Source organism: Eupeodes corollae, chromosome 2 (genome assembly GCF_945859685.1).
Source record: "Eupeodes corollae chromosome 2, idEupCoro1.1, whole genome shotgun sequence".
Classification (NCBI taxonomy): Eukaryota; Metazoa; Arthropoda; class Insecta; order Diptera; family Syrphidae; genus Eupeodes; species Eupeodes corollae.
The window spans coordinates 47,645-191,823 of NC_079148.1; the positions used below are offsets into that span (position 1 = coordinate 47,645).

A 144,179-nucleotide genomic window follows, 5' to 3' on the forward strand; every position below is an offset into this window, starting at 1 on the left:
TTAACTCTCCTAGAAATCTGAAATCAAAAACTAAAAAAGATTATTAATCTACAATAATGTCGCAATGTCTGGAACTACGGAAAAGTTACAAACATTTCTTTTTACAAAATGGCGGCTGTCTAAAGAAAAATATAAAAAATTTACCATTTTTTTGAACATTCTTCGATTTGTTAAAAATATTAAAAATGAAAATTTGGGGATGGCCGTAGTTCCGGACGTAGACAAGTCCCTAAAGAAGAATCTCTTAAAATTTCAAGTAAATCGGTTCGGCAGAACCTGAGAAATCGTGGGTATCAGATTCAAAAAGACAGTTCTGAGAAAAACGCGTTTAAAGTACCCCATTATGTCTTTTGTTCTATTAGTTGCAGCCCAACCGATTTGGATGGCTGCTCAGCAAAATACTTATTTCTCCGAAAATAATTTGAATTTGGGAAAATCCTCTCGTAGACATATTCTAAAATAGTTATACTATGAAAATATGAAAAGAAAAAAAAATCGATTTTTTTAATTTCTAGACCAGAATACCCCCTTAATTGACTAATGGTCTTGTTTTATTTTCTCAATAAAATGTATAGAACACTTTGGTTTATTTGTTGATTCTCGAAGAAATTAAAGAAAATTAGCACAGCTTTCTTTAACATCAAAAAAGATTGTTTATTTTAAATGCGAAAGCGAATTATTGAGAACAAGAAGTCTATTGAATAGGAAGGTGAGTGGGGGAGATTTGAAGTAAAAATCAGAAGTTTCAGAGAGAAAATATTCACATCATCAGATTGCGGGTAGCAATGAATAAACGTACTTGACGTCAAATAAATTTCTACATGGGTAAACAAGACGTGATTGGAAAATAAAAATAAAAAGGAAACATCATTTCATATGCAAGAGTAAATTTTTCTATTCTTTGCACTTTTTTATATCGTTCGTTTTTAAGGCTTCTTTACTTTCTTCGTATACCACTACGGACTACCACCCAAAAAGTATATCTACATTTATTTTAAAATGCTTCTTTGAATTTTATTATTTGAACGCGGCAGAAAAATATATTATTGTATATATGTATGTATGTAGTTACATAATTTTCGTTACGTAGCGTAGGTATGCTTTTTTATTTGTAGGTAAAGTGTAAACATCTTTTTTTAAACTCAGCTTTGATTTGTTTATTTTTGTTTTGTTTGAATGTTTTGTCGCATATTTTGTATTTGAATTAGGCGTGTCTATTATTTGTTAAATGTGTATTAATAATTTATTGTAAGTTGTATTTGAAAAGCTTGGATAGATATAGCCATTTAATATTTTTAATGTACATCATTTTTATTATGTATCTTTAATACACAGTAGTGGTCTAAGCCACTGCATCTAAAGTGAGACTTAATTTAACGGTTTTCGAGGAGCAATTGCGCCTTTTATAATACCTCATACATGTTGGCAGGTGTCAAATGCTAGCGCTACCAACGTGAAACCACGTTTTGAATAGTACTGTAAAGCCTTAAACAATGTTTATCGGTTCTAAATTTGTATTTGCTTACATTCTGGCTGATGGTTATTCTTGTTTTTTTTTTGACACTTGTACTTCAACTGTATAAAACATAATAACTCTGAGGGGTGCCTTAAAGATATGTACATTTTATATTTAAGTATGTTATTTATGAAAGTAAACTTCATCTTTTCATTAAGTGAGCCCCTATACAATGAAGCTGCTATGTTTCTACTAAAAATATTACTCAAAAAATAACAAAAGAAAGCCAAATATTCCTTTCAAATTAGCTGAATGCGTAAGAAACCGAAAGAGGTCAAATGTTTGATATATTTTTGTTTCAAATTCATTGATTTATGATCCTGAAGCGTATGAATCCACGATTTTTCGAATGAATCTTATGCCAAAGCACTCCTTCCACCGCAATATCTCATATTTCAAAAAGATAAAAGAAAACAAGGAGAATCGATAAAAACAACTCTTTACGTACTTTCCCAAAATTGTTGTTGACTGCGCCGTGATTATTATCATAACAGACTACTCAATAGACCAAGGACATAACACATAAAAGATACACACATATATAGTAGTATAAATATGTGTATCATACAAATTTTCGTGTAAGGAACTCTTTTCGTGGAGTTTTCTTACATATTATGTAGCTTCCGCCAACTCTCCCATTTTCTCTGTGGTAATTTTGCAGCGACACTCCATAAATTCATGAACCTTATCAGCTATAAAATTACAACAAGCGAATTTTTGTACGAAATCTTTGCTGGAACGACCATGGTGAAATTTGAAAACAGGCATTTTTATGTGATTGCCTACTTCTACTTATTTAAGGCATCTCAGGCGATATTTACAGTACATTTGTAGTGTAATGGTTGTATCAGTTTTGTTTTTGTATTACATTTTTTGAACTGGATGCTTACGTAATATGTCATAAGAAATCGTTGTTTTTGCATTAGCCAGCGGCTTGGAACCCCTTTATTTAAATTTAATTCATTTTTTGTAGCCATAATCCAGATAAATACTAAAAACTTAGACTTATAATTGACAAGTGGTTCCAAAAATGTCCTTTTCTTCCTTTAATTTAATTTCAATGATCAATATAGTGTTTATTTGTTACGTTTCGTTTGGCAATAATTGTGTTTAGAAATGTTTGTCTACTTTTTATATATATTCAGAGTTTAGGTACATAAAAGTACGGCATATCTCTTTTTACACAGCAAATCGATAACCGTATATGTCCGATTCAAATGGTTTTAAAAATCTTCCTTTACATAAAAGCATTCGATTTCTCTTTTTAAAAAGAAGGCATTAGTCGGAACCTAATACTACTTAGCCCTATTTTTTATTCACTGCAGTCTTGTGCAAATTAATTGTTACAAGCTTATTTTTAAGAACTTTGTCTTAATATATTTTAAATAATGTAAACCAATATAATTTAATATGTCGTATGCTCCTTAGTATTTCTGAGTTATTTTACTTTCACTGGCATTTATAAATGGCTGTGAAACCACAACTTACTAATTGCTTAAATAAATCTGTTTTTTTTTGTAAGGACATCAAAAACCTTCTTTAAACAATACATATCTAGTTTAGTTCCAGATCCATATAAAATGTAACATAAAGGGGACTACAATTTACATAGAAACCAGTTAAAAGAAGGATTTTTAATGTAAAGAAACAAAATATTCCACATCACTTTCTGATCACTTTGGAATCAATTATTTATTTATATAATTGAAATATTTATAACAAATATTAAAAAAAAAGTCGTTGAACATTTGAACCTCCTTTTAAACATATTGTCAATACAAATTTCGAATACAGGAATTGTAGTAATACTAAGGGATATTTGGACCTTCAATTGTTTTTTAAGCGGTTGTAAAATTTGTAAATTAACGGATTAAAATAATGGTAAATCTTTCCTTTTGTCTTATCTTTAGCATATTTTGAAAATACTGTCATTATTGAAGCGAGGATTAAAGAGGATTTAACAGAAATCCTGTGTGCATTGAATTTATATTTCTGGCTTTAAGTTTCGTTTGATAAACCAAATAGTTATTTTAAATTATTCCAATCATCATTTCCTAGTGTCAGGGAATACCTTATTCTTATTGTTGAAATGCATATATGAAATGTAAGGAATTATTTTAATGCAAACAAAAAAATTTTAAAAATAAAGCTTTTGAAAACTAAAAATACCTTTGTTAGTTTTCTTTGTATTTAAAACTTTTATTAAAGAACATTTTTTCTTTGACAGTAATGATTTTATACAAAATGTTATTTTTTGATGAAAAATAGAACAACACTTTTGTGTTCGTTAATAGATTAATGAGATTTTTATTGCAACGTTTTTCTGTTAGTGATATACAAATTCATGTCGCATTTGGGAAATGCTTGAATGTCTGTCGAAATCATCACTGTTTGTGCATAATGAGTTTGAGTTGGCGATGTAGCATATGCTCTATGACAGACGCAGACCAGATCCAAGATGGTCCTTAATGGACATAGTTAAGGATAAGTGGTAATTTACTTAAGTGTCACTCGAGATTATAATTTATATATGATATCCACATATGCACAGTATTACGAAATAGGTATTCAACATAATATGAGCTGAGTATGTATCATGAGGAAAGAATAATAGGTATGTCAAATGCAAAAGTCTTTCTAGGCTTCTGATGTTAATACATTTGTTTGGGAATGCCTCTTTGGATTCAAGTACATACAAATATGTTATAAGTGTTAGCCAATACCTTAAAGGATTTTTGGCAAAGCATTTTTCTTTTATCGTCCTAAAATCAAGCTGGTATCGGCTGGCGGTGCCGTTCCTAAAATATACCTTATTTTTGACAACCTAAAAGACTGAACATAAAGATTTTTTATTTGATTTAATTGAGTGAATGTGGAGGTTGAGATCAAAGTTGTTATTTAATCTTGATATTATTAATGTTGTTCATGTGGGCGAACATTATCTACAAAATATTGATCAGTTTAGAGTGGAAACAGTTGTTTTTTTTTTGTCCACTTTTAGAGAAGTGAGAATAGTATAAATACTCAAATTAAAGATGAATAGAAGATAACACGTTTTTATGTTATTTTTCTTACATAAATTTACTAACCCACTATTCACACTCACTAAAACTCAACCGCTCTAACTTATTTTAATAAAAAGTATTGTGTTACATTTTCCTTAAAATATTTCCTTTATTCCAGCCACCATATTTGTATTCTTATTTTTATTATAATAAAAAGTTAAGTCTTAAACGAATTGTTAATTTATATATACAATTCCTTTGGTTTGAGCATTTCCTTAAAAACAATTTTTTTAAAGTTGTTCAGCGTAGGAGTCGGGAAAAGGGGGCACAAAATTAAGCTGGCTTTTAGAATTTACGATCCTGAGGAAAGGGGGGAATGTTGACTATAACCTTTATAATTAGGTTTGTTTAATATCTGGGTAGCATTATTTGTTTTGTAGAAATTAAAAACAATTGTTTTTGTTAGTTAAAAATGCATTATCTTTTATTTACCAATGTTGTTTTTATTTACTAAGTAACTTTTACAATACGTTATTATGGAAATGGCATGCGATAAATTTATTTGTTTATAATATACGTTTATCTTATATCAGTTTTACTTTTACTTCTACTTAAATAATCACAACTAACAATTAAAATTTGCACCCTTCTACTTTTGTTTACGCAAATTAATTACACATACATATTATACTTCGAGTTCCTTTTGTAGTTCTTATTTTCTACAAGTTATTTCTAATGTTTAGCATAAAAAATGTTTTCATTCGATTATATTTGGCACAAAATAATTGTAATACAATTAAATAATTTTAAAATACATGATTTTGTTATAAATGCCACAAATTTGTATAGGTAGGTACAAATAACTAAGATCACTTTGTAAAAAGATAACATTACCTGTATGCTTGTATGTTCTTAAAGTAAAAACTACAATATTCTTTTTTTGTTTTAACTTTTTAGTTAATTTATATTAAACTGTTAATTATAAATTGGCATGGTTGAAGAGTACTTGAAAGACCAATTGAATCAAATATCTGTTTTGAAAACACAATATGATGCTATGCGTACATTTTTTAAATTGCTATCAAAGATTATAATGAAAAACTTCGGAGATTCAAATTACTCTTCTAGTTTAAAAATAAAAAAAAAATACAAAAGTGGTTCTAAATCGGTTAGCTAATAATAAAACTATTCAATCTCAAATCATACTTCAAAATAACAAAGGTACAATCTTAATTGTTTTATATTTAAGTTATACGTAATTTATTATTTATTAAAGAAACCTAACACAAAATTTGTGTTCCATAATCATATTGGATAAACAAACAACTGCCAACATTCTTCTTAATAAGCTTAAGCTAAATACATAGTTAATAATAAAAGAGCTTTAAGTACAATTAATTTATTGTCAAATTTAAAAATGAAAAGGTGGAAAATAAAAAAGCTGCATGCAAACAACTTATATCCTAGACAACAGACATTGCCCGATTGAAACATGTCGCTATAAAGCATAATACACACTTGGGACTAATATTATTTACGTTTCCTTATGACCAAATTTTACTCATAAAATAGTAAAATACAATCTTTACGTTTTTTTAATACATATTATACTGCCAACTTTTCCCGAAAGCAACTGAATTTGCGTACCTAGTGCTTATTGCAGTTTTATTTTACTTGCTTTTATCATTTTGATTTTAATATTAAATCTGAACATAAAAAAATATTTGTGTTTGTTTGTAACAAATGTTTGTATATTTACTTTAACTTATCTATGTATGTTTTATAGTTTTATTTATCTCAATAAAATTATAAAATAAATTGTCACAGATAAAAGGACGTGTTTCGCGAAGTTATTTTCTGTACGTAATTGAGCAGTTTAATTATTCCAAGACATATTATTAAATATGAGTACGAGATCGGGTTGCGGCTAATCCGAGCAGAATTACCAGTGTATGCCGAGTTATCGGGGTCGCCATTTTGTTTTGTGCCTTCCAATCCCAAGTAACTTGGAGATCTGGTTGTGTGAGACGACATACTAAGCAAAATTCGTTGTTGGACATTCTTGTGAAAAACATGCAATATGGAGACTTCACACAGAAGTAAAATGCTCGTTTGATACTTTGGAACAACTTGAAATAAACCCTGGAGAATCTGGCTATGCGGATAAATTTCTAGAGAAGAGTACGTTGCTGAACCTTCATAAGATTCTTGGCTTATTCGTTGAAAGGGTGTTTTATAAACCTGTAAATAAAAAAGAAATATGTACATTGAGAGTTCAATTAACGACCAACTTACGTTCTTTTATATGTATTTAAGTAGTTGTTCAGTTATTAATTTCCATTACATTAATAGTTTTTTAAATAAGTTATTTAATAACGCTTTGTATTGCAACATAAAAAAGACCAGTACACCACATTTCCTAAAAGTACTTTTTTATAGCTATCATATTTGGTTTTTCCTAACAGCTTCACAGTTTGAAGTCAATATATTCCTTTGTTCTCATAATACTTGAATCATAAACTATTTCCTGTCAGTTTTTTGTAAGTTTTCGTGTTTTGTGAAAAAATGTGTCAATTGAACTTTTCTAAAAAATGAACTAAAAACTAGCACCCCATTTGCATATGATAAAATTAGTTTGATTTCAAAATCTGTTTTTGCTAACGAGATTCTTAGTCGATAAAAACATTTCATTTCTTGTATAAAAAAATACTGATTTTATTTTTCTAAGACCATTTTATGTAGTTTAAAACAAAATTTGGCAACGAATGAAGTTAATATATTCATTTTTTCTCAGATATCGACATTTTTACCAAGTATATGTAATAATTTTTGTAGATTTTAATTTTTATGAAAAAAACTGCCTGTTGGATATTTCTAAAAATTAGTTTGAATCCAATATCTTTAATTTTTGCCAAAATATTCGAGTCGAAAATTAATTTTTAACAATGTAAAGTAATATTTTTTTCAAGTTTTTATTTTTTGTAAAAAAAACTTATGAAAAATTTGACCAGATGTTAAAAACGTTATTGTTCGTGGCATTACATTACTAAAATCATTTTTTGTTCGTAAATATTCCAGGTGGCAAAAATTATACTAGTCACAATGTATAAAATTAAATTAAAATCGCTAGTGTTATTGGTCCATGAGAAACTAAAATTCGAACGTACGTAAACATGCACACACAATGTACATCTCGACTTTGAAACGTCGAGAAATGTCAACATTTTCAATTTGATAAATCGGATCGATTATAATAATTTTCTATAGGAAGTTAATAAAAATCACGTTTCTCATTTGTGAGTCTAATCAAATGACTTGCTGTTATTTTGCGTTAGATGTCAAATATAGCTATCACTGGTTTTCATAATTAAACATTTTGTTTCCAAATTTAAAAGTGGTAAAGAAATTTAAGTTTTGTCATGTTTGGTATCCAAAATAAAGCTTAATGTATAGATGTTTTTTTATTTAAAATACAACTTTATTTAACGGTTCATTATTAATTTTTAACGAAGAAATCGTTTTCAATAATGAAAAACAATGATCGCTATAATTGGCCCTTTAGATGCATTCCTCAAATCGTTCTTAAGAATATCAGCTCCACAAAACTTTCTTAGGAAATTATTTAATATTTGAGTATGCGTAAAATAAGTACAATTTGTTTAGTGTTTATTTTATCAAACAAAGTTACAATGCTTTAGTGATTACTCAATAATAAAATAATAATAATATACCTACAAAATCAATAATGAATAAAAAACAATAAATAAATAAATATATATTTAACATTTCCACCATTAAGGTTTCTCAAAATAACGAGTAAATTGTTTTTAAATGAAAATCTACCAAGACAAAAGTCGATCATATTGCAAACAGAATTGGATTCTTTTAAGCACCTGGTCAATGGTTCATTAGCAGCATTATTTGTTCTGTGGAATGGAATGTTAAATAAATTTTGGTTTCTAAGCATCCTCGCAGGAACATTGAAGTTAATTAAGCTCAAAATTTCCGAACAATCAATATGATTAGTTTAAACATCACGAATAAACATAACTCCAGAGAACTTTCTACGAATATTAAGAGGCAAGATTCCAAATAATTTACACCTTGTTTCATAGGAAGGCATATCAATGTTCCAATGCAGCCTTTTTACTAATACCCTTGTAAAGCGTTTTTGAATTTTCTCAATTCTAAAAGAGTGAACTTCGTACAAAGGGCTCCTAATAGTATTGCAATACTCAAGAGTAGATCTAACAAACGCAAAAAAAAAAACATTTCAATGTGTGAGGATCACAGAATTCCTTTGAATTGCGCAAGATAAATCCTAACATAAGATTCTATATGTTTAAAGAAATCAAGTTTTTGATCAAAAATTATCCCTAGATCTTTTTTAAAGGTTACTATAGATAAAAATATATTATTTATACTATAGGAAAAATTAATTGATGTACGTTTTCGGCAAAACGTTATACTTTGACATTTAGCAATATTAAGGTGTAAGGAGTTAATCCAACACCAATTTGATAAATTTTGAAGATCTTCTTGCAGCAATATGCAATCTTGTTCAGATTTTATGCACCGAAAGATTTTCAAATCGTCTGCGTACATTAGACATCTAGTATTTAAGAAAACATTGGGTATGTTATTGATAAATAACAAGAAAAAAAGCGGACCGAGATGGCTTCCTTGTGGAACACCCGAGGTAACATTGATAGGCGATGAAAGAAAATTATTAATACGAACAAACTGAATGCGACTCTTTAAATATGTCCGTATCCAGTTCAGCAAATTAGAATGAAAACCAATTTTATTCAACTTCATAAGTAATATATCATGGTTCATCCTATCAAAAGCTTTGGAAAAATCTATGTAAACAACATCGAATTGGAAACCTTTTTCGAGCCCGTTTAAAATGGTGTTTGAAAAAATTGTTAGGTTGGTGCTGGTAGATCTACCAGCGAAAAACCCATGTTGACAGGGAGAGATAACATATTTTACCATTGTAGTTAATTTTTCATAAACCAATTTTTAAAAATTTTTTGGAACGGTAGAGATCTTGCAAATAGGGCGGTAGTTTGAAACATCCTGCCTATTCCCTGATTTATAAATTGGTGTAATGATAGAACGCTTCCACGTACTTAAAAATTCACCACTTTCAAGAGATCGATTAAAAATTATTTGTAAAGGAACAGCAAATACTATTGAACATTTCTATAAAATAATAGGTGCAATTCCATCTATATCAAGTCTTGTGTCTACTTTGACCGTAGATAAAGCTTTTTCGATTTCCTCAATTGAAAATAAATTAAATTGATTATCGAGATTTATATTTGGATTTGGATTACTATCTAAATAAACGGATTGAAAATGTTTACCAAAAAAGTTACAAACTACTTTAAGATCCGAAGATGATATGCCATCGTGACGCATTAGATTAGGAATGCCATTTGATTGTTTTTTCGTATTTATAAATTTCCAAAAACTTTTACTATTAGATTTTAAATCACTTTCAACAGATAAAAGATATTGATTGTAAAGAAATTTATTTAAAGTATCAAAATTCTTTTGCAATAATCGATATTGTTCGTAAAGATCACGGTCATTGTTTGATTTGCGAAAATGCTTATAAACCTTATTTTTTTTATTATTAAGATTTATTAATCTTTTATTAAACCAAACTGGTTTTGAAAAGCTTTTCATTTTAATTTTAGGTGTGTACAATGCAATTGCATCATGCACAATTTTTAAAAAAGAATCGTAGCACTTCTCAAAATTTGCACCAACAAATAATGCATGCCAATCATTTTCATTGAGAAGACTATTGATTGAATCATAATTCGATTTAGCAAAATTATATTTAAATTTAGAACCGAGAGTTTCAGCTAACGAGATTCTTAGTCGATAAAAACATTTCATTTCTTGTATAAAAAAATACTGATTTTATTTTTCTAAGACCATTTTATGTAGTTTAAAACAAAATTTGGCAACGAATGAAGTTAATATATTCATTTTTTCTCAGATATCGACATTTTTACCAAGTATATGTAATAATTTTTGTAGATTTTAATTTTTATGAAAAAAACTGCCTGTTGGATATTTCTAAAAATTAGTTTGAATCCAATATCTTTAATTTTTGCCAAAATATTCGAGTCGAAAATTAATTTTTAACAATGTAAAGTAATATTTTTTTCAAGTTTTTATTTTTTGTAAAAAAAACTTATGAAAAATTTGACCAGATGTTAAAAACGTTATTGTTCGTGGCATTACATTACTAAAATCATTTTTTGTTCGTAAATATTCCAGGTGGCAAAAATTATACTAGTCACAATGTATAAAATTAAATTAAAATCGCTAGTGTTATTGGTCCATGAGAAACTAAAATTCGAACGTACGTAAACATGCACACACAATGTACATCTCGACTTTGAAACGTCGAGAAATGTCAACATTTTCAATTTGATAAATCGGATCGATTATAATAATTTTCTATAGGAAGTTAATAAAAATCACGTTTCTCATTTGTGAGTCTAATCAAATGACTTGCTGTTATTTTGCGTTAGATGTCAAATATAGCTATCACTGGTTTTCATAATTAAACATTTTGTTTCCAAATTTAAAAGTGGTAAAGAAATTTAAGTTTTGTCATGTTTGGTATCCAAAATAAAGCTTAATGTATAGATGTTTTTTTATTTAAAATACAACTTTATTTAACGGTTCATTATTAATTTTTAACGAAGAAATCGTTTTCAATAATGAAAAACAATGATCGCTATAATTGGCCCTTTAGATGCATTCCTCAAATCGTTCTTAAGAATATCAGCTCCACAAAACTTTCTTAGGAAATTATTTAATATTTGAGTATGCGTAAAATAAGTACAATTTGTTTAGTGTTTATTTTATCAAACAAAGTTACAATGCTTTAGTGATTACTCAATAATAAAATAATAATAATATACCTACAAAATCAATAATGAATAAAAAACAATAAATAAATAAATATATATTTAACATTTCCACCATTAAGGTTTCTCAAAATAACGAGTAAATTGTTTTTAAATGAAAATCTACCAAGACAAAAGTCGATCATATTGCAAACAGAATTGGATTCTTTTAAGCACCTGGTCAATGGTTCATTAGCAGCATTATTTGTTCTGTGGAATGGAATGTTAAATAAATTTTGGTTTCTAAGCATCCTCGCAGGAACATTGAAGTTAATTAAGCTCAAAATTTCCGAACAATCAATATGATTAGTTTAAACATCACGAATAAACATAACTCCAGAGAACTTTCTACGAATATTAAGAGGCAAGATTCCAAATAATTTACACCTTGTTTCATAGGAAGGCATATCAATGTTCCAATGCAGCCTTTTTACTAATACCCTTGTAAAGCGTTTTTGAATTTTCTCAATTCTAAAAGAGTGAACTTCGTACAAAGGGCTCCTAATAGTATTGCAATACTCAAGAGTAGATCTAACAAACGCAAAAAAAAAAACATTTCAATGTGTGAGGATCACAGAATTCCTTTGAATTGCGCAAGATAAATCCTAACATAAGATTCTATATGTTTAAAGAAATCAAGTTTTTGATCAAAAATTATCCCTAGATCTTTTTTAAAGGTTACTATAGATAAAAATATATTATTTATACTATAGGAAAAATTAATTGATGTACGTTTTCGGCAAAACGTTATACTTTGACATTTAGCAATATTAAGGTGTAAGGAGTTAATCCAACACCAATTTGATAAATTTTGAAGATCTTCTTGCAGCAATATGCAATCTTGTTCAGATTTTATGCACCGAAAGATTTTCAAATCGTCTGCGTACATTAGACATCTAGTATTTAAGAAAACATTGGGTATGTTATTGATAAATAACAAGAAAAAAAGCGGACCGAGATGGCTTCCTTGTGGAACACCCGAGGTAACATTGATAGGCGATGAAAGAAAATTATTAATACGAACAAACTGAATGCGACTCTTTAAATATGTCCGTATCCAGTTCAGCAAATTAGAATGAAAACCAATTTTATTCAACTTCATAAGTAATATATCATGGTTCATCCTATCAAAAGCTTTGGAAAAATCTATGTAAACAACATCGAATTGGAAACCTTTTTCGAGCCCGTTTAAAATGGTGTTTGAAAAAATTGTTAGGTTGGTGCTGGTAGATCTACCAGCGAAAAACCCATGTTGACAGGGAGAGATAACATATTTTACCATTGTAGTTAATTTTTCATAAACCAATTTTTAAAAATTTTTTGGAACGGTAGAGATCTTGCAAATAGGGCGGTAGTTTGAAACATCCTGCCTATTCCCTGATTTATAAATTGGTGTAATGATAGAACGCTTCCACGTACTTAAAAATTCACCACTTTCAAGAGATCGATTAAAAATTATTTGTAAAGGAACAGCAAATACTATTGAACATTTCTATAAAATAATAGGTGCAATTCCATCTATATCAAGTCTTGTGTCTACTTTGACCGTAGATAAAGCTTTTTCGATTTCCTCAATTGAAAATAAATTAAATTGATTATCGAGATTTATATTTGGATTTGGATTACTATCTAAATAAACGGATTGAAAATGTTTACCAAAAAAGTTACAAACTACTTTAAGATCCGAAGATGATATGCCATCGTGACGCATTAGATTAGGAATGCCATTTGATTGTTTTTTCGTATTTATAAATTTCCAAAAACTTTTACTATTAGATTTTAAATCACTTTCAACAGATAAAAGATATTGATTGTAAAGAAATTTATTTAAAGTATCAAAATTCTTTTGCAATAATCGATATTGTTCGTAAAGATCACGGTCATTGTTTGATTTGCGAAAATGCTTATAAACCTTATTTTTTTTATTATTAAGATTTATTAATCTTTTATTAAACCAAACTGGTTTTGAAAAGCTTTTCATTTTAATTTTAGGTGTGTACAATGCAATTGCATCATGCACAATTTTTAAAAAAGAATCGTAGCACTTCTCAAAATTTGCACCAACAAATAATGCATGCCAATCATTTTCATTGAGAAGACTATTGATTGAATCATAATTCGATTTAGCAAAATTATATTTAAATTTAGAACCGAGAGTTTCAGCTGAAAAATACTCATAAAATTCTACATGCAAACTGAATGCGACATGTTGAATTGTGTTAGGAAAAAGAGATTTTTCTGTCTGCTTTCGATGTTTCAACCGCGTTTCACGCCATGAAATCAACGTCAAGTCAAATGGTCTCTCTATATACTTATTCATATGCATAAGAAAGTAAAAACAATTATGCACAACACTGCAAGTACAAACTTCACAAACCATAGCATTTCTTCCTTAAGTTGTCATTGTTTTGAGAGTGAATTTAAAACAATGTTGTGGGTTAGATGCTGTCCAAACATTCTTTTTTCTTTTTGGACTGAATTTGATTTAAATATGAACTAGTTCTTTTTCAAAATAGATGTTTTTTCTACCCTGCACTTATAAGTCGAGAAGAGATAGAAATACTGTGTTGTGAATGTGGAGTTTTTGAAACAGCACATGCATTAAGATCAAAGGCTTTATTTTCTTATATTTCCCTCTAATATTGTGAACATTTTTTAAATTTAAAATATAAAATAAATCTTCTATAAAAAATGTTGTTGAAATATAAAATATTGAGTTTGTTGAACTAATTATTTTTAAATAAATAAACACATTCAAACAGGATGGTTTTCTGCAAATCAAAGTTATGCGTGCTATGTCCCACCCATGATAGAAATGTGAAGTTTTAAAGTATGAATTGATATATAAATGATCATAGATCAATAAGAAAAAGTAAAGAAAGTCGCTTTAAAAATGAAAACAAGCATTGTCTTCTGTCAACTTACCTTGCGCCCATTGATATACCACGTTATATTTGCGGTTGGGTGAGAGGGTCCGACAGTACATATTGCCTTGAAATTGTCATTTGCAGTAATCACACTTTTATCTACATGCATTACAGGGTCTTCTTTTGGTAGTTCAACAACATGCATATTTGCAGATCTGATGTCCGTATGAAAAAGAGGTGCATCTTCAGAAACTTCGCATTGATATTGACCAGAGAGTTCTCGAGTAACACTCCTCAAAGTTACTGAAGCTGAGTCGGAATTCGAAAGCTGAAAATACAACAAACAAAAAATTTAAAAAGACATTCCCACGACAAACGTTCATTTAAATCGAATCTTTAAAAAAATAAACTTGTATGCTCGAGAATTTGAAGACCTTATCATTAAAAATTACTTTACATTTTAATGAATGTATACCACCCATACCATCATTTCCATATTTTGTATGTACTTTGTTGTTATTATAAAGGTAATTTTTATAAATGAAGTATTTAAAACTTCCTGGGAAACTGAAGTCAGTTATTTTTGTTTTCTTTATTTTTGAAAGTGTTTTTCTCTTTTCAAAATATTAATAATGAATGTCCTTGCTGAATATAAATCTCAACACATTTTGACATTCGAAGTCGAACCATCAAAACTTCTCTTGCTGACATGTCAGTGTATTCTTTTTCGTGTGTTTTTTAGATGGTATCTGATCTCTGAAGGAAATTAAACATGCATAGCATAGTTAAACCATGCTAAAATTATCAAACAGAGAACCTTTGAAGCATAAGAATGGGTCTAAGAAAGTGTTTGTTACTACATTTGGTGTCCTCCCTTACACATCAAGCCTTATAAAATTTTAAACATATAATTGTCAGATGACATAACAAATTCGATTCTAGATCAAGTTTTAATAAAATAAATAAAATAGAACTTCTATAAATAATCAAATCAAAACAAATATTAAAACGCGATCGAAACGAAAAAAGTTACACAAAACTACTGTAAAGTACCTTCCAAAATTTTTACTAACTAACAAAATACATGACAAAGTACCTACGTTTCATTGAATTTTAGGAGTATGGTAGAGGAAAAGCGAAAAAAATAATTGCAGCTAAAAACTTCATATGGGTATGTAGAAGTAGATGCCACATCACATCATTCACATTCCAAGTGGATAGTGGAGAATTCACAGGAAATAAGAGTCAACATCCTGAGTTTATAAAACATGCAAAAATGTGTGTATGTCATGTTGGAAAAGTAAATTATCCCGTGCATTTGTGGTCACGTTGCTCGAGAGTAATCCACAAGGACAAATATGAAGTTTGCAGGAGAACCACTTTCCCGTTACCACTTTTTACTCGACACACTTAGTTTTACCCTCAAAAGCATTGTTTTGTCATTCCGGATCTTTGTAAGGACATAAATGCAAACATGCCACGGATTGAGTAAATGAGTGGTTTCCTGATATGTAGAATTTTACTAGCAAGGATAGAGTAGGTATATCAACTCTTGGTAATTATTCTGAAATATTCAAGGGCTTTTGGTTAATTCTAGCTGCATTCGTTTTATGTGTTATGTGGGGAGATGGTCCACCTATAGCCGAAACTACTACGTATAACTGTAATCTAAAAATGTATGCGTTTACATATACATACATCGTTTCATATGTACATACATACATATATAGAAACCGACATACATACATTATATTCAGCATTTTATTTTAATGTAAGGGAAATAATAAAAAATATTTTTTAACCGGGACGAGCCGGGACGGGACAACGAAATAAAGAAAAATATTTTTATCAGCACATCACTGAGATTGAGGGAGGGAATTGCAACTACTAACCTCACATGAATGTGTTGTCCTTTTTGTAGGTAGTGTTATTAAAAAAAATATAAAAATAAAAAGAAATTTGAATGAACGTTCGAAGCTATGGGTAGGGGGGCGGTAAGGATGGAGAGGGTTAGGTGAATATAGGTGGGTAGGTGTAGGTACTTCGTATTCCATCTCGATGCTGCGATGCTGCTCGTTCGTTTGCATGCGCACACAATTTTTGCTCGTTGTGTATAGGTACTATTTTGTAATTAAAGTTATGGACTGGATACCGGATATACAGGCAAGGCATCTCCATGTAATTCCCACTTTTGCTACGGAAATTAAAATGAAAACCTTCCAAGCACAGACACGCTATCTCCTATCTCCACCGATGAGATTCTAATAATGGAAGTGCAACTTGGTTGTCTGAACACTAGACTGTGTTCAAAATCCACCATCCGTGTTGTCAACATTTTTTCGGAAAAAGTTTATTTTAAAATTATGTGGCTTTTCACATACGACGACGACAATGACGATGACGACGATGATGACGATGACGACGTCACTTTCGTCCTTCTTTAAAATGATGTTTCCTCTTAACTTTCTCAGCACAGCATAAGTCCTGTTTTGGTATTGCGGGCGTTATTATAACTACAATTTGCGGCACGAGGTAAACCGACAAGGATTTCAAGTTGTCGTTGTTCCGGCTATGGCTGATGTTCTCCCCTTCTTTGATGGATTATACATATACCTACATACATACGATTATATGAGTGAGGATTCACTTTCCTTTCTAGAAATCCAGCAATCCCTTCTAATGCCAACAATATTTCTAAATTGCTTGGGTTATAGAGCATCAAAAAGGGTTCATTGTTGCACCATTTTTTGGTTTGTTCTCAGTCTTCATTTTATGGTAACTTAATCGTATTCTATCTAAAGACGAATAACAAGGTTATGTTAAACTCGTATATAAAATATATGTATGTATCTATATACCTATGTATGTATACGGAAACATTAACGTTTATGTATAGTATTATGTTTGTAGCATCGTCAAAAGTGGACGGAGAACGGAAAGAGTGAAATTAAATTGGCAAAAATGGAATGTTTTCATTAAAATATTTGAATGTGGTGGCGGCTACAGAATTTTTATGAAGCAAAGTGATTTTCAACTGTTCAGTGCTCGTCAGAATCCACAAAAATGTTTTCGTTATAAAAAGTTATGCCTTTACAGCAATTTAAAATTTGTTTTTATACATATTACTTTTTCTGTTTTGAGAGCATTTTCCTTTTTGTTTTATAACCCCAACCAAAAATAGATACGTTTTTATTTTCAATTTATATTTTTTTTCTCGTTCCATGTTTTCTTAATTAAATGAAAATGCAAGTCATTATTGTTATTTATGATTTTTGTATGGTTAGGTACATATAAACAATATACATACGTGCATCTTAAGATATAAATATTTTCTAATTTTATAAAGGAAACAAATCCATGAAGGCTTTACTGAACAACAATTCAATGCAAATAACTTTCAATCTTAATCTTATGGGCTAAGGGCTATATAATTATTAGTATTTTATTAAGCTCCATTATGGTGTTTTGTTTTTAAAATATGGAGGCGCAAAATAGAAGGAAAACTTTTAATACAACTGTATACTGGGTGTATAGGCTAAAAATTTAAAAAATGTCCCCACACCTTCGTTGCGTATTTTTCAAATTGCAGATGTCGATGAAACCCCTACATATTTATGTAGTTAGATGTACGCATCTTTATTTTTTGTTTCATTATGATAAAACATCTATATCAAACTCTTAACAGATATAAGTGTACCGCTTAAGATACTTAGTCTGTTTGTAAATCTTGAAGGGAAAAAACGTTGCTAGCCTTACCCATCAGTTCTAGAAAACTTGGTGAAGGGTATATTCGTGCTCATTTTATCATTAAAAAAAATATACCTCTTTTATCAACTTCACAGATAGGGATAGCAACTATTTCTATTGAGTGTCAAGGTTAATTCTGATATCTAGATTAAAATCGAAAAATTCATTTTAAACCTTCGTCGAAACAACAATCCCAATGGAGAGTTGACAAAACTTGAGGCATCAGCACATCAAAAAAACACACACGGGTACTGGGGTATGTTAAGTATATAAAAATGTAGGTGAGCTATTTCATTATTTTGAAGAAATCCATCCAATCCAGCATCTCATTAGACACTCTAGAGAATTATCTCTCCACTCTCCTATATGCTTAAATGTGAATTCATACTTTCAAAATATTGCAAGGACTTGAGAATAATTTTACTATAAACATTATATTGCATGACGATAAGGCCCCTTGATGTTGCTTCAAATTAAACTAAATGGATTAAAGCATAAAATAAGCCAGTCATATACTTATAGTAGTTATGTGATGAATTCCATTCGATCTAGCAATCATCTTTAAAAACAGACTTTTGGATAATACATATTTTTCTGCAAAATTAATGAAGATATCGACATAGCTATACCTACATATTGAAATAATATACAAAAAAAATCAGTAACCGAAAATGTAATTAAGAGAAATTCAATTAACAATATATGAGGTGCTACTTTGAATCAAACAATTTGTGTATTGTTATTTCGGCTTGTTAGTCAAAACTTGTACATCAAAATATAAAACCGCTGGACCACACTGGGGTACGGAAAAAATAATTAAGTTTCACTCTGTGTGCAACGATAAAAATAATAAAATGCAAAAGAACAGCACAAAAATTCAATTTCATGGTCCGTAAAAACGAATATTAGTAGGACTTCATTTCCAGATAAATTATATTTTGGAAACGAACATTCACGCTTTAACTAAAACGAATGCCCGCCTACCTCTTATGTCACGTTTGGTTATGGCACATTCATAATATAATACCTCCGAACAGTGAACATGGTACTAACGAACGTGTTCATTCATATATGTACATATGTACACACAAATGGCATGTGTACTGTACAGTGTACTCTATAGCTTACCTCTATATTTATGTATGTACATACTACATATTATATGTTGTTTTTTTTTCGTAAAAATTTTGTTACTGTACCTACGTAGGAAAGAAATATAAGACCTTATATATGTAGGTATGTAGACATGCCAATGAACGTACATACGAACATTGGTATATTCATATACATAGTATATATTATAAATATAAATTCTCATCTCATTGTATATGCAACATATTTTTTGTATGAAAAATGTTGGTTTAAATCACCAAACTAAAACTGATGCAAAGTTATTATATCAAGGGATTTGCACTGGGTAATTGGTTTTTAAGGGATGGATAGGTTGTCAACGACAAGGTTCGAAATATATATGAACAAATGGTTCTAATTTTATAGAAAAGACGGATGCGTACCAAAGGCAGGATATCTTTAAGGTATCGAGAAGATCTGCCCATAAGATTTTTTCCGCTAGCTTATTATTTTAAAACAAGGGTTCCGCGCAGTCTCAACTTGTTAAAATAATCATTATATTTTATTTTTATATGGTTATAACTAGCTTCTAAGATAATATTAGTATGTTTTCAAATTAGGGCAAAATACAAATTTGACTATATGTCTATTATGGGCTCTTATGGTTGAACTTAAATTTTGACATTGCCCAGGTGTAATGTGGTATTTACCTTGATGAAGTGTAAGATAATTGTCACTCCAGTTTTTTCAAATTTTTCGTATCTTCGAGACCTAATAAGAATACCATATAAATCTTCGAATTTAACCCTTCTAATACTTCTCGGTATTCAAAAATGTAGAGAAGACATGGCTTTTGTGACTTAACTTTGCAGTATTCAAGTTTTGAAAAATTAAGATATCGTATCAAATTAATATTATAGTATATTTATCTATCTCAATCCATGCCATTGAATACAATTCAAATGAGGACAGTAGGTTATATATCAAACTTTATTGTTATGCATGTTCACCATTAAAAGTTATTAAAAAGGAACTTACATCAACATTTATTCCCGAAACTGGGAACACTAAAGTGGGCGGCAACTCTTTTGGAACATATCTGTAAAACTCTTCAGTTTCAAAATACCATCGCACTGAATACAAGGCAGCCTAAAAAGTTATAAAAAAAATTAAACATCAGTATTGATATTCAAAAAATATTTCATATAAATTTTATTTTCTACAACAATAAGTAAAAGAAAAAAATAAATATTAGCAGATTTACCTGTTCTAAGTCATATTGACACGATAAAGTTGCAGCATTTCCCATTATGACAGCTTCCGGCACAAAAATTTTCAAGTCCTTTAAACAAAGTGCTATTAAGAAGAGAATAAAAAGTGTTCATAATAAGAGTAGGTATATTAGGGATAGTTTTATAGACTGAGAAAAAGTCAGCACTTGAATGGTTTCCATCTGCATATAAAAGTAATAAATATTTAATAAGATTTTAATGTTGGGAAATGTAAGATTTTTTTAATAGATCAATAAGATAGCTATAGGCAGTATGGTTTTGTTATATAAGGATAATTTCTGTGTAATAGATATATGTTATGAGATGCTTCCTAAAGAGGATGATCCATTGGTAAATATATACTTTAATTAATTTTATAATTTAAAATGGTTCATAAGAATCATTCTTTTTAATAAAGTGTAACGAGGGGCTTTTACTAAAAATCCTTTTAAATACCTAAATGCTTATTTTATTTTATCTTAAAATGTGATATTTATGCACTTAAAACAAACTAAGCGGTTAAAAAAGAACAAAATAAACTATTTTAGTGATGCAAAAATTCATAATTTGTTTTACTTTTTTTCTAACAAGTTATGAGATATTTTTGATTTTTTTTAGATTTCTTGTTTCTTCTGAAGTGTACTAAAACTATCGTATTTAATTAACATAAGATAGTTTCCTATTCCGAATTCTTCTTTTTAGATGGCTTGGTTAGGGAATAGCTTTATAGACATAACGCAAAATAATTGTATACAAATTTAAATATCTAGATTTAAAATTTTAATCGATAAAGCAATATATTAAAGCCCATGTAGAAAGATACTTGACTTAGGTAGAATTCTAGTAGTTTTGAACAAGTTTATCGTTTTTAACGTACTTTTAACTTTATTCCTAAAACTTAAATTACAAACTAAGTTTTAATTTAGTATCACAAGAAGACACTTCTACATTTACAGTTCATGAATGTCACAAAAGTGCTGTTTACATACAAATTGCCTTCGTGTGGTTAGTTCTAGGAAAAAAATACAGTTGATGAGTTCAGTAAAGCTTATAGGAGTTGCAGTGAAGTCTTTAAAGTAAAGCTAATAACTTTAAATACATATGTACATAATCAAATAAATAACTAATCTTAAAATTAACCAAACTATACAACGACAAACAATACATTTACTGATTATGTTATTAATAATAAAAGTATACCATAATTGAAAATAAAATTTCTATTGAATAGAATAAATACTTCATTAAGCGCCTACATATGCACATACGAGTATGTATGTGTTAACGAGTATCTACAGTATTTTGTCCTTTTTTTAATATTCTATTATTTTTTCATAAAAAATAATTAATTCAGCACAATGCCCTTTTATTTCAAAGCCATTGGACGTTGGACTGATGTGGGTACTCTTCGAATTGACAGTCGAATTGAATTATTATATTGTGTAAAATTTAATTACAGTAAAAATTTTAATTTATGACAGAGTAAGTTTTGTCCTTTGGTTGCAACACGAAAATTGTTCGTTGCAAAATGCAGCGTGCATGCAAAATTTTACGACCTATACAGATACAAACAGCCGCCGTATGCAAGCTTTTATGTGGTACATTGGTTTCAATTTAAAATTGCAAATCCTGAACAAAAGGAAAGCTGCTGTTGCCGTTCTGTTCCTGAACAAATTCGGTAAATCATTAATTAACTTACCATCGCGCTTGCGATGTACACGCACGAATATGATATCATTATCCCACCTGGCACAGATGTGTTTTTTTTAAATTCATTCTTCAATGGCAGTTTTATTGCAAATCGATAGTACACATTGTGCAAGTCACAATCAAAATCTCAATTAAGTTACATTGTAAGGAAAATGGTAAGCACTGGTGTGCAAATTACTTCTGTTATAGCGACGAATAAAGACAATGCACAAAGTGGTATCAAAAATTAAAATAAATTAATTCATTTTCTCTGTGTTGGTCAATGTATGAATATACTCGTACATATGTATATGTACACACAAGTATATATACATATATATATTGATTAACATCATGTTAAATCCATTTTGGACCAGGAATCGATTCGTCCTTCAAGGATATAAGAGAGTGTTTCGCAAAACTTACTATACATAATGTACACTTCACCCACTTAAAACAGCATTTCGAATCCCTTTACTGCAGAAACATTAATTTTAATAGTCTTTTACAATATACTGGAGATAAGAACTACAATATAGAGGCAAAATCTATGACAAACAAACCATAAAAAGTATTATCATCATCTAAGATAATTGAACTACATTTTTATTAGAATGTATACGTATTCCAACAGGAGCTTGATTATTCTTTGTTTTAGAAGGAAAAAAATCAATGTTACGTAATTTAAATTAATCTAAAATTGAAAAAAGTCCCAACTAAATCTATATTTAAGCCTTGCTTAGAAAACTTCAGAGCAGTGATCTGTTTATGTATTTATACCTTTGCTTTGTTGCATTTACTTTGCGTTTTAACTTTACTTTCATAGTTTTGTTAAAACAACCACACTTGAAACTAAATATTACCCATTGTGAATCTTCTTTCCAATTATTATAAAGTTAAATCAAAACAAGAAAATATGAGTAAACTTTTTCATAACAACGCAACATTTTTTTCAAATGACACATTATTTAATCTACCTTTCTAATAAGTTTCTACAGCTTAATGTCATTGAACTAGATTCCTTCAAACTCAGTTAGTTAAATATTGGAAATTGATAACTTTCAAAAACTTCTGTAAGTTTTCCATCATAAAATCAATAAATGTGCCATAACACTTCTCAGATTCCCTTCGAAATTATCATAGCCTTTATTATTCATTTCAATAAGATTCTCTTCAAAGCCAAAAGTAGTTTAGCAAAACATTCTTGTTAATGTAATAGATTTTATAGTCATCTTTTTTGTGTGTTAAGTTTTGTGTACCTAATTAATTTGAGTTTCCAGAGTTCAAATGGAAGATATACTACTTTTTTTAAACTTGGTACATGGTAAAAGGGAAGTAGGAAGATATGCCTTGTCCATATATCGTGTATTAAATTAGGGATGACTACGAGGGCGGCGTCAACTGCTTAGCTTCATTGACAGAATTGTTTGTATTGCGATTTTACACAAACACAGAGAAGTCTGCTTTGAACACCAACAGTTAGTGCCTACGGATAGATACAATTTCTTATGGTATCAAGGATAGTAAGTATATATAGGTTTGGTTGATTTTAAATGTGTTAGATTTAGAGGCACTATCTTTCAAAAGTCTGTCCAATTACTGGCATATGCTGATGACATTGACATAATCGGAAGAACTCAGCGTGATGTCAATGGGGCTTTTGTGAGTATTGAGGCAGAGGCGACAAAAATGGGTTTAACGGTTAATGAGGGCAAAACAAAGTACATGCTGTCGTCTAGAAAGGACATACAACACCGACGTTTTGGTCAAAACGTCCCAATCGACAGACGTACCTTTGAGGTAGTCAAGGACTTCGTCTACCTAGGCTCCGCTGTAAACGCAGAAAACAACACCAGCGCTGAGATCAAACGCAGAATAACTCTTGCTAACCGCTGTTTCTTTGGACTAAGAAAGCAATTGAGTAGTAATGTCCTCTCTCGAGGGACCAAAGTGCTGCTATATAAGACCCTTATCATCCCCGTCCTGCTATACGGTGCAGAAGCATGGACCATGACAAAAGCGGATGAAAGCACCTTGGGTCGCTTCGAGAGAAAAGTTCTTCGTGTGATCTACGGTCCCGTATGCATCGAAGGGGAGTGGAGGAGAAGATGGAACGACGAACTGTACGGGCTGTACAGCGACGTAGACTTAGCAAGAAGAGTAAAAGTCCAACGACTAAGATGGCTGGGTCACGTAGAGCGCATGGAAACCAGTGGAAGGTGACCTCACCCAACTTGGAGCGCGAAACTGGAGACATTTAGCTAGGGACCGAGCTAGATGGAGAAGTTTGTTGAGTGAGGCCCTAGTTCACACAGGACTGTAGCGCCACCTTAAGTAAGTAAGTAAGATTTTTAGGAAGATTTCGTTAGTGAGAAGGCTTGAATTCTAAATTGCTTGTTCATAATATTCTGTACCTGACATCAAATTGTACTTTTCTGCAGGATTTTTAAGCCACGACTACTTAAACTTTGGGAGTTAATTAAATACAAAATTGGCTTATACATTCAAATGATTTTTGTTAAGGTACCAGTTGGAAGATATCAGTGTGGATCGCTACACAGTCTCTACTTTAACATTTTCCAATTTGTGCAATTCATTTTAGCAGTAACTCATAATAAGTGGAGACAAAAGTCAGGGATCCTTGTTTTGTATCACCCGGGATTTGTATGTCGATTACAAATAATTTCGTTAGAGCTTAGCTAAGGTAAAAAAGTTTTAAAAAAAGTTGAAAATAAAAAAAATTATTGAATGAAATACAAAATATCAAACGTGTCATATAGTTAAAATTAATTTTATTCTTGTAAATTTATTGATTTTTTGAAGATTGACTAATGAAATTAATTCGTTGAGTGCCACTTGTATTAACTGAAGTCTTTGGGACTTAATAACCCCTTCCCCCGCTTTTTAGCTAAAATCTCGATCTACTTTTGGACTATATGTCGAAAATTTAAGTGCGTTTTGGAGAAGACATATTGTAATAATGACGACTGAATTCACAAATATTTCAAAAGGAAACTCACCATTTAAGCATATATCTGAGAAAATAATCCATGTTAGGGTCATCAGATTAAACCACTCATAATAACATTTTCTTTTTCTTGCCATCGAATTCTTGAATTTGTCTGCAAAGATACAAATATTTTAACAGTTAGGTAAATACTTTATTTAAGAAATACTCTATTTAAAACCGTGGGAAATAATAATTTTAGGCGGATTTGAATTTATGTTGCAGATTATTACAACGCATTTAAAAGATAAAAGTCATTTAGTTATGCCATAGGAAAATTTAACAAAAATAAAACTAGTACTACAACTTTGAAAATAATTTGTCGCTAATGTTAATTATTCTTGTTTTGATTGAAAACTTGTGTTTGCATATATATTTATTAAAATTCTAAATAAATAAATAATGTCTACACTCAGATGTTATCATCTTTTCATTGCTTTTGCCAAGTTAAAAAAAAAGAGCCAAGAATACACACTGATTTGAAAATATAAAGAAATAAAACATACAAAACATTTAAAACAACACTTTTTAACCCTTTGAGGATTTAAAAGTGTACAAACCATTTCATGTTTTCTTTACCATTTCACCTTTTCTGAACTATGCCACAACTTTTTTTTAATAACTAATTGTGCAGGTTACAATTTTAATTACATAATATCTAACTTATCAACAAAAAAATCTCATTGCAGAAGAAAATATTCTTTTTATATTTTAACCCTTTCTGCAAAAATTATGTGTATCTTCCTTTTCGTTGGCCTTTCATAAACTCTAATAAATTCTCACTAGAGTTAATGTAAGTTATCACCCGCCTCCAATTAGCGAATGAACATTTTCGTGCATATTATTTTGGGCTGGCTGTGTAAACTTTCCTGTGAAAAAGATTAAAAGTATCTAGCTTTAAGAAGGACGTGTTTATGTGCAGATCGTGTATATCTACCTACTTTACTTATAACATAAAACCTTTACCCACTCATCGAGGAAAAAAATATCAAATGGAGGGAGGACCAAGAATATAAACCTTCATATTATCGTCTCTTTGTGTTGTTCCTTTTAATTTAATTAAAGTCATATAATATAAAATATTGCTTTTTCGTGAAAACATTTTCCTCCCCTTTTCTGGTATCTTTTGGCTTTGTGTACTATATTATGTACACTATACACACCAAAGGCCCCAGCCCAGCAAATAACATTTTGTTCTGAGAATCCACATTTCCCGTCATCGTAGATGAACTGAAATTCGTATCAGTCGTTAAAAACAGAGTGTGCCAAGATTTCATTAGCTTAATATACAGTAACAACTAATAATTTATTGTCTAGATAGATACACGTATACCAATGCATCTGCAGCAATATCGAAATTGAATGGTGCATTTCAGATTTCAGATTTCATTCAAAAAGAAACTGAGAAAGGACGAAAATGGATTTGTATACAAAATCTTATTCCACCGCAAAACGCAGGTTAAATAACTGATTTGGTAGTTTCGAATCGAGAGAAAATTTAATAAGAGGACAGGTGAAAAAGCTATTGATTTCTTCGTTAAGATTTTGATGACGTAATATTTGAATTAAAAACAACACAGTAAGCAGCTAGCTGTATCGATTCAATATTCCCACAGACTGTTTTCGAAAGCACATACCAAAATACCAAAATAAGAGTAGGGCAATTAATCTAAAAGAAAACTCCATGCGATATGTATATCCGTACAATAATCTTGAATCCCAAACAAAGGAGAAAAAAGAATCGAACGATTTTGGAGTCGTGCTACTTTTTTTCATAGGTACATACCTACTCGCATGGAGTTGAGAAAATGGGAAACCTTAACCTTAGCCAACCCTTAATCAACTTATCCCCCAAACCACCCTGCTATGAACGATATAGCCTGTAAGGAACATAAAACACTTGGCGCCAGATTAAGATTTAGGATGTCCCTGATTTTGTGGTTATCCACGAAGAGAAACGTACACATAAGTATATACCTAAGTATAAAAATGTCCAGTTCCTTTATGGAATTCCATTTCGATTTCATCTAAGTGCTACTTGTACGAGAATTTTTAAATCCCCGATAACACCGCGGTTCTAAATTTGTGCTGTATGTGAACGAAAAATCTTTTTCAATGTAATTCCAATGAATAAAACATTTTTATTTTCAAGAGACAAGAAAATACAATCGAGTTTTCTGCATTATTTTTAAGTTTTTAAAGCTCATTCGGATGTTTAAATGTGCACGTGAGAGCTGAAATTAAATATTTCTATTTGAAATTAGTATCAAAAGTATTCTAAGTACGCGAACATTTACTTTAAAAAGAAACTATGATTACATATAATTTACTACGGCCGACTTACGACGCAACGATGAGACGCTGCCCTTTACAAACATAATTTGCATTTCGATATTTTGATTTAGTTTTTGTTAAAATCAAAATTATAAGTTTTTTTTTAAACTAAACTGCAATGACTCCGAAATTTACACCTTTATGTTTACTGTCAAATGCGGTTAAAAAAGATGATACTTCAATAAAGCGATTTTCAGGAAATTGTACCTGCATCGCATGGGAAAGATCTTTTATTGCAATCTAATTGTATGAAAATATAATAATGAAGTTATAGAAACATTTAACACAGTTTTAGTTTTATAAAAATAAAAATGAAGAACAGTGCATGCAAAATCTTTGTTGAATTAATGTTTTCATATAAATATCTTTCCAATGTTTGTTCCCTTGAAATCTTGATTCTAATTTATTTCGGCCCAGCGCTTTATTAAAGTTTGAAAATAATCAAGAATAAATAATATTATCGCCTTTGAAGAAAACTTCCTTTATGTATAATACTAAAAGTGGTCTGGTAGAAGTTTTTCATGCAGGTTGTGAGATGCGATAATATGGCCTGGTCGGAGTAATGTTCTCAAACAATTAAAGTATAGTTGAATTAAAAGGCAATACAATTTAAAAGACTAGTTCTGGTTCGACTTGTAGTTTCTGCAAGCTTATTTTAAAAGATATCAAAGGTAACATAGAAGCAAAAAATGTACACTTTCGCGACTAAAAAAGATTATGGGTACTTTATACAATGCACTCTCAGGCGGCACCAATAGAACGTTCCAAAGTTTCACATAATCTGGAGGTCAGGTCAGTCAGTTGATGTCACTTGCTCTGTGATTTTTTATATTTTTATTAAAGCTTTTTTATATTCACATCTTTCTTAATTTGAACATTTTAGCTTAGATTTTTTGGCATTGAATTCTATTCGGTAATGAGTGCGTGATCTAAAATGGACAATAATTATTTATTAGAAATCCTATTAACGTGTTCGACGTGAGTTTATTTATTATAATAGAAGATTGCTCTATGTTTTTGAAGTTCAGAATTGCTTATAAATCAGGGAAAGACAAGACAAGCAGTAGGTAGCAAGATGGATTCCTATTTAATTTATTTTCAACTTATATTGCACTTTTTATGTACACATGTACAGTACATATATGAGAATTGATATTCGAAACAATATGGAAATTTATTCCAGAGATGCTAAACACAAATTTTATGTTTATGAAATATGTATGTACGTAAGTATGCAACATAAAACAAACGAACAATGGCAATTATTTGTTTAAATAAAAAGTAACAGTGAGAAGAAAACTCAAAGCAATTTAAAATCCTTTGAATCATTACTTGAGCTTCCGGTTTCTGTTTCCAAAGTTATTCAAACGTTTCGTTTGACAATACCAATCATTTTTGCCAATTCAAACCACCCCTTGTCTTCTTTATAAATGAGAGGCACAAAGCAACTGAGAATAACCATAACCACGTACACTGCACACAACGCCAACGGTTCGATTGAGCTGATGGCGAATTTTCCATTTTTTCATCTTTGTTTTCAATAACAGGGTACTCAATTTTCAGCAATTCATTTTTTAAAATGATAAAGAAATTCTCGTTATTTAAAAAAGAAAAGAAAACATTTTTGATTGATTTAATTTTCGTAAGTACATCTACATATGTACATATATAGTTTAAACAGTAGTTTAATAACTTATTGAAAAAAACATCAAGTTCGGAACTGAAACTTACTTCTTCTGTAGCAATAAAACAATAGAAATAAACAACATTTTTCATAAAATGATTAACTCTTAATAAGTACATAGTTTTTAGAAATATTAGCACAACTATTCTTTAATCCTGTTCATATTTATACTTTTTAGTTCATTAAAACCTTCAGGTACTACACACTCACATTGTTATGGAAGAATCAATTTCGTTCAAAGTGTTTTCTAACATTTTCTTAACGAAAATAAAATGGTTCTTAATAAAACAATTTAAATTAGATTTTCTGCAAAGAAGAAGTTGTTAATTTTCGGTATTGTAACGTAGAAAAATACGTTTCAAATGGTTCTTTTTTGGGTGTGGCAAATTCGAAAAAATTGTTTCAGCTATAAAACCTATAAATATAAATGTATTACAATTACATTCATATAGACACTTCTGTTATAAGGAGTACGATATCTGCCTTTTTAAAATGTTGCAAAGTGTTTTGGCTCATGCAAGTTATATAAATCTGAAATTACGCTAGATACATTAATTTTTTTGAAAAAGGTGACCTTTTTTTTACTTAATAGTAAAAAGTAATCAGAATCAAAAAGGTAGGAATTTCAAAAATATTATTTTAATTTGTTTTCAATGTTAAAATGTGTTTACAAAACGACCTTTTACCCAATATTCAAAAAAGGTCTTGGAACAGCCAACAAAATTGTAGTCAAATTGAAATTAAGTCAGAAAAATTTCCTAAGATGGCATGTAAAATTAAGAAGACACTTTTCTCCGATTTCGTCAAGGTTATGCTATAGAATTGAAGTGAATTGATTTTATTTAATGATTTACATTTATAGTTGATGAACTTTACCTGTAATGAAATATATTGATTTATTTGAAGACACCAGGCATAATCAAATACAAATAAATCTAGAGGACATTTCGATTACATCTTTGAATTTCTTTTAAGTTACTTCATCTAAATTACGTACCACCCTATTTCTTTAGAATTTGCTTTATTATCCTTTTTGTTTCAATTCTTATTGATTAGAGGCAAAAAATATACTGTGCATAATTGAATCGCCCTCAAGTGACGCACATCCACTCGGGTAACAATATAAGCAGAGTAGTCTGGACAATTATGGAAGAAATAAATATATATATATATATAAGAATTTGCCTACCAATACCTTAGGAAATTTCGCTTGAATGGTAACATTTTTCAATTTGCAGATGTCATTTGAATATTTTATGAAGGAAGTCTTATGAATACACTAATACTTATCATAAAACGAAGAGATTTAAAAAAAGATTTAAAAGCGGGAAAGGAGCAATTCTGCCCAAGAGATTGCTTATGTGTTTAAAGAAGCCAAAGAGCTGTTACATTTATTTTGTAAGTTGGAAAAGAAATTTCTTTATTTTATTAATAAGTATAGCCTTCAACTATGTTGAAATATATAAGCATAAAGACCTATAATCACCCAATTTCCGTTTATTTTTGTCGCATCTTAAGAAGAAAGTTTTATTGGAAGAAATTTGATTGAATTGAACTGATAAATCCACAAAAAAAAAATAACTTCTATCCACTTTGAATACAAATAAATGGATTTAATGACTGGAGTTTTATTTTTTAAAGCTTAAGGAATGTTTGACATATTACCTAAGTGATTTTCTTAAGGCAAAACTATTTTCAACAATATATTTCAAAAAGGTCCTTTTCTATATTATGTTATAATTCTTAATTACTATTTCATATATTTAATCATTAATCATTTCAATTTTTGTCAAAAGAGTTTGTTTGTTTTTGTTTGTTATTGCTCATTTCTGAAAGTTATTGTTAAGGGGGTATTCTGGTCTAGAGACATGAATTTTAGGTAATTTTTGAAGTGCTGTAGAAAAAAGCAAGCAACAATTTTACCATCAATTTTTTATACATTATTTATTTACATTAGAAGCATACAAAAAAATCAAAATTCCGTTGGTTATCAACTGATGGAGTGATGCGTCTCAAAAATTTGGTGCGTGACCATACCCACGATTTTAACTCTCCTAGAAATCTGAAATCAAAAACTAAAAAAGATTATTAATCTACAATAATGTCGCAATGTCTGGAACTACGGAAAAGTTACAAACATTTTTTTTTTACAAAATGGCGACTGCCTAAAAAAAAAAATTACCACTCTTTTGAACATTCTTCGATTTGTTAAAAATAGTAAAAATGAAAATTTGGGGATGGCCGTAGTTCCGGACAAGTCTCTAAAGAAGACTCTCTTAAAATTTCAAGTAAATCGGTTCGGCAAAACCTGAGAAATCGCGGGTATCAGATTCAAAAAGACAGTTCTGAGAGGCTGCGCAGCAAAATACTTATTTCTCCGAAAATAATTTGAATTTGGGAAAATCCCCTCGTAGACATATTATTCTTAAATAGTTAAACTAGGAAAATATGAAAAAAAAACTGGTCTTCTAGACCAGAATACCCCCTTAAGTATTTTTATTTTAACTGAAAAAGGATATCTTTAAAAAAGAATACTTTTTTAAGGTGACGGAACCATATAATGAACATAGTTGTTTTCAGTAAATGGGCTAGCGTACATAAGTAAAAATCAAATTAAGTTATTTCTAATGACGAAACTTTTGATTGTCCGCGGATAATGTTTGTCTTTGTGTTATTTAAAAGTAAAAATAACTATAAACCGTGTAATAGAATTTCAAAATATATGTGGTTACACTTTAAGTACAAACCAATTTTATTGTATGCCCTTTAAACATTCAAAAATTAGGATGAACATACATTTGTAAATAATGATATATTTATATATAAACATATGGTTTATATGCTCAAAAAATGAAAATAATACGAGAATCAAACCTAATCTACATAATAATATCAAGCATACAAGAAGGAGAAAAAAGGATCAATCAATTATTGTGATAATTTCAAATGAGCATAAATTTACTCGTATCAAAGACATCAAGGACATTGTACATATTCATTTATTATGTTAGAATTGAAATAATTTTTCTTGTACATTCTTTATAACATTACCAATTAATCAACGCGGACGTGATACTGACTTGAGAGTTAAGAACACACATAGCATGTACAATGGAGTAGGTATTAGAGGGTAAAGTACGAGTAAGGAAATTAGCCTTCTGAGGATGAAAGTGGAATATGTGTATACATAGACCACAAATTCACAATATTATTATAAAGTTCTAAAGTTTAAAAGGGTGTTGTTAGTGAGAGGGATCATTAAATACTCACAAATTATAGGTTTTACTAAACGGAATTGTTATTACAAGTTAATGGTAAGACATCAGCTATTGACTTCTGATATAACATTATATCGAAAAATCAGTTTAAGTCTTTGGTTTTCAAGGTAACTTAATCAATTTTAACTAATGTGTTTCTCTAGTCAGAAGAACAATATTATTCAATTTTTCAATACGTACATAATATTAAAATTGCATATAAAATTTGAAATTAACCACAAACATTTATTTAACTATGATAAAAGGGTTAAATATCATGCCATCAAAAAAGTTAACGAAAGGAATGATTTTATTATTTTATTTCAAGTCAAGAAAATCCTAAGCAAAAGCGATGAGCAACCTCTAAACATGTGAATCTTAGCTGAAATAGCAGAAATTATCATTTCATCATACTCAAAGGTATAAAATAAAATACTAACTACGAACCAAAAAAAAAACAAGGAGTAAATTAGTGTGTAGAAAAGTTAAGCAAATACAAAAATATACGATAAGAGAATAATATTCAAATTCACTTATCTTCTGAATTCATATTCAATTCCAATTTGTAGTCAATTTTTAACGGTTTCAACTTCCTTGACTAGTAAAAATTGTGATTACTTTTTTATTCTTTTTGAACGGGCAATGAGCCAATACGAAACCAAAGGCTTCGTGTAGTGCCAAATATGCACATAGCATAAAATTAAGTCGTTAACGAACAAGAACTCTCAAGATCAAATGATTTACGCCAGCAGTAAGATATTCGCTTCATCCGTTTTTTTGTTTGTTTTATTTTAAATTAAATACCTACACATACATTTGAGAAAAAATAAAAAAAAAAATTTCTAAAAATTATAAAAATTATTATTATTTACTCAGGAATCATCTTTTAGAAACATATCGAGATGATGCCTTGATGTGAATATAGTGGCTATTGATTGTGTAATCTAAAATGCACGTTTTGTTAACTTAAATTAAAGCACTGCCGAATAGGTATCTTCAAATATGCGAAATACGTATAAAAAAGAAAACACTACTTAAAAAAAAGGTTGCATTGAACCTAAAGTGTTGGACATTCTCTTCTTTCTTTATTGTATCTATTGTCTTTAAGATAACTCGCACAAAATCACAAAGAAATCAAACAAGGACTTCTTGGTTTTATGTTTACTTAGTTGTATTTAATGGAGTTTTCAACATGAGACAAATTTTGAAAAGGTCTATGCACTATTTAAAAGGAATTAGAAAAATTATAATTATTTCAATTGTACATACTAAGGAAATATAATTAGTTTTAAATTAAATAAAAATGCACGTTGTATAGCTACGAAATAAATTTATTATTGCAGTTATTAATAAGTAGTTTCATATTTTTTTTATATAAGAAAGGATTCATATTCATATACTAAATGTATTCCAATATTATTTTTAATGTTTATACAAATGTTAAGATATATATTATACAAGGAGGTAAATGCTTTTCTAAAATATATTCGCCTCAAGTCTTTCCAAACCATAATTCTTTCCCAAAATAAGTATTCTCATAAATTATACTCATAATCAATACATCGAGGTATAGTTAAAGAAGCTTTTCATCTACAGAATTAAGAAATAAAATGTATATGTACTTTATTGATTAATATGGTTATTGCTCCGCTATAAGAAACAAATATTTCGTTTTGGCTTTGACTTGCAATTTTTCTGACCACTCAATTCAGCAATTAAAACACCATCATCAATCCTCTTTTATTCTACAATATTAATAACACATAATATTTTATGTGGTGTGTTTTATATACGTACATACGAGTATAAGGTTGTATCTAGGGGTCAACTAAGCTCCTGATGTGTAGGAGGGGGTGAAAGTTTTTTCTTTAATGTTTACTCATTGTCAAGTTATTATTCTGCTGCTGTCGTTGTCGTATCCTTAATATACTTACTACCTTACCTCTGGCTATTTAGATATTTGAAACACGTATTTGTAAGGTAAACTTTCTAAACAAAATATAATATCACATTTTCTTACCTGAAGTTTCGGCAAAAGCAATTGCGCTCAAGACATCTCACTATTGTATATAAATAACTAAATCTACAGCTACAGCTACAGAGTAATTTTATGTCATTCTTCAAGAATTCAAGTTAAAAATCCTCTGAATTATATGCTGTTAAATCCTTGTGAGTAATACTTTCAACGATATGTAATCAAAATTCATGAGCCCAATGGAAAATTTAAAGAAAAACTTTTTTAATAGTGCTCTACTTTTCATAATGAATTATGACAGGGCGGAGCAAGTTAACAAGCAGAGAAATAAAGCTGCGGAAAAGAACTAAGTCCCGACTGCATTCGTTAAGGAAAATCTCTCTGCACAAAGCTATTTTTCTCTCACACTATTCCTTTATTTATGTTAGAGTTGGGTACCTATGTACGTATATACTTGTACCTTCATAGAATATACATAAATATATATGTACTCGTATACTCGTAGTATATAGACATTTTTTTTCCTAAATGCAAAAGAAATATTTGCAAAGTTTGAGCCAAGAGATGAAAAAAACTATAAAGCTAGAAAAATTTAAAAGTTTCTTAAAAGTTAGGAACGGGGGTTCCTTAAACTTTCCAAATGCCACTTTATCCTTGAGTCTTCCAAGTGTCTACAACGAATATGCATTCTCCTGTTTCTTGTTATTATTTTCTTTAAATTTCCCATAAAATGTTAAGCTTGTGTGCTATACTCGTATCTTCGCTAAAGGATTTATATTATTATTTTTCTTTCTCAAGAATCAGTACCATCGCATGGTACAGCACCGCACCTACACCAAGTACCACCAGTACTAGCAGCACACTTGAACCGTTCAATCTTTAAGTGGTATTGGCTTATTTCGTTGCTACCTTATTAAACTTATACTCGTATGTGATATCCCCAAGATAAGGCACGAGTACAAATTTCGCAGGTGGCTTTAGTTGTGGCATGGTAGTAAGAATAAGTATTGGGTATTCTGTTGAGCTTTGCTATACAACAATGTGTGACATAATAGTCTTTTCTGAAGGTAAATGTTGTTAGTTGTGTTTCAATTTTTCACAGCTAGCGTAAACAACACAATAAATTGTTAAATCAGATGACACTTATTCTCCACACGGAAATTGCGACGACTAAACTTTGAATTTTATTGACCACCAAGTTCCGCCAGCGCCAGGAAAGGAATGCTTGTGCACAATTTTGGCATCAACAACTACCAGGAAGTATAAGTTTTATAAAGTATCCGTTATTCTTGCAAAATATTTCATGCTTTATGCACAATATACTCGTACTACTATACTCCTTACATAAATAGTCCTCGTACTTGTTGATTAAAATATGTTGCTGCTCTATATCTCACTCTCAACTACCCTGTGCTGCGCCTGCAATGATGACGATGACGACGTTGCCATAATTATATTTTGTGCTCACCTTTTTTAGTGTGTTTATTCTAATTAAGAGGCAGCATATCCTTTCAAACGTAAGCCCTTGCCTGCAATGCAAAAACAGTTTGAAGAATATGAATAATGGTTTTCTTGTTTGCCAACAACAACATGGATAAAGTCAAAAGCAAAAGAAAGTACCTACACAATTGGGCTCTTCATAATAATACATACCTAACATATGAGTGTATGCGCCTCACACAAATTCTTTCTAAGGACGAAGGAAAATAAAATTTAATTGTTTGCAGCGAATGCGATGAAAAAAAATGTAACCTTATTTTAGTGAGGTCACTCAAAAAACCCTACGATCTGCGAATCAAAATATCCTGAATGGATCTTTATAAAATCCTTTTGGCTTATGTTCTCATTACGTACCCAGGACTTTTTTTGCTGGACTATTTCTATTTTTATTTCAGCTGCACAAACTTAGGAAGGCAGAAGTATTTCTTTTGTGTTGTGAGTACACATCTAGAAAGAAGATGCATTAAGAATGACAAAAAATAAGTAGTGGTGATGGCGTTAGTTTTTGAGAAGAAAATAAATATTAAATTTGTTCATTATATGAACTCCGAAATTACTATAAGCAAATGAAACAAAATAATTGACTTATCAAACGATTGGTGTTGAATATTTCTGTTTCAAACAAGCATAAAAAAAGAAATCAAAAATTACAATATTCATCAGCACTGCTTTTTTATCATCAGAACCCAACAAATATTTTTACTTTAAACTGATATTGTACAAACAATGAGTTAAGTTTTTAGAAAATTTCATAGTTAAGTTTTGAGCCTTATTCTTAGAACCCCAAGAAATGAAAAGAGCGTTAAACAAAGGCTTGTTGTTATAGAACGATTTTTGTTTGGACCAATAAAAAAAGCACCCTGTAGACATTACAATAAATTCTGAATTTTAAAAATTAGGTTTGATTAAGAATTCAGATTCACTTCACATCTCTGCAAAATAAGGAGAACTTAGAGTTCACTGATATCGAAACTCAGCATTATCCAAAAATTAAACGTCAATATGCCTTTGAAAAGAAAGACAAACAAAAGCTGTTTTATAAGCACCAAAAAAGTAAGCTAAAGTGTATTTGTTTCTAGAATTGTGGCAATGAAAAGAAAAAAATAAAACTTTCGGAGTTGAAAAGATAAACATTTACAAAAGTTTTAATTGATTCCATAAGTATAAACAATATTCATCCAATACAATCCTCACAAAAAGTAAGATGTCCAAGTACATAACCAAACGAGTTGTTGGGTACTTACAACATTCCTTTAAGTTCCTTCTAACACAGTCCTACATATATATTCAGGCAAAGAATTTGTATGCATATAACTACACATAATATACATACGTACAATAATGTTCTATTCATAGTCATAAAATCAAATCCTCGGCAATCCTAAATCTTACTCTTGCCATCATAAGAAAACTTTAATTATGCCATAAAAAGTGAGAGTGGACCGCACGAATTCGTCGCATAAACACGTTACATATCGCATAAAAATCCCCCTACGACCGACGCACGGCGCACCGTAAACACTATTTCAAGTCTGTCAAACTTGAGCACTTAAAGTGGAAAACTTAAATTGAAAAATCAAAAGTGGGGTGTTTTAAAATGAAAACTAAGACAATGTATAAAGTTAGAAATTTAATTTATGCAAAGAAATTATTTTCACTGTTTTTTGTTGGTGAATAAGACAACAATGTATGTATGTTATGTTAATATATTAAATATATAATTTATAAATAGACCTAAGAAACATGTACCCTAATGGCATTTGGCGTCAAGAAATTAACTTACAAAATTTAAATCAAAAGGCAACTTAAATCATTCCTATCGAACTTATACTTAATGTTAAAATTAATATACACTATATTTTTAAGTAAATAATTTTAACTATGTAATAAACAAAGCACTACCAAATATCTTCATAAATGTTATATTGTATTATATTATATTATATTATATTATATTGCATGCTACTTACAATACATTAATAAACAATTATCTATAAAGTAGGTAAATTTTTAAAATATTAACAAGAAAACAATTTGCAAACACATGTTTAAAACTGTTTCAAATTCAACAAAATTAGGAACATAAATTTGGGTTAACTGTACAAACTGCTGCCATAAAGCTCATACGCATAAGTTAAGAGAAATAATATTTTTAAACAAAAATGCCATGTTAAATGAAAACAAAACATCCCCACCGAGCAGCAGGTGAGAGTGAGATTCTTTAGATTGTTGCAGATATCTAATGCAGTTTTGTGGGTGCGTCCATACGTTCGTGGTTAAGCATTGTAGCTTAATTTTCAATTTTGCACCTGAAAAAGCATTAGGTAGGTAGTAGCTATACCTACCTGAAGAGAAACGAAAGTTTTAAGGTTGGTGGTTTGTAGTTATTTTTAGGTTTTTACTTCGAGATGTACATAGCTATATGAGATAGTAACATCAAGTCCTCCTCTAGCAGCTGCCACATGTATTTTTCTGAATCTAATTTACATTTTCTGCTGTTGGATGACGACGACGTTAAAAAAAATGTTGTCTGTATAAAAGCATTTGCTTTGCATGTACTCTACGGCTTGCATGTACATTTGTACAAGGTGCCTGCGTACAATTCTAATTTTTGCAACAAAAAACTTTACCCTAGTCTACTGAAAGTGTATGTTTAAACTTAAAAATAATTAATATAATAGCGCATTGGTTATTATAAGTTCCTTAATCGAAAATAAAGTGTCTCATCGTTATCAATCAATATGATCGGAGAGTTCTCCAAATAATATGTCGAAATAAAAAGCTGGATGATTTCGCAGCAGTAGCGTTACATAATATCGAGCTGTTTCTATTTATGTTTTACTAAAACTCATTTATATTCCTTTTTATACCAATTAATTATTCCAAGTGCTATGTGTTTTTTGGTTGTTTACAATCACATGTTAATGAGACTTCTGGGCATGAACCAGAAAACAATTTTTCTAAGATTTTTGGTGTACCTAAGTCGAACTTGGAAATCATTCTTGGGCTAGAATCGAATGTAGAACATCAAAAACATGTTTAAAGCGGTGAAAAATGAATTGAGGTTGTTTCTCGGTACCGTGAAATAAAGCCAATTTTCAAGAAATGGCTTATTTTAATTTTTTAAAGTGTAATAAAGCCAATTTCGTTTTATTTCACTTTCGACCGTGTGTTTTGTCATTAATAAAACGAAATCCCCCTAATGTACCTCACCGTAAAAGTAAGCTCGTCTTATTTCTCAAATATAGTTTGGTCTTATTTAACTTTGTCATAGTGCAATATGACCAACTGCTGAATATTGGCCTTAGTTCATTTGGTTGGTGTTATTTCACTTGTCCTTATTTTACGGCAACTTGTTCCTCCTGGATACATTTTATACACGTGTTTAAGTGAACTAACAAATTTTTACGCTATTTAAGATTATATTTGGTCTTAGGTTGAAAAATGTGTATGATAGTGTGGGTGTCTAAAAAATTGTGCAAGTCATAAGTTTGGGCCTTTTAAATGTATTTAAGGGGCCGGTTATAGCTATCAGCAAAATTTGAAACAGGAGGAATATGAAATGTTTTACTGATGTGCGTTTATAGCAATCAGTAAATTATCGTCATTAAATGTTATTTTCTTCCGATCATAACATCGAGCTTCGCGCATAAAACAATTTGTTCACTGTTGCTTTCATCAACACTAACAGTAAAACGAAATGGAATTTTGTTTGGATTTTGGCAGTTCAGTAAAATGAAATTTCATCATTAAAAAAATTAAAATGGATTTATAAATTAAATAAAACTTTTAAATACATAAATATAGGATCTATCTTATTGTATCAATCTATTGCTAGAAATAAATCCTTAACATAAAAACTAATCACAAAACATTTTACTGACAGCTTTAACCGGCCCTTAAGTCATAACGATTTTTTTTTAAAATAATTTTGCAAACTATTCAAAGTTAAAAAATTATGGTGTTTAAATTTAAAAAGACCTACACCACCCAAAATATGGCCTGATTTAATGTACAATCAAATATCCAACAAATGTGTATCTTATAATAATTCAAATACATATTTGTTAATCATAAGTTCAATAGCTAACTTATTTATAATTTTGTATAATTTATTTTATATTGCAAATATTTGAATAGTTTTTAATTTTAAAAGAACACTTATATATAAAGGTACTTAAAGTAAGCTCTTTTATTAGAATTCATTTAAAACACAACTGCCTAACCATTTTCTATTAATGAGATGGTCAACTGTCCCTAAGATATTTTATAAGTACTCAAGACTATCAACGTCTGATGTGTTTGTGCAAAACAAAAACAGCGCTCAATTCGGTTTATATTTGTGTGTATCTTTTGAAGCACAAATATGTCCTCTAACATATTTTTATGTTTATAATTCTAGTACCAGATAAATGGTTATATAATATAAGTAATCTACAAAAAGAGAAAAACATAATATCATTATACGCACGATGTATTAAAGTTCAGAGTTGAAACAAACAAATTGATTGCTTGAAAAATCGGAATAATATTGAAGGAAAACAAATAAACATCTTAATATATTAATCCATCCTTTCCTTCAATGGCAATATAAAACTGTATTTTTGTGTGTGTTGTTCAAAATTTGTCAACACCATGGCATCCTGTACAGTGTACGTGTACATTTGCTTTGTCCAATTCTATTATCAATCATAATGCTGAAGCTTGAAGCTGATAGTATAGTAGTGTAAGGATAGCAATAGGGGGGGAGGTCATGGTGGTCTGATGGGCCAAGCCGAGCCGGTGCGTATCCTTTGAGATAGAGAAAGGGATCACTTCATCAATTTAACAACCATGAAGAGAAACTTTTACTACCCCAGTAAAATCCAAACAAAAGACTTTATCCAAAGGCCTCCGTTTGCAATTTTCATTATTTTATTAGGTCATTACATTTCGGCAACTACCAACTCCAATACTGTATTATCTTATGTCTCTTTTTTGTCTTTTTTGCATCTCTGTCTGCCTTTGCCTTCACTTCTGCCCCTACCTCTGCCGCAATAACATCAAACAAAGGAACCCTCTTTTGAGAAAACAATTTGGCAAATAATAAGAATGGCTAGGGTAGATGGGGATGACGATGGGGATGCTTAGTTGTCCATGGCATTTTAGTATTTTTCCCACAATTTCATCATAGATAGGAGAGTATTTTTACTGTTTACCACATAAATGGTCAAGTATGTTTGTCTGTAGATTTTGATTGTAGTTAATTTGGAGGCAAGATTGTAGAGGTCAATGTTATTTTTTATTCTCTCTTTTTTTCCATGGGTACGAGCGTGTACTCAGCATCAGCATCACATCACAGGGTATATTTATCGTCCTTTTTAATACCAATATAAGAGGCTGGTTTATCTTTTAAAATTTCCTATACTTAAGTACAAAGTTTTCTTATCATTCATGTTTCTTTTATAATTCAATATACCTAAAAGTGTATATATTTTTTCTTTTCTTTTTGTTGATAATAATTTGGGTTCTTGTAAGATATTTATAATATTTTCAATAATAGACCCCGAAAACAAAATATTTCTCATTTTGCGTAAACATACGTTTTGTGTATACCTAGTGTATATATTTAGGTAATATAGGTACTTACTTAATACTGGGCGTACTCGTAACTATGTAAATATTGTGAGTCACTCATATGCTCATATATATGTGTACAAAACTAAAAACATGTGGGTTTATTATATGAAAAGATGAATAGCTCTATAAACCATAAGCAAATTAGGTAAATAACATTAATAAATGAATTTAATGGATTCCTAAGTCTGCCACGAATTGCCATAATTACTTGTAGTTTTAAAGATTTCAGTACTTGGCATTTTTTTATACTTCAAATTTTTGTTTTAAATTAAAGAACATCCAACTACCTAAATAGATAAATATTTATAGCTTTCATACTGTTGTTACTTCGCAAATTATAATATAATAACAGGACAAGATACTTTTAAAAGAAAAGATAAAAGAAAATTAAATAGCTTCAAAAACTGAAAGTAAAATAACGAGGCGTATTAGAAATAAAAATATTACTGCTATTCAGTCGTAAATTCTGCTTTGTATACGCCTTTGTTGAATGTGTGTATGTATATTTGGTAGTAGGGACCTCGTTATAATCCAGATCATAAAATAACCGCACGTTGCCGCACCAGATTTACAGAAAAACCTTCATAAGAGGGGTGCTTTTTATATAAAAGCCTAATATCAGTTATAGTATAGTGGTTAAGTAAGTTGTAAGTAATGCGTATTATGTATATTGGAAGTTCAGGGCTGTAAATGAACTGTGGACATATTTGATAACTGGATAAGTTTAATTGCGATAAGAAATTATCATGGAGAGTTTGCACTGTGTGCACTTATTTTACATAGTTCAATGAATTTATGTACTTAATTGCTTTCCTTGATTCTTTGATTTTTCCTTATTATGTTTTATGAGTTTTTATCAATAATTTAGTTTAAATACAAAACTTAAGTTGAGAATAAAAAAAACTATTATTCTATGGAATCTAACATCAGCTTACCAACAAATATTTTTAAACTCTGGCACAATACAAAAATAAAATATTCTCTCCTCCAACATTTTTAAAATATAGCCCTACATTTTCAATTCGTGGATTCTACAACAGATTTTACCATCAATCTTTCCACAGTAAATGAGTTTCGCTGAGTTGTTGAATGGACATCAACGCTTCAGCCCGGAAGGTTTTCGAATCCAATCCCAAGGGACAGCGCAATAGAGGAAGACGACGTAGGTGGGTGAAGACCTCAACCATCTTGGCGTTCGAAACTGGAGACAGCTATAGCTAGGGAGCGAGCAGGCATGTTGGTTGAGGCCCAGGTCCGCCCTGAACTGTAGGGCTACGTAAAGTAAGTAAGTAAGTAAGTAAGTAAGTAAGAGTTGTAGAAAAACTAGAACCAAAAACTGTCACCTTATCACTTTACAGTCTAAAGGTTAGGTTCTAGAGTCAGAGTAGCAAAATGAGACCAAAATCAATGCATGTTGCTTCGGGTTTTGAGCCTTAAAGTGGTCTTTTTAAATGCAAATAAGTTGCACAAACAATTTTTTTGATTGTGATTCATCCAAACACTCTTTTTTAATGTATAAACAGCGATCTGCAACGAGAAAAACGGATTTCTACCCAAGTTGCATTTACTGAATATCTTTATTATGAGAATTGTACCAAAATATTAACTTGAGGCTATTTATGCTATGCAGATACACATTCATTCACAATGAAAGTATCTTTGCCTGCAAGAGAAATGTTCTGATTTTTTAAAAATGCTATTTATCTCTATGAGTAAGCACTATACAGGGTGTCCCTTAATTAGTCAATAATAATTAGAGACATAAAAGTAAAATCATTTGTATGTACCCTGACGCACCTTCAAAATCTGATATTTCATTTCCATGACAAATTTGTATCATTAATACCAAAACCACAACTATTGTCCTTATACTGCGGACTAACTTTAACTTAAATCCCAGTTGCAAGTGTGGTACCCGTGGCATGATGGTTAGTGCGTTGGACTGTCATGCTAGAGGTCTTGGGTTCGATCCCTGCCTATGCCATCTAAAATCTTTTCACGGGTACTGCCTCTTGCGAGGAATTGACAACTTCTCCAAGAGTAACTATTGTCATGAAAAAGTGCTTTCTCAAAATTAGCCGTTCGGAGTCGGCATATAAACTGTAGGTCCCCTCCATTCCTGACAACATTGCTCGCACACAGGAATGGTTGAGAGTTGTAAGTCACTAGGCCTTGGTTCTCAATGGACTGTCGCGCCACCCAATTTATTTATTTATTTAAGGAAGTATTTATGTTGCATATTTTCTTTAGGACATTTAAGAAAAACAATATACAAAAATAAAACAAATAAAATTAAGTTGTCTAAGGCTACTTTTAATAGCTTCTTTAACAATTAGTAAATAAAAGCATTATATCGTTTGTTTCATCCGAAGCAATCATGTGCCTGTCTTTCAGAAACATGAACAAAATGTGTGTTGAAAACATCTGTTAAGTTGTACAAAATCATAGAATTCTTTAGACTTGTTTCTTTTTTATTTGCTGGAACTCTTCAACTCTAGAACTTCTTCAAAATAAACGTTTAGGTGTTCATAAATTTTCTCAAACAAGTGTTGATTTGTTTGATACCTACAAGGCTCGTCATAAGTGGGTTTCGAAATTCACGCAACCTGAATGAAATTCAAATCGACATAAGCACGGCACATTAAGGACCAAGATAATTAACAATCTCCTTATGACAACGAAGAGCTATACATAATTCATTTACCTTTCCGTAGAAGAAAAGCAGTTTAAAGAGCAAACAAACATGTAGGTGAGTCGAATTCATTAGCACAAAACAATAATCTACTGCTGTATATTAAACAACAAGGTTTGCAATTGTTATTTATATCTCACTTAACCTTAATGGCAAAACAAATGAATTATTTTTTCCCATACACAAGTGTGGTATGAAAGATACGAACGTGAACAGGACTAGATATATCACTAGGTATCCTATATTATGATGACGATACTGTTATATATAGAAGTGTGTATCATGTATGTATGTGCATATAAGCAAACATATATGCATGTAAGTATATATATAACAGTGTGTACAAGAAATAAAGAAGAAGCGAAGCGCGGAAAGGAATACCCTTTAATCGCACATTTATATGTATGATACAATGTTTTTTTTACCAGAAAACGAAGAAAGGACTTTTTGTGTATGCTCTTTTATTGTGCAGGCTTTTCTGATTGTGGCAACAACAGCTTTGAAAATATACACGAAATGTTATACGGCGGTAACGCCACGGTATAGTTGTAACAAGCTCTAGGTATCACTTGCAGAGTCTGGACTGAAGTGTTAATGGCTTTTGGCGTTGCGATTAAAATTCTCATACACGAAGTGTACTATTTTTTATCTTGAATGTTGGATGCCACGAAGGCGCAACCCGTTTAACTAAAGTAGAGTAATTTTCTACTTGAGCAAGCAAGAAATGAATACCTAGGTACTAGGTAGTCATAGTAGGTACATTGAATTGATTTTGTATGGGGACGAAGACCTAGGGTGGGTACTTTATCATTATAAAGAGAAATGGAAGACATTTCATGCAAAACGGAGCATGTTAAATACCATCACATCCATATAGCTGTTGTTTCTAAGGATATACAATATATCTACGTGTAATGTAGTGTAACATTTACAGAAACTCAGGTCCTATCATACCCTTAAAAAACAACAACATATACACAAATATATGGAACAGGTGAAAACTGTTGATTATAGAGTTAACCTCGTCGAATAGCCACAGAATCCATTCAACGCTTACATGTTTCTTAGTTAAAACCCATCATCTGAGTATAAGTACGAAACATGGGTAACAACCTAAATATTGCTTTTGGCTAGAACACAATTATTTCAAGCGTTTCTGCCTTTTCTGTTTTTAGAAAAGAAGTTCTTTAGAAAATCCCATAGAATCAGAACCCTACCAGCCTGTGGAATTTCTTTATATATCGCTCATAATTCCTCGGGAACTAAATCAACATACGAACTCACATATGTGTGTATTTAAAATTAATTGCACTGGTTTTTTTATAAATAAAATATTTAACCCAAATTAAATGTTAAATCCATCAACCATCAACCTAATACGAATACCTCAACAGCTAGAAGAAATAAGCTTTAAACTACATTATTCAGGAAAACCGTGAGAAACACAAAAAACCCTTATTAAAATATTGCACAAGAAAGGTTCTGTATAATTTTCATTTTTAATTTTTTTTCGAAAATTTGAAAGGATACACTTAGCTTTACGTTTTATGAATAAGGTATGATTCATTCAAGGTGATTGCAGTAATTTCTATCGTAAAGCAAATCTGAAGTGCAACTAAATTGTTAATTTCGTTGGTGCTTAGCCTTAGGCAAACTCGAAATATAAAATGAATACATTTTTATTTCATGTATGTAACCACCAACCAAATAATACCTTATATGAAAAAATATTCCCACCAAATTCATTTTATTATGTTTACATTTCAAGGCCTGTCTTTTTATGAAATTTGAAATTCCGCGATTTCAAGTGCTTCGTAATTTTGATGATTTGTGAGTGAGCCACTTCAATTGTAAGCGTTTTTTTTCTATATCACGGGAGCCTTAAAATTCTGACTTTTCTTTTGAAGTCAGAAAGTTAGTTTCTTGTAATATGTAGTCGTGCTTTAAGACTTGATTTTGATAGTTCATAGATAGATAACTTGGTTACAAACTTTAAAAAGTAGTTGTTTATATGTACACAAATCTAAAATTGTAAGGTTTTGGGATGATTTTTTTGAATTTCTCCCATCAAATTAATATTCAAAACAAAAACATGCAAATTATGCATTATTCACTGTTAGAAACTGGATCTTACAATTCTTAACGTTTCAAAAACACTGAAAGGCGGAATCCGTGTAGTTATGAACACTCAAAAAACTATTCATATAATTATAACTATGTACATGGATTCAGATCCGGTTATTCTATTTAATAGACGGATGTCCGTACAATATTATTAAAAGCATTGCCTTCTTTTCAAGCATAACAAATTCCAAATTATACTGAATAGATTTTTAAAATTGAAATGACGAAGAAAGAAAACTGGCATTATTATTCAATTCTCTATAAGACTAAGGTTTTAATTTCGGAGCTCTCTCTCTTTGCCTCGTGAATTAAAATTTTTATTGATAAATTAAATTACAAAAAACACAAGCTGATTTATACAAAATTGAGTAAACTTCTATAGTTATTTGTTAACGACTAGATAAATACAAATTCATCTTAATTTTCACATTGAGCCTTTTCATTCAATTTTTACAATTTAATATCAATGTCAATCTTAATGACAGGTACCCTTAAATGACGAATGCTAAGAGCGTCCTGTCTAAACTACATTCCCTCTTGGAAAAGAACAAAAAAGTGCATTACTCAAGGCATACAGATTAGGATTACTCTATATGTGGTAATGCACAATGTACGTCAAATATTTTGGAAATTGAAATGACATAGGAATAGAAGCCCCGCTGTGTTTAACATTGTGGCAAGTCACACAAAACTCCATACACGAGACGAGATAGGAAAATTAAATTTACGTACAAGTTTAAAATTTCAAATTGCAACCCACTGAAAACAATTCCAAGCAAATATTTACTAAGTCTGTTCACATATGTATTTACTTTATGTGCAATTTAGAGAATTTCTGCTTGACGATTTAACTATTTACCATGTATGTATAGATGTATGTACATACATATATATATATATATAGATGTACATATGTACATATATATATAAAGAAATATATTTAGGTATATTGGGATATTTGCTTTTGTAGTGTCAAAAACTTCAAGGAAAAGAAGAATGCCAATGAAATGCATTTCCTCGGAAAATAGCCTGTTCTAAAAGTGTGAATGTTCTTAGTTCGTACTGAAATCCAAAATCAATACTTTTATCACTGCACTTATACAAAAGGTACCTTTATCGCACTCATATACATATATTAAGCTAGACGCAGAGTGATGTTTCATAGTCAGTTGGAATTATTGCTCAAATCCCTGTGACGTTGAATCAAAACTTCTGAGATTACTTAACGAAACGTTGTGAAATATACCTTTGGATGAAGATATTTTGAATCTGTTAAGGAATATGCATCACTTACTTTCAATCCCAGATATACACTCTGGCACTTTTCATTGATTCATTGTTGTAATTAAATTTCTATTTTGTTTTCATAAGAAACTTAGTATAACAAGTAGGTACATTTATTACACTTACTCGTAATATCTTTTATTACCATCATGACTTTTTGCAAGTTTGATTAAATGTAAATATCCTATTTCTTTTATTAATATTCACTAAGAAGATATTTTTATTATGACCACAAAAAAAAACTTTTCCAAAGCTAAGACTTAAAGTTATATAACTGCGTTGATGACATTTAAAAGGCATAATGTACAAACTACGAGTTAGTCAAAGCCTTTTCTTTTAATCCTCGCTTGGTGGGTATGTTCATTTAAAACTATTTGCCAACTTTAACAGCCCTCAAACCTGAAGTCTAAGTTTGTTTGTAGCGTTTGGGCTGTGTCCATGACGGATAATCTGGTTCGTTTTAAAACTTTTTCTTCGCTTTTGGGAGGACATTAGATGACATTGATTTTTAAGTATTATTTTTATACCCAAGGCATACCTAATCTTTCTTGGTATACTCAAACCTACTCATCCAATAACATCTAAATACATAATAAGTAGTATTTATTTTAAAGGACACGACAATTTAGCAGAAAGCGCTCGATATTCAACGTAAGCTACACACATTCCGTCTCCAAGTGTATTTTTAGACCTGTTGTCTTATAAAATGTATAATGCGAACTTTTTTCTTTCTAATCAGTTGGCTTGAGAGTGACACTTTGTATTGATATGCAAATCGGAATCTTAAAAGAAGTAAGATGAATAATGAAAATAAAATCTTTTCTAGGATATATTAGATTTTATTCGATTTCAGCACAAACAAAATGGTATAGTTCTGAACATTTAAAAAAAGCCCATATATTTGTATCTCATTTAGTAGTATTTTGGAATACGCTTAACAATTACGACTAAATGTAACTCAAATGTAAGTCTAAAGAACTCAACTCCAAAAAGCGTTCAGAATGTCAATGCATGATTATTAGTATTTTATTGAACAAGTTGGGGAAGTTATACATAATGGCTAAAATATTATTAATAATTAAAAAAAGTCTCATATTTACAACTTTTCGAAGCCTAATCAATTTGATTTTTTTATATACATGTCAGGTGACGGTTAAGTTTGGTCATTAGTTCTACAGATATTCTGTAAAAAAAAATATTCGAACCAAAAATTATGTTCATATAACAGTTTTTAAAGTCAAAAAAAATCAAATGGGGTGGCGCAACAGTCCGTTGTGAACCAGGGCCTAGTGACTTACAACTCTCAACCATTCCTGTGTGCGAGTACTGTTGTCAGGAATGGAAGGGACCTACAATTTAAGGCCGAATCCGAACGGCTAGTTTGAGAAAGCACTTTTTCATGACAAGAATTACTCTTGGAGAATTTGTCAATTCCTCGCAAGAGGCAGTACCCGCGAAAATTAATTTTTTTTAAAATTAAGGTGGCACAGGCAGGGATTGAACCCTAGACCCCTTGCATGACAGTCCAACGCCCTTTTTTTTATATATAATTCATTTTTATTAATTCATTCTTAAACCTATCTTAAAGCTAGACAAAAATTCATAAAACTAGCCTAATTATCCATAACTTACAACTAACTTAATGGTCCCATACGGACACTCTAAGCTAAACTATAACACTAATTACTAATGCCTTCGGCCTTAAGATCTATTTTACTTCAATTTAAATTTTATTTGTTTTGTTTTTATTAGAAAATTTTGAAAAAAAACTAATATCAATAACCTTTTTTATTTATTTTTACTTACAAACTACTTAAAGTAAGGTCCTTAAATAAAACTTAAAAACTAACTTAAACTACCTATTCTACCTATAAACTACTTAAAACTAGAACAACCACAGCAGCAAATCTAACGTTTTTTGTGTTTATAATTTTCTGTCTTTTTTGTATGTAATTTTTTTTTTCTAGTCCATGTTTTTTTTTTTTTTTTGATTTTTTTTGTTTTTTTTTTGTTTTTTTTTTTTTAAATTTGTTTTTGTATTTTTTTTGTGCCACCATGCCTATTCTACTTAAAACTAAACCCTAAAACTATAAAACAGGTATGTAAGCCGGCCAAGGCTTAAACCCCATCCCGACTACCCATTATCAAGTGCCGATTGAAGTCACCAAAACTGGTTCTCCTGATTCACCCTATCAGTTTGGTCCCGTTCGGACACAGCCCTACTGAACCGAAGGAGCTCTGCTCCGCCTTGTGCCATGACGTCCCGATTGTACAGGAGTCGCCTATCCACGTTTCTTCGTCTGACGTGGTAGATTAACGGAACTGCCAATCTATCCTGTATCAGACCGCATCTATCTAAAAAGAGGAATGCCTCTGGGGGAATGAAGCCGCTCAAGCGTGCACTTTCAAAATACTCGTCGTTCGGATAGAACGCCCCGAAAATTAAATTGTTGGTCGAAGACATAGCTCTTGCAATGTGACCTCGAACGAGTTTTATCACGAAATTGTCAATTCTGTTGATTCGTGCCTCGTTGTATAGGACATCGTTGGAAAAGTAATGCACATAAGAAGATTCGGCTATTCGATATAAGCCGGTACAGCGTCGTAAACACTGCCGCTCGAACACCCGAAACTTCTCCATCTGGGAAGGGGCAACGTTGAACCACACAGGACAACCATCAACGATCATTGGCCGTATGAGGGCCATGTAGCAAATTACCTTCACTCTGGGGTCAAGCCAACTGCTAAAAAACAGCCGTTTCGTCAGAGCGAAGGCACCTCTGGCCCTGTTCAGAGCAGCATTTATATGTCTGTCGAAATATAAATACTGATCTAACCAGATACCGAGGTACTTCACAACACTTTTGCTCGCTAATGGCTGCCCGTGAAGATCAACGATGACCATCTTGCGCCAATTCTTGCACGTATCCCTCGTGGCCCTAGCCAACGGAGTCCGGAACAGAATTGTCTCTGACTTCTGGACATTTATTTTCAGTTTCCAGTTGTCGCAATATCGCTGAATCTTGTCGAAATCACGCTGCAAGAGAATTCTAATAACCTCAACCTTTCGGGCCGTTCTGTACGCAATTAGATCGTCGGCGTACGCAATTGCCTTTGTAAGACTACCTATCAGATCGCTGGTGTAAATGCTGAAGAGAATCGGCGAATTCACCGCTCCCTGTTGAAGACCATTTTTATGCATTATTCAGTGCATTATTGAAGAGCGTGGTGTAAATGTCAATTGCTTCCATCGGTAAATGTCTTAGTACAACGTTGGATATACCATCGACACCTGCTGACTTTTTGTTTTTTATTGAATTGAAGATGAGCTGAAGCTCAACCTTCGTCACTAATAAGGGACTTGGTCCCGTTTGCTCGGCGATTATGGTATTTGCCAAGGAATCGTCATTGAACCGCATGAAACCGCGGTTCTCAGATCGCCAATGTGTGATATCATTACGGAGGTAAAAGTGATTAAGTAGGGCTCTGTTTTCCAGGTCAACAATAAAACGAACAATGGAAAGGACAATTCCAAAGTACAAAGAACGGGACCAAATGGACGCTTACAGAAACGCGACTATTGACGCACTACGTAGGCACAAGAGTGGCTTACTGACAAGACTCAAAAACTTGTACAGACGACTTACAGACCCACACGACTTGGAGGTTAGGACACTGAAGTCGTCAATAAAAAATGTCAATCTGTTGATTAAGGAGAACTACAGGTTATGAATTAACAAGTACTGGGACCGCAAGATCCGGTCAGTTAATTCGAGTGACCCTGGTATGTTCCCCAAAATCAATAAGATATTCAGGAAAAAAAACGACAATGACCTTCCGTGTCTTAAACTCCAAAGAACCGAAGAGAACAGAGACGTACTCAGGACAGTGCAAATAGATCCAGAAGAAGCCATCTTTGACGATGACTTTTATATAATTGAAGATCCGAAGGAAAAAGTGGAGGCGGTGGGAGCTGCTTTCCAGCAAGTGTACTGTAGTAATGTGTTCAAATTAAAGCTGTTAAAGTTCACGATGTTATTGAATACTTCTTTTAACGAATACTTTTTTCAGTTTCAATTTAAAAAAGGTGACAAATATGTCGAATTTCTTTGTGTTGATATTTATAAATAATATCTTGACTAAAATGTCTCCAAATCCTTGACAATTGTTTAAAAAAGAAAAAACTGTTATAGATTATTATTAATTTAAACTGTTTTAAAATTGTATTTAAATATGAATACGAACATAATCCTATTTCAACAAGAAACTCACAAGAAAAGCGTAAATTATTCTTTAGTAGGTATGTACATTGTACAATGTCCGCTCACCACAGAATTTCTGAAAACAAGATATCTTTCTTCTTTCGCATTTGAAATGTCATCTTTTCAATCAAATGCAAAGCAAGTAAACATTATTTTTATCTCCTTTTGATTCGATGTTATTTCTGCAGACATTCTTCAGTTTTGCCCCACGTCATATAAACAAAATATAAAGGCTTGTCCTAGAATACTTATTCAGCATTTCTTTGTGCTTGCTTCCAAGGAGATATGTCTTGTCAACAGGAGAACGAGCTCAGTGATGAATAAAATATTCAAAGTGTTTCGCGTTTTTAAGACATTTCTTAAGGATATTATAGAAACTTTGTTTATTTTCCTATTATACTCCTACATGAGCTAAGATTACCTTAGTCTTTCATTTATTTTATTTTAGGTAAACTATTGCTTATAAATTAAACCCTTAGTTCAAATAAAAGATCCTTAGCCTAGATTTTTTTTAATTTTATTTATGTAAATGAAAATGTAAACCAAGAAATAATTTAAAAAATTTCATTTGGAATTTTGCATAGCAACCATCGATAAGTTCGATTAATTTCATAACTTTATCGGTTCTCATAATCCGAAATATGTATGTACATAGGTCTTTAATGAAATATTTTAAGCTAAATACATACGTATATGCATTAACATATTTTCTTCTTTCCGTCTAATCTATAGAATGAATACGATAACAAGAATAATATTTTTTCTCTCTTTCTCATTTCTTAACTGGCTGACAATTTTTTAAAAGGCAAAAACAATCATCGGCTAAAGTGATTGTTGATAAATGATTGAATTTGATCTACGTAAGGTGATAGTCAAATTTATACCTAAAATGCTGTCACAAAAAAATGTGATAGTAGTTTTGAAACAATTATGTTTATTCCAAATAGAGCTACCAGACGCTTACACAAAAGAGTGGAAAATTGTCTTAGTTCACTTTGTTTCTTTTAATAAACACATTCCTGTGATCGACTAAGCTTACGACATTCGAAAGAAGCAAGAAAAGTAAGAATTTTATTCAAAACAGGCAATTTGATTTATAAGAATCAATTTAAAATTTCACCAAGTCAAAACTAATTTTGACAATTTGAATCCGAAATTGTTCAATCGAATTGGATTGAGTTGAATCATCTGACACAGACGGAATGAAAATGATGGTCAATTTGACTATCAAAAAAATGATACATGATAGTCACTATTACCTTAGCCGTTTCCACCCCAACGGGAATTTTCGTTCAAAGCTCTTTTAGTTTCAATATTTAAGTGATTTTATATTTGCTAAGTAACAAATAGACAAACTATCATATCACATTAGTTTTGACATATGGCTGTTACAAAAAAGCCATTAAAAAACTGTCCAAATAATGTTGTACCAAAGAAACACTGTTTGATTTTTGATGCATGCAACTTTAGCACTTTTAAGTTGTTATTTTTAATCCTTCAAAACATCTGTATATATACTTAGCATCTTTTTAAAACTATTAAAAGATTATGTAAAGAGAACTCGTCTTTTTGAATTAATTTAACTAGGCACTGATTTTTTTTCCAAAGTAATTCAACTTTGCTTTAACTAAAAAACCTTAACTCAAGACTTAAAAATGGGTCGTTCAAATTAGTATCAATCTTAATAATTCAACATTTATTCACTGGTAAAATTTTTAGAAAAATCGAAATGATATTTTTTTTATAAAAAATAAAAACCTCAACAAAACATTACTTAAAGTTGGTAAAAATTCATTTCACATATATTTTCAAAAATTCTCTATTTTCTCCCCAAAAATTATCAGTGACCACTGCTTTTCTTTTGATATATTTGTCTTCATAACAAATTTAGTTTTTGCCTAAATATAATTTGAAAAACTGCTTTAAAATAACAAAGAAAATGTTTGCATAACTATCCCGTGTTTAATTTTTTCAGCTTTTACCATGGAGGAATTTTGGACACATTTCATGCAAGCAGAAACCATTAAGAAATGAAGAAAAATTTGTTTTCCAATAGTTCATTTGAATTTTCCAGAAGCATAAGCATTCCTTTTATCAAGAAAAATTATGTTAAAAATGTTACAAAACCACAGTCTAATTTCACTATTCCAATTGTATGTATATGTATGTACGTAGTTATTTATTTTTTTTCATCTTTGGAAAATGTAGGCATGTCACTATCAATATTCTCTGGTGGTGAAAGCTTCTTACAGGAGTTTTGAACAAAAGTGTCACATGCAGTTTTATTGTATGCATGTAACTAGCTTCTGGTGTTGATAATGTCACATTTATTTTTTCATAATAAACTGTTTATGAAAACTTTATAAATAAATACTTCATAAATCACTAAATAACATAATTTTTCACAATTTTTACATTTTTGCTTGCAAGATGGAATAGGTACCACTTATCTATATTATGGACAACTTTTTAATCGGTGAGCTAAATGAATAAAAGGTTTGGTCATTGTGAGCTGATTTAAATTATTATGTACACTCAAACCCGGATGAGTGCCTCATCTTAAATGTTCTGTCTTTGTAGGCACTTATGCGTTTTAGACAATTATAAAAAACCCGCTTAAATGAACATATGCATTAATTTTTATTTTAACAAATAAATAAATTGGTTATTGTTATATGAAAATTTGTTTCCACCATACTATAAAATTGTTTTATTGTTTTTTTGTGATAAATTATAAGACTTTTTGTGTTTTTTGAGCTTATTTCAAATGCGAACTTAAAAGAAGTTTCATTTAAGGTATAAAATATAACAGGCAATGAAGAAAGGAAGGTCGTTAAGCAGAAGGTACTTATTAAGATAATTTGTATATGAAAAAATACTTATAAATCTTGGTTCTTAATAATATGATAGATATGCATATATCTGGGACTGACTGTAGTAAAAATCATAGTGAATTCTCGATATATAGTCTCATAGAAAAGTATTTGATCATTATCAACTAATAATAGCAAAATTTAAACCTTAGTGTTATTGATCAGACTTTTTGTATCAATGAACAAAAAATTAAACAAATTGGAATTAGTTTTAAATTGAAACTAACTAGAACGCGTCATCTAATAATACGTGCTTATTTGATTAGTGTACTTTTATGATAATACCCAAAATCTATGAAAATGCCTTCAAAGTAAGTTCAACTTTAAATTAATTTCAATTTGTATTGTTGATTAATACAAAAAGTACAATCAATAAGTTTTACACCAAATTTACTTTTATATTAAAACATTGTAAGCTAATTTTTTATTTTACTGGTGTGGTTTTGGCAAACGATGGACATGAATGCCATTTTATGAGCTGGGAGTAGTATCATTCAACTTATCTTTTCATATTAATATGACATGGGCATCTTTCTAGCTCCTAATTTGGTTGAAAATTATAATCAACAGAAGTTAAACTACCTACTCCTACTTTTGTATTTGTGAATTCTTCTCCACAAGCATAAGATTTAAATTATTATTAAAGTCAGACTTCTCGCAATGAGTTAATTAAGTTTACTTATACCTTAAGTCAAAAGCAACAAGCACCAAAAATTAAAAGTAAAAATGAATTAAAAATACGTAAAGTTTTGTGTTTGGTTTTCTGATAAAACTACAATATATCATGCATAAGTATATATGTAGGTACTTTTAAAATTTGAAAGCCAATTTTATTATGACAACAACTAAAATGCATTATATTTAAGAAACACAACCTTTGGGTAAATCGGATTCTCTTTGTTCTGACCACATTTGGTAGAAGTGAACTGGAAGCTAAATGATGGTTAAACCCTCTTGTAGGAAGAGCGACGTCGACTCCTTACCCACCAAACCCCAAGCCCCATTTTGTGTTATAATCGACATGAATATTGAAAACATCTGTGCTTGCAGTTTTCACTTTATCTCATCAAAATGCTTTCATTAAGTCTAATAGTCCTTAAAGAAACTAGGAAGGCACTGGCACTGTTGGAGCAGCGTGAATAAACGAAACTTTACGGTAAGCGGAAATGAAAATAACCGCAAGACTAATTGGACTTCTCATTTCACCTTATTCATTTTCATTTTCTCTAGTTTAAAGATGGTTCAAGTATTTTTCAAGTATCTAGAACTCTTAAGTAAATATATACTGCAAGGCATAAGAATGAGAAAAAATAATCATCAAGTGCCCCACAAACTATATTTCTTTCATAGTCTATACTTAAACTATATTCGAACATACATACTCTTTACTTCACTACACTATACATCATCATCTCCAAGAAAAGGATTATTTTCTGCAAGTTATGTCTTATTAGGTATTTATAAGACTAAAACCGTGTTTTACAAACGTCTTCCTTGCAATTATCTTCCTACACAATGCTCCTTCCTATATAAATAAAAAGTATTCAAATATATTTCTGTACATTTTTCGTATGTAGTTGATCTCAATTCTCAAAAAATCAAGAACAGTAAGTTTATTTTTCTTTTTCTGACGTCATCAGTTTTTTCTTATAAGATGCCTATACGAACATTAGGTGCTTAACATAAGGACTTGAAAGAGGAGGAAGAGAAAAATACAAAACTAAAGGTGAAAGTTTAAAAACATTTACCTGCAATGGAAAAAAGTGCTAATTCATTGATTTATTATCTTTTTAAAGGACCTACCAAAATCGAGATGACATGATCTACGTCTCATTGCGATTTGACAAATTTGATTTGGAATGTAAAAAGACAGACCTGACAACCCATTTTTAAAAAACCAAAACAATATTTTTGAAGCTTGGAACTTTTACGTTTACTGAGCACTGTTAACTCTCACAAAGACTTGTATGACTACAATTAGTGTTTAGTTATACATATTTGAATTGATTATTTTTTTAAATAATAAGAATGCGAGGCTGTGCGACTCTGGATTATTTGTAAACCCAATGTAATTAATTTATTTTGGAATTAGTTTCTAAAAGATATTTCAATTTTTGGCTAAACTTAGCGATATTCAATACATTTTAAACCCCTTCTTACCAAGACAATTTCTAAATGCTTGCGAACCACATAATGGAAACATAAAATGGAAGTTTGTTGGTCCAACAAATTGCCTTTTACCAATAAATATTTATTGTGAAAATATGATTAAATTTTTTGACCCACAAAACGATAAATACGACATAACATCGTTTTTATCCTCGTTTGACCCACATTTACAAATTAAACAAACATTTTAGTTCTTGCTTAAGGCTGCTAAAATTTAACCAGGAAAAGAAAACAAATTGGAACCAAAGTCCCTCCATCCGATCCCTCAGAGTGCCATAACAAGAAGTATCGTAGGTGATAATCTGGGTCTCAATGAAAACAGAAACTATCATGGGTCATAATTAAAGGGAATTTTCGTTAATGCATGATAATCATAAAAACAGTTTCGATTTATATAAATTCATGGACAAATATTGTCTTCAGAGCATGAACGGGCATTGAGTGAGATGCTTAACAAACAAAATTTGAATCTGACATTTGACCTTCTTGAATCAAACGCTTAGTCAAGCTCATTTTAAAGCCAACATTTTGTATTATATCTTTTAAAATCTAAGGCATCAAGAATTCAACTCAGGATTTTGAATATGTTTCCATTTCATGTTTTAAATGCTCAAAGTATCATCTGTGGTACGAAAGAAAAACCTTTTAATAACTTAATGATTAACAAAATTTTACTACTTTTTTTATGTAGAATAGACGATTAATCTCTAATTTTATAAAAACCCAAGGAAAAACTGAGAAAAAGCGAATCAAAAATAAATGTTACGGTTCTTGTCAACTGACGTGTTTTCTTTAGAACAAAATTTAAATTAACAATTATTGTTATTAAAGAAAGGTGGACATTTACATTTAAATTATTATCATTAATTTTTAAAAGCTAGTTTTTTGCAGTTGTCAACTGTATTTAAATTATGCATTTAGTTAAGGTGCAAGACAGCAAATGACGCATACAAAATTTATTGAAAGAAGTGCATATTATAGGTGATACCGTAGTTCACAGGAGGTTATTGTTATCGAGTTTTTACTGATTTATTTACTTTTTGTAAAAGATACAAATTCGTAGATATTCGTACATACAAATCCCAAATGTAAAAAAAACTTAAGACTTGAAAATTATACTCAAGGTATGGGTAAAACACAAAAATATAGAAATAGAAACCAAATCACTGGGGACGAACCAATCGTCTGGTTTGATTTTACCTTGAGTTTTTGAACAAACACCCCATACAAAAGTGTATACAATTATGCAAAACTCCCGCTTCAGAACTCACAGAACATGACCTCATAATTATAAATAGTTATACATAGGTTAAATGTATTTTAAATATTTCCATAAGTTTTGTTTTGTAAGAGCATTAACCTAAATAAATTCTTCTGTTTTGTTAAAAGGATAGATTTTTATTTGTATCAATATACGTAGGAACAAAACATTGGCATATTACAAATTTCCTCCTCAAGGGATATTTCTTTGAAAAGATTTTTGCAAATAAATTTCTAATTACCCTTTTCCATGCCTTCACACCTAAAATGCTTAAATGTAAATATAACCAAAGACGTCCATATTTTTAGCTAATAAAGATTAATTGCCTTTTCGCCCTTCATAGTATTGTTTTCTACCTAAAAGAGTTATCAAGTTAAGATATGGTAATTTATCATTTTTCCCCTGTTCGGTTATTCTTATTGACACTTCTGCTATAAGGTGTCACTTTAAGTTAGAGGAGATAATGAAACTTTTGTGAAAAGGGGAAATTAAGAAATTTCAAAATATCTTCACCAACATTAATGTATTTACATCGCAAAAGTTACAAATTGTCTTTATCATTGAAATCGGGACACAGTTAATGAAAACAAGCCAACACCAAATATGCATTATATATTATGTAATATAGTGTCTATTTCAATATATACAGGAGAACAGAGGTGTATTGTTTTTAAAGCCTTGCGTGAAATTGAATATGAAAACAAAAACAAAAGTTTCAAAATATCTAGTTTTAAAAAGTTTAAACGATGAAAAGAAAACAAGAATTGATTCAGTTTAAAAAGGATTTCTATTCGGCTATCAATTAAATTTTTTTTAAAGTAATCCTATATTATACCAAAATAAATATAAATGTATCCAACTTCTATTTTGTTTAAAAAATGCCCAGTCATTAAAAGTAATAAGTTTTAAAGGTGTCCCTAGTTCCAAGTATATGGATGATAATGATATTGTATTTCGTGAGCTAGTATTGAACCATCTTAGAAATTATTGAAAGGTTTTTAATCCTGAAAATTCAATTTTTTATTAATTTATGAAGATTTTTTTTCCAACTTCTTCATAAATTAATAAAAAATATATTTGTATGTAAGTTTGAAAACATTTTTTGTTTTATTGAAATATTCAATCTATTCCTAATTATTGGCTTTGATTTAATAAACTAACCTTCAGGCAGTTGGATACAATATATAGAATTTGTTTTTAATTCCTTAAAAGCCAAAATGATTTTAGGGAAAATTAGATATTTAATTCGAAAACATTCCGACAAAGCTTAACTTTGTTGGAGAGCTTCGCATTTACACGTCCTTAACAATTCCTAAAAAGTACCCTGAGTTATGGGTAGGGTACAAAATATTTGAGGGTGAAGTACAAACTTATACAAATTACTCGAAAGAAATAGGTTGGGTCTTCCTTTTCTTACTAAGGCCATGAAAATAAATGTACAGAAAAAAAACATTTTATTTCATACAATTTATAGATTGGGAGAACAACGGTCGAAAACATTTCGGTGTAGCTTACTTAGTAAAAACAAAAAATAATACATACAATCATATTATTTTGTGTGGGGATATTTATTTGTTGATTATGTTTGGAAACAAATATTTTTAAATTATTTTGTGTAAACATTTCCAAGAAGTTTCATTTTTCAACAAATATTTTTGTAATACTTTTTCAATGTCTTTGATTTAATAAAATTTAATTAATAATATATATTTGGTTTGTTTAGATTATGTCGATAGACATTTTAAGAGTGTTTTTAAAAACTTTTTTGATAAACTATTTATCTTAAATATAAGACAAAGTGTTGTGTAATTGGTAAACATTTTGAGCCACTAAGAATCTATGTAAGAGCTGGAAAATCTGAACGTATCAGAATACCTTTTTATTTTTAAAAAATTGTAAATAAAACATGGCTTTATTATTTCAAAGAACAAAATATAATATAGACCCAAAAATAGTTTAATGCCACGAAGAACCACGTTTTGAAAATCTTTTAAAATAATTTAACTGAACGTAATCTTACAAAACTGCAAAAAATACTACTAAAAATTGCTAAAAAAATAACATACATTATCTGGAAAACAATAAAAATAATTCAAGGTCTCAGATATGTATTGCAATAGTACGAACAAAACAACAAAATTAGGTACAAGTTTTCGAGTACACTATAAAGAAATTATCATTATAAGTCGCACAGTCTATCTTTTTTTGTAAAACAAGTAAAATAACTAACTTTTGCCCTCCAGAAAAGGTTAAACACTATATTTTAAATGTTTTAACAACTTAAACAAAACAACAAAATTAGGTACAAGTTTTCGAGTACACTATAAAGAAATTATCATTATAAGTCGCACAGTCTATCTTTTTTTGTAAAACAAGTAAAATAACTAACTTTTGCCCTCCAGAAAAGGTTAAACACTATATTCAAAATGTTTTAACAACTTAAAAAGAAAAAAATACAATACAGAAGAAGTTTGGCAATGTTGATTTATGATTTTGGTTCTGGGATAATGATGCCTAGCTTTTCATAACGAAATATATTTATTAGCCAACAGTTTGTTGAAAAGACAACGAATAAAGTTACCAGTTCACTCCAACTTTAGTTAAAACGATTATCATTAACTATAACGTCAATAATTTGCTTCACGTAACTTTATCACTATCGTCCCGTCAATCGTTTTTAGTATAAGTTTGTTGAGTATATTCCAAATACTCTTATACTATGACTGAAATGTCAAAATGAACTCAACGAAATACAATGCTGGTTCAATAACTTGAAAATGTTATTAAACTTGGTTTTTCTCTATGGGAAATTTTGAAAATTTGCAAAAAGTGTATGACATGACAACTATTTTGTGATGTTTATTGTTATTGTTACTTTTTGTGTTTTCATTTGTTCCCGACGATAAAACTATAATATCAAAATGTTTCATCAATGTGTGATATTATATAATATAATATAACTATAATTGTTTTATTTATTTAACAACAATTAAGAGAGATTACTAATGTTTTGTATATAAAAAAATGGTTACATATGGGTTAGAATAGATGAAGGTCCGATTCATCCCTTAATTTTCTTCGTAACCGAATTAATTGTATGTTTTTAATTTTTATTTTAATTTTTTAACAAAACTAAACTACACCGAAACTTTTTTACTTCAATTTGCTTAGTTATCAATGGAAATTAATAGCAGTCGATGCCTACTTAGCTATCGTGCAAACACTATCATTTTGACGACATCACTTTGACGATTATCGTCTTACGTGAAATGAGAATATCGTCGAAACGCTATCGTCTAACGATTAACGTTTTACAGATTGACCCCCCTGTACTATATTTCTGCGCTTTTATCGAATTGGATATTAAAAAAAAACTAATTTCTCCCTTCTGAAGTTCCTTGTTTAAACTAAACCTTTAAGTTTTTATTAACTTTTATTAACTTTAACTTAGGTACGTATTCATATTTTTTTTTCAACTTTTCGCTCATTCGTACTATATATTATGTTCTTGCATTTGCATACTTTTTCAATATTTTAGAATAAAGTGGTCTTTTGCTTTTCAGTAAGGACTTACAAAAGTATATTCAAATTGAAAAAGAAACTAGATTTAATTCAAATACGAGCTTTGGGGAACGGTTGTGTTTGAAAATTAAAAAAAAAAACGTATTAAAAGATGTCAACTTATTCAACTGAAGACGAAGTTCTTAGCAATTATATTTGACATTACAGCTAAAGTATAGTTTTATTTGTTTCGAAAGTCTAAATTTAGTTGTAGAACCGTCAGCATATATTTGTAAAAAGTAAATGAAATAAAAATAAATGATACAAAAACTCTACTAGATGAACGAACAAAATAAACATTGCAAGAATACAGGCTTTACACAATGTCCCATTTCATTGCTTGCTTCCATCAGTGCTGAGGTTAAGCAACCTCCTTTTGAAACCTTCTTCCCCACAATTTTTTGACGCCACAAAGGATATACTGTTGCTTTTCAATGGTTGTTCATTATGCATCAAATAGAAATAAATTTAACTGAAGAGCAAGATAAAAAATCTTTGAAGAAAAATATAAAAAAATGTTGGTCCTTTGGAACTCATTAGGCTACAATGCCAAATGACTCCTGCTGTGTGGCTAAGAACTGCGTACCGTATACATGAATAATTTAAGTACTTAATCCGTCTGTAATAATATGAAAAATAAATTCGTTTGTGGAAAATATAACAGGGAATGCACGAGGCACGAGCGAAAGTCCTAACGAAGAGTATTGTGTGTCCTTTGGTATGAAAATACATAAATCCATATGTATGTGCCATTTTCATTTAATACAAAGATGTTAAGGGGGAAGGACATGGTCTGGTACAATTATTTTAAAATTGCGTGGAAAAATCCTTCTTAAATTTCAAATTTTAATTTTAAATGGAATATTCAATTCACGTTGATTTTTTAACAACGAAGACGCGCGGTAGTCAGGTTTGTTAACTTTTTGCTACATGAATATACAATATACCTATATGTACTTCGAATGTACACATTTGCATTTATACGTATAGGATTGTATAAATATTTAAGATTTTAGGGAAGAAATTGATTCCTTAGAAATATAAGATAAGTGTGTGCAAGTTCAAATTGAAAATCCTTTAAATAAATTGATCAATGATGTTCGAAGTAATATATTAATAATTAATTGACATAGCTTTCAAACTCATCCTTGTTACACCTTAGTGAATGGATTCATCGTACATTGATACGAATGCTTTCAGGTATTAAAGCCATTGTTTTCCAGTATTTTTCTTAAAGAATTTCCATTTATATTTCACTTCATTCAAATTCTAGTTATGTTTTTATAAAAGTATAGAATATTACTATAAACTGGACGGGTTGAGACAAAAACATAATCTAATTTCATCCATTTCGTAATTATGTTTGCATAGTACATAAATAGTAGAGGTGCAAATTAAAAACATTTTTAAGTAAAAGTTTACAGTGAGGGACCAAAGCCATGAATTTAATCATAATTCAAATGCTGAACCTACGTTTAACAAAAGTTATAGCCAAAGTTGTTTTATTTTTTTGTTCAATTTCAGTCTATTTGAAGTCAAGGCCAGTTCGACTTCAAAATGCAAGTTTTCCATGCATATCCACAATAAGTTTCTAACGTCATTGGTAAAACATTTAAGCCGGGCAACGCCCTCCACCTAAAGAACTGCATGATGATGAGCATGTAGAAGACATTCATTTTATCAATGCTAAAGTGCAGGGTTTTAATTGTTTCACGCAGTTTTGATAGATTGGAAAGCAACAAATTTTAAATAACCCTTAACTCAAAATTGTAGAATTATTTACAATGTCATGATCTTTAAAAACCCGCCATCGATATAAAGCTTTTTTCAGTAGTCCCTAAATACAGAATGAATGCAAAATGCATGTTCTAAAACTTTTATCTGTTGCCACGTATGGATCAAATACGCAAATGAGACTTTAAATAAATATTTCTTAAATCACGTTAATATGTCTTGTTTATTCATTCAGTTTATTTGATTTATGTTATTTCTCAGAGGCACCTATTTCAACCCACTAAATGTTGTTTCGGTCGAGCTTTATAGCTTAATCAATGCCCAGGGTGTATTAATTAGTATTCCAAAATCCCATTTGTTTTTAATCCGATTGTCAGGGGACTACACCACAAAATATCTTCAAAATAACTCCTAGATATTTAGAAACAACGTCATTATGTTTACATTATATTAAGACCCACAGAATTCGTATACTTTAAAATAATCTCATATAATTTAGACTTGAGTTTAAAAAGTAATTCGAATTCCTGAAGCTTGTGAAAATCAAACCATAATTCAATTTCAATTCAATGGGAGTTCATGTTTCAAGTTTATATAGGTACACATAATAAATAGGTATATTTGTTTGATTTCTTTTGTTGTTTGCTGTTTATATACACATAGATATTCCTCGAACAAAAATGTCTTGCAGGGCACTTGTAAAATTGTATATAATTATGTAGGTTTTTCGGATCCTTTTATTAAGTTGGATTTTTTTCTCACTTAACTCGAGAGATCTCACAGGTATCAATTCCTTTTTGCAATTTTTCTTTATCTGTTGCTTTCACTTATGTACATTTCGTAGGCTCAATGTGCATTTATTAAAAATAATAAAACTTGTATTGTATTTCACTTTAGATATATCTTTTCTTAAAAAAGCACGAAGGTATTTATATGATTTGTTTTTCAAAACACAAGGATATAGAAGGCATAATAAACAAGCCACATTAATCAACGATATCAAAAGACACTTTTTCTCTTTGTTAAAAATAAAAAAAAAACAAGGGAGGTGTTATTTGATTTTCTTATCTAACCTTTTTTGTAAATTTTAATGCTCGTATATAGGATGTTTTGTTAATATACGAAATTAATAATAACCGGCAACTATATTTATTTATACTTTATTTGTATCGGTGAGATTCGGAAAAGCAATTAAATATAAATTGGTCTACATAAATTTGTAAAAAATGTTATACACTTAATTTTTTCGGAAAAGCGCGGTGCGGAAGAGTACGATATCAATAAACATTCTCACCCGACTGAAAGAAATCTCTCTGTTTCCATCTTTCGAATGCTGTGCCGAGTATACATTTTCACTTATACAGAAGCACATTTCGAAAACCCAAAGCGCATAAACTTACATTGCGCAGGGATAATGAAATGTATTTTCGAATGTAAAAAAATCCTTAGCTTTTTTAGCTTAAAAATGTATACGATACCCGTAGTAGCTTTTAAAACAAAGAAAGATGTGGAAATTTGTACAAGAGAATTTTTTGCAGGGGTGTAGATTGCAAGTAAGGAAATTCGCACGATTTTGTAACTGATATCCGTATCTAGGATCAAAGGCTTCGTACGCACTTTCTGAAATCAACATAAAGTGCTTGTAGAAAAAATAGCTGATATACATTTAAAAGTTGATTACTTTTGTATTAATTCAATCACAGGTAGTTTTTTCTTCAAAAAAGTTAAGAAATGGAATTGCTATTAATTAATATTATTGAACGGTTTATTATTTTCGACCAGCAAAGTAAGATGGTTGATTTGATAGTTATTTTTCTGATCGAAAATATATGTTAAAGAATTATGTAATACATTTATAAGCCAATTATTATTATTATTAGCTGGATTAACAATATTTATATCTGGTTTATATGTTAAAGAATTTGAATTAAAGTATTACTGAATCAAATCTTGTTATTATATCTTCTTTTTACTTTAAAGTCCACATAAGCCCAACTGAAACCCAAATGAAAACTAAGGTTCTGATATTATTTTTTTTAAAGAAATTCCTTAATACCAAGACTGCGGTAGGAAATCAGTATCCCTTATTTTATTATTGTATGTTATTGTTGTGATCTGTAATTTGAACACCCTTGTTCTTTTTTTGATCTTAAAAAAATATTATCTTTAATTTTAACTGAATTTTATTGCTTTTAAAACTTATATAAGATAAGGGTAATAAAATAAAGTTTTATTACAACATTTGCATACATTTAAGTATGTAATTCATAATTATTATACAACATTCAATAATTGTTCTGAGAGAAATTCTAGTTTAACTTCGCTGAAACAAGATTGTCAAAAATATCTGTTGGGTTACGATTCTATATTTTATATAGCAAAGGGCCATAGAAACAGGGCTACTCATTTCAAGATTTCCTACTATCAAATTTAAAGAAAGGAACGAAATTCTTTATAGAATTCTTTTCAGGTTTAATTTAGTAAAAAGCCATATGGGCAACAAAATTCTTACAAACGAAATAATTCCGTTTATTTTCTTCTTCGCGTACTCAATTTAAAACACGTTGGAAATGTAAATAAGCTGAAACAGATTTAATTTTATTCAACTATATTAAGACTCGTACAGCATGCGACTGTGGTTCATTTATAGATATGCATATATTTTGTGTTCTTAAATTGTTATTTAAAACAAGCAACTGGAAATATTGGTTGTTAATGTTTGCATATCTTTAGAAGAATTAACATTTTTCTCCTCCGTGTAATCAAATTATTTTGAAATGATAAAAGCAGGCAAAGTGTATCACATAGTTTCAGTTTTAATCGAGTTTTTAAATGATACAGATATAAAAATTTCTTTGAATAAAAAAAAACAGACTTTTAACATTTTACTTAAAAACAGATTTTTAAGAGTTCAATACTTGTTTAGCTTATTTTTTAACTTTGATTTCATACCTTAAAGTGTAAAACAATATTATTGTTAGAGAAGAGAAAAATAAAATACATTTGATCTAATGTGATAATGCGCAAATCTGACTCCAGTGATATAGACCACGAAGAAACTAATTTAACGAGCTCTTCAGGATGGAAACTTCGTTCTTCAAAATTAGCGCGAAACACGCACAACCGAATTCGGGAAATAGTTGAGACATTGAAATTAGAACCTAATCCTGACAAACCAATGATTCCGTTGTCTATTGGTATGTAACTTTAATTAATTGCTGCTGTTATAATAAACCGGCTGTTTTATTAAATCTTCTTCTAGAGTTCACTAGTTTTGTCCAATAAAAAAATATATTTTATTATCGTATAACAATAAAAATTCTTGTGCGTATATAGTCAGCTAATTGACTGTGGTAATCAAATAACTTAGAGTTGCAAACTGTAATGTACGTTTTATACATTTGCTCTACTGGATATGTTTGGCCTTTTTTTCGGGAAAAAATAATGTGTCTTCTTTTTGATCAATTATCATCTTATACGAAAAATCTCGAATTTATTATAGAATCATAGTTTGACAAACCCTCAAAATCTTGAACTTGAACAATGCCACAGAAGTCCCTTCCATTCTTGTTATAATGCGCATATAAATGGTTAAGAGTTTTTAGTCCATAGGGTCTGACACTTCATAAGTGTTTGTGCCACTAAATATACATATTTGTATACTTTTATTATCAAAATATTAATATTTAAAAGTATATTCAAATGTTAACATTTGATATTAACCAACTTCACTTAAAGCAAATGTTTCTTTACGAAACTATTTTTTAAAGCTCTTTCGAATCAATTTAATTATTATTGTTGTGTTCTAGTAAATTTGATTACATTATTTTTTACTTTTTGCACGAACAAAACAATATTCAAATATATTTAAATGATTAATATTATAATGTAGTTTTTCTTTTGACAACATAAAGCCGGTTTTTGTTTTTGTCGTGTATAAAAATGTATAAATAATTAACGTGTTCTAATGCGCCTTTAATAAATAACTAAAAACCTAACTCCAATTACTAAGATCACCTAGTTTCGTCTCAAGAAAGAAGGTGTGTGTGCGGGTGTGTCACTGTTGATGTTTTGCTGTAGATCTCTTTTGCGTTACTTGTTTCTTTTTTATTTTTTAAGAAAACAAAATATCTTCAACATGCAAGTAATTCTGTAAACAAGACATAAATAATTTATTATGACGTATGTTATTGATAGACTAGTATTATTATTAATGCACCGCTTGAATTAACATTTGTTTGTTGTTTCCCACGATTATTATTTTTATATCTTCGTAATACATATATGTATAACCATCTTGATTATTTTTGTTTATTACTTAGCTTATAGATTTTACAAACATTAGCACCATGTAATGATTATACGTATAAACTATTGGACACATTTTCAACTTTTTTATAAAGGTTAATTAGTTGAAGATAGTGTTTAAAAGAAGTAAATATAGTATTAATGTTTGCCATCAATTTATTTAAAAACCATTAAGGCGTATTAGTGATATTTTTGTTCGCTAAGCGCATTAAACCAATTGTAAATAAAATAAAACATACCTAATGGGGGTTGTCAGTTACATAGTTGTCAGTAGGCTCTGGTTCCTCGAAAGTTGTTCTGACACCAACAATCAATAAATATTGCAGTTTAAACACTGAATTAAAATTCATTTAAAATAACAGTCATATTCTCATTATACAAGGGCTCGAAAGTCACAAGTTCAGTTGAGCTAGATCGTGGTTTAGTTTCATTGTGATTCTTTTACTTTTTAAATATGAATTCAGCCAAACTCACAATCAAATAAGCAATACATTCTTGGGAGCTACGGAACAATAGCTGCACTGATTATCTTCGTATAGTATGCCTGCAAAAATATATATTACTTATATATTTATCCATATCAAAATAGTAAAATGCAGACCTATACGTTATTCTTTTGATTAATTATGTTTATTTACCACACCCTTATCAGTCTTAACATAAACAGCCTCAATTCAAACAAGATTTTAAATGATTTCCGTTTTTGTTTAAGTCAATTACGCTCGAAAAAGACAACTTTTTCGAGATTTATTTTTATAAATAAATAAATAGATACATCAATTTCATCGTTTAAAATATATCTGCTATGTTTTTCAAAGGTGATCCAACAATTTTCGGAAATTTGGTTGCTGCTGATGAAACCATTAATGCCATTAAGCGTGCTATAGAAAGTGGCAAATATAATGGATATGCAGCAAGCACTGGGCATGAGGAAGCCCGCAAAGCAATTGTTAAATATGTTGCTCATCAAGGACCAGTCACCCCAAATGACATCATTATATGCAGTGGATGTTCTTCAGCATTAGAAATGTGCATTTTAACATTAGCGGATGTAGGTCAAAATATACTGGTGCCAAGACCAGGCTTTTGTTTGTACAATACACTCTGTGAAGGTTTAGGCATTGAAGTTCGATACTACAATCTTCTTCCTGAAAAAGAATGGGAGGTAGACCTTGAGCATATGGAAAGTTTGATTGACACACATACTTCCTGTATATTGATAAATAATCCAAGTAATCCATGCGGAAGCGTATTTTCCAAGTCGCATCTACAAAAAATACTAAAAGTGGCTGAAAAATACTTTTTGCCAATTATTGCAGATGAGGTGAGTACACTTTAGATTGAATTACTACACAATTATGACTTAATCATTTTCAGATCTACGAACACTTTGTTTTTACTGGCTCAAAACATATTTCTATCAGCTCTCTGTCAAAGGATGTGCCAATTTTATCATGTGGTGGTCTAACGAAGCGTTTTCTTGTTCCTGGCTGGAGAACCGGTTGGATAGTCATCCACGACCGTGAACATCGATTGAAGGATGTTATCTGTGGGTTAAAACAAATGGCAGCGCGCATTCTGGGGTCAAATACTTTGGTTCAAGGTGCTCTGCCAGAAATTCTCTGTAATACCCCTCAAAGCTACTTCGATGGAGTTCTTGACATTTTGTCAGTAAGTATTTAATATAACCTTATTACCTTTGAATTTAATATACTGATTAAGTTAATTTTTGCAGCAAAATGCAAAGTGTGCCTTTGATGTCCTCAAAGCTATTGTGGGCCTTAACCCAATTCTACCCAAAGGTGCCATGTATATGATGGTAGGAATTGATATCGACGACTTTCCCTCATTTAAAAATGACTTGGAGTTTGTGCAAGATCTTGTACATGAGCAGAGTGTATTTTGTTTACCGGGTAGCTGTTTTGAGCTTCCAAATTATTTTAGAATTGTACTCACCGTACCTTATGAAATGATTCTGGAGGCTTGCTCGAGAATATCTGAATTTTGTGAGAAACATCATAAAAACAGTGGTTTAATAAACTACTCTGTTATCCAGCAGATTAATAGTTAAGAATTATACTTGAATGTTAAGTTAAAGCAAAATAAATACATAAATGGATTTTAATTTCAAAGGTGTTCTATTGCAATGAAGTGGATTGTATTTTTTTACACCGCCTAACGTATATTTAGTATTTGCATTTGGACGTTGATTTAAATCAGAAATCTTTCATCTGCGATTTTTTTAGAAAACCATCTCTCGTTTTGGTATGGGATAGATTTTCCCCAGTAAAAATGCTTGTATCTGATATTTCTTCTTCGAAGGTTATTGTATTGTACCCTTTCTTTTATCATTTTCGTTGGCCAGCTGATCAAGTCAATAGTTTCGGTCTTAATACGAGTATACTTATTTTCTAAATAATTTAAACTACATTGGTACTGAATTTTCATTCAATCTTGAACTAAGGGAGGCTGTTTAGAAAAATATTAAAATAGAACAAATATTGCGTCGTTATTTAAAAGATTAAATACATAATAACGATATTTTTGAAGAAAAAAATCTATGCTAGGTATACGATAAATTTCGCAAAAACTGTTATCAACGTAGAAAACTTGTAAACATTTCAGAATGTTCTTCAAATCAAAAGTCGATTAAAAGGTGGCGAATTTATGTTGGGCGCGACACATGTGCCATGGGTCGGTCAACCCTGACAGTAGATGAAGAAGCTGATAGCCAGTTAATCCCTTTCTTAATCCGCATCGTACGACTTAACATTGCTTCTTAACAACAAAAACATTGCTTCTGACTAACTGAAATCGATTGAGTCAGTCGCTGTCGTCAATTTCTTAATTTAACATCACCTAAAATTACTTAACATATTCTTTTCTATTAAAATATACTTTGAATTAAAGCTCATTATTATAAGTAATATAAATTCTGGGTTTTATTTCCAACATAATTCTGGGCTCAACCAATTGCTTTATTAATTAAATTATTAATTAATACAAACCGAGCAATTAAATTAATCAGAATATTCCTTTTTATATTATAAAAGAGTCAGAGCTGTTGTTGCCGTTTGCTGGAGTTGCTGTTGTTGCGGGTTGTCACATATTAGACGTTGAGAGATCTGAGTGCATTGATTGCTGCAGAATACAACGTTGGATATGGAAGCTGCAGATAAAGTTATGAGCAAGGCGGACAAACTTTCACTTGAAGATCTTCGCGCTCTGCTAGAGAGCTATAAAATATGTTCAAAAGGAATACGACGAGTTTTATTGAATAAGCTGAGGAAGCATTTGTTTGGTGGAATGGAAAACATCGACGAAGATGATAGCTCAGATGTTCTTACTCAGAATAAAGAAGCAGATGGAAACGATGGTGCTGTTGGTGGAGAGCTTGATGGGAAGCAAATGGCTAATAAATCAGAAAAACATGGTTACCGAGAGAACATTCAGAAGACGAATGTTGAGGAATCATTTCCATCCATGCCAAAAACACATGGGACATGGGAGTCATTTTTCCTTTCAAGACATCGAGCAGATTGTACAGGCATTTTCAGGCGATGATAATCTTAAAATTTCCAGGTGGTGCAATGAGTTCGAGGAGATGGCCGGCATTTTAGAGTGGAGCAAGCTACAAATGTTGGTGTATGCCAAAAGGTTGTTAAAGGGCACAGCAAGAGCTTTCGCCAGCTCGTTACATGGCATACGTTCCTGGACGATATTAAAAATTCGCTTAAGGAGAGGAGAAAAAATCTGCTGCTGAGATCCATGCTGCGATGCAGAAAAGAAAAAAACTTCCTACGGAGAGCTACAGGCAGTATCTATATACTATGCAGGAGATGGGTAGCAATATTGAGATGGATCAGGGATCAGTAATCCATTACGTGATCAATGGAATAGCGGGTGATGAATTACATTCTGGGTTTTATTTCCAACATTTATAACCAAGGAGAAAAATCATATAAAGCGTTTTAAGTCAAAAATTACGTAACGAGATAATGGTTCATCTGAGTCGAAGGTATATCGCTATGTTAAGCATGGCCTATCAAATTTTAACACTTGTCGAAAATTGTTGCAAGAAATTGTATGAAAGACTTTCTCTTGTATGTCTTCCAGAAGATGAAATCAAACTGGTAGAAATTAATTTTGACGTCTTTTTCAGTTAGGATAGTAGTTAAAACCATTTTTTAAATGCTCTAAACGTTTCATTTTAGTGCTTTTTGATAACGAATTTAAAGTTGCGGAAATGTTTCCTTGATCAAATGGAACAATATTAAACCTTTGCAACTTTATAGCAGTTGCGCATATGAACACGGCTGGATACATGTATCAAATAAAATTCCTCAAAACATCCCTGTAACATTGAATACTTCAAAACAAAATGTGACATACGGCAAACGACATTAGAAAATATCTGCCGAATAACACAAAAATACAAATAATTTAATTCCTTCTTTTTTTCGTGCATTTCTTACATTGATTCAATTTTATTAATTCGAAAGTATGTATGTCACGTTCCGTAAGCCCTTAAATAATGTTAAAAACATAATCAGAACATACTGTTCATCGAGTGCAAACTCCAAAGATACGCAGCAGCGGAACTACTGCATAGACCTGGTAAAGTAAGTAAAATGTATCCTTATAAAATGTATTACATAAATTTTGAATTTTAGAAAAAATGATTTCGAAAACTACCTTTGCACATTGTTAGTGAATGGAGAGATCAGGCGAAATGCATTTGCAATTCGAGCGCTTAATGTTGAAATTGCTAAAATTGGTTCTTCAGTAAGTCATTTAAAATTCATACTTTTGAGTTGATTTTGTATGAATGTTTATTTTATTTAAAAAGGTGTCCGAACAGCATATAGCGAAGATGAAACTGAAGTTTTGGTTTGATTCAATTGACAAGTGTTTGGACAAGGATGTAAAATCTTACGTAGCAGACCACCCCGTCCTCTACGAGATTAAGTATGTAAGTATCTGCCGACTTACACGGAGTCGTACCTTTATAAATACAAGTTAACAAGCAAAGAAAATGAATAAAAAAGTTATTGCAAAAAGTGTTAATTAAATAAAATATGCTAGAAATTGTACAATTACAGATATCAGAACGACACAAGATAACAAAAGCCTATCTCAAGCGCTTAGTCACGGCTAGAGATCGCCCTCCCAATCAACAGTTTATCACCTGCAAGGATATGGAAGATTACGCAGATCAAACAGTGTCTCCTATATATTTTCTGTTACTTGAAATAAGCGGTGTGAGAAACTTGAATGTTGACCATGCGGCTTCTCATTTAGGAAAAGCTCAAGGAATTACAAATCTTTTGCGTGCAATACCTTATACTCGAAGAAGTGAAGCATTAAACATTCCCCAAGAAGTACTCATTAAACATGGTGTTAGTCAAGAGCGAATTTTAAGAGGAAAAGCTGACGATAAAGGAGTTGAGGATTGTATATTTGAAGTTGCAACAATGGCTCATCAGCACTTAGAAAAGGTTTTTTATTCAAATTACATTTTTAAATGTATTGAAAAGAAATCAAGACAAATTCTAATTTTTTCAGGCACGCAGCCTTCAAGAACACATCCCTAAGTCTGTCAGACCACTGTTTCTGCCATCCATAGCTGTAGATCGTTACTTAGAGAGGCTAAGGAAGGCTCACTTCCAGTAAACAAAATTAATATTGAATTTGTATGAGTGTTTTAACTTTTTGTTTTTAGATTAACTGATCAACGTGTGTTACAGCGGGACTCTATGCTTCCAGCTGCTCTTTATTGGAATCATTTTAGACTGAAATATTAATAAAATATATTCAAGTTTCTCAAATCAATACAAAAGTAAAGAGAATGGATTATTATAATTACTAGTTCAGATTTGTGGTATGGAAAACATCTACAAAGTCAATTCATTCGTTTCTTAAGAAATCAACATGGATGCAATTAACAAGAACTTCCTTACTTTTGCTATTTGCAAAAGTTAAAAGTATGTATATTTCCGAAAGTATATTTATTTTAAAAAGAATTTAGTTCCTTGAGAAGTTTGGCTGTTGTTGAAGAAGACCATGAATATAGTATCGAGATTGCTCAGAGTGCATCATCTTTGGTTGAAATGCAATTGCAAACCAATTTTTTCATAGTCTATAGTCTTGAAAAATTGTAGTTTTTTCGTAATACCTTTTTAGTTTTTTTTTAAATTAAATAACCTAAAAATTATTACATTCTAAGGTTGCTTACAAATTCAAGACAAATAGAAATTTTAATTATGTATAATATATATATTCTTCTTGTTGGACTGTTTCTAAATATTTGGATATATATTTTTTTTTTGAATGTCAAGATAGTTGCGATTAGCAAAATGTCAATTATTATCTTAAGTTAGACGGTTTTATTCATAACCTTTACAGTCTTAACTGCTTTCAATTACTGAAACTTATATTAATTGAACTAAATATAAGCCTGTATACAAATATTTATAAACGTTAAGCCACTTCATAATAAGAGAAAAGCTTATAAATTAGACTGAATATATATGATTACTTTTGTTCAACGGTTTTGGTACAGTTATATTCCTGACAAGTAAAACTCAATACTTTAAATCTAGTTTGATTTTTAATTTGAATCTTTAAAATAGCAATTTAGACAAACTAAAGAAGTTGTTTAAATCAAAATTTAAAACTTATCTCAAACCCTTTAACATTAGTCTGAGACCAACAATAAAACGTTTTTATAATTTTTTTTTATTATATATTTGTATTACTTGTAAATTATTTGGACTGCGGCAACGCTGATTAACCACTGAAACGGCTTACAGCTTCTGGCTCCCAAAAAAGTCTACTACAATATTTTTTCGTACAAAATATCCCATTCACGTTCCGTCTCTGTCTATCATTTTTAGAAAAGACTACTTTCTGTTTAAAGAAATTAATTTCTATTTTTCTCACTCTTCCCAGTAAGGTACGCGCGGGTGCAGTGTTATTTCGAATTTCGCTTGACGGATGGATTTGCTCATTTTTTTTATATATTACACTTAATTTTACAAATATCAAAAATCTCAAAGTGATAGTGTGATTCCAGAAGATAAATTTAATTGAAGAACGATATCTTATCAATTCATTCCTGTTATTCGCATTGATTTTGTTAAATATTCTAAAGTCTAAAGTCTGTTCAAAACTTAAGGCGTTGTCCAGTCGAAGCAGCAGTACAGCATTGGTTTTGTTTTTTCTCTGCTATCTGCATTGCATTGTGCCGTCGTCGTCGTCGTTTATGTGATTTATGTTATTCGGAAATTTGGGATTTAAATAAAAAAAAGGTTTGTAGTTAATTTAAGTGAAATATTGAACATTTTCAGGGTCTTACTTTGGTTCTTCACAATTTGTTTCATTGAAATACAAACAGGCCAAAGACGTTTAAAAAGAAAACTCCAAATTTTCTGATGATTAAAATAGTTTTTCTGCATAGACTTCCTCGAACTCGACTATGTTTGGTGTTTAGGTGAACTCCCTAATTTGTGATACTACACGCTCCCAATTGTTCTGTACTCTGCTCTATGACTCATTGTGGGTATTTTGTCGTGGCGATGACAGTATCTTTTATGTGGATTTTGTTATTTAAAGTCATTTGATTACATTCTACTCTGACGAACATCAATTGGATGAACAACAATTAGTAGTGTTCTAAAATAATGGTTTTCAACAGATGAGAACATCTCTTAAGGTTGTGGTGCAAAAATATTGTTTGTATGTATACCTACATAAATGCCTGAGAAAATTTAAACGCAGGTATAGCTCGTAGAGGCCTTATATCAGCGGTAAGATTCTTTGTTAAGATATTAAAGTTAACATTTAAATAACGGACAGAAATAACAATAGTCATTCGCCATTTAGTCACTTTGGTAGTTTCAGAGTTTTTAAATTTAGTATGGCAAAAAGATTGAAAAAGGCGAGTCCCAATTTAAAACTGGGATTTTAGCTAGTGAAATAAGAAATGAGTAGGAAACGCCATAGTCCTTAATTATAACTCATTTGAGTGTTTAAAACGCAATAAAAATGGAAAATAATATGATAAAAAAATTCAGATCCAGGAGATAAGGTCATTGTACCTTCTTCTTTGGAACTGCTTGAAAAAATCCTAAAGATTTCTAATTGGTTCAAAAACTCGTTAATGCCTAGGATTCTAGACCGAAGATAACGTCTATCGAAATGTAACTAACATTTCTGCCCACATTACTTTTTTTGTACCTACCTAGTTCCAAAACTTTGAATTAGATTAGTTTCATAAAACAATATCTATAAAAACTTTCAACGATTTCACTTTCACTAACATTTTGATACCATAATCAGTGAAACAGGTTGAATAGATTTTAAGTTTATATTTAATTTAATTCAGTTAAAGTGTTGGCGATCGTGGATATAGGAATATCTTATTATTTAAACAAAAATTTGTATAGGTTACATATTTCCATTTTAAATGAGTGCTAACTTTTTATGTTTTAATTGATGAACAATATTTATTGCTCTATTTTATGTTTCCAGACGTATTGTAGATGATTAATTACATTTCTTTTAAAATGTTCTATATTTTTCTTATTCAAGTAAAAAGTAATTAAAGAAAGAACATTGCGGAAATTGCCCTTCAAAACTTGGCATTGTTGTCATCCACTTTTTTCTTTTCTTTTTTAATGTTTCTCATGTTTTTCTGCGTATCAAACTAAGAGACACAAATTTGATAAAAATATTAAGATATATCAACGGGTCCCAATGGGTACATTCATTTTTACAAATAAAATATTCATGTTGATTAATTTAAATTTAAACACGCATAAAACTGGAGTTTGTACGTAGGTAGTATGTTTGCTTGTTTTCTCTTACAAATAATTGTTTGTTATTTTTAAAAGTTTACTTTTTTTGTTTCTTGTTATTTACAATGATAAAGGCGAAAGTAGAACGAAAGAATTCTTTAATGATCTATTGTTGAGCATTTTCTCACACACTTCATTCAAAGTGGCATAGTTTTCATACGTAGGTATTTAACGTGTGCACTGAAGTTTGCGGAAAATTTCTTCCCACATTGAGTCGTAAAAATTGTTTGTGATTTCTCAAAAGCAAGAAGGTAGGTAGGTAAGTTGCATTCAAGTGACAAGTTATTCACAGATCATATTTTTTTTAGAAAAGCGTTGCTTTTTTAATGAAGAGCTGTGAAAATCGTTGCTGCTTGAAATTAAACTTACTTCTTATTATGAATTTAATCGAGATTTATTTGTTTAAACAATGTTAAATGATAAAATCTAGTATAGTCGAAAATATTAAAAATAATAACAGCTTTATAGCATGGTAAACGCAAAGTTTTTCTTGTAAGTACAACAAAATTGTAAATCTTGCAATCACAAATCTGCCTTTAATCTTTTTGACTCAGCTTTTTAACTGTACATAAGTGACGCATTTGTATTATGTACTGGTAGTGTGAAGACGTTTCTACAAGGTCTTTAAATCAGAAAGAAATATTATAGGGACGTTAAAAACATTTAATGTTAACTCATATTCATACGAGTCTACCTACAGTGAGTGTCATATTTGTTTTTGCAAATTATCTACCTTAAACGGTGCAAACACATATTCAAAAATTAAATTATTGGTCCCAATTTTTTTATGTGGTTGTTGGATTAATGTAATTTAATAATATTTTTTTGGGGTTAGGTTCTAAAGATTGTGCAAGGGTTGCAGGTTCGTTGGCTTAGCTAAATAGCACCGATTCGTGTTTGTGTTACCATCTAAAGCAAATTATGAAATTCCAAATAATTAAAAAAAATGTAGGCAATTAAAGTATAAGATAAATTTATCATGTGTTGAGTAAACTACTCCATTGCAGAAGTGACATGTTTGGACATCTTATGGCTATGGGTGATATTTGAGTGTCCCATTTCGAGTCGTTTAGAATCATATATGTTGAGGAATTCGTTGATTAGACTGCATCTTAAGCTTCTGGGTTGATATTGGTATAATATTTGGGGTATGTTACCTACTGGTTTAGTCTTTCCTTCCATTAAAAATTGAGTTTTCCAAATCGTTTGTTGGGTTGAAAGTCGTTAAGAATGGGCTGCGTGTTTGGCATTGTCATCAGGAAACTCATTGCCTTTTTAATTATTATTCCTTAACATTTAATTTTAAAATATGCTATTGCAATTTTTAAGATAGTTTTTCAAAAACAATTTCAGAACAAACCAATATTGTAATAATTTAAAATCTTTAGTAACAATTTTTATAAATGCTTATTATACAGTTAATAAATGAAATAGACAGGCATTTAAAATTATAAAAATACGTTTGTTTTCAGTGATAAGAACTCAGTTAACTTGAGACAAAAATATCTTAAAACTATGAGTAAAAAACCGGTAACAGGTCCAGCCCTCCATAAAGTTATTATGGTTGGCAGTGGTGGCGTTGGGAAATCAGCACTGACTCTTCAATTTATGTACGACGAATTTGTGGAAGACTACGAACCAACTAAAGCGGATAGTTATAGAAAAAAGGTAATTTATTTAAAAACCTTACTGAGATTATGAATTGAGGTCTATTTATATTTTAGGTAGTGTTAGATGGTGAAGAAGTACAAATAGATATATTAGATACAGCTGGTCAGGAAGATTACGCTGCAATAAGAGATAACTATTTCCGAAGCGGTGAAGGATTCCTATGTGTATTTTCTATAACAGATGATGAAAGCTTTCAAGCCACGCAAGAATTCAGGTGACTCCTTAATATTATTTAATTGTTATCCACTATCATGTAAAATGCTATAACTATGGTATTAATTGATTTAATTTTAAATTTTTTAATTCAAGAGAACAAATTTTGCGGGTTAAAAATGATGAGAGCATACCATTTCTGTTAGTTGGAAACAAATGTGATTTGAATGAGAGGCGTAAAGTACCACTTAGCGAATGCCAGTCTCGAGCTCATCATTGGCAAGTTACATATGTTGAAACATCCGCAAAAACAAGAGAAAACGTTGACAAGGTAAGACACCTACATTTATTTATTATGTCTAAAGAAATGGTAAGTGTGTTTGGTGTCTCAACAATGACAACATTATCAAAAACACATTGTCATGAGTATCTAAATGATGTTAATTTTTTAGTTCCATTGAAAAAACATCACATCAGCAAATACATTCACTTAATTAGATTCACGTGGTTTGAAAATTAAATGCATCCATTGTACCTAGTTTTATTTTCCATAAATGTTGAGAACACGTCTTAATTTTGTACTTAGAGTAATGATTTTGTTATATATATGGTATTTACCTAAAACTTGAAGACATGTGTTTTAAATAGTCAATACAACTTTAAAAGTATTTAATTTTAAAAGGACAAAATTTAAAGAATGAATTTGAAGGAGTGTTTTCACTTTAAAATACTTCAACAAATATAAAAAAACGCGGCAACGCTATGTTTGAAATTTAAGACTTGAATTAAAATTTAGCCTTCAAATAACAATAACCAAGACTAGCACTTGCTTAAGAACTCAAAACCATTCATAATAATTTGAGTACCAAAAATATCATCGCAAATTCGTATGACTCATTTGAGACAGTATGGTGTTCGAGACTGTAGTATACATAAGTAATTGCGAATGTTAGTTTTGCGTCGATGCAATTTTGTTTAAGCTTCCAAAAGTCTAAGGTTTTGCAAAGTGCGTTGAACGCTGCATAAACATGTGGCTGTTTCTGTTAGATAAGTTTTTGTTAATAAGAACATGCATATGTATACAAGAGATTAAGATCAAATATAAACTACAATAACCGTACTCCCCTTTTCCAGTTGAACATAATAAACATAAATCTTACACAAAGGCATAAAGTTATGAGTGCCATTGGGGGTTTACTTCATGCCCTTTATACCTATGGAGCTTTTTATTGGTTTTGTTGTTTTGAAACTTGCAGCACTAGCACACATTACATTTTAACCCTCAAGCATATTAACTTTCAGTAAACCAAAAACCAATATATTATTAGCTATTCAATTTGATATTATTTTTGTGGCTAAATAGGCACATAGTAAGTACTTATGTATGTATTATATTTATTTGCTTGTTAGGCTTAAAACAAAAAGAAGACAAAATTCAGATTTTTGTTTGTTTCTATTTTGCATTAAGATCTGATATTCATTTGTTTTGTCCTTCATCAAACCACTGGTATGTTTTCTTTTTATTCCACACAGGTGTTTTTTGATTTGATGCGTGAAATAAGATCACGAAAAACTGAAGATTCAAAAGCAACAAGTGGGAGAACTAAAGATAAATGCAAGAGGCGGAAACTTAAGTGTATACTAATTTAGATAGGTGCATACAGCGTTCTTTACTTATCTTATCTTAATCTTTATAATAACCAATATTTATTTTAAGTATTTTTGTGTTTCCTTTTTTTACAAATATTTTATTTAATTAAATGAATTTAGTTTTAAATAATTAAGATATACTTTTAATTTGCAACAATAACACATTAAAAACTTATACCACTCGCTTGTCTACTAATAATTCCTTTCACTAGTTGTCCTTCCTAAAGTTAACTCTTAGAAGTTACCTAATATTAAGTTCAACAAATGTGATGTGTTCTTATTACCAAAAAACTGTTATTATTTCTCTCTCCACTAGGAAAATTAAATGTACTTACCTTATTATAATATGTCTGACTTCTTTTTATAATTCACTTTTTAAATGAGAAATAAATTAAAAATTGCTTTATAGCAAATTGGGATGCAGTAAAAAAATAAATTAGAAGATAATATACTTACATATTATAACTTTTCATATATACTTTTTTGCTATAATTGTACATTTTTTTAGCTGTATATGTTTAACCTACTTGATTAGTTGTCAATGCATTTTATTGGGTGGAAAATGGTTTATAATTGTATCTATTTTTATTCTGCGTCTAGATCTTTATGAAAATGTTTCATAACAAATAATTCATTGCTCTCAAAGTTTAAAACATTGAACTGATTAATTTAACACCACCGACCGATTTAATAAAAAATATTTTTTTTTGAATTATGTACATACATATGATAAATAGAAGCATCAGTAAGGTATAAATGTTTTCAATAGATTCATTCTATTTTAGTAGTTGCAAAATGCATTCTCATTCGAAAGGTTCTAGGTGTGTAGTTTCTATAGTTTATTTAATTATATGCCCTTTCAGATTTACATATATTAAAAAAAAAATACTAATAAATACGTACACATTACACTCATTGGTTTTATTGGTTTGGTTGTTTTCTGTTATACCCTGTACATAAATATTATGGTTTCATTTAATGCATGTGTTTTGATAGTTGTCTCAAAGTTTCTTCCTTTTTCTTTTAATAGGTGTTTTATGATCTTATCAGGGATATATCATCTCGTAAAAAACAACGCCTAACAGATGTACGACAGCCTACAAAAACAAAATCCCGTTGCTGCCAATTGTTGTAATATCTTTTATCTTTTCCGAGAAAGATAAACATTCAGCAAATGAGAACGCTGAATACAAAATATACAAAAAATTTAAACAAAAATGAATAAAAAAAATCATCACTTATGTATAATGTAGAATTAAGAAAGTAACGAAATCATTCAAGACTTTGGTATTTCTTAACTACAGAGTTACAAAGAAATAAATTAAGTTCGAGCCGCATGTAAAAATGTTTGTAATTTTTTATTTATTCAATAAAAAATAATAAATACAAATACATAATATCTAAATAACAGAATAATCTATGAGCAGAATAGTAGAATTAGCATTAAAACATTCGATACACATTACAGTTAGTTGCTCATAATAATTATTTTTAATTTAATCACTTATTGTTCACCTATCCTATACACTTTCTATTGCCTAATATGTATGTGATTTTTCTTATCCCTTTAAAATTAATCAAAAATTATTATCTTTTCGTTCCAATTTATAAATTTTAGTACATGCAGGTGCATTTACATTTCAGATAGTAGGATTTTTTTGTATAATGTACATCTTTAAGTTACTTGTTGGGACTTCAGTAACGACACCTAAAAGTAAAACATGCATTTACAATAATTTGATAATTTAAATTTGCATTTATGTATATACCCTGTCTTTGTTAAATATTTATACTTTTAAAACTGCGATTGATAGTTTATTCAATTCAAACTCAAACTCAATTGATATTTATTTATATGTTAATGAAAATCGATATTTTCATATTACAGTGCTTTATAAAAATAAAAACTTAAGTCTAAAACTTAAACACTTTTTATTCTGTTATACCTACAAAATGGATTATGTATATTTCTTTCAAATTTTGTTAATTATCTTTAAACGTAAAATCTAAATTAAATTTTAAAACATCACGTTACAAATTCTATTCAGTGATGCCGTAAAATATTGATCAATTGGTCCATTTCAAAACCGCTCATATTGAATTCCATAGCAAAAACAGCCTGTCCTATCTTAAGCACTTTCAACTTAGCACTTTTTTACTGCCCTCTGATGAATGGCTTAAAATTATTAAACAAAGCATTAAACTAAAAATCTAAATGAAATAAATATACAAAAAGATATTAATGGTTAATTATGTATGCAATTATAAACAATAAAATAGAATTTATACAACACAACAATACAATATTATTTTTCCATCATAGGCATTTTTTGTACATGCGAGTACATTATTTTCCATAAAGCGTAGACCTTATCATTTACCAACTTAGTTTTCAAAAACATTTTCGAGTGGGCTTGTACAAATGTAAAATGAACAGAACAGCATTTGGAAAAAAGCATGTGGGCGCTATACAAGGTCCGTGATTTTTGGGCATTGTTTTTAAAAGCTGGATTTTACTAAGAGACTATCATGTAAAAATGCTGCCTTGTTAATATTAAAATGACGTTTAAGTGATTTTGCCACAAGCAAATGAAGTGATCTTCCAATTGAAATAAAAAGAATAAAAATAGCTTTTATACATAGACACACCATATAAAGACCGGAAACAAATCTGTCATTCTGGTTTGCCTACAAGCTGAAACGTCTACTTACACGCACCCTTAGGTCTAACATCAATTCACCGCTGCTAACATCAATTCACCACCCTCTAAAGTCAATTCACCACGAAAATAAGGAATAGTGCTGAGAAATTCTTTAGGGGTGGCACCTAGTGGCTACGGCGACATTAGCTATTGCATTTTTTGGGAAGAGTACGATAGCTCAGGCGACAAAGTTTGATGACGGATTTGTATAGAACAGTTAAAAACAAGTATTTTTTACTACGGGAGCGGGTCTGTTTCCCCCCATTTAGGAGGTAGGGACATTTTAAAAAAAATATGTAAGTTAAATGGAAACAAAATAATGGTAATACTTACAACTAAGTTTTATAAATTTTTCAAAGCCAACACTTTTGTCTATTAGCTTATTATTATATTTTGGTTCATATTTTCTAATTAATAATGGAATAGATGTGTTAATTTGCATAGTTTTTGAAAAAAATTGTTTTAAACTCAAAATTTGGCCAAAAAAGGTAAAAAAAAGTTTTGAAGTGTAATTTTTAATACTTAAATTATCTATTATTGTTTTTAGAATTCATTGTTCATATTTGTTTTTGATCAAAAACTGAAAACCAGATGATTTTATGTCTTCTTGTTCTTGAGAAAATTACCAAAAAAATATATTTCAATTGAATTATTGTTTCCTTCCTTGAGTATTTACATACGTAGTCTTATTTTGATAGGAATAATCGAATATTTATTAAAGTATACCCAAGATAAATAATTTTTTTTAAATAGAGCTTATTTAAATGCTAAAGAAACTTTTGTAAGAAGAAGTGGCAAGAAATTGTTAATTTTTTATATATTTAAATACTATATTTAAAAGTGTGTACTACGTATAATACACTTTTCAATTCATTTGTTGTATTATGTAAAGAAAACCTGAAATATATTAGCGAAAATGTAAAACATTATTTTTTTTTAATTTTGAATCTAATATAGAGTTCCAAAAATTATATATGGTGTGTCTATGCTTTTATATTACTAGACAACCACAACTAAAAGAAGTGGTTTCATAAATTTATTATTTTAAACTTCTTTTTGTATCCAATTTGTAGATTTTTTAAATATAAATATACTTACTACAAGACCTTAGAACTAAGTCATTTTGTTGGTGTCGCAGCCTAGTTCATCATACGGCCATATCGTCTAAGCTATGGACTGACGATGTTTGATAAAAGTAACGTAACCATTCCAATTTATAAAACTACGCATTGTTCTGTTAAATATCCACTTGAAAATATGTTTTTGAAATTAAAAAAAGGTATTGCAAATAAGGTTTCAAAATGCCTCTAAAAAACTAAACAAAAATCTTCTTTCTTGATTAGACAATTTCAAATAAGCGTTTCTAGAGCAATTTGAGAAAATTAGTCATCTTTCGGTTTCGGAATTCGAGGAAAAATCAAAATTATCCAGATCGGTTAAGGTTTATGTTATTTATGAGTATTTTACGGTACGAAAACCTTCCAGTTTTTAAATTAACTCTCACCTTTTTTTGGGCATCACTAATGTCACTCAACCAAATTATAATTTCTTTCCTTCTCTTTTTATTAAAAAGGACGAAAAATATATTTTTCAAAATGGAATATTGAATATAAGTTATTTATTTTCAAAAAAACATCTACACAAACATTTTACTGGCAAAACCATTTCAGAGTTGATACAATTTTGAGTTTAAAATTAACAGTTTAGATTTTGTTGAATGCAGCGACATCGACACTTTGGACGTAGTCTTCTAATTTCTCGATTTCCTCAGTAAGCCAATCAATAGAAACCTTATCATCTTCAACAACACAGGAGATGCTCAACTTTGTAATGCCAAAAGCAACCGGTGCAAATTTGGAAGCTCCCCAGAGAAGTCCATCTGATGTAATTTTTCGCACCTCAGCCTCTAGTGCTTTCATGTCAGTCTCGTCATCCCATGGCTTGACATCTAGAACAAGGCTGGACTTGGCAATAAGAGCGGGCTTCTTTGATTTCTTTGCAGCGTAAGCGGCCAAACGTTCTTCACGGATTTTTGCGGCTTCAGCATCGTCATCTTCCGAGTCTGAGGCAAACAAATCAACGCCGTCATCATCTTCGTCTTTGTTTTTGTTGGAAGGGGCGGGTGCTGCTTTTGTTGCTGCTGGTGCTGCGGAGCCGACATTTAGGGAAGACAGTTTCTGTTCGAGTGACTTGACACGGTTCTCAGACTGCAAACACACTTTCTTCAAACCCTCAATCAATTGACGAAGTTCAACATTATCCTTTTCAACTGCTGCCAAGCGATCAACGATGTCGGAAGAGGCTGGTGAAGCGGCTAAAGTTGCAATTCCGTCCATCTATACGAAAAAAAAAGAAATACAAGAAAATTCAGATAGATTTAGACAAATAATGCCTATTTAGAATTGTTAATAATAAATTAACCTTCTCAAGTGAATTTTTGATGTGCTGTCTGGCCTTTGCTATCTCTGATACTAAAGTGCACTGATTTGAAGCCGGTCCCTGCAGAGAGAATTATTGCAAAACAAAATTATTAAGAATTTATATTTGCAAGTACAGCTACAGCAAGTACGGAAAACAAGTTTTCTACTCTACTTAAATATGTATGTAGGTATATACGAACAGAAAAATATCGAGAAAATACGGAAAACAACCCATTTCAACTCAAATCAACTGAACTCAAATAAAAAGAAATCAATTGGGAAAAAAAATTATATCTAAGAGAGGTCTAAAGGCAAACCTTATTTTTGAGGTTTTTTGATTTCTTAGTGGAATCTTGAATATCAGTTTTTGTTTCAATCGACGACGACGTTTGGTTTGGTGGTATGTTTTCCTGCTCTTCCACTTGCTTATCTACAACAACGTCTTTGTTGAACTTTCTCTTCTTCTTTTTCTTGGTCTTTGTCTCCTCTGCAGCTTCCGAATGTATTGGTATTGATTCGTCCTTTGCAGGCGAAAAATCTTTGGATAAACTGTTCGAAGACGAAGCTTCGGAGTCCGCTACTTTGGATTTCTTTGATTTTTTTGGCTGGGGCTGGGCTACTGCCTTTTTCAAGATAAACGCACCTGCCATTGACGCCATGTCTTCAGGACTTTGCGATTTACGCGTATTCTTCTTATTTTTCTTAGCTTTGGTTTTTTCCGGACTTACGGTTACAGGAACAGATTCTTCTACAACTTGTTCAATTTCTGGTTCTTTTTCTTGTTCGGGTTGGTTTCGGTCTTGGACTTGAGCTTGGGTCTCGGTATTGGTATTGCTTACCGTTCCTTTTAGCAGCTTGTAATTTCATTTTAATTTATTTGATTTATATTTAACATTTAACAAAGACACATGATTATATAAAACAATTGGCCAATTCAATCAGCAAAATTCTTACCTTCGCCAAACGCTCATAGTATTCTCTTTCTGCATCATGGTAGCGAGATTTTTCTACCCAGACACGTTCTGCTGCAAGTGGACAGGCCATTTTACGATCTGAAAAGTTTATGCTGTACACTTTAACTTTGCAAAAATGAATTAGAGAAAGGCGAAAAATCTATAATTTTGCGTCTGCGTTTAGACTTCAAAAAGAAGTCAGGTTCTACAATATTTTTTATATAGAAAAACGTGGCATGTGCAGAAGAAGGAAAAGATGGATTGCCAATTATAATGTGTCGTATTTGTATTTGGAGGAATTTCCAATCTTTGTTTATGGGGACATGTAAATAGATAGATGATTATGTTTCAAAACGTGGGATTTACGATTTATGATTTTTTCCAATATAATAGAAATATTTAAATTCCGAATCAGAACCTTAGTTTTCTGGAAATTTTACCGGCCAGAGCAAAGACAGCGAGACAGATATCACAAAATTAAAATCAACACCTAACAGCCTAACCTCTTCAAGCAAAAATCTAATCCAGTTGGAAATAATTTTCGAGTTCGAAAAAGTTCACAATAGTCAACATTTGAGTATAATAATTCGCAATAGTACCGAAAAGTGCTGCCAAAATACTCAAAAGAAACAGTTTTGAAAGTGACAAAACAAATAAGTCGTTTTCTTTTTAAACTCATAGTAGAACTGAGCTGTCAAAAATCAGTTTAGATACTAAAAGTTGCATGTGCGTGCCTTTTCTAAAAGTAGAACACAGTTTGAGCTAAAATTTCTCCGAACTTTAGCAAAGACTTGAGCTACATTTTAACAGAGGAACGTTGTGCAGAAAATGCAATTGATGAATTGTAGGAACTTTTCTCCAAGTTTCAAATTGAGGGATTTTGACTGACGAGCATAGCCGAATTCTTGTACTCGTCACATTCAGACTTAGGGACCGTTTTATATTTTTGTTAAAATTAAATATACTTTTTTTATATTTTATATAACAGTTTTATTAATACTAATTAAAACAAACCCCAAACAATCCTACTTTCAATAATCCTACGACCTTCAATAGCCTGCCAAAAATTAGCTTAAAATAAATACGCCGATCATTTTATCAGTTCGTTTAGTTTTGGTAGTTCAATAATATACGCTAATACAACGTACCATTCTTCTAAAACGCTTTGCTTAACTAAAGCTTAACTAAATTCGGAGAAAAATTTGTATGTAGGCTAAATTTTAGCTCGAGCTACTAATATATGTCAAATAAAAAAGACTTTAAAAGAATTCAAGTTCTGTGCTAAAACTTCACTTATATGAAAGCGTTTTTCCGATTTTCTCAATAATAGACAAAGTTGTTTCGTAGGCTTCATTACCTAAACTTGGGATCTCCATTCAACATTTTTGATGACAAGATAATCCAAAAGAGACCAACAATCCAATATCCAGTCCATTTTTTCGAGCGGATCAAAATTCTGTCATCAAATTTGACGTTTGTGGTTTATGTAGTGGCATTGTATATATATTACTATAGTACTCTCATGAAGAGGAACGATCGAAGCGACATCTGAGAGGCGTGGAGATGATTGAATTTGATCCCTTTTTTTATACCCCTCAATAGTTGAGAATGAGGGAAAATTCAACAACTATTAAAGAATAGAAAATAGAGAAGAACATATGCAAATGTAGTAGAAGATCGAGGGAGATAATAGCAACAACGTTTTGACATTTTATGTGTGTATGCATATTATACTTGAAGAGGAAAGTTTTTACGGTTATGCTTTGGCGAGAAATAGAAAAAGTATTTATAGGAGAAACAATAACAACGCAAAAACGTACTGCAAGAGTATTTTTTGCGGTAGGTAGTGAATATAATATATTTGTTTTTCAATTCAATAGGGTGTTCCTGATAATTGTCTTTATTTTTGATATGACTCTTAAATCCAAAAAAATTATATTTTATCTTTTTTATACCAAAAAAGTAGTTTCATGTAATTCCTTTAGTGTGTCCGTTTCATATGTATATGTATGTATATATTTATAAAGGGAGAATTTTTAAAAAATATTTGAAAGTTAAAAACAAACACATACATACAATTCGGAAATATGCATGACATTTTTATTTGAATGGATAGTACGGTCCATATAATTTAATTTTTCAAGATTATTTCATGCTGATGTTGAACTTGACCGCGCCTCAAGGCGTCCATTCGCTTAGTCCAATTTTCAATATTTCAATTCAATAAATTGCAAGCGTTGTTCGTTAGTAAGACGATTCATGGTGCAATCATAGACCAAACTGAAGACGTTTGATAGTGAAACAAAACACGAAACGTGCGTCAGCTGTTTAAACCAGTCTTGCCAAAAAGATAACAGGTACAAAATCTCCGTTCACTTTAAAAGGGACTCTTTTGTTTGCAAAAGGACTTTTTTTCTTGATAAGCTTTCGGTAATAATTTTGATTTCGTCAGTATTTGCAGTTAAACCTCAAACTATCTACGAATTCTTTAGTAAGATCACATATACTAGAGTCAAATGGGCTATTTGTTCTGATAAGATATCCATTTTTGAGAAGTTTTTGTTGCTAAATTCCTAGACATGCTAATTAAAATGCCCGCCGAAAAAAAACTCTTGAAACAAGGTGCAAACTCGGCATACAATGCACTTACAAGTATGTTTGTATCTTTTACAAGAAAAGACCTTAAAAGATTAAAACCGAAAAAAGCAAAATATTCTGGACTATATGAATCGATGAGTTCCATAGAAGCAATTAATGTTATCATAATGATATCTCCACACAAGAAACACTTCCATTCTGTCAAAATCACGATATCTTATATATTAGGCTTTTATCTTTCCAATTAAGGTATTTATACCTGTAAGGTTCATTTCTGAACCTAGTTTTATACCTCTTATATTGTATTTATTTATTTGAATGTGTTTATATAAAAATTTAAAATTCAATTCAGTACACCCTATTTAACCGTTTAAAAACAAAAATCGACCTAGTTTTGAATGCATTTTAATTTTTGATTGTGTTTAAACTTGATGCGTACAAATAACAAATAATACGCAAGAAAAACAACAACAAAATAATTGAATATATTTAAAATCTTCAATGCATCATATGCCAAATATGGCAACATTTCATTTTAAACAAAAATTTAAAATCTAACGACAATTTTTAAATTCAAAATACCTACAACGTTAAAGTATACATAGCTACAAGCATATGAATACATATGCACATCCATCTCCTCTACATTCACACGTGAAAGCAAAAAAAATGTGAACAAATATTATTCCTCTCTCACTCGAACATATTAATGCTTATGGAACCTAAACAAATTTACTTTTCTCATTCTTTCTTTAGTAATTTTCTCCTCATTCTTGATTTCCTACCAAGCATTTTGATACACGCAGCGCCATAAACGGCGTGGAGATGAAATAAAAATGTTCGTTCCATAGGAGTACTATAAGAAATACATATACAATGGTAGTGGTGAGCGTCCATTTTCCACAGTCTTTTTGAAATTAAAATTTAATTTTCTCGAGAGCCTAAGTTCATCAACTCAAAGTTATTTTTACTGGGCAAAGAACAGCTTCAAAGCTGTCGACCGACATCTTACGAAAATTATTATAGTCTATACATTTGCACCTTCAAATCATGAAGTTCCCTTACTTCGAAAAATGGTTTAACCCAAAACCAATAACTACCGACACTAAAGAAAAATCAACAAAAGAGTAAACAACAGATTAACCGTTTTTAATGTCAAATGTGACATTTGAGGTTGCTCATGGGAAGACATAATATGAGATGAGATTGCGGAAGAGAAGCTGGATTGGATTTTACTCTCGTGGAGCCTCAGGGTAAAAAAGATTGCATCAAATTCGTAGTACGTCCGTTAAGCTCGTGTTTGCTGTTTGTTTTTTCGTGTATGGGCTTGCATGCGAACTGCTCGCTGTTGGCGAAATTTTTTTATTTTTTCATGTTCGTTAGCATTCATGTTCGTCGTGTATGGCGAAGTTCGCGAACAAATTCTCATTTCTCATATGAATGTCGTCAAGTGAGCATGGCGGAAGATGGCAACTCATACTTTTATAGATTTTTTTAAATCTTCGTGTGTTTAATTTCTCATAGGAAGTTATTGTAATGGGTCCAATTCGTGAAATTGAAAATTTTGACATTTCTCGACGTTTCAAGGTCCCTAGACTCGAAAGAAAAGATTTTTAGAAAGACGTCTGTGCGTGCGTGTGTACGTTCGATACGTTATTTTAGTGAACCTTTTCAAATTGTTTCTTGGCAGCACTGTTATTCTTCAATTGAAGCTGTTTTCTGTCCCCGTTAATAGATGGACGTAGTATTCGCCTGGTTTCAAACTAAATTTCAAAAACTTTTGACGTTTGCAAAATTTAAAACTGTGTGTGATCATTGTTTAGCTTTAGTTTATTTTTGCGGAACCCCTAATTGAAGAGCCATTTCTTTGAATTATTAAAAAGCTGAATTTATGAGCAGTGTTACGATGTGGACGAATTTTTCACAATCATCGGCAGAAGATGAAACAATCAGCAATGCATTTTGTACAAATGGAATTTTTAAGATCTGGAGCGATGACCTTGTGAGAACTTTTGTTTTCTTTTTTCCTGGTATTTTACAGAAATGATTACAATTGTAAACCCTGCAGGTATTCAAGAAACCTCAAGTTGGCGCCAGTGTCCAGAATAAAAAAATGTTCATAGCAATTGACAAAACTGTTGTGCTATTGGAAGACGAGAACATAGCCAAGTGCAGCTTTCTGAGTTTTAATTCTCAGATAGATATTGTCACTATTTCGAATTCTGGGAATCTGATTGTGTGTGGTTTGTCGGATGGAGAAATCCATGGAGTGTGTATCAACGGTATCCCATTGTTTAATTTGTAATATAAATTTCTATTAACAGTTGAATAAAATAATACCTATTCAATATTAACGATTTTATAGGAGCCTCAATCAGGACGATGTTCAGAAGAAGTCAACTATTGCTGGAATACGACAGGTTGAGAATAGTTACTATATCTCATGTACCAATGGCAGCATCTACAAGTGAGTTAAAATAAATTCATGTTCCAAACTATATGGCCAAGAGCGGTACTCAAATGAATATAACTTCGTGTAGGAAAGTTTATAACTATTTATTTAAATTAAAAGATGTCATTACTGTTTTATTTCTTTGCTATATGAAAATGTAACAAGGTAATGTTATATACACCTAGATATATCAAGAACTTTTCTTACGGAATATATGTTAGGAGAAATAAAACATTTTAAAAGCCTATTAAAATAAAAAGTAAATGAATGACGTTATAATTCATATCAAATTATCAAACTAAAGGCAACAATTAAGATAGCACGAACAAAATAATTTACATAGAATTCGGGACTATATAATTTGAAAAGTAATTAACCTAGAAAACTTGAATAAGTATAATTTTAAATATGTTTTTGTTCTTTCATTTTTAAAAAAAAAGCAATTTCTTTGAATTTTCAAGTCCAAATTTGAGCTCAATATTCTCCAAATCCCACAAGTGATAAACTTCCCAATTATGTATTTACAGTCACCTTTCTTTGGATACCAGGCGCCATACAATTTCGACCCATCTTCACTGTATACCCAAAATATTTTATCAATCACCTTTTTGATACGAACAAAATTAGATTATGCACTAATTTCTGTGTTTACCCTATTTCCCGAGCATGGAACAAAGTTTTAATGACAAATGAGAAGATCAAGATGAAAAGATAGCTTTTCCAGTTTTTGTATGTATTAAATATATACTCAACTATCTATTACCATGAGGATTAAGTTCTAATCATTAATTAAGTGTTTATATTCAAAATTCCACGGTTTTCAATCATTTGGTGAAATTTGCATGCCTGATGCTTTATTCATTTGGTCAATATGCTAAAATATTTTTAGCCGTCTTATAAAAGAGACGTTTAAAAACCTGAATACATTTTTTTATTGTTATGAACCATTTTATTATTATTAATAAAAGTATTTGACACGTATTTCATACATTTCGTTTGGTTATAATATTTTAATCCTCTTATACTCATATTAAGGCTTATAGGGGAATCAACCAATCCTTAAATTTCAATGCGAAATAGCATTTGACCTGCTTTAAAAAGCTCAAAAAGATTATTAACAACTAAGCCATATATAATGCATGAAAATACTAAACTATATGAACATTTTGAGTGTGCCGTAAACCTGATTAAAGATACCGTGAAAAATCCTGATTTCGTTTTTTCAATAAAAAAAAGATAGAGTCTAAGAGATTATCTTTGTTCATAAGCTTGTCAAATATATGTATGTAATTATTATTTAGAATTTGTTTTCTTTTTGGATTTGTTCTCAGTCCTTTAAAGTTTAGTTAATTTGGTGCTTGTTATTATTATATTACAGACTCACCAATGCTGACGAAAGTCGCATTCAAGCTTGCCTTAATATTTCGTTGAAGGAAAATGAGACTGTTATGTACAATGACAGTATTATGGACAGTGTTAGCATAGAAAGAGTGACTAATACGAAGAGTCTGAATGAAATTACTGCTGTTGAAATCATACCTCTGACAGACAAGGATGAATACCTGTTTATAAGTGGAACGAAGTGTTTCCTTCGATTTCAAACAACCCTCGAAGATACTAAGATCATTATATCAGATAGCTACCAAGGTCTTAAAAACATTTATAACTTGGATAGCTACATGTAAGTATTAATTCTTTTTACAATGATAAAATAAAGCTTTATGATATATTATTGAATAAAACCAAATGCGAATAAACGTATAGCCTGTGTCTTATGTTGATTTATTTTTTCACAGCATCGCGTTGACAAACAGTGGTCATTTGCTTGAAATATGTCCATACACGAAATTAGTATATCAAAACCCTTTTGACTTTGATTGCCTTATTGATGATTTGACTGTTATGGAAAACAATGAAAACACAGTTGAACTATTGATACTCACGAAACCTGATCAAAATGGAGCACGTGCCATGAAAGTAGTAGAGTTTCCATGTTAGTTTCGAATCAATTGATGTTATTTTTGTTCATGAATTCGTCAATAACTTTGAAGCTTTATATTTTTACAGCATTTAAATGCATTTACCAATTTGACATGGCTAAGGATACATGGCTTGTAAATCAACCTAAGTGCTCGGTTAATTTGTATTATCTAAGTGGAGAGAACATAAACGCACAAGGTTTGCCCCAAGAAATTGAAATGAAGTTGGTATCTGAAACACAACCGGCCGAACGTCTTAAAAAACTAATTTACAAGGGCCACTTAGAAGAAGCAGAGGTTAACTATTATGATTTTCTTTAATTTTTTGTAAATTTCAATTATTTGTTTATATTTTCTTAAGGAATTCGGAAAACAATTTGACCTGAGTCTTCAACCTATTTATGAGGCAAAATCTAAAAAAATTCTTCTAGAAATGAACAATATAACAGAGGTAAAATATTGTTTGATATTATTTTCTCAATTTCGACATTTTGTTATAGCTTGCAAGAAGATTCTTAGTTTTTAGGCATAAAAGTGTAATTTAAAGTATAATTCCGTTTATGTGTAAACATTAAAAAGTACTCATTTCAGTACAGTTTTAATTTTGTATCAATCCCTAAACTAAAAGAAAGGAATTAGCTGTTGGATTGTCGAATAATATAACCTAAATATTTTAAGAATTTCATAAAACAAAATATTTTTTAAAGAGCCGCATAACAACAACTTACTAAACTAAACTTACTCGCTAATATAAGAAGCACAAATCTATAATTCTTGATTCCTTTCTATTTCTAACAATCTATTGAATTCTTAAATAATATTTAAAATTTATCTTGCTCTTAGTTATAGATATGGAAAATGGTATATTCCAATAAATATTTAATGTATTGTACATTAAAATAAGATACTGACTCCATCACCATGTACAGTTATTAATTTTGCATACTTTGTGATTTTAATTCTTACTCTGTTCATTTTAGGATAATATTGAACGGTTTGAAGAACGCTTTAAACAACTTTTGAGTTTGCTAAAGCTTGTAGAGAATAAGGAGTTCTTTAAAACGATTCGATCATACGAAATTCCAAGTAGGAGAATACTTTCGTTGTTTTTGGATGAGATCTTGCGTCATATGGACGAAGAGGTATAATCTTCAGTTTATTATGTATCCTAGTATAGTGCTTAATATTTTTATAACTTAATGGTTTCAAGACGGACGACGAGTGCATCAGGGAAATCAAAGAACATCAGTTACGTTTAAAAACGTTAGCTCTAATAGACCCACACGAGTGCAACATGGATTGGCAACGTTTTGTTTACCATCCAAATATAGTACAGCTATGTTCGTCTTTTCTCAAGTCGGAAATTCTGATAGCTTGCCTTATTTGGAAAAGACATTCAGCGACCATTATACCTCAAATCGATCCACCACACATTCGTAAGCTCATGAGTTTAATCCCAGCTAATGTAGAGCCATTTAACTTGGTGCAATGGCTTCGACATTTTGTACCTACCACTGTGCATGCATATCCCAGCCTGATGCCATATATCATCGATTGGAGTATTCAAAAAACACGATCTTTGCAGTTGTCCAAGCACTGGCCTGACATTGGACTTGAATTTTCTACAAAGGTGTCGGAAATTTTTGATGAAATACAATTTCTGCATTCGTAAGTTAAAAAATAAAAGAAGAAATGGATGGTATAGCTTATTTTATAAGTTTTTGTCTTGCAGTGATGTTAGGCGTCAGCATGAAAAAAACATTGAGAAGCTAAGAGATTTGGTTAATGCTTTACAAGATTTGGCAGTTCTTAAAAAGAGCTATAACCTTGTGTTTACTTTGGATAACTACATAAAAGATTCATTGGACGAAACAGCTTTCTGTATTCTGCAAAGAGTTCAAATCACGAATTTGAAAAGTCTTGTCAATGACTTTCTATATCCAATTTATATGGAACGAGGTCGGTCTCCAGTGAAAGCGATAAGGAAGTATATAACATTTCTCGTTGCAAGTAGACAAAATTTAAGTTCCTGGCTTAATCGTGCCGTAACGTCAATTGAACTATTACACAGTGAGGATGCACGTTTAGAGAGCGCTTTGTTGGTTTTGCAGGTATTTAGGTCGCAGTATAAAGTATTTCCCGTTTTTCCTGACTAATCTATGTATTACAGGCTGCTCCTGTACCATGGCCCGTTGCCGTAGGTCCGCTTATTAAATTGGGAGAATCGACTCACCCATTAGCTCAAAAGATAAATATTGAGTATGAGATTCAAATTATAAAAATCATGAAAGTCAAGTACGGTTGGCCTGCAGATGGAACAGACTATAACATGAAATTGGTGTTTAGAATTGTTAAAGCTGATTTGCCTGAAATGGTGGACGACATCATAGATCTTACCAAAGCTACCCCTGAAATACAAGGAAGTGCAAACTTCTATTGCTGCTATGAACTCGCGAGGAAAGGGAAGATTGATACTGCATTGCGTTTTTTCAATAGCTTAGGGATCCAGCAAAAAGCTGAATGCAGCGAAAAAATTATCAACATATTTTCGGTATTACTTTTTATTTGTTTTATACTTTATGACGATAGGAACTGTCTTGTTAAAAAAAGTAGTTGTCATATAAAAATATTGACGGTCTTGAAATTGATTTTAATATGTAATATTAACTATTTTATAATATTTTACAGGAAGTTCTTGAGGATCCCAATATTGATGAAGAATCACACAGCAATTTATTTGAATTTTTTAAACTAATGACCCCACAATCCAATTCAAGTGATCAAAACGTTCTTTTGAAAATTCAAAAGTGTCACATTCTCAGGGTTCGATTTCAATTAAATGTCCTAACAGACGATCTGAGGAAAGAAGATGTTCGAATGCAACTTTTAGAAAAAGGAATATCACACATTGCACACAAAATCAAACAAAATAAAGTCAATGTAACCGATGTTTGGAACGAAATTTGTGAGCTTTCGAATGCACTTGATTTTGATAAAGTTTTTGGTGTTCTGGAACTGTGCAAAGCACTAAATAAAATTCATTTATCATGTGCTCTAGCTTACTACACGTTGGAGCTTGTAACCTGTACAAAGGAAAATGATGAACTATTTATTGATCTTGCTATAATACTTATCGCACAACAAATTGTTCTCTGCCGGAATAGTAAGAGTACAAAATTTTGCAAGGTAAATTATTTTAATTTCTTCTTTCTTTTTTAGAACAAGACAGAGATACTGCAATGGCCACTGATCCACTTTCTTTTCCGCTGGCTTATAAACTTCTTATCAAGGCTTTGCAATATGGAAAAACGTTCAAGTTGGAAATTCTTGAGCTTCTTAAATGGGTGCGAATTGTAAACGCTTCATATGATCTGGACGTGATAGAAGAATATTACGGAGTAGAAAAAGATGTCAATGAGCGGGTAAATACTTTCATTCTATGTTTAAACTGATTATTGTATTCTCATTAAGTTAGGTTCTTATTTGTTTTTAATTTTGTTTTAAAATAATGTTTTTATCATTACATATTTCTTATTTTGAACTATATTCTGTTTATATTCTAAGGTTTATTTTAATTAAAAACTAACATTTTATGTAAAAAGATTTTAAAGCATTTTGAAGAAATCGAAAATCCTAAGCAAATGAATACCAAACCGAAGGGCCAAAGACGTAACTCTGTGTCTGTCTTCGATGAAGTTGTTTGTGTACAAGAGGTTCGTAAAGAAAAAGTAAGTTTTGGCAAAAGAAAAAGAATCTATAATAAACAATGATAACTTTTGGATATAAAATTGTATTGCAGGTCGTCAAAGATCACACACCAGTTGTTAATTGCGTTTCACTAGCCCTGTTGTTAATTGTTTTCGAAATTCAACCTGCAATTTATCCTTTTAACAAACTGAAGTTATTGACATTGGATGAAATTAAAGTTGATGTTGGCCGGTACTTTTCAACACTTATGCAATGAAAACAATTATTTATTATTTTCCCTCAGGATTAAAGGAGAATTTCTTCATTCAATCGAAATTTTGGTAAAATCTAAGCAACATAACCCCTGGTACTCTGTAGCACAGTATCTATTGGAGTATCAAAAGAGTTCTGATAAACAAATAATCCACTCTGATTTTGTATCAACACAATTACGGAGAGTATTTCGGCATTTACTTTCTCACAAAGACCCTAATTTTATAGGTAAAGCATGAAAGTGCTAAAATATACATATATGTACTATATGAGGACCATTTTTAATTAAACTTTACGCGTTTTAGATATGTTTGCAATGTTAATAACAGATTTGCAACCCCGTTTACAACTTGAAAATCTAACGCACGATTTAAAATCTGACGTTCAAAGAGTTAATCTTCTCATATTGTCGGAAATGTATAACACACATATAGAAGATATGGCCAAGGTTAAATCGATCAGAGAGAGGTGAATAGTTCTTATTAAAAGACTTATTTTACAAATCGATTTCACTCTTGAAATTAGATTATGACCGATATCTTTTTTGTATTTTGTTTTAGCCGCATTAAGCAATTCTATTTTACGGAACTGTGTAAGCAAGATTCTAGTATCAAGACTAAGCCCGACATAGATATAGTATCAATGGGACAGCTTATGAAAGAGCTAAGAAATAGTATGCTAGATGTTCGTCTATTGGAACGACTTAGTAAAGATTTTGGATGGGATTATCAACAAGTATTGGTTTCACAAGTAAGTATTTATATTAAGTTTCGAGCACAACCGAATCTATGTATATGCGTTGGTGATACTTTTCATAAGTCAAGTATTTTTGTAGCGTGCTCGCCAACGCATATTGCTTTGATTTGTCAGAATTCTCATATATCATATATTTAAATGTATTTATATAATATTTAATATTTGCTTAAGGTTATAGCGGTCCTTCATTTACAAGAGCCCAACTTTGAAATAAAGGTCGACACATTCGGAAAGGAAGAATTATGTATGAAGAATTCTGTTGAGGAAATAAGAAATCTCTGCCAGCCCTACATAAATGAGATTAAAAATACTGAGCTTTTGGCTTCAAAGCTATTGAACTTCATGTCAGAAGTATACCGAATGTTATACTTTGCTAGATTTGAATTTTAACTCTTTTCTTTCCGCAGATAAATTACTACTTTTATGAACATTACTTGTGTGTGATAGAAATTCTGAATTACATTAATGAGCTGCCAAAGGAAATGCAGCTGTGGAATTGCATTTTGATATTTTTAAAACACAAAATGATTTCAAAACGTAGAAATCGTCCATCGCAAATGGAGACAGACTGGTGGTTGAAATCTCATTCCGAAATCGGTGTTCTACCAAAAATCTCCAAGTATCGGTTGCCTTTCATGCCAATTGTTCAGCAGCCTCTCAAAGATATTCTAGGTTCGATTTATATGCTTTATATTTTTATTATAACAGTACAGCAACATTTCTCGAATAATCTTCAACAGATAATGAAATCAATATCGATAATTGTGAGAGTTGGTTTCCATTGATTAAGATGCACACCGTTTTGCAGGCAAATTCCACACAAGCGGAAATATTAAAAATGCAAGACTATTTCTGTATGTCGGCTGTGAAAAATTCTATTTCCGATTACAAGTTAAACGTGAACTCGGATGTTTGGAATTTGCAACCCACAAACAACGCATTTTTACAATCTGTAAGTGCTGAACTTAAACTTGAAACTTGGAATGATATTACCTTTGTTTTTGAAAAATAGATTCTGAGATTAGTGCAGCATGTGTCTAGTAAATCGAAAGTCCTACTCATACTTTATTTTGTTGTAAGTCATGCTCCAGATGGAGCAGATCAAGTTGAAGCCTCCTATGAATGCTACAAGTTCACCACCGAGAATGAAAATGAACTATTAAGTCAAGAGAAATCTGTAGAAACTGTGCGAAAAGCCAAAAGAAAGTATCCCATTTTCAAAACTCAGCATTTACTTCATGTGTATGGCCTCGTAGAGGAAAAACTACTACAGCTAGTTGAGAATCCAAAAGAGCTTGTCTATTCACTGTATTACCACGAAATGATTCTGAAACCAAATAAACCAGACATCAATAAAGTCTGCAAGGAAATAGCTGAGCTTCACAATTTAGACATAGATATGATGCAATTTAATTTGCTTCAAAAATGGCTGTCCTTTGCAACAATGTCTACAGAAATGACTACTCTCGAGGAGACTTTCTACGAAGATATGAACAATACAATGAGTATAGGGGAAGAAAATGATGACGAAAACGTAATAAGGTTGATAAAATATTCTAATAAATAGATTTGAACAACATTTTAATTGAAACTGCTACTATTTCAGAGCTCATTATATTTTAAAAAGCTGGGAAACAGACAAAGCCATGCAGTTCCTTGTCGGACATATATTTCCTGCCGATGGGTAATTTCGTAAGTCTCCTTAAAAACTGTTTATTTAAATTTTTTTTATTGCAGGTCAGTTAACACAAGCAAGCAACTTCAGATGTTTGAGTGTTTCTCGCAGCTTAACGATGGCAGTTCAAGCTACAACGATGTGTTGTCGCAGCAAAAATACATAACCATCAAATGCGTTCATAACTTGAAACAACTCGGCTATAACTTCAGTTTGGATAAGTTTGCGGATTATGATAAGATAACAATTTTGAAAAAAATCTGGCAGAGCCATGCCAACAGTCAGTTTGCAATGGAAGTGATTGCGAATATTTGTCTGGGATTTAAAATTTATATACCAAAAATTTGGAATGGTGTTTTACGGCAGATGGTTAAATTCAATATGATTCGGGAATTGAATGCACTCGTCGATGTTCTGTCTTGCAATTCCCATATACTGCATACCAGCGGGTTAATTCAGGCTTGGGACTGTGTGCTTAAACTGCCCTTCAAAAAAGCCAACAAAACCAGATCTTTTGAACAGGAGGAGTTACTTATGAAAACGCTTTTCAGGATACAGGTGAGGTTTTTAAAGATGATCTTGCTTATATTTTGGATTTTATTAAAATTCTTTTTATAGGGCTGCCCCGTGGTTAGTGAAATAAATTTAATTGAGATTGCAGAGGACTGCGTACGCATAGATCGACCCCATATGGCTGCGGTTTTAATTGTATTCTGCTGTTCGTTAAGTGATAAAGAAAAAATAAAGAAAGTGAGTAGAAGCCCATTTAATTTTAAAATTATATTAAACATCTATGCGTAAAGATTTATTTTATGTTTGTTGTGTTGGAAGCCCTGAGCTTCGTTTTTAACATTTTTTTGTATTCTTTCCATGTTTTTAATTTTCATTTTTAGCTTATAACATCGCGATTGAGTCCAAACCTGCGTAAAGATATTCTTGAATTGGAGGAATCAGGGATAATGCCAAGTATTATTAATTTCGTTATGAAAGAATTGAATATTTAAGACTGTGCTTTTTTAATAAAGTCCACTTAATAATTTAATTTTTTATTTTCATATTTTTTTGTATACACTGATCTATAAAAAATGTGGCGCAGTCATATTTTTTTATTTGGTTTTATTATTTTGCGCTCGGCAGATAAATGTAGCAGGGTGTGATTTTCGGAGCAACTTCTATTCCTAAAAAACTTGAACTACATAATATCGTGGAAAGATCAGTGAAGTCTATGCACATGAATCCTTATCACACAAACATTCTAAGGAATACATGTATGGCTTTATTTGCAGCTTCCATATGGGGACACTTTTAGCTGATGCACATCAATATACGACCCAACGTGTCCCGGCCAGGAATGGCGTTCAACACACTTGTGAAATGCTGGATAAAAAGATAATGATGTGAACTGCCCTTCCGGAGACATTCAATGAACCTTGATCGAGGAATGGGATAATTTGGACGACATTATTTGTATTAACAGACAAAATTCACTTTTTTTGTAACTCATTGTATATCAAATTAGTAATAGGCTAATTAACAAGATTGAAAGAGATTCTTTGAAATAGAAAAAAAAAACAATTATTTCAGTTCAACAAAAAAATCAATTTATATTTTATTGAACATCATTGTTTTAAAAAGCAGAACCAATATCTTTGAAACATTACGTAAAAAAGTAGATAGAAATCAGGGAGAAAAGCTTTGTGAATACATTATTAAGTTATAGTATAAAATCACTATAATAACCACAGCAATGCGACATCATTTCTTCTTGGCATCCTTCAAACCGGCTCCAGCATTGAACTTAAAGAAAATAATGTCACCATCCACGACAACATAATTCCGGCCTTGTTGTCTATATTTTCCAGCTGCTCTGGCCATCGCTTCGGAGCCTTCTTCTTTAAAGTCCTTAAAATGCATAACTTCCGCCATTATGAAACCCTTCTCAAAATCTGTATGAATGCGACCAGCGGCTTGGGGAGCTTTAGTTCCTTTCTGAAATAATTTGCTAATTATTTTTATAATATACAAAATTAGCTTTATATTTGTATTATCAACCTGAATAGTCCAAGCTTTGACCTCATCTGGACCAGCAGTAAAGAAATATTCCAATTGCAATGCTTTATAACCCGTGACAATGATTTTGTCCAGAACTGATTTGCATTTAGTTTCTTCTTCATATATCTTCCGTTCTGTTTCGTCTTTTTCAGCTAGATTGTTTTCAAATTGTCCCGAAAATGGAATTATGATGGCTCCAGGGTCATTCTTATCGACCCATTCCTTGATTTTTGCTAACCATTTGTTCTTCTTTCTGATGAAATCTTTGTCAGAGAGATTTATCAAGTAAATGGCAGGTTTTGTTGTTAGAAACATGTACTTGTTCAATGTTTCGATCTACATAAACGGAATTAACATAAATAATCAATTTTAGATTAATACAGTGCAAACTTACATCATGTAAATTCCAATCAGCAAACCGCAAATGTTTTTTCTCATCACAAAGGATAGATTTCACCTTCAACATAGAATCATATTCTGGTTTGAGTTTCTTATCTCCACCCCGTGCAACAACTTTCTCTAGTTTATCCAAGTTTTGGATAAGTTTTTCTTCGTCTTTTAAACGCAGTTCTTCAGAAATAATTTCCAAATCACGGACAGGATCCACTTCTCCTTCCACATGGGTCACATCAGGATCCTCAAAAGCTCCTAAATTTATGATTGATTTCTATTAATTGATACAAAGTCAATTGGAAAAAAATGAAGACAAACTTACGGCAAAGATGGAATATAGCATCACAGGCACTTATGTGTGAAAGGAAGGCATTACCCAAACCTTGGCCTTCTGCAGCTCCTTTAACTAATCCTGCAATGTCTACCACATTCAAATAAGCAGGAACTTTGCTGTTGGGGAAACATATGTCTTAATAGAATTTTGTTTACACATCAAATAGATGGTTACCTGAGTGGCTTATGATATTCACAAAGAAAATCAAATCTTTCATCCGGAACGGGTACCCTACGTGATTAAAACATAATAAATATTATAAGATAGATATTTATTCAGCATTGAATTTTTTTCTTATAATGTACAAAACGTTACATTATTTTCAATGAATTATTTGGGTGTCTTTCGTTTCGACTACAATGGTGTATTTTAGGAAGAGCTATTGGCCGCCTTATTTCTTTCTTAAAGAAACTACATCGATGAAGAGGAGGAGGAGGCAGTATCATACCTATCACAAAGACGAATACTCCCCTTAGTAGACTTATTTTAAAATGATCCCAGTTATATGACTAATTCCGACATTTACTTTCTTAAGCTCTATTAGTGGTTCCAAATCATTTAACGTTAAGAGACGACCACATATATCAAAAGACTAACAGCCACTTTACCCTTACTTAACCTAATTGAATTCAAAACCCTTAAATATTGCAAATACCACAAACTATGGAAGAGTATGTTCTTTAAAAACAAACGTTTTTTTATTAATACAGTCGAAAATACTTAATTATTGAAATAATTTTATTTGAATTCAAGTGTTCGATTAAACGATTCGGTCTTTTTTTTGTTGATATTTCTTGACTTCTTCGTTCAATTTCTTGCACTCTTTTGTGAAATTTCGAGTTGTAGTGTTCCAATATGGATTGTACTTCGAACTTAAATCAAGGCACTTAAGTTTTAAAGCTATAAAAGTTGCAGCTGATAGCCTGCCATCTAGTGCAAAGTGTTTCGGCCTTAATTTTGATGCTTCATGGACAACATTCGATATCACATTCTCACTTAATCCTCTGAATATCCCACTCTTTTGATTGAGCAAGGAAATATCAAATTTAAGGGAACGATATTTTTCAGGAAACATGAGAAATTCGTGGGTATTTTGTGTATTGGACATGAGATAAACCTAAAAAGGAAACCAATTAGAAAAAAAAGATTACGCAAAATAAAACTTCTTTACTTTTTTACGATAATAAACAGACAAGTTCAAAGCTCCTCTCACAAACTTTCCCTGCTTATACGAAACTGGACAATAACCTTGAAAAGCCACGTATTCCTTTGTGTATCCAACCACCAAAAATGGAACATACAAAGGCTTCAGTTTCTCTGAATCGTTAAAATACTTCTGTGTGTTGAGCATGAAGTTGATTGTGTGGTCATTGCAAGCCCAATAGAAAATATTGATGTATTGAAACATGCACATAATGCTTTTGGTTTGTGTAACTAAAGGCTCAATCATTTCATTGGTCTGGAATGGCATACTAAAATTGAACTTCTTATAAATATCTAGGTTAGTATAGCCGTAGGGCTGGTTTAGTAAGTTTTGGCATGACTTGGTATAGAACTCAGCTCCCACATTGACATAGAAATACTTAAAAGCTTTCAACTTTCCTAGAGACAGACATGCTTGGCAATAGAAATGGTTAATTTGCCTTTTGAATGTCATGACATCGTAGAACATATTCAGATAGCCAAGGTTTGCACAGCGATTCTTTATTAGTTTAATCTTGTAGCTCGTTATGCAACGGGTCGTTCTTATAATTTCGTTCTTTACTTTTTCCCATATTGTCCAACTATTTGCGTCACCGTCTATGTATTGTATGTTTAACAAGGACGTTGTATTTGATGCTCGAAGGCAGTTTATAGCCTTTAATGATTTACAAAATTGTTTATGTAATCTCTTTAGTGACTCTTTTGGACAGGTCTTTAGATTTCGATTTTGAATGAGCCAGTTTTGTATAACTTTTTCAAAACTGCTAACAACAACTAACACAACACTTATGTCCACTGTTCTTAGAGCTGCTTCATGGAGCAGAGTAGGAGTCAAGGGAAAATTATCCAAAATAAATCCATTTGGAGTGGAGTTTCTCTCCATATTCAGAAGATCAATAACAGCCTGATCGGTTTTTTCATTTAAATCATTCAAAGCTAGTATTTTGAATCCAAACTCGTGTGCTGCTGTACGGCAAATAGTTGAAACACCCGATTTTGAAACCCCAAATACTGCGATTGTAATAGGATTTTGCATCTGAGGTGGATTGCAGGTATTTATAAATTCAAGAGGATTACTCATGAAGTCTTTTAAATTCTTTTTTCCACAAATAAAATAAACGAAATCAAGATAAATGCAGGGGTAGACTTTTCCTTGCTTACTCAATCCTTCAAATTGATTAAGGGTCATAAGTCGAGCCACGTCTACTGGACAAGAGTATTTAAATCGACTGAATCGATAACACCCAGAGCTTAAAAGTACTTCACTCTCATTCATAGTTATTTGTTTGACGTTCTCGAACAACGCTGCTCGATGGCGATGATTATTTATAGATTCGACAATTGAATTAACAGTTTTTTTAAGTTGGTAATTCTTGGGTACTTTCAAAATTGCAATGCCCAGTTTAAGACATTCTTCTTCCATTTTGAGAATTTCGTGTTTGAAAGCTTGCACTAGTTGAAGACATTTTACTTCAATATCGTGCTTTTGGGTTTCGGATAGTGATTCAATGTAAGAAGTTATACTTGGTGCTCGAAAGTTGTGAGAAAAAGTTGCAGCAAGATCCATCCGAGTATTACTAATTGGAAAAAGATGTTAATCATTTGTGTTTTGATTTTTACATTGCTTTGGCTTGTTAGTACTTTATTCTTAAGAAGTAACTATGTTTGCTTAATAATCAACCTTATTACGGTTGTCGTTTAATTAAAACGACTGAAAAACGACAAGGCCCTGGAAGATATAGTAGGCCTTTCATTTTGAGGACTAACTTTCGCTTCTAGACGTGAGTCCCTTCTTTGGTGAACATAGGGCTTAGTACACGTATACGTATAATACAGAATTTTCTGTTCTTAAAAACAAGTAAATTAAACTTCGAATTTTGTGGCAATATTTTAAAGTTACAGCGGAGCTATCATTCTTTTTTTTGCTATTTGTATTACGAATTTTGTGTAATATGAGAATAGGATTGGAATAAGGCTGCGTACTATTTTATCTGAAATCGAGTTTTCATGAAGATAGGAAATCAAAAAATCTTAAGAAGTGGTTAACAGTCTTTTAAAATAGCTTTTTGTTAAGTACGAGTATCAAACATTTTTTAGCTTTAACTATCACAATCTTAATCAAAAGCATTAACAAACAAGCAAAAGCATATAGAATTCTTAGGTATATACCTCATGTTCAACGCTTGCATCATATTTAACCTTGAAAAGTATCGATAAAACGTTTGGTGCATTTCTTCTTCATCATCAAATGAAACAACACATTCGGGATATATATCTCTTTGAATTAAATCATTAAATTGTTCCCATAGAAAAGGCAATCCAACAAGCACAGTACCTCTTTTATAATCGTCTGGCAGGTCTTTTAAAAATTGCGGTTTAATATAATTATAAGAATCTTTAAACTGCTGAATTGAAATTTGTTCCAGGGCTTCATTTAACGGTAAAGCTGTTGGTTGTTGTTTGTAGGAGCTGCTTTGCACATTTAAACTGTAAGCTAAGTATTCTGCAAAGTTAGTCTTGTTTTTATAGCTTATTCCTAGAATGAATATTCTAGGTGGTGGCACTATAAGTTTATTACAACGGGAATACAGAGTAGGATTTAACATAAATTCAGCTAAATGCTCTCTTGAACAAACTGCGTACATCTTATTTTTATATTCAACACTGTATTGTGCATTACCTTTCTTAAGAATTTTTTGATTATTCAAGGAAACTGGACACCAGTCAAGACAATAGCCATAGTTGTTATCGAATGTACCAGTTTCACTTTCTGTGTTTTCCTTATTCGTTAAAATATCGGAATAGGAGGAAATCGAGCCAAAGTTTTCATCGCTTTCATTATCAAAAAAGTCGTGCATGGGAAATGGTGAAGGTTGATAAATTGAAAAGTATTCAGTTAGTGCTTTTAGTACCGATTGAGTCCAAGTTTGCTTTGAAATATCAATATCGACGCATTTCACGTTATTAGCTTGCAGGAAATTTTGTACTTCTTCATATTCTTCTATAAATTTGAGTGCCTTGATATATCTTTGTTTAATTAATGGCTTACTGCCTCTTTCAAAGGGCTCTCTATTGACATTGTGTGTTGTTTGACTCACGTCTAAATAAACATCTTCTATATTTATAGTATCTTCAAACTTTGACCGCAGTCTTTCAGAGATATATTTTCCATTTACACAGTTTAGATTGTGTTTATAATCGTAGGTGTCAAACAATTTTTCAAGGGATGATACCTTTAAGAAAAAAACGCAATCGGGTAATTCATCTTTGATTTGTAAATCTTTCCAGAAATTTAAATTTAAGGGAGCAGAATCGATGACGTATTGTTTGTAGGTTAGCCCTGGCTTTGATTCGAGCCAAATTAAAAAATCTTCTGATGATATGTTGTCAAAGCTCTTTTGAAAAATAAGATAGTCAAGTAGAAAAGCTTTAGTCCAACTATTTGATGTTTCACTAGTTTGCAAACTTTGATAAGCGTGTTTTGTACTAAACACGTCCCACTTCGAACTTATTTCTTTTAAGGCTTCTGACAAAATGTCGTTAAGAACACCTAAAACACAAACAGTCCATTCTTCAGCCTTCTTTTGTTTGCATCTTTCATTTTCCTGAAGCAATTTCTCATTCGATTCCTCAAGTTCTCTTGTTAGATCAGCAAACTTGTAAGATTCCTTCGATTTTTCGATATGATCTTTGTAAATCTCTGAATTTAAATATCTAGCTAAGTATTGTGACAAAGTTGTCTTGCCTGTTCTATGTGGTCCGATAACTGCAAGTCGACATTTAGGTTCAAGATTCATGTACTTCGCAGGATTTTCAATGAATTCCGCTCGATTTTTTTGAGAGAAAAACAGAAATATGTTTCTCAAGTAGCGAACTGGAAATTTAGTGTCACACAAACGCAACCTCCCGTGGTACAAATCAACGGGACAGATTTGATCAAATTTAGAAATCAGCCATTTGTAGTTAGGCAACACCTTTTCAGTGTCACACAGTTCTATTATACTCATTGTTTCGTCTTGACTTTCATTCATAACAAAGCACTCATAATTTACTTTGAAATTTATATATTTAAAACGATTCCGTATGGAACTCAAAATGGCATTGGTTCCAATTCGGCAATCTATTCTAATTACATTTTCTCTAAAGTATAAAAGAATAAATTCTTGGAAAATTTCAATTGCTTCGGTAAATTGTTTTGTATAACGAACAGTGTCTAGATAGATGAACAAATCTGGACGACAACCTAAGCTATTAATAAAATCAAACTGCCTTTGTATACAGTCTTTCGGACTTTCATCTTCCAAATCATGAAATTCATTATTTTTGTTATATTTTTTAGAGGTTGTAGTTAAACTTGAAACTATTGGGAAACCAGTTAGAATGAAGCCTTTGGTAGCATACTTTTCATTATCTAATTCGTGCTCAAGCAGCTTCATCACAACCCAAACAGGTACTCCTCTACCTGTTTTCACGATATTTTCTAGACTTTTACCAAAATTTGACTTTTGTTTAATTTCGTTGATAATCAATTTTTCTGGTGAGATTGTATACGTATTGAAATCTTTAGCGAGTGCTTTGTTGATTTCGTCGAATGACGAATTTGTATCTCCGGCAATCATTATACGAATTGGCTTACGTTTTAGGAACTGGTTTAAATTATCTTCACTATAGCGACAATCAGTAGGGAATAAGGGTTCGTTTTGAACTGTCCTCTGGTTACGTGCTTTGGAAATTGTTTCTATAGCCTCAGCAATTGTAAACTTGTGAATGAATGGATATTGCGTTATAATCGAACACCATGGCCGTATCTCATCAAATAATTTAGGTGGTAATTTTTTGATTAGATCAAGTATAATATCTTCAATCCACAAGGTCTTTGGCACAGCACATGTAAAAGAAATGTCTCCAAGATCCATGTTCTTTTGATTTAATTGTTTTTCTGTTTTCTATTTAATTAGATATTGATTATATTGTATGACAACTTAGAAAAAGGACACGTTTTCAATTGATTTATTTTATGACCTGAGTTTGAAATCTAAGTTGTAACTAGTACTTAAATTAATTGGGTCGCGACATTATTTTATAAGTTTGTTGCCATTCGGTCCTGCAGCAAAAATGCAATTTATCTCATCTCTTAATTGCATAGTTGCTCTTTCTTTCTTTCTTTCTTTCGGGTTTTGTTTTTTTAAGGCCTCACTTTAACAAACTTATTTGTATGAACTAGGCAAAATGTGTTAACCCTTTTAGATTCATTTTCGAAGTTCCTAAGAAAACGTTTGAAATTTTGATTTAAAAGTTACGGTTTGTTATGGAAAGCAAACATTTTGTTTTGCTTGTTGACTTTTTAACGAATTGTTATACTTTGTGAAAATTATTCTTGACGAAAAGTAATAAAGTCGATGATGATAAATTTTTTCAAGGAATTGCATGAAATTCTTAGTCTATTTTTACAACTTCTAGTTACCTTCGATACATAAGAACTTTGCATAAATTGCCCTTAGCCATTAATTGTATTCTGCGAGATTGGCTGCAGATGGAAGTATAAAATACAGATAGGTATTATTCTTTATGGAAAATCATTATTAAAGTCCTTAGCACAATTTTCAGTAATTTCATCCGTGCCTCTAGTAGCCCTAAGGGCTTAAAAAGCAACAAGCAAAGAGAATATCTGTTCAATGTGACCAACTAGGTTGCAGAAGAGGTAATTTTAAACATTATGGAAGCTTACCATTTTATTTTGCTTTTTTAAGAGTTCAACACGCCTCTTAGTTTATATTCAATATATATATATATAAGAATATAATTTACCGATTAAAGGAAGGAAAGGAAGAAGTTATGTGCCATCCCCAAAGAACTTAACTTATGCCCTCAAAACAAAGGAGCCAACAGAGAAAATTATTATGCTTGGATCAAGTAAATAGTTTTGCATGTCTCTACTACAGCTCTACAGAAAGTGAGGATAATTATTATAATAAACATTCTTATAAAAAATAAAAAAGACTTCCATGAGTAAATTGTAGGAAAATAATCAATGCTGAAACTTAAATGGAGGCCAAGCTAAGGAAGACAAAATAATTTAAAAAAATACTTATTTTCATTGGGATCAATGGTGCAGAAAGGGAAGTTCTCAGCAGGAGCAGCGCTCTTAGTCAGAACGTTGAAGAAGGTAGACTTGCCAACATTTGGCACTCCGACGATTCCCACTCGCAAATTGGTACCCACTCGACCAATCAGTGGCTTCTTTTCGGGTTCCTCGACTTTTTTAGGTGGCATTTTAAAAAGACTATTCTGAAAAGAAGAATAATAATTTAAAGTTAAACATATTCATAAATACCTATCTATAGGTATGTATATAAATATTCAATATGCAGAGCATCAAAGTGTTTGGTTATGTACACTTTCTATTCTCACTAGGTAATAAGATGCAATTTTATCTTTATTTTAATCACACAGAAATATTGGAATTATAACTATCAGGACAGATTAAATAGTTGCTGTTTATTATTTATTGTTAATTTGAGAAACATACTGCAATTAACATTCACATTCTCTAAATTAACCTCTCAATTGTGATTTTTGTAAAGGAGATGTATTGCATTTCATTGATAGTACAAAATTTTAGTAGAAACTTAACTTGTTTTAAATGAATTAAAATGGAAAACCTACCTAAATTAAAGTTATTTTATGCACTTTTATTTTTGAGACCGGAACAAAAAAGCCAAACGTGGAAAACGAATTCGTATCACCGTCACCGCACAGGGCACAAGTACCAAAAAGGAACTGTCAATGTCAAAGATGATAAATGTCAGAAAATTGGTTCCATTACTTACAATCCACTTGCATTCCACAAAAAGGTGCTGCCAAGTGACGTCCGGGTTGATACTTTATTATTTTAAAAGATATGATTTTTTTCAAGTATTTTAAAAAAAAATATTTGATGCTGCACTTAGACTTTTAGAAATCAGTTATTTCTAGGAAGTATTTGAACTTTTTAGAAAAATTAATAATTTTTTCATACTTGCTATTTCACACTTCTCCATTGATGAATTATCACACAATAAAACATAGGGCCTTACCAAAAAACAGACGTTTAGGCATCGCCGTGTTAAATTTTAACAGCGAGTTAATTTGTGTGTTTAATAATAAGTGATATCCAAAATTAACACGTTTTTGGCTAATTAGCTTTATATTACCTTATCTACAAAATTTGCTTCCATAAAGACAATATTGAAGTGAAATAAGTAATATGTGAACAAATAAAATGAAAAACAGAAATATTTATTTGGACGATTCAATTATTAGACATAAGCATCTTAGAAAATGTGGCCGAAACAAGGAATCAAAAATTGTATACACAACTTGTATTATCATTTATATGTTAAATATTTTGTTTATTAAATTTTGCCCATAACATTCTTTGAAATGTCCTTTTAAAATACTAAAAACAACCAGAAACGGTATTTTTAAAGGTTGAGTTTAGCCTCAAAATATGTATCTCTTAATAAAAAGTTTTATGATAATTCTGTAAAGTACAAATGTACAATTTTAACAAAATCGTAACAAGAACTAAACTTTCTTTCAAACTGTTTTGTTTTTTTCTGTTGAAAACCGTTTTTGCATAAATTGTTAAGCGTTTCTTTCAGATTTTTCTAAGACAGGTGAGAACTAACAACTTATGAAAATATTTCAAATATCGTATGAAGTAATAAAGGGTGATTTTTGGAGGTTAGGATTTTCATGCATTAGTATTTGACAGATCACGCGGGATTTCAGACATGGTGTCAAAGAGAAAGATGCTCAGTATGCTTTGACATTTCATCATGAATAGACTTACTAACGAGCAACGCTAGCAAATCATTGAATTTTATTACCAAAAAGTTGGCAGAAAATCCGCTTTTTTATCGACAAATTTTGTTCAGCGATGAGGCTCATTTCTGGTTGAATGGCTACGTAAATAAGCAAAATTGCCGCATTTGGAGTGAAGAGCAACCAGAAGCCGTTCAAGAACTGCCCATGCATCCCGAAAAATGCACTGTTTGGTGTGGTTTGTACGCTGGTGGAATCATTGGACCGTATTTTTTCAAAGATGCTGTTGGACGCAACGTAACGGTGAATGGCGATCGCTATCGTTCAATGCTAACAAACATTTTGTTGCCAAAAATGGAAGAACTGAACTTGGTTGACATGTGGTTTCAACAAGATGGCGCTACATGCCACACAGCTCGCGATTCTATGGCCATTTTGAGGGAAAACTTAGGAGAATAATTCACCTCAAGGAATGGACCGGTAAGTTGGCCACCAAGATCATGCGATTTGACGCCTTTAGACTATTTTTTGTGGGGCTACGTCAAGTCTAAAGTCTACACAAATAAGCCAGCAACTATTCCAGCTTTGGAAGACAACATTTCCGAAGAAATTCGGGCTATTCCGGCCGAAATGCTCGAAAAAGTTACCCAAAATTGGACTTTCCGAATGGACCACCTTAAACGCAGCCGCGGTCAACATTTAAATGAAATTATCTTCAAAAAGTAAATGTCATGGACCAATCTAACGTTTCAAATAAAGAATCGATGAGATTTTGCAAATTTTATGCGTTTTTTTTTTTTAAAGTTCTCAAACTCTTAAAAAATCACCGTTTATTAATATATCATATGAATATTGGGCTCCCTGAAATTACGCCATAAGAAATCACGCCAAAAAAATAAAATAGAAAAAACGCCAAAAATTCTCCATAAAATTGTTTGGCTTTTTTTCCTAGGAAAAAGAACCTAAAGAGTTTGGTGTTAATTCCGAATTTTTGGCTATTTTTTCCGAAAATTTCTTGGCGTTTTTTCCTTTTAGAATAATGAAAAAAGGCCAAACAATTTTTGTTTGGAAAAAACGCCGAAAAATTTGCTTTTGGACTTTTTTTCCAAACAAAAAAGGAAAAAACGACCAAAAATAAACTTTTTAGTTTTTTTCCAAATCTTAAAGCAAAAAACGCCACAAAACAAACGTTTGAAAATTAACCGTTCGTTCTTCCAAATCAAAAACAAAAAAGTACATGTTTGTCGAATGTATTTATATGGTATACAGAATTATATAACGGCAAATAACAGTATTTTACATGTTTTTCACGAATTTTGAAGAGCATATTTTGTTAAATTTTTTAACGTGATCAGTAGTGATTGATAGTTTGTTGTTTCCCTACCGTTAGTAGAAGAGCATTTTGATAAAGCGATGGACAAAATGGAAAGTTTTGATTATGAAATTATAAGTGGTAAACAAATAAATAGTAAACTTTTGTACGTAACAGAACAAAAACAAATATACAAAAAAAAATGTGTGTATAAAAAAGATGTTCTTTACATTTGTTATATTAACAATTGTGGTGCTAAAATGAAAGTAAAAAGTGATGGATTGTGTGTAAAAGCAAAGAACTTCGTTGACCAATGTCCGTGTTGTCGGGAAAATGTGGCAGATGTCCTTCAGGTTTACATTTAATACCTATACAAAAATTGACAAATTGAAATAAACAAAGTTATAAGAAAATGTGCTCTACAAAACAAATGCACAAGTACCTATGATATAATCAACGGCGGGGGAGGCAGCGCGTACGCGTCGCGTTCGCCGTTGCGGCGCGACGCGCGCGGCGCTGCACCACGCGGGTTTCACCGCGCCACTCCATGTTACGTCGTACGTTTAGATTCTTTTATAGACTTTTTGGGCTTTAATTCCAAATTAATTTTGGAAATTAAGCCAGAAAAAGCTCTGTTCACTCTTTAAAGGCTTAATTTCCAATACTAATTTGGAAATTAAACCAAAAAGTTCGCCAAAATTGTTTGGGCTTTTTTTCCAAAACAGTTTTTGGCGTAATTTCCTATGGCGTAATTTCAGGGAGCCGAATATTGAACAAAGGGATTACAGATTTGGAAAACCATCACGGATTTTAATGAGAAAAAGCTACTTAATAAATTTAGATAGCCTTAAAAAGCTTTAATACGTGTTTTTTCGAATTTTAAAAAGTAATATCTCGAAAACCTAACGTGATATATTAATTTTGAAGTCGGATTTAAATTAAGGGCTTAACTTCCCATTATCGCAGCACGAATTTCGACTCGCCGTTTTTGTATTTGATAGATATGTGCATGGGTATTTCTTTGATTTTAGTGCTCAAATGAAAAAAGGACTTTGCATATACCCAAATTTGCACCCACCCCAAATCCTATAGTGATTCCAAGCAGGGGGTTGCATACCTAGCTGTTAGTAGACCGTGCTATAAATAAAAAAAACTTGTTTTAGGCTCAAAAAATACAATACAAAAAATGTAGGGTTGAGTCCGAAAAAGAAAATATTTTTTTTTTCTATGACTTGAAGTTGTTTCCTCGCCTTAATATTTAAAACATGTTCTATTGAGACCCCTACCTAACTGTAAAAAAAAATCATAAGGAAATTCGTGCTGCGGTAATAGAAAGTCGCCCCAAATTAAGGCCATCAAAATCCATTGCAAAATGCAATTTTATTTCCAGGAAGAATGGTATGATGAACTATTTAGAGCCCAGTTAAATTTTGAAGTGAGTTTTAATTTAGATTTATTGGTAAGGTCCATTTATCTTATAACGTAGTGATGAACTTTAAAATAAAACAATCTTTAAAAAAAAATCCAACTACAATTTGAATTGAAATTACTATAATTGTTTTATAACTAAATTGATGAGCTGAAATATTTATTTATAAAATTAAAAAATATGTATAGGTAATTTTATATTTAACGAAACATCACAAAAGAAAAACTAAAAATGCTGTATGTAGTTAAGGCTTATTCGCTTTTTGAGACAAGATTTCGGGTTTTGAAATTCTAATTTAGACAATATTTGCGCATAATTTTCGAAAAAAAGCTTTTTTTATATTATGAAATGTTCACCTTTTTAACGATGGTATTAGATTTTTTTCAATAAACAATTTTTAAGCAGTATAAAGTTATGGCTCAAAGCAGCCTTCGCCCATTTTTTGTGCTTTTAGATATTTGCATTTAAAGTTTGAAGTCAATATAGAAACTATCAGATTTTGAGTGTTTAGATTTTTTATAATTTAAACGTATAGAGGAACAAAGGGCTTAGGGAGTTTTAACAGAATATACATAGATTTTTTTATTTTCATAATGATAAAAATGGACAACTACGATATGAGTACGCTACTTTTTTTTACCATTATTATAGTTTTCTGAAAAAGGGTAGATCTAAATAACTTTATTTACGAAATCGTTTCCGGTTTTAAAAATAACCATTACTTTGTTATTGCACTAACTATGCTGGAGACCGATAGATGACACTGTTATTTAGTTGATTGCCAGTTGATTTAATTATATCGGTATCTGGTAGTTATTTACAATGAAAAATTATATTGGCAATAAGAACGAATAGGTTATTTTGTAAACCGTAATAATTGATTTTGTATACTTTAAATATTGTCATTGAATAAACATTAAAAGAAGTGACAGATTTGTGTGTATTACCCGTGGCATGATAGTTAGTGCGTATGCCTTCTGAAGGGCATAAGTTCTTGCACGGGACCGGAGGAGCTCTTAGCTGAGCTCCGCCAAAAAGCCAGTGACGATCTCGATTTTATCGGGGTCAAGCCTTTCACTACGGTGAAGTCCAGACGAGGGGGTTATAGGCTGCCAATGTTCCTCGTAACATTATCGCCCCAAAGCAGTGTTAATAGTGTCAAGGGAATCAAATCTCTCGACAATCAAACTGTACGCTGGGAGACATTAAAAAGGCACGACGACATTCTACAATGTACGAAGTGCCAGAGGTTTGGCCATGCCAATGCCAACTGCAATATGCAGTTGCGTTGTGTCAGGTGCGGAGAAACCCACAAAGAAGGAGAATGTAAGCTGGGGAATGAGCGGGTTGAGGATTTGACCCTGCTCAAGTGTGTCCTTTGTGGAAACCAAGGGCACCCGGCTAGTTATAGGGGTTGCCCTAAGGTCCAAGAAATTAAACAAAAACAGGCCAGTCAAAAAGCCCAAAGAAGTCGAACAGTTCGACAGGCTCCAATACAAAAATTCGTGGATCCCAAATTCTCTTACGCCCAAATGGTGTCAGGGAGTGGAAACACGAGACAGGCTCCACCAACGGTTGCCCCAAAGGCCCCTGTGCTTAAGGCACTAGAGGTGCAGCCTGACATTGTAGCCTTGTTGTTGAGCATTCAAGGTCAAATAACAGGACTGCAAAGTCAGATAAAGGAGCAAGGCAAAAGGGTAGATCATCTCTACTCTTTGTTGCCTGGCCTGGCGCAATTTAGACCATAATGGGCGCGCTGCCGGAGACGCGCCTAAAAGTCCTAGCTGTGAATGTAAATTCACTGATTAGGATTGAACGAAGAGCCAATATGTTATAATTGTTGAAAGACTACAGTCCCGATGTGTTTATGGCTAGCGAAACTAAGCTAAACCATAAACACAAATTGACTCATAAAAATTACAATATCGTAAGAAGAGACCGGCCCGACTCCACTCAAGGGGGCGGTGTCGCTCTCTTTATACGAAAAGGCATTAATTATAAAGTCATATACAACAATGAATTGCGAAAGCTCAAGAAGCTAGAAGTTTGCGTTGTATGCATCTCTCTCTCTCAAGGGAAGCGGATGTATATGATTACGGCTCATGCGGCTGGAGCTCCGCAGGTCACTTACTTTGCTTCAGAACTCGAGATTCTTTTTAGGGAACTGAAACTGAGCTTGGAAGAAAACTATTTCATCTTGGCCGGTGATTTGAACGCAAAACATGAAGATTGGAGAAATCAACATAGTAATCCCAGAGGTAATCATCTTTTAATTTGATGAATCTTTACAGCGTTGAATATGGCGTCGACCTGCTGGCTACTGAAAGGCCATCGTATCCAAGAAGCGGCTCCTTTCTGGATCTTTTGCTGTACGACACCAGACTGACAGTTACAGACAAAGTGGGTAATCACCCGCGAAACTGCCTACAGACAGTCGAGTACGACAGTGATCACTGCGGACTGGCTGCTGTAATGCAGATTCCGAACGAACGCGTGGAGTTGGAGGAATACGTTGCAACGCATTCTTACAATTACAGTAAGATGCGTTGGCCTCGTTTCACCAACGCCTTAGCGAGAGAACTTCGTTCGAGTGACATAGCCCCACCAAACAATAGAAACCTGACAAATACAGAAATTGACCAACACTTACAACAGATGGACGAAACAATAAAACGAACGATGGAACGGACAATCCCAAAGTACAAAGAACGGAACCAAATGGACGCTTACAGAAACGCGACAATTGACGCACTACGTAGGCACAAGAGTGGCTTACTGACAAGACTCAAAAACTTGCACAGACGACTTACAGACCCACGCGACTTGGAGGTTAGGACACTGAAATCGTCAATAAAAAATGTCAATCTGTTGATTAAGGGGAACTACAGGCTATCAATTAACAAGTACTGGGACCGCAAGATCCGGTCAGTTAATTCGAGTGACCCTGGTATGTTCCCCAAAATCAACAAGATATTCAGGAAAAAAAAACGATAATGACCTTCCGTGTCTTAAGCTCCAAAGAACTGAAGAGAACAGAGACGTACTCAGGACAGCGCAAATAGATCCAGAGGAAGCCATCTTTGACGATGTCTTTTACATAATTGAAGATCCGAAGGAAAAAGTGGAGGCGGTGGGAGCTGCTTTCCAGCAAGTGAACAAGGTGAATGTCAGCATTCGCCCCAACCACGACCTGGAAAACAGAGCCCTACTTAATCACTTTTACCTCCGTAATGATATCACTCATTGGCGATCTGAGAACCGCGGTTTCATGCGGTTCAATGACGATTCCTTGGCAAATGCCATAATCGCCGAGCAAACAGGACCAAGTCCCTTGTTAGTGACGAAGGTTGAGCTTCAACTCATCTTCAAGTCAATACAAAATAAAAAGTCGGCAGGTGTCGATGGTATATCCAACGTTGTGCTAAGACATTTACCGACGGAAGCAATTGACATTTACACCACACTCTTCAACAATGCACTGAATAATGCATATTATCCAGTGCATTGGAAGACCGCTGTGGTTCATCCTCTCCCGAAAAAGGGAAAGGACAACTCCAACCCAGCAAATCTTCGGTCGATAAGTCTTCTTCCGAGCATCAGCAAAGTTTTCGAAAAGATCATTAATAGGGTTCTGACTAAGTGGGCTGCGGACAACAAAATAATTCCGGATAAACAGTTCGGGTTCAAGGCGGGTCATGACACAATTCATGCTGCGTCTAAACTCGTTTCTGATATCCAATGGAATAAATCAAAACAACAATGCACAGGTGCTGTTCTGGTTGATTTGGAAAAGGCCTTTGACACCGTATGGTTAGAGGGTCTTTACCTAAAACTGAGCAGGAATAAACAGGCCATTGTTGTATATACTTTATGATATGCTTAACGGTAGAAAGTATGTTCTCAAAAGTGGCAATGTAACTTCTACCACAACATTCTCAATTAAAAATGGTCTTCAACAGGGAGCGGTGAATTCGCCGATTCTCTTCAGCATTTACACCAGCGATCTGATAGGTAGTCTTACAAAGGCAATTGCGTACGCCGATGATCTAATTGCGTACAGAACGGCCCGAAAGGTTGAGGTTATTAGAATTCTCTTGCAGCGTGATTTCGACAAGATTCATCGATATTGCGACGACTGGAAACTGAAAATAAATGTCCAGAAGTCGGAGACAATTCTGTTCCGGACTCCGTTGGCTAGGGCCACGAGGGATACGTGCAAGAATTGGCGCAAGATGGTCATCGTTGATCTTCATGGGCAGCCATTAGCGAGCAAAAGTGTTGTGAAGTACCTCGGTATCTGGTTAGATCAGTGTTTATATTTCGACAGACATATAAATGCTGCTCTGACCAGGGCCAGAGGAGCCTTCGCTCTGACGAAACGGCTGTTTTTTAGCAGTCGGCTTGACCCCACAGTGAAGGTAATTTGCTGCATGGCCCTCATACGGCCAATGATCGTATATGGTTGTCCTGTGTGGTTCAACGTTGCCCCTTCCCAGATGGAGAAGTTTCGGGTGTTCGATCGGCAGTGTTTACGACGCTGTACCGGCTTATATCGAACAGCCGAATCTTCTTATGTGCATTACTATTCAAACGAGGCAAGAGCTATGTCTTCGACCAACAATTTAATTTTCGGGGCGTTCTATCCGAACGACGAGTATTTTGAAAGTGCACGCTTGAGCGGGTTCATTCCACCAGAGGCATTCCTCTTTTTAGACAAATGCGGTCTGATACAGGATAGATTGGCAGTCCCGTTAATCTACCACGTCAGACGAAGAACCTTAGATAGGCGACTCCCGTACAATCGGGACGTCTTGGCACAAGGTGGAGCGGAGCTCCTTCGGTTCAGTAGGGCTGTGTCCGAGCGGGACCGAACTGATAGGGTGAAGCAGGAGAACCAGTTTTGGTGGCTTCAATCGGCACTTGATAGTGGGTAGTCGGGATGGGGTTTTAAGCCTTGGCCTTACATACTTGTTTTATAGTTTTAGGGTTTAGTTTTAAGTAGAATAGGCATGGTGGCACAAAAAAAAAGTACAAAAAAAAAAAACTAAAGAAATTAAAAAAAACAAGGAATATAAAAAACAAAAAAAAAAAAACAAACAAAATTAAAAAAATTACAAAAAAGACAATAAAATATAAAAACAAAAAATGTTAGATTTGCTGCTGTGGTTGTTCTAGTTTTAAGTAGTTTATAGGTAGAATAGGTAGTTTAAGTTAGTTTTAAGTTTTATTTAAGGACCTAACTTTAAGTAGTTTGTAAGTAAAAATAAATAAAAAAGGATATTGATATTAGTTTTTTGTTCAAATTTTCTAATAAATACAAAAATAAATGGAATGAAATTTAAATGAAGTAAAATAGATCTTAGGGCCGAAAGGCATTAGTTTTAGATGTTATAGTTTAACTTAGAGTGTCCGTATGGGACCATTAAGTTAGTTGTAAGTTATGGATAATTAGGCTAGTTTTATGAATTTTTGTCTAGCTTTAAGATAGGTTTAAGATTGAATAAATAAAAATGAATTTGAAAAAAAAAAGTGCGTTGGACTTTCATGTGAGAGGTCTTGTGTTCGATCCCTGACTGTGCCACCGAAAGTTTAAGTTTTTTCACGGGTACTGCCTCTTGCGAGGAATTGACAAATTCTCCAAGAGTAATTATTGTCATGAAAAGTGCTTTCTCAAATTTGCCGTTCGAATTCCTCTTAAAACTGTAGGTCCCTTCCATCCCTAGGAAAAGTACTCGCACGCAGGAATGGTTTAGAGTTGTCAGTCACTAGGCTCTAATTCTCAAACGGACTGTTGCGCCACCCAATTTATTATTTTATTTAGATTTGTATATAAAATCTAGTATTTATATACAAAGGTGACAGCGAGTTTTCAAAAAACGTTTTGTAGGTCTCTTGGGTAATAAGGGAACTAAAAATATTATTTAAGATTTTTATAAGAGGTTAATGTCTTAAAAAAGTAGTTATGAATCCTTTTTTTTAATAATAGGAAATAACATAATTTAAATACAAAAAAAGAGGCGATACGATCCACATTGATTACAAGTTCCCATTAGTACCTGGTAGAAATTTTGCAATTGTATTTTTGTAACACTTCAGTTTTGTAAATTTAAAGAAATTGAAATAGTATGCAGTCAATCATATAAGTTCTATCTGTCTTCTGCAGACTTGTAAAAAACACACGAAATTATACAAAACATTAAAACAATATGATGATGAAACAAGTCAGTCAACGAAACATACATTAATAATAGCATTAATAAGATCTAAAATCTATAACTTTATTTAAGTCAAAAATAGTGATTTCTTAAGGATAATTTATAGTTTTGCAAAAAAAAACAGTCAATTTTGTTTTCTTAAAATTTCATTTTATTCTGGATATGATATAATGTTTTGTTCGTTAAATTTAAGGCGACAGATAATTTTTTTAAATTTGTTTATAAATTTCAGTTGAAGTCGCTAGCTTAATTGTTTCGTGGAATATTTGGGCTCACATTATTTCAAATAATTTTTCACATTTGTTTAAAAATTGATATTGTAAGAAAACCACAAACAAAATATTTGAAGTAGATATCTTCGCTAGTTTTTAAAATATGAGGGACGAAGGAAGTTTTTTGAACGTTCGGACGTACATAGGCTCACACACACAGGCATTTCTCTAAATACAATTGATTTAGATTTAAGGGACCTTAAAACTTTGTGATATATCAACTTTTATCAGTAAAACAATTTTTGTTATTTATTATTTTAATTTTTCTGACATTTCAATTCGATTATATTATTTTTCATTTAAATATTTTTACGCAAAGCTTCGCCATATTTTTATAATGTAGCTCACTATCCCTAATATGTGCAGACCATACACTATACACACATGAATAAGTTTTGTTTAAAATAAGATACCTTTCACTATTCACTATTTAAAGTGTTCAAAAATGCTCGAATAGCAATTAAAAATAATAGAGAAAGGAAGGTAGTAGGCTCCAAATTTAATGTTATTAGTTTTATTGGATGTCTAATAAGATACAAAATACGAAAACATTAAGATAAGGGATACACTAATGACTATGATCTAGAGATACCAAATATAATTTACGACCTGTTTCTATCTAACAAATACACATATAAAAATCGTTCCACCCGTTTAAAATGAGTATGAAGGGAAACAACATCAGGAAACCAGATTTTGTATGTAAATATATAAAATTATTACTAAATAAAACAATCGCTTCTATGTACATATATCAGCTAAAAGAAATATGTAAATTAAAGCAAATGTCTTCTCAGCCCACGAACATTCTATAGTTTCCCAAACGAATTATAGGCGTACTCAAAAATCATGACTTCAAAAGTTAACCTGCAAAATAAAGTATGAACAGAAGAAATTTGAATTAACTCAACTCCTTCGCCATGATTGCAATAAATTCATTATATTCAGCTTTGTCCTTAAAAATTCTATATGTGTATATTGAATATGACTATATGTACATAATGTTTAAACTTTAAATTCTTATTCAACGTTGAATGTTTTTTTTTTTTCAGAAGGAATTTTCTCGTCACCTGAAAAACAATTTGTACTTGGTCCTTACTTTTATAATTCTTATTCATTTGGTACACATACTGCCTTTTGTCTCAATTAAATAACTTCTAAAATTATCTTAAGTGTGATACAAAACGTAACTGACCATTAATAAAAATCTTAAACCATTTTCGAAGAAAGAATTTCGACTTGTTTAAATTCTTTATAATTTTTGGAAGTTTACGGTACATTTCTGGCTACAAAATGCATTCACCTATGTTGTGAAATTAATACACCAATCAAATTTAATAGGCTTTCAAATTATAGTTTGGCTATTTATACGTCGCATAGAGAATTAGTTCAGTTTCAGTGGTTGCTTCATGGCACAATGAGCACCCAATTCATTCTATAATTGCTATAATTTTCGAAAATTTTCTGTACGTGATTTTGCGTCTCTGAGATTTACCTATTGAACTTCGTCGCATCGCGTCATTTTAGCGATTCATCCTTCAGCGAAAAGGGACGATGTAAATACGAAAGTTCAAAAATGCTTTAGGAACATAATTGGAATTTATGCGTGGGAGATGAGTCCATAGGATTTGTGCACATTTTTGTATAATAACTTATGTCTGTGCTGCGTGGATATACTGTTAGTTCTTCGATATTAAGGTTAACCTATATTAAATAAGAGTTAGAAAAGAAATTTAAACACATACAAAACAATCCCATTAAAAGTTATGTTTTTCTTGCACTAGTGATTCGCAAAAATAAAGATCTACTTTTAGACAGGGCATTGGTTCCGAAGTGCTTTGTTAGCTTAAAAAGTAGACTTATGTATGTTAAAATGTATGAAAATTTAATCTTTTTTTTCGTTTCTCATCTTGAATTTTTCAAATGCATTTCATTGAAGGTTTCCAAAAAAGTTCCATGTTATCAGTAAGGTTTTCTTGGTGCAATTCTGGCTTTACAATAAGCTTAATAATACATTAATTTGGTTATTGAAGGACATTCAAAGTAATTTAGTTCATGTTGTAGATAAAGAGAATTGATTTCTTGCAGGCTTATGATGGTTTAACTACTCCATTTAGTCAAGGGCGGGGGAGCGCAGTGGTCATGACCCCCATGAAGTCATGAAGTAAATTTCACTTATGAAGTGAATTTTCGTTGGATGTATCAGGGCTCCTTTACATCAAAAATGTTGTTTTACAATCTTTGGATCTCAAAGGTGTTTTTCTTCTTGGGCTTTAAGGAAGCGAGTTCCACACGATATTTTTTCTGTGAATTTGAACCTTGCCAAGCTATAGCGCAAATCACAATATTTGTCTGCACCTTAATGCAATTAGGAATATTTCTTAAATTTTGTTAATTAAGTTTTGTCAGATATTTCTCTAGAAATACACTACACAGTCTTAACTTTTATACTTACACATTAAACTGGTTGTGAAATGCTTTTATAAGTAAGAAGTTGTCGAACTATTTAGGCCATGACTGCACAACAATTATTCAAAGAAAAATGAAAACTGTAACCGTTAAGCCTTTAATTCTGGTACGTAAAATGATAATTAAAGGGTAAAAAAAGGATATGCATGTACTTTTTAATTCAAAAAAACTTAAATTTTCTTTTGCAGCCTTCGAAAGGCAATACATATATGAAATTTGTATTCATGGTTCAAATAATGAAACATTAGGTCACAAAGTTGTAATGGAAGTTTTAGTTAGTGCTTACTGCAAACTACTTCCTGATAAAGAGCTTATACATGACTATTGCGCCAGTTATCATCAGCACTCATTCCCATAAAAATTAACACATAATGTATACATGGATATTGTGTTTTGGGTGTTGGTGTTCGGTTCATAACTGTGTAATAACTTTATAACTCGAACAATTAAATAATCAGAGCTCTATTCCCAAGTACAGCGTAAGACCTGCACACTTAAGAGCATTGAATTGCATTAATTTAATGTTTGTTTAACTATTGAATACGTAACGTAATTTATTGAAATTTTAAGCTATTATTAAAATCTAAATAACATAATTTTTGTCACTACGTACTTGTGCACATCTCAGATTATTTTTTTAATGTGTTAATAATGTCATTACTTTTTCCTTTTAAAAAAAATTATGTTTTCATATCTTCAGAATTATTTAAAAAATCCTAATTATACAATTGTTTGTTCAATTTAAAACGCATAGAAATAAAACAATAAAATTCTTGAAGACATTTCAACTAAAAAATGCTAACAATTTTAAAAGTAAATTTTCATCAAAATGTTGAGTTATAACCACCGGACATACCGTGCAAAAGCATGCAGTTTGTTTTCCATCAAAATTTGACTCACATATTACTGAAGATATTTCCTGTAGTCAGTACAGATTTCTTTTTAATTTAACAGAGCTAATAGAGTTTACATAAATTCCTAAAAGAAAATAATCCATCAAGACAAATTAAAATAATTTTGTTAAGATTCATTTTTCAATACAAAAGAGCTGACCTGCGAACTTTTGAACTTTTATAGCAGTTGTGAGTAAAAACAGCAACACATTGTATTATTTTCATCTTCTGAAATCAATCAATTCTAAAAAATACAAGTAGTTCTAATTATTATGTAACATTAAAAAATAAATTAGGTGGCGCAACAGTCTGTTGAGAACTAGGGCCTATTGAGTTACAACTCACAACTATTCCCGTGTAAGAGTTCTATTTACAGGGGACCTACAGCTTTAAGCCGAAACCGAACGGCTAATTTGAGAAAGCACTTTTCATGACAAGAACTACTCTTGGAGGATTTAAGAATACCTCGCAAAATGCAGTACCCGTGAAAAAAAAACAGGGATAGAACACATGACCTCTGGCATGACAGTCCAAATAACGTTTTTTTTTTAAATTTATTTTTATTTATTGATTCTTAAAACTTTCTTAAAGCTAGACACAAATTCATACAGATACTCTAAGTTAAACTATAATACTGTCAAAAGCACTAATCATAACGCCACGGGTAATATGTTGGATTTAATTTAAATAAAATGGCGTGTTTTGATGCAATCTATTTAATTTTTTTTCGCTCTTTTTACTTTAATATTAAAAACAATTCAAAATCACATTTGTTCATCATATAAAAAACAAATATATTAAAAATATTATATTGTGTTTGATTAGGAAGACTTTTATATATCAATATATTGTTCATTAAATTGTCCACCTCAAATAATGCAATATCCTATTTATTTGTCTCAAAATGTTCCTTGTTCTTGTTCGAATTTCAACAATTAATTTCATAAGAACTCTTCATATTTGTACAAATAATTTCATTCAAATGCGAACGTTTAAAATTATTAACAAATCCAATTTTATTTTGTCATCAGATAAAACGCCTACAAACGCAATATTGTCACTTTTGAGAGAGCAATTAGAAGATCCTTAAATTAATTTAAATTTACTATAATTGATTTGTAGCTAACTGAAAATTTAGATTTTCTCACCTACAACAGAACTCAATCTCAAATCCTGTCTGAATACTTGAATGTTTTCCAACTTCAAGAACTTCGATAGCATTTTAAAAACGGAAGTGTGTACAATAAGGGACACAGACAGAGTCTATGGGTTTGTAAATTCTATGGCAATGGCATGCGACGCGGTGATTTTTCAATCCCTGATTCATTCAATTACAATTGTTCACCCTTCGAAAAATGTCTAATCCCAATGAGCACAGACACTCCCACCTTGATCCACCTACAAAAAAAAACATGATTTGAAAGGGATGTTAAGAAGCATTTTTCAATAGAAAAGAATAACTGTGTTGTGAACGTTATTAAATGCTAATTCCTATAAGTTCCTGTTAAGGACAATAATTTTATTTTTATTTGAAACATTTTATTATTGTGCCACGCGAGTCCTTTCAATGATGAAAACCAATACCATACAAGCACTCGTTTAGGATCGGGACTAAACATCTGCACTTTAATTGCATAGTGAGTATTCTTCCGTACACTCCCCACATAAAATAAAAGTATAGCTTGAATTTTATCAAAATTTTGTTTTTTGAAAATTTTCCGTTAATCTAAATATAATCTTTCCATCATTTTTCTTATATATGAACATATATATGTGAACTCTAAAATTTGTATATAATTATGAACAATAAAAAAAACACAAATTAACTGTTGGCTACTTGATGGCATTTACACCTGGTTTAAAACTATGTATGCTAATTTTATTCACTATTTCTAATTTTGAAAACAATATATGTTATGTACCTACCTATATTATGTAATTTAATTACTGTTTTATGATGGAAATTACTCGGCTGGATTGAATTTTTTGATTATTAATTTTGGGCTTTAGGTTTAACGATGCTAATTATAATTTGTAATTATAGTTTCAAGTAACATTTTTAAGAGATTTATTACATGACTTTCTTTGAATGATACTTAATTGAACCTTTAATCATGACCATATAATAATTATAATGCTACAGGTGGCCTTTTGTACCAATTTACAACTTATTTTCGGAATCGTGAACTTGTAATTTAAAATGTATTTAAACTAGTCTTCTGCGATTTCAAGCCAAAAAAGTATGGCATATAATCATCATTATTATTCAAATAATTAAATAACGTGTATTATCCTTATAGCTTAAGAATAAGATCATTTTGATACAAGAGCCCGTCATTAAAGTAATTTATTAAAAATACATGCAATTTTCTTTGTTTTGGAACATATGTATCTTTTAAAATATGGTTGAACGTACAAAACATAATTAATTTATTTTGCAATAAGGAACATTTTTTAATAAAAATTATATATATGTACAAACAAATAGAAGATAATGCACTAATATATAATATATATTGGACCGTGGAATAATAAATTCGAAATAGCTTTTAAGTTCATCGAAAATTAGTATGTTGGCAAATCGTCCCGGTATTCTCACTTACATTTATCAGCTAACGAGTGAGAAAACCTTGTTAATACGAGACTTTTGTTTGTATTCGTTTATCTTATACAATATACATATGTAATAGATATAGAAGCTAAACGGGGACAGTTTTATAGTAAATAGTTCGACAACTTCTTGCTTATGATAGAATTTTAATAGTTCCTTTTTTTATTTGATCTAATGAGGTGTTAACATAAAACAACTTAGATGCATTTTGGGGAATATTTTGTTCATTGCACTCCTTTGCTGTTCTATAAGTTTGGATTTAGGACAACTAATTTATCCCTCTAAATTAAATGTTTGATGGAGAATATTGCCTGAATTTCTTGCGTGAAGCTTTCAAGCATATTTTGACTCAAAAGGATTCAACAAAGTTTAAGAAATAAAGAACAAAACAAAATTATGTCCTTGAATCCAAAGAAATATGTGTATGTTTCCGGAAATGTATGAAACCTAGGAATTATATACAATTCCTAGGAAATGCATAGAGTGCCGAGTCTATTTAGGAAATGTATAAAACGATTTACAAAAGATTATTTAAAACACATATTTCCTAGGAGATGTATATATTTCCTAGGAATTGTATACAACTGCTTAACAACGCTAGGAAATGTTCTTCATTAATATTATGTATATCAAAAATCTGGAAAAAATAAATCATAGCAACTAAAAATGAAATAAAAAGATTTGTTATTAATTTGTTATTAATTTTATATTACTTTATTTTCAAATGAAAGAACTTATTTATTTTGTATTTATTTGGACAGGATAAGCTGGAGTGACTATTAGAATTACATAATATTTGATTTTTGAAGCATAAACATTTCGATGAGCTACAATCCTTCTTGCAAAGACATTTTTTGAGTCCAGTTTTTTCCAGTCGCACCTGTGCGTAGTGAAATTTTGGTACCAGGTACTTCCTCTCTTGCAAACACGGAATTCAGATCTAGAATGTTTTATGATTCCTTTCTTTGTTCCAATCTGATAAAGCTCGTTGTATTTAATATTACACATACAATATTTCGGGCGTCAGCATGTCCTCGGTCGAATTTTGGTACGGAAACCCTTACAGAAGTTCCTATGGACCCAGAAGGAAATTTCTTGTCACATGTTTTTAACATTTTTCCTGCTTGTTGTTGCAGATTTTGCTTTGCAAAATGACGTATTTTTTGCACTACTAAATTGTTTGAACACAATAGACAAAGCAGTTTGAATCTTGTCCTTTCGTTGCTTCTTCTTCTACAGAACAAATTGCGTGGAGTGCACATCCGCATTGTCTACAAGTATAAGCTTCGGTCGTTTCTTTTGAACAGACAATGCATTCCTTATCATATGCAATGGCCGAAGGTACTGTGTTGGTCTCACACTGATTTGAATTATTACAGACTGGGATTGGTTCTATCATATTTACATTAAGTTTAGCCAATGATGCCTTTTTCATGATTTTCTCTAAATCTTCTTCAGTTTTCATGTTTTGGGTGAAATCATTTGGTAACTGAAGACCTACCTTAATTTTATACCCAAAAAGGATTACATAAGGAATTGCTTGATGGCAGCGTGAAATGCCCTGTTTTTTATGAGGTGAACAAACCTTATACCCTCGCTCCAATGTGAATTATTATTCTCTTGCGTCCAAGTGGTAAGCATATTTTAAATATCTTGATTTACATTTCCACACTTCCCTGACGGATAATGACAGCTTATACATTTCTGATAAAAAGCGGAGAATTATAAAACCTAGGATTTATATACAATTCCTATGCTGCTTAGGAGATGTATAGAATTCCTAGGCAATGTGTATATAAAAAATTTATTGACGCATTTGATGGATTTAAAATGAACCACAGAATTTGTTTTTCTGACAGAAATTAATTTTCTTAAATAATTATGTCAAAAAATGTTTCAATTCTGTACTGATAAAAAATGTATGGCTCTATTTCATTAATGACAATTTTCTACTAAATATGTATATGTACATATGTAAACAAAACTTCTCATAGAAATGTCGTACTTTTTCTGTCAAAATAGAATAACATTTTAAGGGTTCGAGATTACAATTATATTCTATTTCGCTATTCAGATAGGAGGTGAAGAAATACAAAGTCTAATTTACTACTGGATGCATAAGTATAAACTTTCCAAATAAATGATTTAAATTTTTAAAACCAATATGATACCTGTCCTCTTAGATGCATAACTAAGTTTTTGGTTAAAAGCAAATAAAAACCTCGCTAAGGCCCTATAATTACATTAAGGTCTAAAAGTAAACTTTCACATGCCTAGGATCAAAAATTAAAAACGAAATGTTGTTAATGACTGCGTCTACGTACTTTAACAAATATGCCTTCTGTCTCAACGTATATCTAGCATTCATATTTCTGTAAATTTTCCTTTAATTTATTTAACTCCTGTTTTTATACGCATTCTATTGCAATATTAAGTTACTATGGTAATTATGCAGAAAATATACATATTTATGGATATCGGATTGACACTTAAGAGATACCCTTGACTAGAATATACCTAGCGCAATAAAATATTACATTGAATTTGGTAAAATCGGGAAATATTTTGCATAAATGGTCCAAGTCGGATTCTAAAAAACATAAAGTATTTTAATGTCACTATATATTTTAACTACTTTTTTTTGTATATAATGTTTACAAATAGAGAAAGAGAGGGCGTACTTAAAGGCCTTAAGGGTTGACATGGCTATCCGCTATCCTACTACTGAAGTATATATTATAATTATGCGGAAGGGTTAATAATATACTTCTAGGAGGTTTCACAATAGTTAAAAACAGATGTATCATTATTTCTACATTCGCAGAATGCACATAAAGCATTGTTGTAATGGTTGATGGGATCGTGTAATTCGTGTTTGTTTCTTCAAAAGGAAAATTACTAAAAAACAAAATACATTTGATGTCACGGCATTTTAACTTCAATTTTGCGGTGGCCAGTAGATATGAGAACCTTATATTTTAGTTATAATATTACGTATTTGTTGGCCATCATGTTTTCTATATCATTTTTCAATTATTTGAATTTCAATAATAAAAATGAAAACATTGCCTCTCACCGTTCAATGGCTTCTCTAATTGATTTAATATAATGTTTTTCATATTGCAAATGGAACAAAATAGAAACAAATAATCAAACCCTTTGGGAAATTAATTTTGATGAAATTTTAACTCCCAAGGCATTGAATTTATTGAATGTTGCACGAGATCTAATATGCAACATTTTAATGTATTTTGCCCTTGATCTATAATATTATTTACTTTGGATGGGTGTTTAAATATACATTATAAAACATTAAAATATATAATTGTTATGAAATTAATAAATGGAATCTTTATAAAAGATATCTGATTCTTAGAAAACTAATATAGTCAGCAAAAAATGTACGACTTGTGTGTTTCGGAAAAACTTTTTTGTATGCACATTTTACTATGAAACCTTGGCCCAGGGTTGATAAATGTTAGTAACGAGCACATCATTTCAAAGTTTTTCTTTTTATAATGAATCAAATGAGACATAAAGTTTGCTATCAACTCGAAGTATTGTTCCATTAAACAAATATTTTTGTTTTAACATTAAAATGACTGCCCATAGAAACTTTTATAATTGACAAAAATATATTTAAATAAACGGATATCTTGTTCAATTAATTTATATTTTAAAAAAGCTTCAAAATTATGTGTGAAAGCTATTGAGAATAATCCAAGCCAACGATTCATAATTAAAAGTGTATTTCTTTTCAGAAAACCTATTTTTATTCCTAATTTGATGAATACCTTTTATCTTAAGGTTGTGAGGAGATATGAAATTTTTGAAAAGTGTTGATAACCAATTCAATACTCAAATGTCTTAAAAATAAAGAAATATTTACATACATACAGCAAAATATTGTTGTTAATGTTTTGTAAAATGTTTATAAAAATCTAATTGACAGTTTTTTTTCAAAAAATAAAAACAAACACCTTAATTAAATCATTTTCCAATTATTTTAAGCGAAAACAACAGAAGCTTTAATTTTTGATTAAATACTTTTGAAGTTCCTTAAAATACAATTTGGCTTTAAAAAATATTATTTGCTAAAAGGCACCAATAGGAAGTTGTCAGTGTGGGACGTATCCCAGACTTTTTTTTATTGATTGGAAACAGCCGTTATTTAAAAATTTCAAATTTCAAATATCTCCCCTATATGAGGTAAGGCAAATAGGATCTTCAGTACGCAGCCTGACTGTTTTTTGAATTGGCCCTTCCAAGTTGTAATGTTTCTTAAAATGTTAAATAAAAATAACCTTAAATATAAGGCACATCCATAATTTCTACTATTAGCCGTGTAAACCTTGTATAGGATGTTTTTTGTGATATGTACCATTTCATAATGTAAAAATTAAATATTCTTATCTGTAAGTCTATATAGGTACCTTGGTATGTTTTTGTATACCTATTTAATGCTTCTTTTTCATTCTTCTAACAATTTATTAAAACGCAATTCATAAAAGCTTAAGGAACGCCATAATACTCGGGTGCACGTAAGAGCTACCAATTAACCACAGTTCCACAAAACTTGTTTAAATAATTTCAACAAATTTATATTGCATTTAATTGGAGCAATTACTACATTCTGTGCAGTTAAAAAAATAAGACCAGGCCGTCCAGCCCGCATTCATTAAATCTATAAATGCTAATAAAGAAAATTATTTGATACAGCCATAATTGCAGCAAAACATCAAGCACTAGCTACAGCAGCAGTAGTAGCGATAGCGGTAGCGAAATTGCAAAACTGCAAAGCTATAAAACGAGAAAAAAGAAACAATTTTAAATAATTTCCTTCGAAGAATATAAACTCCTTTCTTTAGAAAAACGACCAGAAAAACATCCAACGACTTCCTTTTAGGCCACCATTTTGAATTGAAATTTTGAATTTTTTGTTTGTATGCAATTATAACTTATTCCGTTGGCGGCGGCGGCGGTGGTGGCGACGACGCGACGACGTCGATGACGATGACGACCAGTTTTCTTCGAAATTCAAAACATTGCATGAAAATAAAAAAATTCGTATTGCATATTTAGGTATTATTTGAACACTTCATCCCCTCTGCATAAACAAGGTTCGTCGTATTCATATATGTATCTAAAGATACTTACATATATAACAAATGCTCTTGGCATAAATTAGCGTTTTACTGACAGGCAATCTAACAATTTACCTTCTGAGCAGCAGCTACCACAAAGACCAGACCAAAGCAGACCAGCCACCACCTTAAAACCCTCAGCAAAACGAAAAAACGAAATGTACAAATGGACACAAAAACACTCCGTGGCTGCTACAAAATGGCAACAGAGCTCGATAGCCAACTTCTCTTCCATTGGAGGACGCCTGGCCGACACCGCCTTTCGATGCTTATTACCTGTTGGCACGCCATGCGTATTATTTTTTCCACAGCATGCAAAGTGTTGACGGAGAGCCATGCAACTAATGGAGACGCAGAGGAGAGTAAAGATATCCAACGCCAACCATCGCCCAAGACAAACCATCCAACCATCCAACCAACTTGCTGATCGGCTTCGAAACGGAATGGCAATGGCAACCTTTTGCTAAAGATAAAAACAAGTGCATACCTATCTTAAGTGGACGATCGGAGGAGCCTGCATGATGTGGATCTGTGTATACACATAAAATGGCAAAACTATTGAACTGGTTCTCTGCATCTAAAGCCCAACCAACGGGCCGAACCGGGCCGGGCGATCCCCACTGGCTTCATTTAAAAACAGGATGGGCACTTAAATATAGTGTACATAATGATCAGTAGCTGCAATCCAATGTACTTAAATAGCACGAAATTGGAATTGCTAAGCGTCCATGGAATCGGAATCGCAAACGCAATCGGAAAGGACAAAGGTTCTCTTCTTCTGTCTAAGTTGTTAGGTAATTTAATAACAGTAGGCGCAAATGGGTTACAAAAAGTACGTACACTCGTATGAATTTCCTGCGTTGTTGCTGTTACAAATAAAGGACCTGCAATTATACCTTTTGCATGCATGGCCAGGTGATGACTTCAACTACTATACAATGTACCACCGCGCCGCCGCCGTGGCGTTGTCGTTGTAAAGCCTAAGGGTTAATAGGTCTTTTGAATTTAGCAAAAGGCGACAGGATTTTGCTCTTCAATGTTATTTTTCCGGCATGAGGTCTCTTTATTCTAACCTACTCTTAATAACGCAGTGATTTTATAATTTGGGTGCAAAATGCTATGGGTGCTGATGGCTTGTCAAAGAAGTCCATTCTTCTATACAAGGACCCATTACCAATTGCAGGATAGGCAGATACCTATGGTGATAATTGTCGAAATAGTTCTAGAAACGTATAGCTCGTGCTATGACTTTTTTTTTTAACTCGTACTGCGCCATTGAGGATAATTGTTTATTGTAAGAATTAACGGTCGTTACCTATAATTTACGTAGCTACATACACGTGTTTCATTTCATTAATCTATTAATCATTCAGAAATAGGAAAATGTTTGTGCTCTAAGCAGTTGTGTAAGTTTGAAGAGTAAATTTACCATGTCAAAGTTTAAATGGACCCTTTTACTCTTTGCACTGAGATTAAATATCTACTATCTACTTTATTTTATGTAGAAGAACTTATTAATTATAATTGTTTTGGGTTTTGTATATTTAATTTTAAGCTAAGTAGGAATATGGAAGTAAGTAAGAAGAATAGTTGTCTAATAGTTAAACGATCTGCTTGATGCTTTACCTCCGATAAAGTCATGGATTAATGATCGCCAATTCAATCTATTGACTTGATTTGTGTAGTGTCCTGTCCTTTATCCAATCGGCAATCTTAGTAACGATGTTAAATATTGTACCAGATTAAAAAAAAAACAATATGGCGGAAATTCTTGAAGCATTCAAGGAAGTTTGGAAAAGCATTCTATTTGATCGATGCCAATACCTACTGGGAATGGGAACCATTCTTTGGATTCAAGAAAGAAGCTGTAATAAAGCAGATGGCTTAATCTATTATTGGGTTTAATTTGTATTTTATATATTTATTTTAAAAATTGGTGGCAAAACATAGAAGTAATTATTATGTTGCTTATTTAAAGTAAATATAAGGATGTGTGCTGATTCTATATCCAAAACAGTACTTAATTTGTTTCTATCTAATTTTGAATTGATCTTAATTTCCTTTTATTTTTTGTATATAAATGGCTAAAACTTAAGTCCCGAGGCAGTATAATAACACAACCAAAAGCTGTTGCTGCAACTATGTTATGATCGAATCTCGATATTGTACAATTCAAACGATGGATACGTAGACAGATAGATATATAATTTTATTTTCAAAAAGATTTTCCAAAAATGAGTATGGTAGGTAGGTAGAAATGGCAATCTCAAGGCAACCTAGCCTGAGATCCAATTAGCGCTGTAGTCCACCGTTTTGATACCAAAAACTCGTTTGACCTTTGATTGAAAGGGATAGTTTTGTAGAGAAGCTTCATAGCGATTATGTTAGAGCCATTTTGTCGCATTGAGAAAAAAGATTAGGTCTCTAATCTTTGTCTCAGATAGCTCATCAAGTTCGTGAAAGAATGCTTTTCCAAAGTATTTCATTCTATAGTGTTTGCCAAAGCAGGACATTTGCAGAGGAAATGGATTAACGTTTCACTTTCTCTTAGGTCACTACAACTACGGCAAAAGGTGTTGTAAGAGATACTCAACTTCTCTGCATGAACTCCTATAGGCCAATATCCGGTACAAACCGAAACAATCCTGGCTGTCTTGCCTTGGCCTGCATAGAAGATCGTTTGTACGGGTTTTATTATAGGTGGGCCATATCTTCCTAGATATAATGCAGTTGGATAAATTGCTCCACCTTCGGTTTGGTTCAGTTTGGTAAATAGAAAAGACTTTACCCTTCATAGCTCCAAGAGGAATGTTAACCATTTCCGCAAGTGAGCTATGAAGGGCCGATCCTTGCTGACACCGAGGTTAATATTCAGGCTCTCAAGCTCATCGCGACCAATTGATGAGGATATGGCCGAGTTAATGGCTTTGACAGCTGTAAAGATAGCCGGTTTTGGTTTCTGATTTGTTTAAGTATCTTACATGCCTCCCTTATTGCCAGCAGTTTAGCCTGAAAACGCTAGCAAAGTCAGGAAGCCTAAATTATTTGGCTACATTTAGGGACTCAGAAAAGATCCCAGAACCAACTCCGCACTCCATCTTTGAGCCGTCAGTAAAGATGGTTGTGTAGAAACCTATCAACACGATGTCATCCTCCCAATCTTCTCTGGATGGGACCTTAACTCTTAACCCTTAAAAACCTTACTAAGGCTCAAAGTAGGAGTGCAGTAGCCGAGATAATATCTGAGGGAATCAATATCGTTGTGTTGCTGTAACTATAAGGTTTTGACAACCAGCTGTTTGATTCCTTCAGCCTAATAGCGCTTCAGGAAACTATGTATTTAATAAAAAGTCTTCGACTAACCTTCGAACAGATCAGATCAATATCATTTGTCATTGTACAATTATTTTTTTTTTCTATATCATTATGTCTAAGACATGTTCTACTTGCGATATTGCAATAAATAAACAATCTAAAAACCCTGAATTTATTTTGTGGTCGCCTTTACCATAAAAATTGCGCAGGTATAAGTGACAGTGACTTTAAGTCAATATCAGATCGAAATTTGTATTGGAAATGCAATTCGTGTGCTAATTTGAATTTTTCATCTTTTTTCAATAATTTCCGTGAACTCTCTATCAGTGTTCTTGAAATAAAAAATGAGCTCCTCTCCCTTAAATCGCTCTTAAATAATCGTTCCCCTCCTCGCAAAACTGCAAAAAATCGGTTATAATAAGTGAAACAACTGATAACTCTGAGCTCGCATGTATACGGAACATTTCCAACGTACATGATTCTCAATTAAGTGACACTCAATCAACATCAAGAGAATTATTAATGCCTTCTCTTACTCTCGTACCAACTTCTTCAACGTCATCGATTTCATCTTTATCATCCTCATCATCGTTACCTTCAGCGCCATCAACATCATCGTCAACAACTTTATCATCAACCTCATCATTGTTACCTAAAATGTCAACGTCATCAACTTCTTCATCAACCTCTTTAAAAATTGTAAATCCATTACAAGTAACAAGTCAAAGAGAGTTCTAATGAAGTGATCTCTAATTCTCAAACCGCTAATAATGGAGCAGTAAAAAATCCGATTTAACATCATCCCTTTGTGCTATCCCAATTGTAAAGTGGCTACACTTGTCTAGATTTGACAAAAACACTAAAGCAAGTGACATTATTCAAATCATAACTGAGAAAACAAATATCTCTCCGGACCAATTTAAGTGTTTTCCCTTAGTTAAAAGAGATGCCGACTTATCATCTCTTAATTATATACATTTCAAACTCAGCGTGCCGTCAGACAAACTCATCTAAGCAATTTTCATCAGATTCAAATAGTTTTGAAAGTCACATAAGTATTGGAGTTCTTCATATTGGTGTTACTGAAGTTTATAAAGCACTATGTAACATGAACTACGATAATAATACTGGTCCTGATGGAATTCCACCAGTTATTCTTAGAAGATGTGCTTCTGCTCTTTCTGTACCTTTTTAATAATTCTCTTTCTAAAGGTGAATTCCTTTCTTGCTGGAAAGAATCTTTTATAACTCCGATTTACAAGTCAGGTTCAAAACAGGAAATATCAAACTATCGCCCGATTTGCAAACTGTCAGCAATTCCAAAACTATTTGAAAAAATAGTGTTTGACAAATTGTCATATCTGTTGAAGGAAATCATTTCACCTCACCAACATGGTTTTGTTGCAGGAAGGTCTACTTCAACTAATCTTGCTTTATTTTCTAACTTTGTCCTTAATAAGCTTGAAGAAGGTTATCAAACAGATGTAATTTACACTGATTTTGCTAAAGCTTTCGATAGAGTTAATCACTCGATTATTCTTTTTAAACTAAAAAACTTAGACTTTCACTCTAGCTTATTACTTTGGGTTACCTCCTACCTAACAAATCGTTCTCAAAAGGTGCGCATAGATAATGTTAACTCTGTTTCAATTTCAGTTTCTTCAGGTGTACCACAAGGAAGCCATCTTGGTCCGCTGTTATTTTTAATTGTCATTAATGATATGCCTATTATTTTTAAAACTTCATTTTGTCTTCTTTTTGCTGACGATTTGAAGATTTATAAATGCGTCAAGTCTTCTATGGATTGTTGTCTTCTCCAAACTGATATAGATCAGTTGGTTAGTTGGTGCACAATAAATGATTTAAGTCTGAATGTTGCTAAATTTCAGTGTCTTACCTTCAGTCGTAATTCCAACCCTATTTAGTTTGAATACAAAAAAAAGTGTCAAGAATTTAGAAAGGGTTTTTGAAAAGAAGGATCTTGGGATCCTATTCGACCCAAAAATGAATTTTAGGAAACATACAGAATACATCGTCGCAAAATCTAACTCAATGCTAGGCTTTATAAAACGTAATTCTACTAGTTTTACTGATCCCTATACTCTAAGGTCACTGTACAATGCATATGTTAGATCCATCTTAGAATATGGGTGTGTTATATGGAATCCATATTACGACATTCATTTTAAAGAATTGAAAATGTGCAAAAAAAGTTCACCAGATTCGTTGTTTGGAAACTCGGCTGGAATACTGATTTGACATCTTATAAAACAAGATGCCAACTTATTGGTCTCCAATCCCTTGAAAACCGTAGGAAAATGTATGCAGTAATGTTTATTAGTGATATTTTGTCTTACCGTATTAACTGTTCTATTCTCCTGTCTTTAATAAATTTGTATGCTCCTAGTCGTCACTTAAGGAATAGATTTTTATTTTTTGTAAAAGATCATGCAACCAATTATGATTTAGATGAACCTATGACTCGTTGTGTCAGAGAAACAAATCGTTTATCTGATGTTATAAATTTTGATTTTAACTCTAGTCGATACGTTCTTAAATCAAGTCTTAATCTTTATTTCTTAATTAATTTTTAACTTATTGGTTACCTTTTACTTATTGTATTTAAATAAAAATAACTTTGCTTTATATTCAGTAGTCTTTAAGATGTATTGTCTAATTGATGAAATAAATAAATAATAATAAATAAAAAGGTCGATTGGTAGAAGATCCAAAATAACGTTTAAGGCGTCCGTTTGGCAAGTACGCATGGCCCCTGTGTTGCCCACGCAAGCTGTTCTGTGAACCTTCTTTAGCTTATCAATATTATAGGCTTTTCTAAGAGCACACAATCGAACCATATGTTAAGATTGGACGTACTACGGTTGTGTACGTCCATAAAATCATCTTCGACTGAAGTCCCCACTTTTTGCCGAAAGTTTTGCTGCAGGCGTAGAAGGCAACACAGGCTTTCTTACCTGTACTTCAGTAGTTTCCAGTTTTTTTAGTTTCCAGTTTAGTTTAGGGTCAAGTATATCTCCCAAATATTTTGCACTGAAAGACAATTATAGGATTTGATCGTTGAGTAGAGGTAGCGTGAAAGGCGGTACTTTAGTTTTGGTGGTAAAGAGCAACAGTTCAGTTTTACTTTGGTTAACTCCTGATTTCACTAATCACAGAGGTGTACTTTCCTGACACCAATAGCACCAAATCATCCGCATAGGCTACCGCCTTCACTCCACATCTCTCTAATTTAACGAGAATTGTATTCATGACCATCAGAAGCCATAGAAGAGGCGAAAGGACACCACTCTGGGGTGTTCCCCTACTCACGTGTTTTGTTGCGATTGTATTGCCTAGAATGGCTCGAATCTTCCTACCACTGAGCATGGAAATAATCCATTCTCGAATGAAGTCTTCTGCACCGAACTTAACGAGCGATTCTTCTATGGATTCGGTAAGGACGTAACAACGTCCTTCTATGTCTAGGAAGGTGGCAAGAGTAAATTCTCTATAATGGATTGTTTGTTCTACAGTACGCACTACCTCATGGAGGGCAGTCTCCGTAGATTTGCCCCTTAAGAAAAGCATGATGAGAGCTTTCAAAAGGTCGACCAACTAGGATTTCTCTAATATGGTAGTCAAGAATGCGCTCCAAATTTTTAAGCACAAAAGATGTTAAGCTTATTGGTCTGAAATCCTTCGCGGATTCGTGACCTCGCATACCCACTTTCGGGATACAAACTACTTTGACCTGTCTCCGCGACATGGGCACATGTTTGAGAAGGAAACATCCTTTGAAAATTTGTTCAATGAGTATTCGTAACCTCGCCTACCCACTTTCGGGATAAAAACTACTTTGACCCGTTTCCACGACATGGGCACATGTTTGAGAAGGAGACATCCTTTGAAAATTTGTTCAATGAGTATAGCTGGTTTAAAATTAGTTTTGACAATAACTTTAAGTTTCCTGCCAGGTTAAAAAGGAAAATTAAAAATATATATGCTTACTAAGTAGATTAAGTTACATACATATGTTATAAAAAATGCATTTATAATAAGATTGCGATATTTAATTGACGCTTTTAAGAAGTAATATAACTTTGAGTAGCAGTAGCCATTAAGAACGTTGAGAAGTTGAGAATGCGAAAGCATGCCGCTGCCAAGAAATTTTCTTCTGTACGTTATCATATTACAAAATGAACATATTCCATCTGTATCTCCTTGTAAGGCTCTTCCATTGATATCAAAGAGCCCGCAGCGAGGTTTAAAAATTATGGAAATCATATCAAGTGAATTGGAGTCATCAAAGTAGCTCGGTATGCCAGAGTACATCAAGTTGCAATATTCATCGTGAAATTGAGACTGTTTCGCACTTACTGTAAATTCAGTCCAGTGTTTTTCTTTCATTTTCAGCAAAAGAGTGTTATGTAAGCTGGGCCATTCAAGTAGAATCAGGTCAAAAGAAAAATCCAACGAACATCCATGAAAAAGATCCAACCATTCCTTAGCCCAGAAGATTTTCTTGTTTATAATGGCTTTTGATAAAATGTTGGGTAATCTATTATTAGGAAGATTTAGATTTCGTCTAAGAAAGAAAAATTTAGCGGGAGGGACGGTAAACCTGTTTCAATGTGCAGAGCATAGTTAGGCGTATTATCGGCCAGTAAATAGCATCTTTTCATGAAGAAACGCTGCAACTTTTCGAATTGGTTGTATTCGCGGTATCCCAAAACTTAAGCACAGAACAACATGATAGCTTTTGAGGCGGCATTGTATATTTTGAAATTTGTTGAATGTTGAACGGTATTGTCTCGCAGCAGTCTCCACCACGTTGAATTGATGGAATTTTTAGATGCTTCCAATCTGTTGACACCTTTATTTCATAATTATTTTAAAACAATTTTTCGGACACAGGTCTTCTTCCACCATTGCGAAATATTACTATTTCCGACTTATCAAGATTTATTTCAAGATTCCATTGAATGCAGTAAGTCTTAAGACCCTCAATTAGCTGTTGCAAATTGGAAGGATTGTCTGACAACAGTTCAATATCGTCTGCATATAAGTGGGCGTTCATTTGAAGATCGTCTAAAACAATACCGATTGGAAATTCCGCATGAAGATCATTCAAAAACAGAACGAAAAGAAGGGAGCTTAGCACATATCCTTGACGAACACCTTTCTTAGTGGGAAAGAAGTCTGACAAACACGAACCATCCCAAACAGCTTCAGTAATATCCTTATAAAGAGACTTTATAGTAGCCAGTATCTTTGACTTCCAGAGTCGATAGCTTATAAATAAGAGCATTCCTGTCTATGCTAAGCAAAAAAAAAAGTAGAAATTCTTCTTTTTCAGAGTTGAAGTTAATTATGCATGAAAAATTATAAATTTGGTCCACAGTAGAATAGTTGGTTCTATATAGAGGCTTGAAATTCATTGATGATGTTGCTGTTGTTTTTTTCTTACCAAGCTTAAAGTCTATTTAAGAGAACTGTGGTTAACAGCTTATAGAGCTTATCGAGAAATGAAAGTCATCTATAGTTTGTCACAACATTTGTATCTTCTTTCTTGAACAGAGGGTATATAATGAATTTTCTGAAGATGATGGTACCATTGCAGTTTCAAGAATTTCAGTTAATAACTTCTGTATTTCTTCAATAGGAGATGGACATGCAATTTTATAAAATTCATACGGTATTCCATAAAAACCGGGAGTGTTCAGATCTTTTTTTTCGTGCAACTCAATGGGGTAATCTAACTCTGGAACATATGTCGCTTAGAAAAAGCGTATGAGATAGTAGCTGAATCATTTGATTGCGAGAGTAAGCTTTCAAAATGCATTTTAAATTTTATTACGTTTACTGAGGTTGTAATTTCGACTCTCCGCGTATTTGCTTAGCAATCTTCCACCACTCTCGGGCTCAATAAGCAGATTCAAAACTCCTAATAAGGCTAACGAAATTAGCTTTAAACGATGTAGAACTTTTAAAAATGATGAGAAAGCACAGGTTTTATATATATTCAGTTTTATTCAGTTTTATTTTATTTTATATTATTTTATATTATTTTATTAAGTTTAATAACGTTTCGAATATGATGTGTCAAAAAGATAAAATTAATGGATTTTCAACGTGAATTTAAAAAAATTAAAAACTTCGCGGAGAGTTTGGAAAATTAATTGTTCGTGGGTACAAATCATTGATAATAAGTTTGTTTCTGTTCTTAAGTTTTATCCTTTCAGTTATCACAATGGATTTACATAGAAGGTATTTCATTTCTATGTGTAATAATACTATACGAAATCATTTATCCGTGCATAAAGGTGAATGCACACGAACTTTAAAGTTTACTGACATAGTCTATCATTGCGGGACAGTTTGAGTTATATGTCCTTGGGATAGCATTCGCATTATTGTTTTGTTTGGAGTTCTCTTTCAGGACATCCTTAACTGGCTCCCGATCAGGGCATCCATAAATTTAATAGCTTAAGAAAACAACATTGGCTTAAGATGAGAGTATTCTCTAGGTAATACCATTTTTATTACTTAAAATCATACTTTTAATCAGCTGTTTTCAGCTTCATATATGATATGCCTTTTAACTTGGCAGGATTTAGCTATGTAATGTATTTTGTATAATATAATCTTTATATTGCCTTAGGTTTCCACAACGAATTCCTGCGGAATTGATACGCATTTATAAGAATTCATTTTAAGACAGACAAAACTTCAATTTACAACCAACTTTATTTGTGAAATACAATGAAAATGCATGCATTTGTTCATACTTATTTGATCACTTTTTTCTTATGTTTGCTTTAAAAATATCTTCAAGTAGGCAGTTAAACTAAAAAAAAAACATTTACCAAACCAACAAAAACTCAACAGCATTTCTTAACTGAAATTAAACGGTTTGTGGTTTTAACGATTGTTTCATTCAATTTGTGGTCAGCAACACGTTTTCGAAGAATTACCATCATAGGAAAAAGTCCACATACGGAGAAACTGACAACTGAATATTTGTCGCTTTACACTTAAGAAAACAAGTATGATTATACTTTGTGGTGAAGCACATTTTCAAGGACATTTTGTAAGAATACAAGGGAGACACAAAAATTGACCTTAGCAATGCAAGTTGAATAAAATTTTCTCAAGTTAATTGAATTTTCTAGAATACCTTTAAATTGGCACATAATTGTTTGTGGTTTTCTCTGAAGTAAGACATAACATATGTTGTTTATGAATCTGTTATAATGCGTTTTTCTTTAAACAATTACAAACAAAACTTACTACGCCGGTTTATAATTTGGATAAGACTTAATAAGCCTGATCTAATTTGTATTTTTGAATAACCTTTACTTCTAAATAATTAAGCCTGATCTAATCGAAAGAGCTACTCATATAAATAATTTTTTACATCCTTCTTCGCTTTTGATTAAAAAAACATTTACAATAATGATACTTATGTATAATTGAGGTAGATAACTAACAGAAAACTGAATTATGGAGGAAATTAATTGCATTACAAATTACAAACGGAACTTCAAGTTGAAGAATTATTTTTGAACAATCTTACTCTCATGAGGTAATACAAATTGAAGAGGTTTAGCTCAAATTTACTTGTTTGTAACAAATTTGTAATTGTTGATGACAGTTGTTCCAAAAGGATCCAACTTACTCCTAGTTCCTGAAGGAAGCCATCTGGGTCCTCCTATTTTTCGAATTCATATACATAAATGATGTGTTTAAAATTCTGAAATTCTGCAAATATCTACAATTCGCTAGTGTCAAATGACGAACATGAATTTTGTAAGTTGGTGAATCTAAACGATACGAATTGAGATACTCTTGTGTCAATTTCCTATAATATGTCTTTGTATCATTTTGAAATTAATATCGTTCATGACGTTTAGAATTTTAAAAAGAAATTCAGTAGACTTTAAAGTTCCTTATACTCTTAAACCCCTTTACTGTAGTGTTTTTAGGCCTTTGTTGAAATGTGCTTGTGTTGTATGGAACCCAACAACTTATTGTGATATAAAAAGGATTAAAAGTGTTCGAAGAACTTTTTGTGCTTTGTTTTAGAAAGTTCTTCGGTAGTTTTAACATAATTCTTCATTCGTATCAGTCAAAATGTTTGCAAACTCTACATTTGCGCAGAGAAATGTATAGTGCAATGTTTGTTCGTGACATTCTTTGTAGTTTTGTAGACTGCAAAATTTACTTGCTCTTATTGCTTTATATGTACCTTCAAAAGCTTTAAGACTTAGGCCTTATCTACGAGTATTTAAGGCTGTACATAGAACGTCACATGGAATACGAGAGCCTTCAAGTTTTTATTTAAGAAATGTAAATAAACCCCAACCGACTTATATTTGTTTTCTTAAGGAATTGAAGGATTATCGATACTCAGTATTTAAATCAGTTATTACTATTTCTGTTAGTAACTTTTTCGACCAACTTATATGGTTCTGTTTGTTGCAATTATTTTTGATATTAAAAGTATTAGAGCTCTTAAAAAAAATGATTGGACTGATTAATATTTCAATAAATATTATAAAATACGTGCACCAAGTAACGCTTGAAAAACAAATAAAAGAAAACGAGAAGATTATAATGAGTATACGCCCCCGGAGACCATTATTTATACCTATTCGTTTTGAAAAGAGAATCAACCTAAATATTATTTGTTTGGTTAAAATATAATTAATCCTCGATACTTTAATAGAAAGTGTGTAGCATTATTTTATTTAAATATAAACTATCTTCTACAAACAAAAATGCATTATTTGGACAGTTTTGTTTTTGGAAACATAATTTAAAATACCAATTAGTAGAGGTAAAATAATACGTTTTTGAAAACCAATATAGGCAAAAACTAGTTGTTGCGCTTTGCCTAACAAGAAATATATATGTCAATGTGTTTTTTTAGATATTTATTTTTAAGATTAAACAAAGTTTCGAGAGTATTCTTCTTTAGTTTTCTGAAGAAAAAAGTAGTTAAACTGTTGAATATTTTAAAATTGATTTTCATTTGCAATCTTATCCTAAAGTGAAATTATGCTCAGGCAATTATTTTTCCTAAAATTTTTACAATACTTAAAAAAGACATTTCAAATAATTACCTTAAATTTTTAATTGCAAAAACAATTACAA

The 144,179-nt window shown here is 31.4% G+C and overlaps 8 protein-coding genes across 12 annotated transcripts; 4 read left to right on the forward strand and 4 right to left on the reverse strand.

Annotated features, from left to right (window-relative positions):
- Positions 1–5,552: 5,552 nt before the first annotated feature.
- LOC129946643 (uncharacterized) lies at positions 5,553–64,721 on the reverse strand. Its single transcript, XM_056056894.1, has 6 exons — positions 64,514–64,721; positions 25,125–25,226; positions 20,409–20,500; positions 20,183–20,293; positions 14,385–14,654; positions 5,553–6,762 (listed from the first exon to the last, which is right to left on the reverse strand). Exons 2-6 carry the CDS (start codon positions 25,207–25,209, stop codon positions 6,343–6,345), a joined length of 978 nt encoding a protein of 325 aa, XP_055912869.1. The 5' UTR covers positions 25,210–25,226; positions 64,514–64,721; the 3' UTR covers positions 5,553–6,342.
- Positions 64,722–66,243: 1,522 nt separating this feature from the next.
- Positions 66,244–69,873, forward strand: LOC129946594 (tyrosine aminotransferase). The gene is made up of 4 exons (XM_056056843.1): positions 66,244–66,637; positions 68,567–69,072; positions 69,126–69,419; positions 69,484–69,873. Exons 1-4 carry the CDS (start codon positions 66,460–66,462, stop codon positions 69,817–69,819), a joined length of 1,314 nt encoding a protein of 437 aa, XP_055912818.1. The 5' UTR covers positions 66,244–66,459; the 3' UTR covers positions 69,820–69,873.
- Positions 69,874–72,117: 2,244 nt separating this feature from the next.
- On the forward strand, positions 72,118–73,616 carry LOC129945149 (NADH dehydrogenase (ubiquinone) complex I, assembly factor 6 homolog). The gene is made up of 6 exons (XM_056054806.1): positions 72,118–72,370; positions 72,422–72,533; positions 72,598–72,720; positions 72,851–73,246; positions 73,314–73,417; positions 73,471–73,616. Exons 1-6 carry the CDS (start codon positions 72,252–72,254, stop codon positions 73,550–73,552), a joined length of 936 nt encoding a protein of 311 aa, XP_055910781.1. The 5' UTR covers positions 72,118–72,251; the 3' UTR covers positions 73,553–73,616.
- A 1,060-nt stretch (positions 73,617–74,676) lies between these two features.
- LOC129945150 (ras-related protein Ral-a) lies at positions 74,677–82,384 on the forward strand. 3 transcript variants are annotated; one of them, XM_056054808.1, is made up of 6 exons: positions 74,677–75,058; positions 78,079–78,274; positions 78,331–78,491; positions 78,587–78,761; positions 79,964–80,084; positions 81,111–82,384. In XM_056054808.1, exons 2-5 carry the CDS (start codon positions 78,122–78,124, stop codon positions 80,078–80,080), a joined length of 606 nt encoding a protein of 201 aa, XP_055910783.1. In that variant the 5' UTR covers positions 74,677–75,058; positions 78,079–78,121; the 3' UTR covers positions 80,081–80,084; positions 81,111–82,384. The 3 variants fall into 3 exon arrangements, with proteins under 3 accessions (XP_055910783.1, XP_055910785.1, XP_055910784.1); XM_056054809.1 differs by lacking the exon at positions 74,677–75,058 and adding an exon at positions 75,423–75,556; XM_056054810.1 differs by lacking the exon at positions 79,964–80,084 and having other exon boundaries at positions 74,678–75,058.
- Positions 82,385–84,364: 1,980 nt separating this feature from the next.
- On the reverse strand, positions 84,365–86,682 carry LOC129946822 (probable elongation factor 1-delta). Its single transcript, XM_056057166.1, has 5 exons — positions 86,522–86,682; positions 86,157–86,254; positions 85,520–86,056; positions 85,204–85,281; positions 84,365–85,118 (listed from the first exon to the last, which is right to left on the reverse strand). The coding sequence occupies exons 2-5, from the start codon at positions 86,244–86,246 to the stop codon at positions 84,486–84,488; spliced, it is 1,338 nt and encodes a 445-aa protein (XP_055913141.1). The 5' UTR covers positions 86,247–86,254; positions 86,522–86,682; the 3' UTR covers positions 84,365–84,485.
- A 3,866-nt stretch (positions 86,683–90,548) lies between these two features.
- Positions 90,549–100,884, forward strand: LOC129948438 (uncharacterized). The gene is made up of 26 exons (XM_056059439.1): positions 90,549–90,755; positions 90,822–91,054; positions 91,119–91,220; positions 92,584–92,886; positions 93,002–93,198; positions 93,273–93,481; positions 93,546–93,635; positions 94,165–94,326; positions 94,395–94,852; positions 94,917–95,295; positions 95,355–95,735; positions 95,873–96,347; positions 96,404–96,606; positions 96,787–96,912; positions 96,984–97,123; positions 97,176–97,372; positions 97,450–97,612; positions 97,705–97,894; positions 98,072–98,251; positions 98,308–98,572; positions 98,641–98,852; positions 98,913–99,442; positions 99,507–99,584; positions 99,638–100,133; positions 100,194–100,325; positions 100,469–100,884. Exons 1-26 carry the CDS (start codon positions 90,645–90,647, stop codon positions 100,577–100,579), a joined length of 6,123 nt encoding a protein of 2,040 aa, XP_055915414.1. The 5' UTR covers positions 90,549–90,644; the 3' UTR covers positions 100,580–100,884.
- A 266-nt stretch (positions 100,885–101,150) lies between these two features.
- LOC129944475 (obg-like ATPase 1) lies at positions 101,151–110,360 on the reverse strand. 3 transcript variants are annotated; one of them, XM_056053926.1, is made up of 7 exons: positions 110,224–110,360; positions 109,650–109,845; positions 102,529–102,589; positions 102,343–102,470; positions 102,022–102,275; positions 101,628–101,963; positions 101,151–101,564 (listed from the first exon to the last, which is right to left on the reverse strand). In XM_056053926.1, exons 2-7 carry the CDS (start codon positions 109,828–109,830, stop codon positions 101,331–101,333), a joined length of 1,194 nt encoding a protein of 397 aa, XP_055909901.1. In that variant the 5' UTR covers positions 109,831–109,845; positions 110,224–110,360; the 3' UTR covers positions 101,151–101,330. The 3 variants fall into 3 exon arrangements, with proteins under 3 accessions (XP_055909901.1, XP_055909902.1, XP_055909903.1); XM_056053927.1 differs by having other exon boundaries at positions 102,529–102,585; positions 109,646–109,845; XM_056053928.1 differs by having other exon boundaries at positions 109,650–109,840; positions 110,224–110,344.
- LOC129944474 (adenylate kinase 9-like) lies at positions 103,027–109,636 on the reverse strand. Its single transcript, XM_056053925.1, has 3 exons — positions 105,727–109,636; positions 103,526–105,134; positions 103,027–103,471 (listed from the first exon to the last, which is right to left on the reverse strand). The coding sequence occupies exons 1-3, from the start codon at positions 108,471–108,473 to the stop codon at positions 103,115–103,117; spliced, it is 4,713 nt and encodes a 1,570-aa protein (XP_055909900.1). The 5' UTR covers positions 108,474–109,636; the 3' UTR covers positions 103,027–103,114.
- Positions 110,361–144,179: the final 33,819 nt, after the last annotated feature.

Coding starts and splice junctions, on each gene's coding strand:
- LOC129948438 (XM_056059439.1), top strand. CDS start 90,645: ATGAGCAGTGTTACGATGTGGACGAATTTTTCACAATCATCGGCAGAA. Junction 98,853..98,912: donor ACAACGCATTTTTACAATCT/GTAAGTGCTGAA, acceptor TTTGAAAAATAG/ATTCTGAGATTAGTGCAGCA. Junction 99,585..99,637: donor CATATATTTCCTGCCGATGG/GTAATTTCGTAA, acceptor TTTTTATTGCAG/GTCAGTTAACACAAGCAAGC.
- LOC129945149 (XM_056054806.1), top strand. CDS start 72,252: ATGTATGTCACGTTCCGTAAGCCCTTAAATAATGTTAAAAACATAATC. Junction 72,721..72,850: donor TCCTCTACGAGATTAAGTAT/GTAAGTATCTGC, acceptor GTACAATTACAG/ATATCAGAACGACACAAGAT. Junction 73,418..73,470: donor CTAAGGAAGGCTCACTTCCA/GTAAACAAAATT, acceptor TTTTGTTTTTAG/ATTAACTGATCAACGTGTGT.
- LOC129946822 (XM_056057166.1), bottom strand. CDS start 86,246: ATGGCCTGTCCACTTGCAGCAGAACGTGTCTGGGTAGAAAAATCTCGC. Junction 86,057..86,156: donor ACTATGAGCGTTTGGCGAAG/GTAAGAATTTTG, acceptor TGAAATTACAAG/CTGCTAAAAGGAACGGTAAG. Junction 85,282..85,519: donor CAAAAAACCTCAAAAATAAG/GTTTGCCTTTAG, acceptor TTCTCTCTGCAG/GGACCGGCTTCAAATCAGTG.
- LOC129945150 (XM_056054808.1), top strand. CDS start 78,122: ATGAGTAAAAAACCGGTAACAGGTCCAGCCCTCCATAAAGTTATTATG. Junction 78,492..78,586: donor CAAGCCACGCAAGAATTCAG/GTGACTCCTTAA, acceptor TTTTAATTCAAG/AGAACAAATTTTGCGGGTTA. Junction 78,762..79,963: donor CAAGAGAAAACGTTGACAAG/GTAAGACACCTA, acceptor TATTCCACACAG/GTGTTTTTTGATTTGATGCG.
- LOC129946643 (XM_056056894.1), bottom strand. CDS start 25,209: ATGGCAAGAAAAAGAAAATGTTATTATGAGTGGTTTAATCTGATGACC. Junction 20,294..20,408: donor GTCAATATGACTTAGAACAG/GTAAATCTGCTA, acceptor ATAACTTTTTAG/GCTGCCTTGTATTCAGTGCG. Junction 14,655..20,182: donor TTTCGGGAATAAATGTTGAT/GTAAGTTCCTTT, acceptor TTGTATTTTCAG/CTTTCGAATTCCGACTCAGC.
- LOC129944474 (XM_056053925.1), bottom strand. CDS start 108,473: ATGGATCTTGGAGACATTTCTTTTACATGTGCTGTGCCAAAGACCTTG. Junction 105,135..105,726: donor ATGCAAGCGTTGAACATGAG/GTATATACCTAA, acceptor TTTTCCAATTAG/TAATACTCGGATGGATCTTG. Junction 103,472..103,525: donor CTGTTTATTATCGTAAAAAA/GTAAAGAAGTTT, acceptor TTTCCTTTTTAG/GTTTATCTCATGTCCAATAC.
- LOC129944475 (XM_056053926.1), bottom strand. CDS start 109,830: ATGCCACCTAAAAAAGTCGAGGAACCCGAAAAGAAGCCACTGATTGGT. Junction 102,590..109,649: donor CACCATTGATCCCAATGAAA/ATAAGTATTTTT, acceptor TGTTTTAATCAC/GTAGGGTACCCGTTCCGGAT. Junction 101,964..102,021: donor CTGATTGGAATTTACATGAT/GTAAGTTTGCAC, acceptor CCGTTTATGTAG/ATCGAAACATTGAACAAGTA.
- LOC129946594 (XM_056056843.1), top strand. CDS start 66,460: ATGCGCAAATCTGACTCCAGTGATATAGACCACGAAGAAACTAATTTA. Junction 66,638..68,566: donor AATGATTCCGTTGTCTATTG/GTATGTAACTTT, acceptor TGTTTTTCAAAG/GTGATCCAACAATTTTCGGA. Junction 69,420..69,483: donor GAGTTCTTGACATTTTGTCA/GTAAGTATTTAA, acceptor TAATTTTTGCAG/CAAAATGCAAAGTGTGCCTT.